The sequence below is a fragment of the Ornithorhynchus anatinus genome, chromosome 8 (assembly GCF_004115215.2).
Source record: "Ornithorhynchus anatinus isolate Pmale09 chromosome 8, mOrnAna1.pri.v4, whole genome shotgun sequence".
Taxonomy (NCBI): domain Eukaryota; kingdom Metazoa; phylum Chordata; class Mammalia; order Monotremata; family Ornithorhynchidae; genus Ornithorhynchus; species Ornithorhynchus anatinus.
Window position 1 is genome coordinate 46681245 of NC_041735.1, and position 144179 is coordinate 46825423.

The following is a 144179-nucleotide window of genomic DNA, read 5'->3' on the forward strand; positions in this document are numbered from 1 at the left end:
TGGCCCTCCCCATTCTCCTCCTTCTCTTTCCCTCCTTACTTTCACCTTTCTCTCTCTCTGTCTCATCCTTTTTCTCTGTGCATCCCTTTTCTTCCCTTTTCTCTCCTCTAATCTAAAACCACTGGCCCCACCTCAATTTAAGATCTGCTTGGCACTTTGAAAAGCAAGGTTAATCACCTTAGTTTTTCAACAAGTCTGAGATATGTATGGCAAAAGAATTTTGGTATTCTAAAAGAAAGGGCGGGAAGGATGCACACACAGCCATCTCCTACAAGGTTTTGGGAGTTTTTTGTGTTTGTTTTTTTGTGGGTTTTTTTTGTTTTGTTTTTTTAGTTATCTAAATTCATAACCCGCCTCTCTGCCCCTCTCCTGTGCTGCCCTCTCCTGGTCCTCCCCACTATGACCTGCAAACCAGGGATATGCTGTTCTGGAATTAATCCAGAAACAGTGATTAAAGTAGGATTTATGCTTTGCTTTTAAATATAACCGTTCCCGGGAGTTCAGATTCCGCCCCCACTCCTGACAACCAGCTACCTCTAATTACCTCTGGTTAAGATTCCCTCTTGCAGTTTGCGAGAAGATTCAAGGCAAATGGATTTCAGAATTTTTTCCTCAGGTAAAAATAGGTGGGCATTTCCCTTTCCTGTATCCCTCCGTGAAAAACTGTGAAGAGAACATTGCACTTTATATTGTTAAAGTATTAACTTCAGAGTGTTTATTTCTTAATGAGCAGTATCATCAGTCAGGCCACAACATCTTGCTTTTCCTGAATTCAAAGTGTAAGGAAAATCAGTCACATATGACGCATCCAAGTTTTCATTATTAAATCACATGCTCTGAAATCAACCTTCTAGATAGATTCACAAATGTACACATTAACACGGTCAGAGCGGCATTCATTTCAATGATTAGACATTCAAGAAAAAGTGCTTAGATGTCTGTTTTCACATGCACGGGCCAACATCTGTACATCACTAGTATTTGTGTAAGTGACACTTTTATTACATTCATTTCATTTGTAATATGATAGTCTATCATAAAGATGGCATTATATGTCACCATATGTGATTTGTAGTGTTTGGTGTCAGTGGTGGTACTTTGTACGTACATAGACTTTCATTTCAAGAAGTAAATCGTCATTGGGCAGCTAGAGTCTGGCCTTGGAATAAACTAGCTTCCAGGGGTAGGGTTTTAGGTTTTTTTGTTTTCTTTTTTATTGGTATTTGTTAAGCGCTTAGTCTGTGCCAGAAACTTTACTAGGCGATGAGATAGACATAAGCTAATCAAGTGGGACACAGTCCATGGCCCATGTGGGGCTCACAGTCTTAATCCCCATTTTGCAGATGAGGTAACTGAGGCACAGGGAAGTTAAGTGACTTGCCTAAGGTCACACAACAGACAAGTGGTGGAGTCAGGATTAGAACCCAGGTCCTTCTGACTCAAAAACCCGTGCTCTTTCCTCTAGGTCACGCTACTTCTCTGTTGGACACCTTAGAGGAGCAGGTGCTTTTTCAGGCCTTCTGGTTTGTTGAAGACGGATGATGTCAGATAGAAATGAGACCTGGGTGCCTAGTGGAATGGACAGTCATGGAGGAGGTGACCGGGAGACTGTCATGCCCCTACCCTCAACTCCCGGAGCCTCGGGGCATATGCCGAGCAGGCTGGCAGCAGGCTGAGGGTCACAGTACCCACCTGCTGGTATCCAGGCTAACAAGTTATGTTGGGGCTGATGGAGAGAGAGGTTGGAGGAAGCCGTCACAGCTCAGATTCCAATTCCCGTCCTGCGGCAGCTGGACTTGTAATGTTGTGTTCTGTCACTGCTGAACAGGAACCAAAACCAACTCCTTAATCCATTAGTATTCATTGGGTACTTAGTGTATGCAGGCCCCTCTACTAGACACTTGGGAGAGTACAATACAGTTGATAGACATGATCCTTGTTCTCAAGGAGCTTAAAGTCTAGTGGGGAGACAGACATATTAATATAAATCAGAGATAAGGGTAGCAACCCAGAAAGAAGATATATACATAAGTGCTGTGGAATTGTTGGTGGGATGAGTACTTAAGTGCTTAAGAGGTGGGACAAGTGCATAGGTGAGATAGTTGGGCTGGGAAATATGATGGAAGCAGCATGGAGTAGTGGGTAGACCACGAGCCTGGGAGTCAGAAGGTTATGAGTTCTCCTCCACTTGTCTGCTGTGTGACCTTGGGCAAGTCACTTCACTTCTTTGGGCCTCAATTCCTTCATCTATAAAATGGGGATTGAGACTGTGAGTCCCATGCGGGACAGGGACTATTCAACTCAATTTGCTTGTATCCACCCCTGTACTTAGTACAGTGCCTGGCACTAGTAAGTGCTTAACAAATGCCCTAATCATTACTATTATGATTATTATTGTTGTAGGGAGATGAGAGGTTAGTCTGGAAAGGTTTACTGGAGGAGACTGTATTGTAGTAAGGCTTTGAAGATGGGGAGAGTGATGGTGGGAGGAGGAGGGAGTTCCAGGCAGGAAGGACAGCATGAGCAATTAGAGCGAAGCCCAGCGGCCCAGCGAGTAGATCGACATTAGGCGAGCTGCGTATGTGGACTGGGATGTAGTGGTAAAGGATGGAGGATGAGGAGTGGGAAGGAAACTTATCGGGCGAGTGTCTTAAAGCCAGTGGTCATGAGCTTCTGTTTGAGGTAGAGAGGGCTGGGTGACCATTGGAGGCTTTTGAGGAGTGGGGAGACATGCCCAGAATAAAGCTTTTAGAAAAACAAACCCAAAGAATTACAAGTACTTTCCCAGGCTCCAAACGCTACCTGGCTAATGTGTGAGATGTTACCAGCGTTCGGGGGACACATGTCTACGCTGTGAAATTATTTGTTAGGTGTGGATTTCCCCGGGCGGGCAAGATCGGGGATTGTGGCAGGGCAGGGGAGACGATATCGGCTCATGCAGGGTCCTGCCAGCGAGGCCCACCTTGGCCCACTGAGGCTTCCTGCCAGCCGAGCAGCAGCCTGCACCACTGTAGCAAAGGAGCAGTAAATGGATTCCCAGATTCCCGTGTGAATCATCTCCTTGTATCTGGGAGTTCTTGGCAGCAGTTCAGAAGACTGGCCTAAATAATGTGTTTGTGTTCCACAAGCAGTTCAAAGCTATTGAGCTAAGTAGCTGCTGAGGCCTTATGTTTAGCAAATTTGTCAATCAGCTCATGGAACTATAAGTAAATGGGGCTTTATTACAAAGGGTTTATTGCACTTTGCAATTGTGTGGGAGTTTACATAATATTCTAAGGAGTCCTTTTATCTTTGAGTACAATAATGATTAGAATTTGCTTTGTGAGTGAAGCCATGGTTTGGAAGGGATCCTGGTGTTGAAGACGGCCATGGGGCTTCCAGCGGGTGAGGAGAAATGCTTTTAAACTCTGCCCCAAACTCCAGCAGCAGCTCCAGCAGGCCGCTTGTGCTTTGGGCTCTGAGCGCACTCACAAGTGGCAAGTCCTCATCTAGTCTCGTAGTCTAGTTAGTTCTTCAGTGTGTCCAGCTTCAGCTTGGAGGGATCCCAGTGGCCGGTTGACCGTGCTCTCCAGATTCCCCTTGCCTGGTCCTGAGAGGCACCGCGTGGGTGGAAGCAACCACACGAGGAGCAAAATGCTGGCTCGTGTCCATCCAGCCAAGGACCCCAGTCAAAGCCCCTTCCCCATCTGCAGGCAAGAGGCAGCAGTGTGGCTTAATGGAAACAGCCCGGGCTTGGGAGTCAGAGGATGTGGGTTTTATTCCTGACTCCGCCACTTGTCAGCTGGGTGACTTTGGGCTAGCCACTTAACTTCTCTGTGCCTCAGTTACCTCATATGTAAAATGGGGATTGAGACTGTGAGCCCCAAGTGGTCAACCTGATTACCTTGTATCTACTCCAGTGCTTAGAACAGTGTTTGGCACATAGTAAGTGCTTAAATACAATAAGTTTTTTAAATGCATACTATGTCAATTTATCTACTGAGCGCTTATTGTGTGCAGAGCACTGTACTAAGCGCGGGGAGAGTACAATATAGGGAGTACAGGCACATTCTCTGCCCACAACAATCTTACGTCCTAGAGAAGAAGACAGACATTAATATAATTACATAAATTACAGATATGTACATAAGTTCTGTGGGGCTGGGGTGGGGGATGAATGAAGGGAGACACAGAAGGGAGAGGGAGAAGAGTAAAGGAGGGCTTAGTCAGGGAAGGCCTCTTGGAGGATATGTGCCTTCAGTAAGCCTTTGAAGGGGGAGGGAGTGATTGTCTATTGGATATGAGGCGCTACCAGGCCAGCGGTAGGACATCGGCGAGAGGTTGGCAGTGAGATAGTTGAGATGGAAGTGCAGTGAGAATGTTGGCTTTAGAGGAACAAAATGTAGGGCTTGGGTTGTAGGAAAGTAGCGAGGCGAGGTAGGAGGGGGCAAGGTCATTAAGTGCTTTAAAGCTAATGGTAATGAGTTTCTGGTTGATGTGAGGTGGATGGGCAGCCACTGGAGGCTCTTGAAGAGAAGGGAAACATGGTCTGAACGTTTTTGTAGAAAAGTAATCTGGGCAGCAGAGTGAAATATGGACTTGAGTGGGTGGAGACAGGAGGCAAGAGGTCAGCAAGTAGGCTGAAACAGTAATCAAGGTGGGATAGGAGAAATGATTGGATTAACTTGGTAGCAATTCGGTAGAATAAGTATGTGCCAGGTACTAAACTAAGTGCTGAGGGTAGATACAAGCTAATCAGAATGGACAAAGTCTCTTGTCTTCACACAAGATCTCAGAGCAGGCCAACTCCTTAGTGCTTTGGAATGCCTCTCTCCATCAGGGTTTTCTTTGGTCATTTTTCAGTTCAGTAACTGTCTTTAAAATTGATGTGACACTTCTTAATCCTCAAATTTTAGATCATGATTTCATCTGTTTCGGCATCTAGCAATGATGCACTGGATTGTTTAAGTATGAGCTCTTTGAGGGCAAAGATCAGTTCTTCTGATTCTGTTGTACTCTCTCAAGCCTTTATTTAATACAGTGCATTAAGTAGCACACAGTAGATGTTCAGTAAATACTATTGATTAATTGATCTGTAGCTCAGCCTTCATCCATTTTAATGGCTCCCTTCCTCTTCTCCACATCCCCTCTTCCCCCTGGCTCCTGCCCCCATCCCAGCTTGTTCTCAGGCACACAACAAACACAACTGCATGGCCACACTCCACAGCAAGCCCAGTTTGTTATCCTTAGCAATTTCATTGACAAATACCTTTTCCAGGCCAAGTGTTTGTTCCATTTTAGTGAACCTTTCCTAGTATGAAATCAAGGTGCAAATGTATCCTGTTGTCATTGTCTTGTCAACGACATGTGACCCGCCTCGTTTCTTGTTTCAGCTGTCAGAAATGACAGGAACAAAAAGAAGAAGGAGCCTTCAAAGCAGGAGTGTACAGAAAGCTATGAAATGACAGCGGAATTGGACGATCTCACTGAAAAGATCCGCAAAGCTCACCAGGAAACCTTCCCATCTCTCTGCCAGCTGGGCAAGTACACTACGGTAAGAGAAACTTCCCAGAATCCTTGAGACAGATTTGGGGATGCAGGTCGTATGGTATCAGAGAAGCAGCGTGGCTCAGTGGAAAGAGCACGGGCTTGGGAGTCAGAGGTCATGGGTTTGAATCCCGGTTCTGCCACTTGGCAGCTGCGTGACTGTGGGCAAGTCACCTAACTTCTCTGTGCCTCAGTTACCTCAGTAAAATGGGGATTAAGACTGTGAGCCTCATGTGGGACAACCTGATTACCCTGTATACCCAGCGCTTAGAACAGTGCTCTGCATATAGTAAGTGCTTAACAAATACCAACATTATTATTATTATGTCAAAGAAACCCACCTGTGAGCCTCAGGGCTGCCATCCTCTGTTCCTAGGAGGACCCAGCGGCTTGCCATGATTTAACTACCAACCTCGCCTCAGGTCACTCCCAACTCTGGACCAGTCATTCATTCATTCAGTAGTATTTATTGAGCAATTACCGTGTGCAGAGCATTGTGCTAAGCACTTGGGAGAGTACAGTATAACAATAAACAGACACATTCCCTGCCAACAACAAGCTTATACCCTCTAGCCGTCTCTTTTTGTGTCCTGAATCTTCCCGTTCAGAGTTTTGGGGGTCAGGAGGCACTGCTCCTGGGCAGCGCCGTATCTGCATCTGGCCCTCCTACCCATGTGCCATTGCGCAAGTGGGTTTCCGTGAATTCAAGTTGCAGAACCCCCGGGGTGATCGCTGTACAAGGGTGGCAGGGCTAGCAGAAATGTGGCAGAACCTTCCTCCACCGCCATCATGTCCTTTCCCGAGACCTGGCCTGAGTAGAGACGGCAAATTTCCAGAATCTGGCTCAGGTATGAGGGCTGCAACTGGAGCAGATGGGTTTGGTTCATGCTGGAAAAATCCAGCATGCACAGAGGCCCCAGGAATCAGCCTGAGAAGGGAAGTGAAAGGTGGGGAGAGGCAGACTCAAAGAAGGAAAGTCCACAGTCTCTAAAGGATGCACAAGGAAAGGCTAACCGCAGTTACTTAATACCCCAAATTATTTATGTGTGGGACAGTTTAGTCAACATGTGACTCTTGGCTACTAAAATTTTGAATTTTTTTTTTACAGTATGTACTCTCCAGGTACTTTTAAATAACTCTTATTGCTTTTGAGCATCATCTCTTATTGCTTTTGAGCACCCTAGAAAAATATTGACTTTTGAGTACAGTTTGAATTAAATTAACGTTAATTTGTAATTAGAGCGTGCACCATGAAAACTCAGTTTAAAATAGAATGAAAGAATACTGTTTCCATTTTAATGTTTTAAATAATAAATATGAGTGAGTGTGGCTTTGAAGCAATTTACAGCACATTCACCAAGCCATAAATCCAGAAGTCATTTTCGAGATGCATCGGTAAATTGGCACGTGCACTAGGTGGGAATAATTGAGCATTTGCTTCCAACAGATGGATGAGGAAAGCAGATTTCTGAACTGGTTGTCCTGCAGCAGTGTGATCTCCGCAACCCCAAATTTGGGTGTCCAGGGCTGCCTCCCCGAAGAATCCAAAGCTTTAGCTTCCTGAGTACCTCTTACAAGGCACACTGCCATTCCTTGCCAAGTAGAACTAGCAAAGATGAAGATGCAAAAATTCCAGAGAGTCGTTCATCAGTGGCCGCCAGTCACACTTCAGTTTTCTAATGCCCTTCCAATCTTTTAATCCTTTGAAAACAGCTCGGTTGACATCCCTGTTCTTTTTCTCTGCCCACGTCAGATACGTACACTACTATCATCTCCCCATCTCCCACTGCTCCGCTGCATCTATCCCCCTCGTTGACTATCATGACCACCTGCCTTGTCCCCTTTTGCTTTTTTAAACTGGATTTGTTGTGAAGTTGAGTGGTTGGAGTAGCTTCAGGTTGGAACGCCACGGTAGTTGCTTTGGGCAATCTCTACTACCGATACCGTGTATGTGGTTGTTCAGAATGCAAGATAATAGAGAACAGAACTTGAGGGGGCAATCAGTCACGGTATTTATTGAGTGCTTACTGTGTGCAGACCACAGTACCCAGCACTTGGGAGAGTCCAGTAGTGTCGACATGATCCCCGCCCTCCAGGATCTTACTCTGTATCCAGTAAGTGCTTAATAAAGATGTTGGACTGTCCCAAGCTCCCAGTATCGTGTTGTGCATGGAGTGGGCCCTCAATTAATACTATTAGATGTAAGATCCTTCGATGCAAGGATAGTGTCTACTAACTTTTAGATTTTCCCTGTTGCTTGGTATAGTGCTCCACCACATATAGGCGCTTAGTACTGTTGATTGATTACTGACTGAGGGCCTGCTGGAGCCCGAGTGCCAGCGCTGCACTCAACTGAGGATGAATCAGGTTGGGGTGCTGGCCTTCGAGGGACTCCCAGGGGCGCAGATTGCAGTAGTAGAAACGCGAGGACACAGGACCTCCAGAACAGCAGTGTCTGCAACTAATAATAATTGTGGTGTGTGTTAAGCACTTACTGTGTGCCAGGCACTGTTCTAAGCACTGAGGTGGATACAAGGTAATTGAGTTGGACACAGTCCCTGTCCCAGATAGGACTCACAGTCTTACTCCCCAGATGAGGAAACTGAGGCAGAGAGAAGTGAAGTGACTTGCCCAAGTTCACACAGCAGACAAGATGGTGGTGGTGGCAGGATTAGAACCCAGGTCCCGCTGACTCCCAGGCCCCTGCTCTATCCACTATACCACTTTGCTTCTCTCAAATTCTAGATCAGGGCAGGCTGGTATAGGCTGCAAGTCAGTAGTGGCAGACTACTGTTACTATCACTAGTATTGCTACTGCAACTATTGACTGAATGTCCAGTGACTGTGTTGCACTGTGCTAGGCGCTTGGGAAGGCACGACCGAAACACAAGCCACATTCCCCATCCTCAAACGGCTTCCACTCTAACAAAGACAGACGAGAACAAGTCACCTAATTATTTTGTGCCTCAGTTTCCTCATCTATAGCATGGGGATTCAGTCCTGTTCTCCCTCCCACTTAAATTGTGAGTCCCTTGTGGGACAGAGATTGTGTGCAATCTGATTAACTTGTATCTACCCCAGTACTTACAATAGGGCTTGAAAGATAATAAGTGCTTAAGAGATACTGTAATTACTATACTGTTAAGAAGAGAGATTAGGTATTATTTTTCATTGATTTTTGAGGGTGACTGGAAAGTATTATGGACCTTAAAAATGAAATTAGATTATGGTATTTAAGTGCTTACTATGTTCCAGGTGTTATATTAAGCACTGGTGTGGATACAGGCAAATGGGGTTGGTCACGTAGGGCTCACAGTCTCAATCCCCATTTTAAAGATGAGGGAACTGAGGTACAGAGAAGTGAAGTGACTTGCCTAAGACCACTCCCGCAGGCAGACTGGTTGTTCTGCAAGGGAGTGAGAAGGGGACGAGAGTTCAGTAACTCCCTAAACTGGGGCTGGGGACAGCCTTTTATTATTACTAATAATAATTATAATAATGGTATTTGTTAAGTGCTTACTATGTGCCAAGCACTGCTTTAAGCTCTGAGGTAGACACAAGCTAATCAAGTTGGTTAAGGTCCCTGTCCCATTTGGGGCTCACAGTCTTAATCCCCATTTTTCAGATGAGGTAAGTGAGGCTTAGAGAGGTGAAGTGATTTACCCAAGGTCACAGAGCAGACAACTGGCAGAGTCAGAATTAGAACCCATGACCATCGTTTTTGATGGGAGACTCTATCCATCTATTCTTGGCATGTCATCCATATGATCCTCATGGCTCTCTTGACCTGAACTATGGGAACTGGAAGTTACTTTACATGACTGTCTGACTCTCAAGCCTGTGGTCTGCCCACTAAACCATGCTTTGCTGCTTTTAAGAGGTTCTGGTTGTCAGTTCAACTGGTGAGATTCAAAGCCTCAGCTTATGTCAGTCCAGTTTAGCTTTACAAATCAGACTCAGAACATCAGTTAGGAAACATGGAGGTAGAGGTACGATCCCGCACAATCACCAGCCCCGTGAGAAGCGTCCTAACTATTCACCCAGGATTCACAAGCTTTTCAGCTGTAGGCCTGGGTCCCATTGCCAGAGCCCACCAGCAAAGGAAGCAGCATGGCCTAACGGAAAGAGCATGGGCCTGGGAGTCAGAAGGCCTGGGTTCTAATTCTGGCTCCGCCACCTGTCTGCTGTGTAATCTTGGGCAAGCCCCTTAACTTTTCAGTGCCTCAGTTGCCTCTTCTGTACAATGGGGATTAAATCCTCCTCCCTCAGACTTAAACTGGGAGCCCTATATGAGACAGGTACTGTGTCTAACGGGTTAATCTTGCATCTACCCCAGCACTTTGAAGAGTACTTGACCCATAGTAAGAGCTTAACAGATATCATAAATAAAAAAGGTCAAATGCACATGAGACTCGTGTGTGTGTGAGTTCTGGCCCTCTGGGTCAGACTGCTCCTTCTACCCAGGGCTTACCTTTGTCCAGTTGGCAGCTTTGCTCCACGCTGGTCTTTAGGCAAATTGCAGGGTGTCACATGGCATGAGCCGCCATCCATGGGACTCGTGAATTCAAGATCCCAAGACTCAAGAAGCCCTTAACCTACTTAGTAAATGATTTCAGACTCTATCGCTGAATGGCAAAATAGATTTCCAAGAGAAATACCATGTAGAAAAAAGAGCAGTTCTTTCGTTCGCATTTTGATTCTTTGAAATGAAATGTCATTTTTCTTTTCCAAAAGATTAGGAATTTAGGCAATCAGAGCATAGATTTTTGGCAAACTTTTATATGGTTTATCCAAGTTGAAACATGCAGGCCAAATGCTTGTATGTATTCCAGTCATCGGGTAATTTCAGCTGATTGAGTCAGTGAAAGCTGAGCTCAAATGGAAATTTAGCGAGCGATTGTCTGGCCCACCCTTTTGCTTCCACAACTTAATACAATATAAATATGTGTATACAAATGCTGGCCCCTGAAACCCGAAGAGTTAGGTTTTCCAGGTGAGATTCATTTGCGCTGCTGGTAGCGTTGGTATCTTTGAGTAGGGCATGAAGATTATAGTGAGCTCGTCATACTGGTGACTGGATTTCATATTTTGGCCGTTGGAGCAGAAAACTCACTCGGGCCCGAGCTCAGCTCCTGTGATTTAAGCGCTAGTGGCATATGAGAAGCAGCGTGGCTCAGTGGAAAGAGCACGGGCTTTAGAGTCAGAGGTCATGAGTTCGAATCCCGGCTCGGCCACTTGTCAGCTGTGTGACTGTGGGCAAGTCACTTAACTTCTCTGGGCCTCAGTTACCTCATCTGTAAAATGGGGATTAAGACTGTGAGCCCCACCTGGGACAACCTGATTCCCCTGTGTCTACCCCAGTGCTTAGAACAGTGCTCGGCACATAGTAAGCGCTTAACAAATACCAGCATTATTATTATGTGGCAGTTGTGCTTCTCCCATAGATAGTAAGCTCCTCATGGGTAAGGGACATGTCTATTAAGTCTGTTGTATTAAATTCTCCCAAGCACTTAGTACAATGTTCTAACTCAATAAATACTATTGATTGATTAATGATAGTATTTGTTAAGTGCTTACTCTGTGGCAAGCACTGTACTTAGCCCGAGGGTAGATACAAGAACATCAGGTCAGGCACAGTCTCTGTCCCACATGGGGCTCACAGTCCATTGGGAAGGAGAATGGGTATTGAATCCTCATTTTACAGATGAGGTTACTGAGACCCAGAGAAGTTAAGTGACTCACCCAAAGTCACACAGCAGGCAAGTGATAGAGCCAAAATTAGACCTTAAGTTCTCTGACTTCCAGGCCACTTCAACAGCAGGCTTCTGCCTCATGAGAGTTTCAGCATCAGGTCCACTATTTCCTTCCAAAGGGGCCTCTGCTGCCTTTTAAGCAGTGTGTCGCCTGTTCTTTTTCTCCCCGACCTGCTCCCCCAAGGACTAGTTCTATTCACAGAATACCAGCCGGGAGATCCCCCTGGGAGGTGGCAACCCCACCCTCAGCACTAGAATCAATTCCATTGTGATTTTCTGCAGGGATTCTTGGTCCTGGAGTCTCAGACCCTTGAAGTCTGAGGACTGAGACCCATCTGTCATTTTTGATAGGAGACTGTATCCCATGTCATCCATATGACCCTCATGGCTCTCTTGAGTGGAACTATAGGAACTGGAAGCTACTTTACATGTCACCCCGGTGAGCAGGAAGAAACAGTGAAGAAAGAGGAAGTACACTGGCAATCTTGACATCACCAACCAGTGGTATTCATTGAGTGTTTTACTGAGTTGGAGCCCTCTACTAAGTGCTTCAGAGGGCACAGTGGAGTTAGAAGGCATATGATACCTGCCCTTAAGGAGTTTACAATGTAGTTTACAATCTACACTCAAATTGCAGGTGAGGGAGGCACTAGAATATAAAGATGTATACCTGAGTCTCTTCTGTGGGTGGCGGGTGTGGATTCCCAAGTGCTTAGATGACGAAGTGTTTGAAGGGGCAGGGAACGTATCCAGACTCGACTCAATAAGGTCATCGTGAGCAGGAAAAGTGCCTACCAAATCTGTTGTACACTCCCCAGCCTTTAGTACAATGTTCTGAGCACAGTAAGTGCTCAATAAATATGATAAATTGAAGGGGCAGTAGGGGTAGTTTAATAATAGTATTTATTAAGCACTTAATGCATGCAGAACACTGTACTAGACTAAGCTCATTGTGGGCAGGCAGTATGTCTACTCTATTATGTTGAGCGCTTAGTACAATGCCCTGCATGCAGTAAGCACTCAATAAATATGATGGATTGATTGGGAGAGAAGACACAGGTGGGAATTAGACATGGGCCGTGTCCCTCGGGGTGCTCAGTGGGCAGGGATAGAGGATACAGGTAAGAAGGCCGCCTGATGGAGACATGATTACAGAAGGGCTTTGAAGTTGGGATCAGCACTGATCTGCAGGCTACGAAGGAGGAGTATGTTCCAGGCCGAAGGGAGGACGTGAACAAGGAGACAGCAGCGAAGGGGACTTTGAGACCAAGGACTCCCTTCAGCCAGCCTCTGTCAATCAATCACTCAGTCGGTTGTATTTATTGAGCATTGCTTGTTTGCATAGCACTGTACTAAATGCTTAGGGAAGTACGATCCCACAGATTGGTAGATGCATTTCCTGCCCACAAGGAGCTTGTCGTCTGCAAGGGAAAGACAAAGGATCTGCTTTCACTTTGGAGCGGGCACAGATTGGTTAAATGAGCTGCCTTGGCCCTCTGTCGTTTTCCACCCTCTTTCTGGCCCGGAAGCAAACCTGGCTCTCCAGAACCGGAGGAAAGCATTCCTTCTCTGCTAAGGGGAAGAATAGCACATGTCCCGATTAAGCCACAGTGGGGCCTCGGAGCCTGTGTAAACTGGATTTTAAAGACACCAGTGATTCCGCTGCTGTTTATGGGCCTCTGTGACTACCTCATTCCAAAAGTAATGTTACTCAGAGATGCGGCAGATTGCAGGGGAGAACACAAATGATTGAAGAAAGGGATCAATTTGTGTGGCAAAAATGGCCCTTTAATTGGATTTCATAGTGTAGTTGGGTTTTGCTGCTGCTAAAGATGTCACCAGGGTGCAGTAGAGCATTGTTCTGCCATATGTGCGGCGGTCGGGCATTCAGGGAAGTGCGGTCCTTAAGCGTGTGCATGAGGACACTCAGAGAGGGTGTGCAGTAGCACAGCCCCAAACAGTGCTCCGAGAGCACAGTCAGCAGAATTCACCGCCTTCCATTGGCCCCTCTGTGGAGAGAACAAGCAGGCAGTGTGGGGGGAGGGAGTGGGGAAGACTCGGACGGTGCCTCGTCCTCGTTTCTCTTGCGGGTGTGCTTGCTTTTTCCAACTGCTGCCCGCCTCCTCTTTCATCTCTGCGCTCATGTAGAACCCACTCATTGTTTTCCATATTCAGAAATGCTGCTGAAAAACGTAGCTGTTTTCAGCTCAACTTCTAACTGCCTTCATTACCAAGCCAAATGGGAAAAAGCTTTCCATTTGCCGCCTTTGGAAGATAATATAGAAGTCATTTTAGGTCCCATGTCTATGAATCCAGCGACCGGTATAATAAAACACCAGGTTATTTTGTGTTTTATTAACTGCCTCTTCCCTTCAGTTTGCATAATAGTGAGTTAGATTTACATTTTGTTAAGACTGCTGTGCATTATTTTTAATAGAAGGCGCGTCAAACTTCTCTTTCCCAGCACTGTAGCATGATAAAGTAACCTCATATGATGCTGATGAAGATTTCGTTCACACTTGCTGGTTTCATGCAATGTCGTTTTTTCCAGATGGATACCCTATTGTAAAATGATTTCCTGCTTTAGGCTCTGCTTTGTGTAGCTCTATTCCATGCCATCTTTCTATGAACTGGATAAACTGCCTATTAAATTTAATTACAGCCTGAATGACTGCACATCTTGATCTTATTTTTACCCCAGTGTACTGTATTTCACCAAGGTCCTTGAGGAGGAAATAAAATAAATCTGAAGGATGCATACTCACTAAGGGAAAGAAATGTTTCGGGAGTGGAAACAATGGCTGTTAACTTTCGGCCGCTTGAAAGGCATTTTCTTGACTCCCGGATATGCAGGCTTCTCTCCGGCTTTCGCTGCTGTCATTAAGCGCAAGCTGGTTTTTTTGGCCCCTGGGACAGGTCAGAACTGGGAAATTAAAGCTGGGCAAGGCTTAGGGACATGAGGTCGAAGCCTTGGTTCTGGTGACCAAACATGGCCGGAGCTCAGGTGGGCCAAGGGTGCTTGTTTTGGGGGACCATTTTTCCTCTGCCCCCGGCCTTTTTCTGTCCTTCTTGGGCTAGTGGGGTGGATGAGAAGTGGCTGACATCTGATTGCCTCCGAGCAGTCTCAGGCTGCAGCGTCGGAAACAGAAAAATCAAGTTTTTTTTCTTATTTTATGGTATTTTTTGGGTGCTTACTATGTTCCAGGCACTGTACTAAGTGCTGGGGTAGATACAAACTAATCAGGTTGGACACACGTCCATGTCCCACGTGGGACTCACTGTCTTAATCCCCATTTTTCAGACGAGGTAACTGAGGCCCAGAAAAGTGAACTAACTTGCCCAAGGTCACACAGCAGACAAGTGGCAGAGCAGAGTTTAGAACCCGGATCCTCCAAATCCCAGGCCTGTGGTCTTTCCATTAGGCCACACTGCTTCTCTTGGCCCTTGGTGCAGTCGGAAGCCACATCTCCCCATGTGCTGGGCCCAAACCCAGGGCAGTGACCATTTCAGCCTCTCCTTTTAGTATGAACAACCTTTAAAGCAGAGCTGCGGGGGCCTTCTACAAGAGTTTAAATTACCTGGTGAGTTGTTGGTTTCTAAAATCAGTCTCTTCCCTCAGGGTCTTGAGATACCGTAGGAGTCGGCTTGCTAAGTTTCACATTCACTCTCCTCCCACCGCCACCACACGCACACACACACACACACACCCTCCACACACCGCCCCCTCCAAATACTTTGGGGGTGGGAGCCTCACTCTCCAGGGGTCCTGGCCTCTGGACCCCAACCTGGAAAACCTCTCCTGCGTTCTGTCCTAAATCCCTCAGGGTCACCTCTGTTAAAATGGCCAGGGGGCTGCTTCTCCTCAGTTCACTAACCTCCTCTTCTTTTCCCAAACTTTTCTCATGATTGACTGGGTTCTGAGAGCCGGGAGCTGGGGAAGCTGCCAGCTTCAGACCCGGTGCTTGAGGAGATGAGCTTTCTGTCTTAGGTGGGCCGTGGAGGCATGTATTTCTCAGGAGGGAATTTTGAACATATTCCCGCAACTTCTGAATTTCTTTCCCCCCACCACCTCAATGTGTGGGTCTGCCGTAAGTGACCACCATGAAGACATTAGGAGGAAAAATCAGGGTTGGAAAATGTGGGAGTTGGGTATTGCTGTCGGCCAGCCTAGATGTGATTTGGGCCCTAACAGTGGAATAATGTGCAGCGTTTGAAACCCGGAGAGTGAAAATGGCCCAACTGCTTTTGGATTCCTCCAGTGACAGAGAGAGGAGGGGGAGCGTCCACCGTAGGTCTTTCACCAACACGTCTGGGTGGCATGACATCTTGGGATTAGAGTCTGCTTAGCTATGACTCCTGGAAACAGTCTAGCGTTGGGTGAGATGATCCCCCTCAGAGCATGAAGGAATTGCAGTGGCTGGGAGAAGTGAGAAAATACTTACTAATAATAGCAGCTTTTCTAATAGGAAAAGCCAGGCATCCTTTGTTTTCCTGGGAGCGCAATGGTATCTGGCTCCTTCTCTCGGCAATTGTTGGAATGCCAGGGAGAACTGTCTGCCTCCCCCGGGCCCCTGCAATGGTCTAGGGGAAGAATAAGCAGCACGTGGAGGTGTGTAAGCTTATTTGGCTTCCGGGCCACATGCCCTCAACAACTATAAGCCACTGAGATCTATTCCGAGTCCAGGCTGGGAGCAACCTCCACAGCAACCTTTCCAGAAATGCCTGGAAGGGCAGCGCCTTATTAGAAAGCCCATGGAGCAGATAACCTTGCCCGTTCAGATGGGCCAGTCAGTCTCTTCCCTGAATGGAAGGAGGGGGATTGATGATGTGTTTTCTCCCCCTTTAGAATTCTAGTGCAGACCATCGGGTCCGGCTGGATCTGGGGCTCTGGGACAAATTCAGTGAACTGGCGACCAAGTGCATCATCAAAATTGTGGAATTTGCAAAGCGCCTGCCCGGCTTCACCGGCCTGACCATCGCAGACCAGATCACCCTCCTCAAAGCCGCCTGTCTGGACATCTTGGTACGTACCTTTCTGCGCTCTTCGGGAGTGTGCGGGGAACAGAGGAAGAGGCCCTGAGGGGCAGGTGCGGCCACCCAAGGCCAGGTCCTGGAAGGGTGCGGGATAGAGCGTTTCTGTTGGCTGCCTGTCCTTGGGTAAATCCAGGAACTGAGGCAGGAATGCAGTGTGGACACACAGGAGATGGACTGACCCCCCTCCAACCTGGGACTTGGGAGCCATCTCCCAAAGTCCCTTTCGATCCCCAGGAAGGTGAGCCAGAGCAGATGAAAGAGTAGAGTAGGTTGCGACTCTCTTACGTCACTCGGTTATTATCTGCTCCTCCCTTCCCTGAAAAGCCCGTGGTTCAGGGAGAAGTGGAAATAGTAATGATGATGACTGTAGTATTTGTTAAGTGTTTACTATGCACCAGGCACTGTATCAAGCGCTGCGCTAGATTCAAGGTAATTGGATTGGACACAGTCCCTGTCCTAGCTAGGGTTCCCAGTCTTAATAGCTAGGGTTCCCAATCTTAATCCCCATTTTACAGATGAGGTAACTGAGGCTCAGAGAAGTTGTTTCTTGCCCAAGGTCACACAGCAGTCAAGTGTCCCATACTATTTCCACCAGGCCACGCTGCTTCACTCATTACTGAAAAGGAGAGGAATGAAGTGGAAACTGCATGTTTTAGTGGCAGGGAGGCCACTGACCAAGCCAAGGCAAGGATTTAGACTGGGAGACGTCAGGGAAATTGTTTGAGAGAGGTGTCAGGTGGAGTATCCTAGAATGATGTCTCCATATTAGGCAGGGACTTAATTCACAAAGGTTCAGAGATATTTCCCTGGGCAGGCTTTCACGTCTCAGCAGGGTAAGTCGGCGTGGCTATTGTCCCTATTTCTCAGATAAAGAAGTCAAAGTCCAGGGATATTAAGGGCCTTCGTTGCTCACATGGCAACCGAGTGCCAGAGCCGGGGGAGATCCAGGTCCCCTTAAACCCAGGCAAGCTTCTACCCACTAGAATAGGCATCTAACCAGCATCAGGCAGGCCAGCAGCCAGAAGTTGTGGCTTCTGACCTTGAGTCTGGCCCCACCGCCTGCACTTTCTTCCTTGTAGCTTTGGGAGGCGAGTTGTCGTTGCTTCCTGCTCCCTAGAGGGACCTGTAGAAGAGACTCTTGGACACCCCTGTAGCCAGCACCTTAGGTAAATATAAAACCTTATGTTCACGATCAGACTGGAGCACAAGGAGAACCCAACCACTACGAGATCACCTCTCACTGCCTCCAAACCCCCAGCGGCCTGGCTCCCAAGCGATCCGGGCAGTCGGCCACTACAAGGAACGTCGTTTGGGCTGGAGAGGTACAGGTCAGCTCTGTCCCCAGGACTGGCCATCACCCGGCTCCTCTGCCCCAGGCAGAGGCCAAGGGCTGTAGCCTCATCAGTACCACTGGGTATGGGCCAAATTCCAGGAGGAGACAGCGTTCGGAACCAGACGACTCTGTGGCATTGGCCTCAGCCGGGACCTTATTTCTGAGCATCAGTGGCATTGGTCATTGATAATAATTATGGTACTTGTTAAGTACTTACTATGTGCCAAGCACTGTTCTAAGTGCTGGAGTAGATACAAGTCACTCAGGTTGGACAGTGTCCCCATTCCACATGGGGCTCACACCCTTACTGCCCATTTTTACAGATGAGGTAACTGAGGCTCAGAGAAGTGAAGTGACTTGCCCAAGGTCACACAACAGACATATGACGGAGCTGGGATTAGAACCCAAGACCTTCTGACTCCCGGGCCCATGCCTTAGAATCCCTAAAAATGCACAATTTCAAACCACATTCTTCAGAAGGGATTTTAACTGCCCAACCTTTCCTTCTTCCCTGGAGGAAGATGTTTTGCAGGATGCTCTTATCTGGGAAACTGAGGGAGGCAGAGATGATTCTCTAGCCCAGAAAAGGGGAAGCCAGGCTTGCCCTGCCGACCTCTAGATCAGCCTCTCATTGTCCCCGTCCAACCCCCGTCCGAGTGGTTTCCATTCCTCCCGAATTGCCTCATCGTGGTCCATATCACCGTTTATTTGATCTCTCAGCGAGACGGAGCCATCTAGGACTAATTGCAGGCCTGTTGTTGTTAGCACTGTTAGGATGAGAGAGTTAGGTTCTTCTTACACCAGAAGGCATACAGTAGTCTGTTAAGCTTGACATCGTCTATACCCTGTGCTGCGGCAGCACTGGGGAAAGAGAACTGATTTATAATCATGAGGTTGAAGGAGTGCCACTTGTCAGCTGTGTGACTGTGGGCAAGTCACTTAACTTTTCTGTGTCTCAGTTACCTCATCTGTAAAATGGGGATTAAGACTGTGAGCCTCACGTGGGACAACCTGATTATCCTGTATCTACCCCAGCGCTTAGAACAGTGCTCTGCACATAGTAAGCGCTTAACAAATGCCAACATTATTATTAATGTCTATTCCTCGCCTCTCCCCAATCCTCAAACCACTGAAACCACCTCTCCAAAGATATTGTGCTTCTCGATCACTTCCTAGGAATGCTTGTTGGCGGCCAGATGCCATCCCGACTGCCGGAGAGCCCAAAGCTCTCCTCTCTTCCAGAGGAAACAAACATGTGTTGGACTCGGAGGTTGGTTGTGGCCCACCTTAGGGGCAGTTCCTAACGTAGTCCCAGTGGTGCACAAAGCTGAGCCTTCCTGTAGGGCATCCCAACTGACCAAACCGTTATGGGTGGATATTCCGCTTGGGGCTTCACTAGGAGTTTTGAGGCCTCCAGGCCTTTGATCCAAGAGAGCGAGTGGAATAGAGCACAGATCTGGGAGTCAGAAGGACCTGGGTTCTAATCCTAGCTCTGCCACATGTTTGCCGTGTGATCTTGGGCAGGTCACTTAACTTCTCTGCGTCTCAGTTACCTCATCTGTGAAATGGGGAATAAGATTGTGAACCGCACATAGGAAGCACTTAACAATTACTATTATTATTATGCTTGACCTCAGCTCCGACACACACACAGGGCAGGTTTTAATCACTGTGAGGTCTAGGGCATGATTGTTATTTGTGAAAGCTGCGACGGATTTGGTTTCTCAAAAGGGAGGATTTGGGGCCACCGTGATTCAAGGCAAGGTACATCTCAGGAGATCCGTCCTCCGGAGGAGGGGTTGCCTCTCCAGACGTAAACCAACAAGGAGGTGAGGTCCAGTTCGGGCAGGCGTGCAGAATGGCCAAGGGCAGCAGTAGCAAACCAATCCTAGTTGTGTAATTCAGAGCATAATCAGCTGTGGCTGCTTTGAAGAGCCCCTAACACTTTCTCCAGACATTTATGCCGGGTTTATGTGACTGTTTTATGGGCTGTTTAAAAGGAAAAAGGAGTAATTACCATAACAACTGAAGCAACATGTGGTGCATATACTATCTGTGAAATACCCTGCATATCCATTTAACCTTGCTGTACCTGACAACAGTTGGGAAAATCATGCAATCCCATATCTTTATTTAATGTAGATTTTTTAGGAAGAACCAGAAAGAGGTGGGGTTTTGTTTTTTATTTGAAATTTCTGTTTTAAGTAATTTTTTGGTTTCTTTCTCTCTCTCTCTCTGTCTCTCTGACACACACACAAATATCTCATTTGATTCATTCATTCATTCAGTAGTATTTATTGAGCGCTTACCATGTGCAGAGCACTGTACTAAGCGCTTGGAATGAACAAGTCGGCAACCGATAGAGACAGTCCCTGCCGTTTGACGGGTTCACAGTCTAATCGGGGGAGACGGACAGACGAGAACAATGGCAATAAATAGAGTCAAGGGGAAGAACATCTCGTAAAAACAATGGCAACTAAATAGAATCGAGGCGATGTATATTTCATTAACAAAATAAATAGGGTAATGAAAATATATACAGTTGAGCAGATGAGTACAGTGCTGAGGGGATGGGAAGGGAAAGGGGGAGGAGCAGAGGGAGATGGGGGGAAAAGAGGGTTAAGCTGCGGAGAGGTGAAGGGGGGGCGGTAGAGGGAGTAGAGGGAGAAGGGGAGCTCAGTCTGGGAAGGCCTCTTGGAGGAGGTGAGTTTTAAGTAGGGTTTTGAAGAGGGGAAGAGAATTAGTTTGGCGGAGGTGAGGAGGGAGGGCGTTCCAGGACTGCGGGAGGACGTGGCCCGGGGGTCGACAGGATTGGCGAGACCGACGGACGGTGAGGAGGTGGGCGGCAGAGGAGTGGAGCGTGCGGGGTGGGCAGTGGAAAGAGAGAAGGGAGGAGAGGTAGGGAGGGGCAAGGGGATGGAGAGCCTTGAAGTCTAGAGTGAGGAGTTTTTGTTTGGAGCGGAGGTTGATAGGCAACCACTGGAGGTGTTTAAGAAGGGGAGTGACATGCCCAGATCGTTTCTGCAGGAAGATGAGCCGGGCAGCGGAGTGAAGAATAGACTGGAGCGGGGCGAGAGAGGAGGAAGGGAGGTCAGAGAGAAGGCTGACACAGTAGTCTAGCCGGGATATAACGACAGCCCTTAGCAGTAAAGTAGCCGTTTGGGTGGAGAGGAAAGGGCGGATCTTGGCGATATTGTAGAGGTGAAACCGGCACGTCTTGGTAACGGATAGGATGTGTGGGGTGAACGAGATTCAGTTCAGTGAGAAGTATGAGTGAAGAGGGAGAAAGGGCGCTCAGAAAGTCAACTTCCCGACTGACTTAATGAAAACTTGTGTTGATGTATGCATGCCTTGACCGACACCACATGTGTAACCACAGCCGTTTCTTCGTCACCACGTTCTGTCCATACAGACACCTAATGCCCAAAGATGGGTGGGCCCTAATCCTTCCATCACATCCTCTCCTAACTTGTGTTCTGGGAGGAGCGGCTGTGGTGGGGTGTTGTGGCTGGTGCTGGTGGGCCTGTGATAGCCAACCAGTGTCGGGGCCCCCCAGCATGACTTTTGAAACACCACCACCACCCGCCCCGGGTGCTATTTAGTTAGTCGTATTTATTGACCACTTACTGTGTGCAGAGCACTGTACTAAGCACTTGGGAAAATGCAGTATAACAATACCCCAGCGCTTAGAACAGTGCTCGGCACATAGTAAGCGCTTAACAAATACCAACATTATTATATAACAGAGTTGTCAGACATGTTCCTGCTCACAACGAGCTTACAGTCTTCTTGCTAATTGATTACCTGACACCTTGCTAATACAAGCAGCTCCCAGTTGTCCATACTATTGGGAGCCAGGGACAGCCCAAGTGATTGAACTATTCAGGTAGTCATAACTGCCTGCTCCAAATGTGCAAACTTGCTTGCTCTTGCCCTAGAAACACTGTTCCCTTCATCTCTTCCTCCTTATCGAACGCCTTCCTCCCCATCCTCCACCAAACGATGCGCCTTCTCTCCTTTAAAGCTGTCCATTTGGTCCACCTCCTCTCCAGAAGCTTTTCAGAACATCTCTGCCAGGCTCCAGCATCCAGATGCCCTTTCATTCTTCACCCCTTTCTCCTCCTTAGGAATTATCCTGTGGTACATTTCTCTATTCTTGGGGTTAGCGCTGGCTAGATATATATGGTTTCGGGATGGCTAGCGTTGAACTGTGTGTTCATTTGTATATGTGCTGTTTGGCCCCTGTAGATTGTGAGCTCCTTAGGGACCGGGACCCTTGTATTAAAATTCATTAGTCATTTTACACTGAGGTCAGCAGTGAGCACTAGAAGCAGTGAGCACTAAAAGCTCTCAATAAATACTGAGATATAAAAGACTCAAATGAACAATAAAAAGGAGTACACTTTGATTCATGGTCATTCGATAAATTACAGTCATTCGATAAATTACGGTCAATGACAGGATCCTCCAAATCCCTACTGTAACTGGGGGTTTCCTTTTTCCCCTATCCCGGATGGATGTGATGCCAATGGTTGTGGGACATTTGGGGGAGGGGGGGAACCACCTACATGTGTAAAGTGGAGCTATGTAAATCCTTTCTCTGAATTCATTGCCAAATCCTGCCAATTTAGATATGGCCCTTGATTCAGGGTACACAAAATCATGCCCCATTTTTTATATTGAGTTGTCATTTTTTGTGTTGAGGGGGAGGTCACCCTCAGGGGCTGCTTCCTTCGTTCCTGCGTTCACACAGCTGAGTGCAGCTGGCGGAAACAGTGTCAGGGCTGACTTTGGCCTCTTCTAGTTCATTCTCTCCTGCTCTAATTCAGCTTGCTCTGCTCCGCTCAGCCACTCCTCTCCTCCCATGCCAACTCTTCCAAACCCCTAATTCTCTCCTGAGGCCCCCAGTGTCCCTAGTCCCCAAACCGACCCTGATGATCTCACCAACTACTTTGTTGATAAAAAGAACCCATGCTCCCTCCCTGCCTCACCGTCTCATCAGTCTACTACCTCCTCCTTTCTTCCTCCTTCCAGGCTGTCTCTCAAGATAGGATATCTCCAGCCAGTTTTGAAAACTCTACCCCTCTACCTGTACCTACTACCTCTCATCTCTAAAATCACTTACTCCCAGTCTCTCCTCTTTTTCTGCTTTCTTCAAATTGCTCCCCTCCAGATGGTTTCTTAAACTCTCCCTTCAAGCATGCGCAGGTCTCCCCTAAATTAATAAATACCTCAGGGTCCCACAGCCCTGCAGGGTGGCCAGTGGATAGAGCACGGGCCTGGGAGACAGTAGGACCCAGGTTCTAATCCCACCTCCGCTACTTGTCACTTAAATTCTCTGGGCCTCAGTTTCCTCATCTGTAAAGTGAGGATTAAGACTGTGAGCCCATATGGGACAAGGACTGCATCGAACCTGAATAACTTGTATCTATCCCAGTGTTCAGAACAGTGCTTGACACGTAGTAAGCGCTAAACTAGTCCCACCTCCAACCCTTGCTCACGTTGTCCTCAGGCCGTGGAACTCCCTCCAACCCCTTGTGTCCTTCAGCTCTGAGCCTTCCCCACCTCCTTCAAACCTTCCCCAACTATCCACACCCCAGTTTTTAACAAGAGGAATCCTGTCCTAAAAGTGGCAGACTTGGAAGTGAGATCTTGGAAGGAAACCCTCCGGAGTCCGCATCATTAAATGAGGGAGTGGGGTCCGCATCATTAAATGAGGGAGTGGGGTTGCGTGAGCTACAGCGCAGACAGGCACACTGATTGAGTGAAGCTCTAACCGAGACTGTCGGGTCTGTGTAACAGAGGGACCTTTCCCTCTGGAAGTTTAAAATGTCTTCTGCTGAAAGGTTTTATATTAGAAGAGTGAGAATTATTCACAGATATTGAGCATTTTGAAGGGCCAACCTACAATCACAATCCACTCTCACCAGCAAGCCTACTTCCTGTCTCTCAAACAAACATGTATTGCCCCTCTCCAGGTGAACTCCATCTGTCACTCTAGGGAAACCCCTAACTCCCCCACCCTACGCCCCACGGCTAGTGTACTCCTTTTTATTGTTCATATGAGTCTTTTATATCTGTGCCACTGACACTAGTGTTGTATGGGTGTGATTGTGTTTGTCTTGGCTGGGTGTTAGATTGTAAACTCTTGGAGAGTAAGGATCATGTTTTTATGATGGATCCATGTTTCTGGGGCCAGGAAGACACTTCTAGAGGAGTCCAGTTTCCTTCAGACTTTGGCACCCAAGTCTTGAAAACAGAAACCCCTTTAGACAGGTGGGCTTACCTGGAATGTAAAGGCTGGGAGCTGAAAGTTTCCCAAAGAGAGCGAAGATGGTCATTTTATCTTTGGACAATATGGAGTTTGAATCAATAACTGCTTTGAAAAGACAACTAGTCCCAAGGCAACGCTTTCCTTGGGTGAGCCCACGTGGCTGCTTTTGCTGCTATTTTTATGGAACTCATGAGGCCTGTGTGTTGGTAGTGCCAGATAAAGTACCATTCTTTAAAACAAAGGACATTTCAGTCTGGAAAAAAAAATAACTTTATCACTGCCAGAAGCATTTGACTTAAGTGTGACAAAAATCAAAATACTTGGTTCCTTTCCAGAAGCCAAAGTCCTTAAAGATGTTCAGAGGATGTGTGCTAGACAGTGAATTGGTTTCTTTTTGCCCTTTTCCTTTTAATTTATAACAAGGCAGTCAGTATTCCTCCCTTCAGGACTCACATTCCTCATCTGTTTGCCTTCTGTCTCATAGCCTTGTTTGTACCTTGTTTCGTTACCCTCAGTACATTGTGGCACCGTTCTTCTTTTTCTAACTTGAGGCCTTTTTCTAAGTATTTTGTCGTAAAAATAAGTTGGAGACCCAACTACCAACGAGACATGGGTACAGATCTTCAGAAAATAGTTCTCCTTCAAAACAGAATACTTCTTGAACATCAGATATGATACAGCAAAACTTCACTGATCTGGACTGTAAGGGGGAGTGCAGGGCAAACTCCAGTCTGTACTAGTGTAAAAGCTGAATCAGAGTAGTCTTTTAATGCAGGTTGAGTATAGTTTTGTGTTTGTCGTGGTGTATTGACTTTAAGCCTTTCCTGTTTCGCCAAGCCTGTGTCTTTTTTTGACTGTCCCTATAATCTGACTTTAGAGCCGGTAGTGCTTGTTTAGTGTTTATAGAGCAGGAGTGCTCTTGGGTCTTCTTTCTCCTCAAGTCCCACATATCTATAAATTACAAATTATTTATATTAATATATGTTTTCCCCCCTCTCACTGTGGATAGGGAATGTGTTCTGTACTCTCCCAAATACTGAGTACAGTGCTTTTGGGAGAGTTGAGTAAAGCAGAGTTGGGAGATGTGTTCCCTTCCCACCACTCCATTTCACACAGTTGAGGAGGGCATTGGCTTTTATCATCCCCATGGGAAGCTAATTTTGGGGAAGAACTAGAAATTAGTAGTGAGATTCTCCAAACAAAGCTACTCTATGCTAAAGATCCATGAGGGGAAAATGAGTTTGAGAACAACTGATTTGCACAATGCTTTTAAAGCGACCCTATTCATATCGGGTCCTGTTTATGTAAAGATTCTGTTACATTCTTGAGACAAAGACTAGCTCTCCAGGAAGTAAATACAGTCCAGCCCAGATAAAGTTGTATTGTGAAAATGAAGAATGTGGGTGACTAGATGACCTTATCCAGCTCATGCAAGGTTGTTCCCCTTGTTGTGGGTTGTTTTCTCAGTGTTTGGGGGGAAAAAAGAGGGGGCCCAGAATTGCTGGGATCACTTTAGTTGCTAAATAGGTGTGTTTATAAGTGGAAAGATTGTCTCAACCAAGGCACATCATTAGTGAGCGGTGCGGTTAAGAGGAGACTGACCCTCCTAGCTTCAGCAGGTTTAGGGGCTGCATTCTTGTAGTCATTCAGTAGAAAACAAGCTGCCTCCCCCTCTTTCTCCCTCTTGTCGCTGTCTGCACAGAATGAAAACTAACTCCCATCTGGGACAAAATATTTAATTCTGTCCCTAATTCTTAATGGCCTAAAGAGTGACTTACAGCAAATTGACTTGGTCAAAGATTTTGCCTGAAACTTGCTTGGACTGGCACAGACCAGTTGTGGCCCTGTTCCTACTGGGCTGAGATTTGGCCAGGGGCCTGGGGCTCCGGACGGATGCTCTCTGCATCTTGGGCTGTGCCAAGGCCCTCTATGACAGTGGTGGCATTGGGCTGGAAGGGCCCTGTCAGTCAGACATCCTGGTGAAGGAAACCTCAAGGGGGGCTTTGAGGCAACACTAATGGCCACCCGGAGCTGCAGGAATGTAACCAGAAGCAGTGTGGCATAGTGGATAGAACACAGGTCTGGGAGTCAGAAGGTCATGGGTTCTAATCCTGGCTCCACCACTTCTCTGCTGTGTGATCCAGGGCAAGTCAGTTCCCTTCTCTGTGCCTCAGTTACTTCATCTGTAAAATGGGGATTGAAACAGCCCCACATGGGTCAGGGACTGTGTCCATCTCGATTTGCTGTGTGCCAAGCACTGTACTAAGCACTGTTTCCACCCCAGCAAGCACTTAACAAATGCCATCATTATTATTAACCCAGTTCTGCACTCCAGATGCTGATGGCCCCGAAGATTGAACTTGCCCCATTCCTATTTTGGCTGCGTGTAGAAAGAAAAGTTCACACTGGGTCAATAGTTTTATGTTTGGAATTAAGGTCCCCTCCAAAAGGTCTGTCCCTGAGCAGTGAATTGATAAAGCTGTCCTCTACATACCAATTTGTGGAAAAATTTCAGTGAAGTGCAGTGAGAATTCAGATTTTTCAAATTGAGGGTACATTTTGAAAATCATGTTCTTACTCAGCTCCTTAAGTTGGTAACTAATCTGCTAAAACAAGACTTGTGTGAGGCTGAGGCCCAACATAAATAGCAGACCTTGGCGATGTTTCATACAGATCAGAACATAGAGAGAGGATTCCAATCTTAAAACTCTTCTAGGCCAAAGCACAGAGAAGGGACTGGATCTCTGGCAGGTAACCCTAGTTTGTGGCAAGGAACATGGTAGAAAAATGGGATTTTAATGAGGTTCTTTTTTGGAGTTTGGGTTTTCTAGTCCCTAGGAAACAGCTTCCAAGCTCAAGGGGCGAGAAACCGGCTTCAGCGTTTTACAACAGTCATGTTATTTGGGTGGAGGTAAATAAAAGAGAAGCAGCGTGGCTCAGTGGAAAGAGCACGGGCTTTGGAGTCAGAGGTCATGGGTTCAAATCCCAGCTCGGCCATTTGTCAGCTGTGTGACTTTGGGCAAGTCACTTAACTTCTCGGTGCCTCAGTTACCTCATCTGTAAAATGGGGATTAAGACTGTGAGCCCCACGTGGGACAACCCGATTCCCCTGTGTCTACCCCAGCGCTTAGAACAGTGCTCGGCACATAGTAAGCGCTTAACAAATACCAACATTATTATTATTAACTCCATGCTGAAAATTGCCCAGTTTATTAAATTGAGAGAGACTTTAAAGATGGTAAATTTCCTTGTGTAAATTTGAAAATTATTGCAAAGATATTTATGAAATTCAGGCTCAGAGATTTGGGGTTCTTTTCTCTTTGTAGTTTCTGACTTTCCTAGCTAGGATTCTTGTACGGTTTTGTAACCAACCTTTTCAAGAGTAAATCCATCTAAATCTTATATTTTTCTCCCCACAGATTCTTAGAATTTGCACAAGATACACACCAGAGCAAGACACCATGACATTTTCAGATGGCCTTACCCTGAACCGAACTCAGATGCACAACGCTGGATTTGGTCCTTTAACTGACCTTGTGTTCACCTTTGCCAATCAGCTCCTGCCTTTGGAAATGGATGACACAGAGACTGGCCTTCTTAGTGCCATCTGCTTAATCTGTGGAGGTATGGCATGAAAGGGCTCTATAGGAAAAAACAACACCCCCACCCCCCCAGATAGGAAAAAAAATCCCAAATTGGGCAACTTTCCCCCTCTTGAGATAAAGCACCCGAATAGCAATCGAGGCTTTTCTTTTTACCGTAAATGCATCTTTACATTTAAACCCTTTCTTCCTCACCGGAAATGTAAGAACACTATTTCTCCAACTGCCCCTGGTATGAGTAGTAAGTCTCAAACCTTTGGAAGGTGAATTCCTTTTTGGAAAAACTGTTTTCGCATAGTGGACTTCCGTGTTGTAAAGTCCAACCAGAATCTAAGTGCTTTTATTCGAGGGGCCCACACACAGTACTTACTCTTCAAATTTGAAGTCTAAAGTTTGATCACGGCCAACCCTATAATACAAATGGTTAAAAATAATGGTTTTAATTAAGGAGCAACTTTAGTATTTCAAGCAACAGTCACCTGTGACTAGAATTTACTTTCAGTTCAATAATGCCACCCTCTGGTCAGCGAAGGCAATGTTCTGGATGAAATCTAAAGCAGAAAGTGGTTGATTCTTTCACCGATAAAGTGTACTCACTTTCAAGCAACTCTGCCAAGGCGCGCATATTCAATGGAATCACAAAATTAAGGCATCTGATGTCTTAAAAGGTTTGGTTCTGTCAGACTTTAATGTTGCTGATGGCAACTTGTAGCATTAGGGGGCGAGGAAATGAGGTAAATTCAGTGGATTACTGAGCAATCCAAGGGGACGTGGAATTGTTTGGATAAGAAAGTGCAGTGATCATTTTTATGTGGGTACTAATGAGGTAATACTTTCTCCTTTCTAGACCGCCAGGACCTTGAGGAACCCATTAAAGTGGATAAGTTACAAGAACCATTGCTTGAAGCTCTGAAAATATACATTAGGAAGAGACGACCCAGCAAGCCTCATATGTTTCCAAAGATCTTAATGAAAATCACAGATCTCCGCAGCATCAGTGCAAAAGGTATACTTGGGGTTCGTCCCATTTGTGCTTTAGTATTTATCTCAGGCTCAGTTTATGGAAGGTTTTCTTTAAAAGAATTTTATTCGAACAGGTTATTTTCTAAATTGAAGTTCAAAAAAAATGAAAACAACCTATAAAATCCTATTTAACACTTTCCCTAAATAGTGGCAGCTATTTAGCAAAAGACAAGTAGTGATAAATACTGAATGCCCCATTTCAATACCACAGAAATAGTAGAGGAATTTAAATACATTTACTTTGTATATTCCTTTCCCATTTTTCACACTTGGTCTTTTTTGAGAGAGGCCATCCCTGCCTTTATTTTGGACCAGGAAACTTCAAACATGAAAGTAAATATCTTGCCCTTATTTATAGTATGGTTATTGGTTGTCAAGGCAGAGCCATCCTGTAGCTCTTGCTTACCCTCAGTCTCTGCACTTAAACCAGCTCCTTTATGTTGAGGAGGTCAGCTGTACTCCTAGAAAATGCCCTACAGACTACTGCATGATGGGGAACCAGCAACAACTGGAAAGGTCCTCCTCACTGTACACCACTGAACAATGCACATCATCTCATGGAGAATATGTGTGGTGAACAGTAGGTGAAAGACATCATGCTCCTTGTTTGGTACAGGAGTAAAAATTTATTTTTTTTAGTTTTTTGGGTTTTTGTTTTTTTTTTTTAACCAGGAGGAAGCCTTGTACATTTTCAACTGGGAAAGTGAAAGTGATAATTAGAATCTGAATTAATCTAATTTTTTCTCAGATAATAAATCCCCTTGTCCCAACCCTGCTTGTAGATTAGACATGATTAGATGATTGTCAACTCTTTCAAGTTACTAGGGGACCATTTAATTCATACAACAATTAATTCAGCAATACTCACCAGTCTCCTGGTAGTCTGAAAGTGCTAAAATGCTCCTCCCAATAAGCAAGAGTAATTTTGGGCCCCGAGAAAATTGTCTTATATTTATAAAGAAAATGGACTTTTAGTCTCTTCTTAGCATTGCAGAATTTCAAACAGATACTTGACGTTGTTAGGTTTGTTTTTTTCATTTCTCAAACTTTTAGGTGTGATGATAAGTTCTTTGTCACCTGTTAGGGTGTGGGGCAGGACCAAGTTTCCCCTTGTTAGCAATGCATTGAGTTGTGCACTTTTTTGCGAGGGTGCTAGGCACTGCACCTCAGTCTAGGGTAAAACATTAGCAACACTTAAGGAAAGTAATCAAAAACTGTGTTTCAAAAGAGTTGAGACATTTCTTCGATGCAATAAATGGTTCTTTAAGCTGCTGAATAGACTATAATTGAGTATCAGGTCTGTCTCGTCTTGCTGTCCCCTGAAAATTTGGGGCGGTACATCTATAGACCATTTCAAACAACTACCCTTTTGAATCTGATGCCGATGTTTTATAACAGCCCTCTTATCACTCAGAATTGTTTGTGTGTCATAATGGCATTTTTATGAAGCCCAGCATCACCATAGTGTTGTAGTTTGATTTTTTACAAAGTGAAAGTAAAAATTGGAGGCTTTCACAGCCCATGCACGGTGACTCCTAAATGGAAATGCCTTCAAAATTTCAAAGTGCACTGGTAAAGTTCTGATTAAATTCAAGGCTAGATCTACTGTATGATATAAGTCAAATCTTAAGACCTTGTGCCCTAATCAATTTGTTTTTGTTTGTATAAAAAGGTGCAGAACGTGTGATTACATTGAAAATGGAAATTCCTGGATCAATGCCACCCCTCATTCAGGAAATGCTGGAGAATTCTGAAGGACATGAACCATTAACACCAAGTTCAAGTGGAAATACAGCAGAGCACAGTCCTAGCATCTCACCTAGCTCAGTGGATAACAGCAGTGTCAGTCAATCCCCGCTGGTGCAATAAGACATTTTCCATCTACTTCAGACATTCCCAAAACCTTCTGTCCAGGGATGAAAAAGCAAGAAAAAACATTTTTACTGCTGCTTAGTTTTTGGACTGAAAAAATATATTAAAATTCAAGAAGGACCAAGACTTTTCATATGTACCAATATATACTCCTCACTGTCTAACCAACTAGAAATACAAACTTAAAACTCTAAAATCAGCCATTTGAAGCAACCAGAAACTAGTTTAAAAGCTTCTATTTTCTCTTCTGAACATTCAAGATTGCATGACAAGACTGATTTCAAATTAATTTCAATTCTGGTTCCATTTCTGAGGACTTTGTACATACTGATGTATGGCTCTGCTTTCTTCTTTCTATACTGGATGTTTGGTGCTTTCTTTTTGTCTTGCATACCCAAAATAACCACGGCATCAAGATTTCGAAACAACTACTGTCCATGGCCAGATGTGTGATAGAGGCGTTTTGTCTTCAGCTCCCAGAATTTTCAGGACACAGAGGTTATGAAGTGGGAATCTTGTACATGTCCAGTTAAGAAAGGTTAAAGACATTCTGATTTAGTTAGTATGAAAACTTGTCCTTGCTCTTTTTGATGCTCTCAGACTGCATCTTTTCCATGTTGCCCAGTAAAAGCATACAAATTCACTGCACTAGCAGAAGAGACTTCTGTGTCAGTGTAACTGCCAGTTCAGTAATCAAAGTCATTTGTTCAATTGTTTATGTCACTTTAAATTGAAAGTGGTTTATTACTTCTTGGTTAATGGTCTAGATACGCAGTTTAAGGAGAAAAAAAATATATGACATTTTTACAGTATCGATAGCCTCCAAGGCAGAAACACTTTTCAGTGTTACTATGTTTTTGTTTACCTGTACACAACCCATTAGGGATATTTCATGGGACAACTAGGAGGCTGGTCCACCACCTATATATACTGTGTAAGTAAGTCTGGTGTCCGTCCTTACGAAAGAAATTCATGCCAGGTATTGGGGATTTTCTGGCCTCCTTGCTAATTAGGGGCCTCTCCATTAAAAACTCCCAGAGGCATGGGCAGAGAATCTGCCTCTTTTGACCTTGTTAAATCACTATGAAGCAGAGTGAAAAACTGTGGTAGAGTGGTTAACAGATTAAAAAGTGTCAGTTTCTTAGGTCTCATTTAAGCACTAGTGGATTTTTTTTTTTTGATATTTTAGCAAGTCTGTGATGTACTTTCACTGGCTCTGTTTGTACATTGAGATTGTTTAACAATGCTTTCTATGTTCATATACTGTTTACCTTTTTCCATGGAGTCTCCTGGCAAAGAATAAAATATATTTATTTTAAAAGGTGTGTGGAAGCTTTCGCTTCCATTTGATCTTCACTAAAGAGACAGAAAACACAGTTCCATTTTTAATGTTTAAATTTCATTTCAAAAAGCAGGTTTGTTGTCTGCAGTCATAACAGTTAAAATGTGTGCTTTCAGCACAGCAGTCTATAACATTTCTACAAGCCAATCAGACAATACATGACATTTCAATGAGTAAAAAAGAGCATAAAACTGTATGTGTAAGAACAAAATGTTAAAATGCCTACACACAAGAATAAAAACCATCAATTACATCATCACATTAAAATAAGCCAAATGTACAAAAGTCTGCGACAGAAAAGACCAAAAGGACAACACAAGGTATTTTGTTGGAAAATGTTTGTGTGCGCTCTGGGCACTCAATTAAACATGGCAAAATCTACATCGTCATCAGACTCTGCAAAATATTTTACTTCTTTTCTAGCCCGACCTGTCCGTGGCAGAGAGGGCGGTTCAGAGCTGAAATCTGACGGGAAGATGTCTACATCTGAATCCTGGTCAAAAGAGGCTTTCTTGGATTTCTAAAAATAAACAAGAGACCACTGGGGTTAAAGCCTGCTCTTAGCAAAAAGTGACAGACAGCAGATAAAGGAGGCACCTTGAGAATCAGGACAAAAGGGCTATGTTCTTCATGTACAGGTAAGACGTGAACGCTACCATTCTTTTCTCTTGAGATAAATTGCCACGATAATTCATGGTTTTGCTGGTCCCTGATTACAATTTTAAAAGTAAAGGTTTTGGATTTTTTGTTTGTTTTAAAAATATTTAGTAAGCAGCTACTATGAGCCAACTGCTGTACTACACTGGGATAGGCACAAGTTAATCAGGTTGGACGCAGTCCATGCCTCACATGGGGCTTATAGTCTTAATGTTCATTTTACAGATGAGATAACTGAGGCATAGAAAAGTTAAGCAACTTGCCCAAGGTCACGCAGCAAAGTGGCAGAGTCAGGATTAGAACCTAGGTCCTTCTGACTCCCAGGCCCAAGCTCTATCCACTAAGGCACACTGTTTTGGTCCATTCACTAACAGAAGGTACCAGATTAGGAAGGGAAGGGGGATGTTTATCAACAGCATTTCTCTAAGCCTTTCAAACCAAGTACTTAGGTAGGAAACATATGAATGATTAGAGACACCAAAGAGACTATGAGTAATGTTCTAACTTTTCAAGATTATTCAAAAAACTAGTCTAGTCTTTTAAAGCACCAGATTAACTCAGTGCTTACCAACTGTTCAGCATATGTTCTCAAGACCAATGAGTAACTGATTCCAAGTGCATTTTTCACTGCCTAACAACAATCCCAAAACTGACATAATTTCTCCATTTTTTTCATTCACTCCTTCAATCGTATTTATTGAGTGCTTACTGTGTGCAGGGCACTGTACTAAGTACTTGGAAAGTACAATTCACTATAAAGAGAGACAATCCCTGCCCACACGGGTTTACAGTCAAAACAAGGAAAACAAGCATCAGTATAAACAGAGTTATAGACATATACATTTATATGTAAGTGCTGTGGGATGGGAAGAGGAAGAGAGCAAAAGGGAGTGAGGGGAGATAAGGAAAAGGAGGGCTTAGTCTCCAGCAAAAGCCACTAACATTGCTTTTGCTGTGCAAATCCCAAAAGAAGTTATAGGAGGGTTGCTTATAGAATATAGAAAAGTATATTTTCTAAAGCACAGGTGGTGTTTCACACAGTCAATGGCTGCCAGGTGTTCTAGCTCAAACTGCAGTCCTAAATCAGGACTTAGAACTTACAATGCAAACTCGGACAAAATGACTGTTTATATAGTAAACAACAAGATGTTGCAGCTCACCTTGCTTGGTGTGGATTTGGATGTTTTCCTTCCAGGGTTGTATTCACCTTCATTTTCAGAGCCTGAAGCTTTCCTTTTCTTTGCTCCCCTGCCTTTACCTACCAGAAACAGATTTTGCACATCTGTGAGTGATTCATAAAAGGAAGGCCATCCCTCCCATTGTAGAAATAATGATCATGAAATATAAAGACTATAAGATAAGTTCCTGTGAATTTTACGATCAATTTGACTAATAATTCAGATTATTTAATAGGAATGTGTTATTAAAATCAACAAACGTATTAAAGTGTCTACTCTGGGTACAGTATCATCATAGGTGCTTTTGGAAAGCCCCAAAAAGGTAATGACCCATTCCCGCCACCTAAGATTTTACAATCCAGTTGACAAATAGCTCCATCGTTAAGAGTGAGGGGACAGTTCTAAATAACAGGCACAAGTGACTAAATGACAAACAGATTTATAAAAGTGTTGATGGAATGAAATAACTGAATTTAAGGCTGTTCCATTTGTCTCCTAGTTAACTACCCTATCTACACTCCCCATCTTCAAAACCCTCCTTTAGGAGGCAAAGCCCACTTAATCTCCACCTTGCTGGTCATTTTGTAATGTATCTTTATCAATTGTATCTGTGGTCTGTTTTTTTCCTTATCAAACACTTGCAATTTGGGTTGGCTTGCCTCCTCCCTAAATCATAGGCTCCATGGAAGCAGAGGCCTTATCTTTAACTCCCAGTGTAATTCTCAAGTGCCTCATACCATGCCTCTGCCCATGGTAAGCACTCAAATACTAATGACTCAGAAATGTGGGAGGACAAATCAAATAATTCCTCTCGGAGAAAGATGCTTGAATGGTAAGTGGTTTGGGCACATCATGAGTTACAATGACCCTGCCCTCGAAATCTAAAGAGAAACATTATATTTGGAATAAGCCTGCTCTGCTCTTGGAATACAACTGACAGGGGAAACCACTCTCACTCTATGGCAATCTGCCCTGTCACATTTCAAACTGTGCTTTTCCCTCATGCCTAGCATCACCTCATGCAGTGCACCTTTTCCAATTAAATGACTTTGGCTTTGTTTTCTTTTTGAGCAGGAAAAGAATATCTAAATGGAAACCAGATATCTCCTACTCCACTAAGAATCAGAATACAGGGTGAAAGAATTTAGGAAAGCTGTAAGGAAGGTTGCCGAAGGTTACCGAGGGAGATTGTAAACTCGCTAGAAACCTTTTGAAATAGGTTATCTACCTAAAAGGCTTAGAGGGTCCCGAGTTGGCAACCTCCAGGAAGTGCCAGAGTGTAGGCTCCTAAATCTACTGTGCCTGGCACCCCACTTCTAAGTTTGCCACCAGTCCTTAGGTATTGAGCCCCAAATCCATCAACAACTTTAGATAGGAATTGGTGGGCTGCAGATACCTGGCCAGGTAGTCAGTTGGAAGATGGAAAAGGATTAGGGGCTCCAGTGTAGCCTAATAAATTATTTTTTTTTATCAAGTTAAAAAGTACACAAGAGGCCAATAAAGATACAAATGTAAGTTTCAGTTAGAAAGAGGTCTCTGGGTAATTCATTTTTCTTCTCCTCAGGCCATATCCTTCCAACTACTAACAAATACCATCAACACTTTTGAACACTTTTTACACTTCTGAACACTTTTTACACCTGAATACCTAAGCTCTCAAAGTCTCCCATAGCACTTTTGTTCTCAGCAATTTACAAATATTGTCTATTTAACGACTTATCTAAACATCCATCTTTCCATTCTTTGCTTCTATCTACTTATAATTTAATTTGTGCCTGTCTCCCCTGCTAGATTGTAAGCTTCTATAAGGCAGGAGCTCTGCCATCATCCTCCTTTGGACTTTCCCATGCACTTAGTGCAGTATTCTGTGCATAAGAGATGGGCAGCAGGAATTGGGGAGGGGAAAAAAATGAGGACATTTTCTTATTTTGAAAAAGCTCTCGAAGTGGGGGAACACACCTCAATTTAACATGTCCAAAGCAGAATTCCTGATCTTCCCACACAAATTCTGTTCTCCTGTTGATTTTCTCATCATTGTAATAATAATAGTGATAGTATTTGTTAAGTGCTATGCGCCAAGCACTGTTCTAAGTGCTGGGGTAGATACAAGGTAATCAAGTTGTCCCATGTGGGGCTCACAGACAATCCTCACTTTACAAATGAGGGAACCGAGGCACAGAGAAGTGAAGTGACTTGCCCAAAGTCACAAAGGTGATAAGTGGTGGAGCCAGGATGAGAATCCTCAATCTCTGACTCCCAAGCTTGGGCTCTTTCCACTAAGCCACATTGCTTCTCCATTGTAGACAGCACCACGATCGTCCTGTCTCTCAAGCCCATAACCTTGGCAATCATCCCTAACTCTCCTATCTCATTCAAACCACATAATCAATCACTAAATCCAGTTGGTTCAGACTTCACAACATCATTAAAATGCACGCTTTCCTCTCCATGAAATAGCTACTGTGTTAATCCAAGCACTTATTCTATCCCACCTTGATTACCGAAGCAGCCTCCTTGCTGACCTCCCTGCCTCCTCTCTCTCCCCACTCCATCCATATTTCACACTGTTTCTCAGATCATTTTTCTATAAAAATGTTCAGTCTATGCATTCCCACTCCTCAGGAACCTTCCGAGATTGCCCATTCACCTCTACATCAAACAGAAACTCCTTGGTATTGGCTTTAAAGCACTCCATCACCTTGCCCCTTCCTACCTTACCTCGCTGCTCCATTACAACCCAGCCTGCACACTTCACTCTTCTAATGTCAACCTGCTCCCTATACCTCCATCTTGTCACTGACTTCTCACCTACATCCTGCCTCTGGCCTGGAACATCCTTTTTTTCTATCCGACAATTACTCTCTCCATTTTCAAAACCTTACTGAAGGCACGTCTTCTCCAAAAGGGCTTCCTTGACTAAGCCTTCATTTCCTCTTTTCCTACTCCCTTCTGCATTGCTCTAATTTGCTCTCTATATTTACCCCTCCCTCAGCCCCACATCACTTACATACATATCTGCAATTTATTTATATTAATGTCTGTCTCCCCCTCTAGACCCTCATGAGCTTAATGTTGGCAGGAAATGTGTCTACCAACTCTGTTACTGTACTCTCCCAAGCACTCAATACAGTGCTCTACACAGTAAGCACTCAAATACGATGCATTGATTGATTGGAAGAGGCGGAAAGTGCAAGGGGTTCCTGACACAATGATATATTTAAGACACTTTTGGTCTGGCTCTGTGCACCCTCTTTTCCCTGACACATCTGAAAGGTACACCCGTAGAGAGTAAATTGTTCTGGTTTTCTGTACTTCCAATTCTTCCCATGTTCTTTTCCTTGCTTTCTGCACACAAAAGCCAGCCTACTAGTATTGCTCTAATTTTGGCATGTGTCAAAATCACTCTATTTCTCTCTCTGATCCCCAATCTAGGGTCAGATAAGCATGGTTTTGGCAGGAGTTTTGAATATTGGTGCTTCTGCTCAGAAACCTTCCCTCAATCCTAAACCCTGTAACCCTAATCCAGTCACCTCACTAAAAATGATGTCACCAGAACCACACATTATTTCCTTCTGCCAAAATTGAAAACGCTCATCCCTGCCAAAACCATGCCTATCTAACCTTCAGGGTTGGAGTTCTGAGGGAGACGTCCTTAATACAGTGCTCTGCACACAGTAAGTGCTCAATAAACATCACTGATGATGACAGCCTGCCATGGAAGTTGAATATGATTAATCTTTAACATACGATTGTCTATCCAAAGTCAGAGTGACATCAGATGGTATGAAAGAACTCAGTGCATGACCAACAATTCTCACCTTTGGGAGCTGCAGTTTTCTTTGGAATGCCAAATTCTGAATCAGAATCAGAGTTTGTTGTGTCCATTTTCTTCTGTTTGGGAGGTCTCTTAGGTTTGGGAGTAGCATCTGAAGCTGGTTTTGCTGTTACCGAAATTAAGGTTACATTGGTTAGTACCTTTGCATATAGTTATGCTGTGCTGATTTTAATACACCATTACTACAGCTTACCTATTTACACCACTAGACTGTAAGCTGCTTGAGGCAAAGGCTCATTTCAAGAGATGTGTAAATCCACCCAAGACCAGCTGGGAAACCTTTCAGATCAGATTGTTCTTAAAGAGGATTGGGCACATTCAAATAACAAAAAACAGCACCAAGTCTACTAATTCTAGGTGCTAAAGCATTTTTACATAAACAGCTCTTGCATTCAGATGACTCGAATTAAAGAGATTTAGTGTATCCAGAGATGCTAGTTTGCCTGATCAGCAATCCCTTCCACACACTGAAGATTGCGACCCTTTGAAATTTGATTTTAAAAAAACTAAAAAAGTTAAACCATTTCTCAATGTTTGAGTAACTAAAGAAAAGAGAAACTGCCAGATTTTAGGTTCTTCCCAATCCTGAGGATTTCTGTGAATTTCAGGATAAAAACTGTTTTATTTTTAGTACTTCAAATAATCTTACTCCTAAAGAAAAATTATTAGGAATTAAGTAATAGTGCCCAAAGTGAATGAATCAAACTGGAGATCATACATGATGAAAGTATTATTCTCTAAGATGGGGACAAAAAGGCTTCTGACCAAAGTACCACCCTGTAGTATACAGGACTGCTGATCATGGCAGAATACTGCCCATGGTGCTGCTGCTGGTGATTTAGAACACACCACTAGCAGCTGCGGACGGTCACAATTGGGACCCTCACTCACTCAAGTCGCCTTTCACCTTTATCACTCACCCTAACTCTAATTTACACAACTAAGAGGGAGCTCAGTGAAGGACTGTGAAGGGAGAGGGCTGTTTGGTTGTCTGAGCAGCAGTAAAGAGCTGCATGGGTAAGTGCTAACAAACTAATCAGTCAGTGGTATTGACTGAACATTTACAGTGTGCAGGGCACTGTAAGTGTTCAACAGATAATTTATTTTAATGTCTGCCTCCCCCTGTAGACTGTAAGCTCCTTGTGGCAGGGATCATGTACCAACTCTATGAAATTGCATTTACCCAAGCACTTAATGCTGTATGTGCTGATCACCTCGGTCTACCTCCAAGAGCAACTGCATACCTTGGTAAACACCTGAGCCTCAGCACTTGGCAAACTGCTGAAACCCTGGCACACATTTAAAGAGATATGGCACAAAGACAGAATGCATTTTATATAGAATATCACATCTTTTCCACCTCCAACAACATATTAAAAGAATATATTATAGAACATTTATCCTTTTACACTTTGAATAGTTCAAATACTTAACCTTTTTTAGCAGCTACTGTTTTACTTGGAGGCTTCTCTGTTGATTTTAGGGCAAAGGATGATGAAAAAACTGGAGCAGAATCCTCTTCATAACTATCAAACTTAGTCGCATCTAAAATTAATTATAAATATAGGATAGAAATAATAGTACATTCTTGAGCTAGTCACATTTTGATGCCTCTGAAAAAAATCTCTATCTTGAAATTTCTGTCAAAAAACAATCAACCTCTTGGCAGATAAGGGTATACAGTATTTCCCATAACGGTTGAATCTGAGCCATAGGGTATTTATGAAATATGGGGTCCTATCTTTGACCTCAAATGTCACAATCCTAGTAATAATGGATATCAACTTAGGTGTTAATAGTAAATTCAGGCATAACTCTATGGTTTCGGGACAACTCTAAATCTCTTATTCTGCTCCTCCCACCTCCCCAACTGATTCTCAGACTTAAAATCCACGTCAATGATGCTTTGAACTCTGTGCCTCGTTTACTAATTCTTCTGGATCCACAAGCCTCTAATTCCCTCTCACATCTGCAGCCACACTGTTAAATCCACATTGTGCTGGAAATATAAAAAATCAAATGAAAGCATACCATCTTCAGACTTCTGAGAATAAGAAGGAAATGAGAACAGGTTTCCAAATTCTTGATTTTTTTTGTCATGTGAGGATTTTCTAAGAGAAAAACAAAAGCTTGTAAAGGTTTGGTTTTAAATACCTAACTTCTACTTTAATGAACAGAAATGAAACCCTAATTAAAACAGAAAAGCAGAGGCATGGAGTTAAGATTAGGGTGTAAATGACATTTAACAAATGACATCTTTATGAGCATTGAACTTTAGTAATAATCAGGGCTTGAAATTTATGGTCACCAGCCAGTCGACCAGAAATGTCATCCTGAAGACTTGGATCAACAAAGCCGTCAATTTGAGAGCTGGAGTTGGAGCTTGAGTTTATGAGAGATTTCACAAAAGCACACTCACTTTCAGAGCCCTTGGAAATTTCATTCATCACAATTTCCGTCGGCAAGGCCTGCAAGAAGCCCTAGGCTCTCTCCAGTATGGCCTGTGAACTTTTAATGGGTCAAATGACAAGATGCCCAGCCAGGGACTCCAACCTGAGAGAGGTGTGCTAAAACTCCTAAAACTCTGCAGTCTCGGGGACGCCAGGGCTTTAAGATGGGGAGGAACGCAACCTCCCCTACTCTAGTTGTGCCAGCTATCCAAGATTTTTTCCCCAAGCTTTATAGAAAGAATCAGGATGAGATTATTTTATGAAGGGCTCACAAACTTGACAGGAGTTTCCCAGTTTGTATCACTAAGTCAGTGTGCACTCTTACCTTGCCAGCAGGAAAATTTTATATATATATATATATATAAAATGAATACAATAGATAATAGAAAATATACATATATTTGTATATATATAGTTTGGAAAAAGACAATCAAGCTGGAGATATTAAAAATCACCCATGAAGGGCTCCTTTTTTACAAGACTGAATTGCTTCATTTAATCACATTTTTTAATTTTTTGCAAAGAGCCTAGCTTCTCTTAGCCGATTTCTAAAAATGACATATTTGTTTCTATATGGAGCTTAAAAAATAAAAGCAAAGTCCAATATATTTGGGAATAATCACTAAATTACTTACTCTGGGGTAGGTTTTGATTTGACTGGAGAAAATGCATATTCATCTTTATCTAAGCTATCCGAAGGAATAAAATCATCCTCTCTGTCATTTGTCACTGGAGATGACTTAACTTTCAATTCATCTAAATCATTGTTTTCATCATCATCAGCATCATCTTCCTCTTCAGAGAAATCGAAAGTGTACTTGGGCCTTTCCGCTAAGAAAATGCAATTTGATTATAATTAAGTGATGAGAATGACTGAATATGTATCTGTTTATAGTGAGATTTACAAATTCATTCATCTTCCCAGCACCATTTGTTTCATGAAACTGCTCAGCTGTTTTATCTTATACTACTGTTTAAAATGACGCAGTTTGGCACTAATCAGAAAGAAGAATGATCATTTGGTGGTTTTCATCACATTCCCCAGCCTATCAAATTACCAGTGTCACTAAGTAGAAAAATAAAAAGGATGGTTTCTCTTAATGAAGGATGTTCTATTGAAAAATTCTATTTCACAACTACCAACATTTTGAAAATACTTTTGAAATAGTTTTATTTCTCTAGTAGCTTTAAAACTATTTGACCCTTCTGTCTCTCTTTTGAGCTATGAAAATGAGGGAAGCTCTGAGTGTCCCAAATATTCTCTTCTGGGTCTTAGTCTCTTTTCACTTGACATTCATTCCCCTCAATAGCACCTCTATGTGGGCGACTTCCAAATCTACCTTAACAGCAGTCATCTCCCACTTATCCTGCAATCTTACATTTCTTGTTGTCCCAAGACACCTCCAACACAGATGTCCTGCCAGCACTTTAAGATTAATATGTCTAAAACAGAATTTCCCATCTTCCCTCCCAAATCCTCTCCTCCACTTAACTAACCCATCACAACTGACACCACCATCACCATTCTCCTTGTCTCTCGAGTCCACGTTACTGGTAACATCCTTGACTCCTTCCCCTTTTTCAGCTGCCATATTCAGTCTGTCATCGATTATTCCTCCATGGCACCTTCAGAATTTCTTTCTCTCCCATCCTAACTGCCACCAGGCCAGCCTAAGCACTTGAGATATTCCAACTCTACTGCATCGGCCTCCGGCAGACCTTTCTGCTTTAATGCCTCCTTTCCAATCCATACTTCACTCTGGATCATTTTTCTAAAATATCCTTTTGCATACATATTCCCCCTCCTCAAAACCCTCCAATAGCTACCCACTGCTCTCAGCAGGCAGCACCTCTTGATCACTGGTTTTAAGGCACTCAAACCGGCTTTCGCCCTCTTACTTATTCACCACCTTAGCTTGCACCCTTTGTTCCTCTCAAGCTTATCCTCCTGCTTGGAACTCTTTCCCCCTTCTACCTGCTGGATCACAGCTCTCCCCATTTTCAAAATCCTTCTGAAATCCCACTTCCCCCAAAAGACATTTCTCGATTAATTTTTGTGTTTGGCTCCCCAACTAGAATGTAAACTCTAAGGGCAGAGATCATATCTTCTAATTCCATTGTACAATACTTGGTACAATGTTCTGCACAGTCAGCACTCAATAAATACAGTGTACAATGTACTGTACACATTGATTGGTAATATAGACAGCAATGGTATATATTGAGAACTGACTGTGTATAGAGCATTTGGGAGAGTACAATTACAACAGTTGGCAGACACATTCCCTGCCACAATGAGTTTACCGTCTAGAGGGTGAGACAGGCATAATTAATAGATATGATAAATAATTTACAGATATGCACAGGACAAACTGCTTGATTATTAATCATTTACAAAATATTATGTAAAAGCAATCTAGAGTAATGTTGATTAAAAAGCTTGCCATACCAGCAGCTCTTCTAAGCAGAGAGTCTCTTGGAATTATCACAGGTTCACTTTCTTCCAAGTCACTTTCAGATTTAGACTCATCATCTGACCACGGGTTTCGTTTTTTCACTTTCTTCGCACTGGATTTAGTGGAAGACAAAGGTGTTTTTCTTACTCTGGTGCCTAGAAGAAATGCATGCTGGTTAAAACCCCAGGATTTACAATCCCTGATCTTCTTTATTGATATCCAAAAACATATCAAGACCTAAAGTATTTTAATTAAAAAATTCACCTGTAAAAATGAACTGCTCAAAAAAAAAAATCAAGAGGCTGTACAAATGCTAGAACATAAAGTAATGAAGGATGCAAAGGAAGATTTCCATAGCCCTTCACTGTTCCTCATCTCCTTATTCAACCCCATGAGTGTGTATGTTCATCAAGTTCCTGCTAGCCCTAAATAATAATAATTGTGGTATTTGTTAACACTTACTATAAGCCAAGCACTGTACTAGAACAGTGTACAAGAAGCAGTGTGGCCCAGTGGAAAGAGCCCGGGCATGGAAGTCAGAGGTCATGGGTTCTAATCCTGACTCCGCCACTTGTCAGCTGTGTGACTTTCGGCAAGTCACTTAACTTCTCTGAGCCTCAGTTCCCTCATCTGTAAAATGGGGATTAAGACTGTGAGCCCCACGTGGGACAGCCTGATTACCTTGTATCCCCCCCGCCCTTCCCCCAGAGCTTAGAACAGTGCTTAGCAATAGTATGCGCTTAACAAATTGCATCATCATCATTATTATTATTATTACTAAGTGCTGGAGTAGCTATACGATCATCAGGCAGGTCACAGACCCTGTCCCACTTACAACTCACAGTTTTAAGGTGAAGGATAAGAGGAAACTGAGGCATAGAAAAGTTAATCACTTGCCCAAGAGCAAGGTGTTACTGCATACAGATTCATGAGATTTTTGATAATGGTTAATAGATTGCTGATATTTGAAGGGAGGTGATAGCCAAATGGTAGTTTATCTCCCATTTCTCTACTTCGTTCATGAAGAGCAAAAATATTATATAAATATAAATATTCCATTGTGCTCAACAGCACTCCTCTGGCTTCAGCTTCAGCAGTCTTAGGAGGAATCACCTACTACTAATAATAATAATGTTGGTATTTGTTAAGCGCTTACTGTGTGCCGAGCACTGTTCTAAGAGCTGGGATATATACAGGGGAATCAGGTTGTCTCACGTCATGCTCACAGTTAATCCCCATTTTACAGATGAGGTAACTGAGGCACAGAGAAGTTAACTGACTTGCCCACAGTCACACAGCTGACAAGCGGCAGACCCGGGATTCGAACTCATGACCTCTGACTCCCAAGCCCGTGCTCTTTTCACTGAGCCATATCATGGCTTTCCTTGGGGAATAAACCTGGGAATAGTCATAAATATATCATCTATTAGTGCTATTATTAGTTGCAGTATTTCTTAGGATACTACTATTGGTATTATTTGCAGTATTTCTTAGGATACACTTATCTGCTCTTTTCTCCTGCTACCCACCCAAGTCATGCTCTTTTGCTCCTTCCAACTAAGCCCCTGACTCACAACTCACCTACTTACAACCCACTGCTCATATTTTCTCCTCTTCCTGGGATGTCCTCCTCCACAAGCTTTGCCCAAACCATGCCCTACTTCTCCAGGAGGCATCTCCTTTTTTTTTTTAAAAATGGTATTTGTTAAGCACTTACTATGTGCCAGACACTGTACTAAAAGCTGGGGTGGATACATGTTAATCAGGTTGACCGTGGCCCAAGTCACCGCCTTGATCCCCATTTATAGTTAAGTGACTTGCCCAAGGTTACATTCTAGACAAGGGCAGAGTCAGAGTTAGAACCTGGGTCTTTCCGACCCCTAGGCTTATGCTCTGTTCACTAGGCCATGCTGTTTCTCATTAATTTCCTGGTTAATCCCCTCCACCTTTCCAGTTATGCTATCCCCTCACCTACCTCGGCATTCACCTAGCTATCTGTTTATTCACATACACTCTAAAATATATCATCTGTTGATTCATGTACACTCTCTTATTTAAAATATACTTGTCAATTTCTACCTACTGTCTCAATAAATTATAAACTCCTGAAGGACATTTTTTAGACTTGACTTTTCTAGGAAATTTATATTGTGTATATTTTATATATAGGACCTTAAAAAATATGAGCTAGCAGAATGCCAAATACAAATAAAAATCAATTTGGGAGATCAAATTAAATATGGCCATTCTGCACAGTGGCACACTAATATTTGCCACAAGAGCTCAGTTGATTTTTCCTCTGAAATTCCACCTAAATTCTTTCAAGTCTTAAAATGTTTGCTACAATTTGCATTTAACAACTACTGATTTATAACTTATTTTATGTGGCCATCTTAACCAAAAAATAACTTAATGTTGGTATTTGTTAAGCGCTTACTATGTGCCGAGCACTGTTCTAAGCGCTGGGGTAGACATAGGGGAATCAGGTTGTCCCACATGGGGCTCACAGTCTTCATCCCCATTTTACAGATGAGGGAACTGAGGCACAGAGAAGTTAAGTGACTCGCCCACAGTCACACAGCCGACAAGTGGCAGAGCTGGGATTCGAACTCATGAGCCCTGACTCCAAAGCCCGTGCTCTTTCCACTGAGCCACGCTGCTTCTAAACTGGAAACTTACCAGGTTCCTTTTTCTCTCTCTTGGGCTTGGGTGTTTTAGGAACCGGAGCTGATGTATTCAGCGGGTCTTCGGCTCCTTCTGCTGGTGCACCACTGAATTCTTCATCAAATTCCATTTTTATTGCCATAGGATCAATATCACCCTAAATATTTGAGAAATAATGGAAATGGGACACGGATAAGAAATGTAAAAAAAAATAAAATTATTTCACTTTGAACTTTAAAGATGAACTTCTTCAGTCATACTATTTATTCCAAGTCAGACATGAGGTGATTCACAGGACTCTTGTATAAAGTAAACAGACTCAGAGCTTTACTACAAAATGCAGCTGATACTTCCTTAACCTCTTTCCGACCATCACCTTGTTGAGGTGGAGACCCCCTTTAAATAAACCACGGTTTCTATTTGCCTCTATCCTTCTATCTGTTGATAGTATAGGAAAACAGATTTTTGAATTCAAGGAAGAAGCTTTGCCCTGAGAAGGGAAAGCCACACACTTCTATTAGTCTCTTAAATTCTGAGGGAAAACTGGAAGTAATGCCTGAGTTCAATACCCAGTAAAAGCACTGAACAGCATTAACAGCAGGAGATGGACATGTAAACTAATTCTCTGGAAAACTCACACAGAGCAGACATAAAGGAAAAGCAGAGAAATGGGCAGCTAAAGAAGCATGTAAAGACCCAAGGAACATGTTAAATATCATCTATTTTAAATACATATATTGGGTCAATGTTAATTTCTGAAAGATCCTAGATCTCATAATCCCAATCCCCTAATTCAGATCAAGTCAATGGCTCATCACTAGCCAATTACTTTGCATTTTTTAAGAGCTGAACTTCAGTTTTACAATACTGACTTTCTGCACTAGAAGCTGAGGGAAGTATTTTGGTGTTCCACATGGATGGTCTCAAAAAATCCTAAACCTAGACAAACTAAAATATTACATATATAGTATTTATATATATATATATGCATATGTGTGTATATAAAATATATAACTATATGGCATTTATATAGTATGTTATGTGTGTGTATAAAAGGTAATATATAACTAAAATACTATATATGTACATATATACAATGTATACGTATATTATATATACTATATATTACACGTGTGCATAAAAAGTTGTATATTCATTAGATTCAATACATATTATATAGTATAAAATAATATTTTTTAAATGCCACTCTTGGGGTGATTTGAATACTCTACCTGCTTCAACCTCAAGCAGTAGCAGTCCAGTAGAACTCTGAAACAAGAGCTCTACATATCTACTTACCTTCTTTTTCTTAAGTAGTTTTTTGCTTGCATCAGCTTTCATGGCAGATGTGATTTGTGGAATTATTCTTCGACCATAAGGGGAAGGCATAGTCTCTTCCAACTGCAGCTTCTTCATCTTAGGCTTGCCAACTTTACCTTTTATTGCTTTGCCAGACATTCCGGCCAAAATATCTTCTCTTTCTTGTGCCTCCACTTTCTAAGGAGTAATAAAAATGGGAAAAAATCAAATATCTGTTTTAAAAGTCATTAAGAAATGATATATATAGAAATTATATTTCCTGAAGAAAAAATATGACAAGTTCAGGTTCATGTGAGCTATTTTCAAGGAATTACTAAACTACTCTCATTCAATTTCTAGAATCAAAGATATTTAAATGTATTTGGCCAAAGGGTAACCTAACCAGCAATATGACAACTTCTTCACACAGAACAACCACCTTTATAGAAGTAGTATTATTTATTTTTTATACTAATCCACACTGACCTATTGCTACTATAACTTTTCTTCTACACCTACCATGCAATGCCAAGTCAAAGAATAAAACCAACTCCAGATATAAAATGCAACAAAATTATTCCAGATTAAATTATACAATCAAATCGCACTGTCTACTGGCTGGAAATAAATGCTTTTTCTATCTTTGAAGTGTCAAATTACCTGAACATTTGGGTCACATTAGTGCAATTATTTTTATTTTTATTATAAAATTAACTGTTTTTAGTGGTTTCAGCCTAAAGTGAATATTTGCGAGTAGAGGTTATTTGGAATTATTAGAGGCATTAAAATTACTTTTCTACACTCCAGACTTTAATTCATCCTTGAGGAAAAACCTGTTCTCTTTTCAATGACAGCTTAATACACATATGACTATTTCTTCATAAAAATTTTAGCCCACTGAAAAAGTTGCACAATATTTTTTTCATCTTTCCCTTTAAATATGCCTTTCCAGAGTAAATGTTGATGTACGTACATCTAGCTCTTCAACAAAAGCAGCCAAATCTTCTTTCCAGAGATCCGAAGGAGATTTTCTCTTGAGATCATTGAGTTCTCTTCCCTATGAAAAATATAATGAGTCACTTTTAAAATTATTCAACACGAAAAAACAGAGTATGAAAAAAGTACAATCTTTACTATAAATCACAGGAATACTTCTAAGAAGAAAATGGTTGCAAAATATTTATTCCACAAAGTTCATACTTTTGCATCTCTCTGTTTAATGAGTTCTTCAACTTTTTCTTTAGTAAGACACCAAAGGGACATATTTAAGATGTAGTTAAAATCAGGGCCTGTGGTTGTTCCTGAATCAGAAGAACTGTCATCGTGCTGGTTTTGTGTTTCGTCTTCTTCTGCCGCCTGTAAGGAAACCCATCAAACTTTATATTAAAAGTTCAATGCAATGTATGCAAATTACAGAACTACACAAAACACTGAATCTGTTTTGATGCATTCTAAACTCAGTACTGTTTTTGAAGGAGCAATTAGGTAAAAAAATTTCCATACAAAGAAGAATGTGTCCCTACAAGAGTGTGCCTCTTGTAAAAAGTTATTCATGTGAGGAAGACCTATGACAAGACTCTTAAAAAATTGATAGAATATTGAGACTAGCAGCTACCTAGAATGCAGTTAACCAATTTAGGGTTAAATGAATTCCAATGACTAAAGTAAAATCTATGTATATTATTTAGAGAGAGTCCCTGATGATTTTTAAGTCTTGCCAATTTGTAGAGGGGGCAGTCCTATTGCAAACAACCAAGTTTTCCATTTAAAAAAATGAACAATTCCAAATCAAAAAACATTACCAGATACATTTTATAAACACCTACACTATTACCTGCCTGATGAAGTTTTAATGACAATCCCACTAAAGTTATACACTAAAAACTGAGGGACAGAGGAAGTTTACTTATCTGAAACTAAGAATGAATATATAATTATCTTTATAAATATATAAATATATACCTAAATATTTATTAGAAATCCCTGCATTATTATGAAAATCCCCCTACCAAAAAATGATCACTTGGGCACACAGAAAAAAACAGTTAAACCCCATGAAAATGGTCTCTTCTTCCAGTGCCAAATTTCAAAATTCCAATATAATATTAAATAAAGAAATTATATAAGAGGAAACAGCTTTACTATGTCTATAACAGCTAATAAAGTAGAATTCACTTCTAAAATGGAGAGTACTCACACTGCTGGACAAAAATTGATAAAACTGCAAAGTATTAATCAAGCATCAACTTGGAATGTGCCCTTTGGGCATTGGGTAGTCACCCCACTCTCAGCCCCATAGCACTTATGTACATATTGATAAATTATTTATTTTTATCATCTGCCTTGTCATCTAGACTAAACCCACTGTGGGCAGGGGATATATCTACCAACTCTGGTGCACTGCATTCTCCCAAGCGCTTAGTTCAAGTATTCTGCACATATTAAGCACTCAAATACCACTGAATGATCAAAACCAGTTCACTAAAACCAAATCAAAGCTAGAGTTAGGTTCATTGATTGGTTTGATTTGACTCTTGGCCTGTCAGTAGTTTCAACTTGATGATCGAATGGGTCGATGCTAAGCCATTAGCTGTTTGATTGTTGATGCTGTATTAAGACATAATAAAACATAGGGGATCACTCTGCAACTTCATAAAGCAAAGTATTCCCTCCTAACTTACACTGTAAAAATTTCTTTTTTACATATAATGTAGTGATTCATTAAAGTTTATCAATCTCCATTTTAAGATAGAAAAAAATAAAATTTTGTACAAATGGATCATGCCAATAATCAGATATCTAAAAAGTAACACTATCCAGATTTAACCAGCTTTGTTGAAATAGTGAGTAAGAATCATTCAATTAGCCTTACACCACTACAAAATAAGTTACTTAAATCTTTAGTTTTTAAATAATATATGAAATGTGGCATGAGGTTGTTCAGCTATTTTGTTAGCATCTATTTCTTCCCCCCTTTGGAAATTTGGAGGAAGCTAACTGGATGCCAAAAATTAAGAGTTTGGGCCCAAACTACTCTAGTTTATTGGACTGAATCTAGTTTATGTCCAAACATGTTCTACTTGACTACCAGTCAAGACAGCAGCCAAATTCAGAGGTCCAGTATCTTAAAAAAGGGGAGAGAGAAACAAACCAAAAAAAAAAAAAAAAAAACCACACAAAAAAGCTATTCCACTCTTTTTTAAAAAATTACTTTCCCTTAGAGTACAAATTCTCTTCTACATTTAAGTGTGCCTTTCAATTATTTAAGGAAAGCTAAAATATGGAGTAACAATTCCTAAATTATTTTTGTTAGTAAAACTTGCAAAAATCACAAGTGGACAAACAGCTGAAATTTTATAAGCGGTAATTCAGCTGAGACTACGCAACATGCTATGTCCATAAGTTTTCTAGCCTCCACTCTGTAGCCTCATTTCCTGGGTCAGTTCTCCAATTTGCCTTTTTGAAGAATTCACTAAATTCAACTTTCGCCCCATAAACTCATCAGTCTCAGACAGTTTTAAAATAATATGGTGATAAAGCTAAACAGATGCCAAAATAACACTACTTGGGGTAATAGAAAAGGAAGAAATAACTCTTCCAAGAGAATGACACTGATTTATTTTGATCCAAGAGCTTCCCCAATTTCTCTATTTGATGCAACTACCCTTCCCTCATTCTAAGTCCTCCAAATACCTTTACTGTAAATGTTCACTTATTAAATTAGCTGGACCTTTATAATTTTGCTTCTCCTGGGGTACTAATGCTTGTACCAAGGGGGACAGAGCCCAGAGGAAGCTGTAAGTTTCTAGAAAAACTACTGAAATTCCATAAGATGGGAACCAACTGTGGTGGAAAATTTAAAGATGTTGGAAATTTTAAAGTTCGAGTTCAAGTAGGGTTGCATTATTACTACAATGTTAAATGCACATTTCAAGCATCTTATAAAGAGACCAAAAAATCGCTTTCTCCTATAAAAGTAGTAGGCTGACATCATCGGTAATGTTCAGTCTTTGAATCTATCAAGCATTTCTCCCCCTTCACTACGTGAATATTATACTGAATTAGAGAAAAGATGAAACATTTCACCTCCCAGTGTGAATCATTATCCCAGACCGGGTCAGTGGTTACCAACCGCCATCATATGACTACAAAGTGAACATTGGTGTAAACGTTTCGGTGCTACCGGTCTCCATTCCGGACGACAGACGCGCACCTTACAAAAAGCACCACCACCACAACTAAACACCCTTATTGGCAGGCTCAGGAAAAAGGCAAGGAGGCTGAGCTACCTTCTCACAACTGGAGTGATTTCTCCAGGTCGTGGTTGAGTCACACTGGCAATATGCTTTTTGGTGGGTTTGCACTGCAAATTCCTGTGCTGTATCTGTTCTGTGGATAAACAGAAGACTTCAGTCTCCAAAGCTGTCGGTTCAGCACTTCGGCCAGCACTGAATTACCCAAGGGACTTCTAGGGACTTTTTTGTTGGGTTTGTTGCCTTTTTGCTTTAAACGCTTCTCTTTTTCTGCAAATTATTACCTTTTCTTGTGCTTCTTTCCACGCTTTCACTGGGTCAGATTCATAACCTCTCTGGACTAACATTTGAATCAAATCTCTCTTTGACCTATTCTCTATGTGAGGGAAAAATAAAGTTAGGATCAAGAAAAGAGATTCATTATGTATTTGTAAACATTCTACTGAGCAAAATGTCTTCTATAACCAATGATTTTTCCACTTTAATGATCAAATATTCTAAGCTTTACTCTTACCTATAGTGATTTTCCCCTGTATTTTCTCTAGAATGAAGCGAGCTTGATTGTTAAGTTTGGTAGATTCTGCTCCCAACATTCCCATAAGCCATTCCTTACGCAAACTATAATAATTTAATCTTAAATCAAAGAACTCCTTCAGGATGTCCTGCACAGTTTCATACTTCTTCAGACATCCCATATGATCAAACAGTACCTATATAAAACAAAAGATTTGCATGAATTGATTTCATAAATCTAAAAGAATGCTTATCTTAATTTCTATCTCCCTCTCTACACTTTAAGCTCATTGTGGACAGGGAACCTGTCTACCAACTCTGCTGTACTCTACTCTCCCAAGCACTCAGTACAGTGCTCTGCACTCAACTGTTACGAATGATGATATTTCACACTGACTACATTTGGTATATCTATAATAGACTTATATGGAAAAAACCACCACCCCTAAAATCTGTTAAAATAAACCAAAAAGTGCATCTATTTTGACCCTGCCTATAAGAACTGCAAATTAGAAAGAGAACTCATTTTAAAAAAAGTAGTACGGCTTCTATTACAATGGGAATATTTATTACAAACTGCTAAGAAAACTTTGGTTAAATGGAAATTTTCCACGTCTATACCCTTAAGATTTTTGTTTCAGAGTTTAAGCAAATTTGATGGAGAGAACAGGAAAAGTAATGGGGAAAGGAGGGGTTTTGAGTGTTTTGTTTTCTGGTATGGCTTTTTCATGATTGAATCATTATGTCATCAATCTTTTGCCACATTTCTCAATTTTCTTCCTCCCTTCTTGCCCATTCCTTCAGCAGCCCCTACAGGAGACTTATGGAAATATTTGTATTGGAAGGAATTGCAGTAGTCTGCCACACAAACCTTCCTCCTCATAAATTAAAGAATATTTCAGGAAGCAGCATGACCATTAGGTAAAGAGCGCAGGTCCAGGAGTCAGAGGATTTGGGTTCTAATCCTGGTTCCGCCACTTCCTTGCTGTGTTTGCTTCAGCTTCCTCATCTGTAAAATGGTGATTCAATACCTATTCTCCCTCCTACTTAGACTGGGAGGTCCATGTGAGACAGGGACCGTATCTCATCTGATTATCTTCTGATCTACTCCAAGGTTCAGTACAGAGCTTGGCACATAGTAAGCACTTAATACCACAATTATTATTATTTCTTAACTGTATGACTCCCTGGGGCTGAAGGGAGCATTAATGTGTCCCTAACATATCAAAATACTAAAGATTAAGTTGGGACAAATTACAATACTTGAATTTAAAATTCAAAAAATACTTTCATTAAAACTATACTACTTTCCAAAATGCTTGAAAGCAACAAAAGGGTTTGATAGCTACCGCTCCACTTTTTGCATAACAAAATTCTAACAGTCCCTTTCCAAATTCAACAAAATTTTAATGCTAAAATTCCAAAGTATTTCAAATTTACAGTATTGTTAGTTCACAAATCTCAAATATGTAATAATAACAATAATAACTGTATTTCTTAAGCACTTACTATGTACCAAGCACTGTACTAAGAGCTTGGGGAGGTACAAAATAATCAGGTCTCACATGAGGCTCAAATTCTAAATAGGAAGGAGATCAGGTATTTAATCCCCATTTTGTAGATAAGGAAACTGAGGCATAGGGAAGTTAAATTACTTGCCTAAAGTGACATGGCAGATAAGTGGCAAAGTTACGATTAGACCCCGGTTTCCCTGACTCCCAGGCCTGTGCTTTTTCCACTAGGCCACTCCATTTTCCTAAAATCAAAGCCTGCTATTAAAAGATCCCAAGTGTCTTCAATAAGAAAATAGTATATTATGTTAATGACAAGGAAGCATTTAATTCTGAATACTTTTTTTTTAACTCTCCAATTCTCAGCATTGTAAATTATAATTTTTGTTACAATTTTTTTTGTCATTTTCTTCAGAATATCTGTAGCAAACTCACAGACTTAATTCAAAAGGTATTTTTTACAGCAAGAAATATAAGTGGATATCTTTCCTAATTAAATATTAAACAAACTGATTTTTTTTGGTTTTGATTTTTTTAAATCTCCAAAAATTGGAAGCACTACAGTTAAAAATAAGTTTCATCCAAATGAGATGTAGACATAACTCAGGGCAGCTCTACAGTTCCTGATCTAACAGAGTTTCACTCTGAAAGACATATGTAACCACAGAAATAACTGGTTTCTTACACAACCTGGTAGAGTGATGATAAGGAAATACAGGTATCTCCAACAGCACAGAAGCACAGAAAGCTATTTCTTTGTGTAATTTCAGAAAGAACACCAAAAACTCTTAATATATATATATATAGATTTGCACACCAAGGCATTTCAAATAGGGCTTTAGTGCATGCAATAAATAAAAGTTCAATAGTTAATATATAGAGGTTACCATAGAATTGCAAGTAAGAGTAGTTTGAAGTTTAAAAACTTTATGCAATCCAGCAGCTTCAGCTTGTGCAAGTTTTTCTTCTGTCATTTTCACAACAAATTTCACAGTTGTATCCGTGTGATACTCTTTGTAATCAGAAATTAATGCTGGTGTTTTGTCTGTTCCATTGAGCATAGGTTCTAACACCTGTTCCTTGTACACCTGCAACATGCAGAGATAAAGTCTTAAAGAATGATTTCTTAGTGTGATACCTTAATGATAACATGAAAGTTTCCAAACTGCTTTCCTTTACAGCAGTGATGTAAATCTCTAAAACCAGAACTCTTGCTTTCTAATTTTAGCATTTCCTACAGAGCCATTAGAGACAGGAATATTAAGAATTTTAGAAGCAATAAAGGAAGAGTTATCCAAAGTATATGCTCCAATACAATGGCTCAGTCCCTACCCACAGAGGCAGGAATAAAGAGGTTAAAGGTACAAATTAGACAAAGGAGTTTCATATTACCCTCACCATGTAACTGGCCATTCTCTATTTGTGTGGCTGGTTTTATACATTTGTATAGCTAAATGTCATAAAAACAAATAACCACTCTAAGTTTATTGAAGTAATGAAAGACAACAGAAACCAGCTCTCCTGCTACCTCACCCCCCTAAAAAAACCCCAACATTATTGCACTGATTTTTAAAAGATACCAGTTCTACTCAACAATATCCTGAGAAGTAATTTTACCTGTTTTATCACATGACAAAAAATATTTTCTAAGCTATTCAGAGAAAAGAAATGAATATTCAAGGAAAAAGCAGTAATAATAGGCTTTCATATGAGTCATAAGGAAGAACAGTAAAACAGGTTGCCAAATGAGTCCAGTGGAGATTTCTATTTGACTCTTCTAGGAATTTTAAATGTTTAAGAAATAGTTTAACACCCCTTTTATACTTACCTGGGTCCATGTTCTTACTGGAAGCTCAGTGATCTCTACAGTATTCCTGTCTACCACAAATATTTCACCACTAACTGCATATTGGTTCTGACCAAGCTCTTGGATTGTTCCTCTGAAATTTTTGTAGTTTGGAAGCTGCAGAAACAAATAAAAATAAAAACTAGCAAATTACCTTTAAAACCATGCACCCAAACATTGAAAATAATTTGCCATTGTGATGGTAACCTGGCATTATGAAAAAGAAAACAGACTGAGTGCTGAATTTTTAACTTGTGATTTTTGTGCGAATGACTGTTTGCAATTAAAAAAATGTTAATGTTGCAATGTCATTCAAGTATGATTGATTGGATACACAGTTCTGGATAATTCTGGGGGAAATAAATGGGTTACCCAGCCTTGGTTTGGGAGCCAATCCTCAATTTTAGCATTGCTTCTAAGAGAAAATTGGTTCTGACTTTCATTTCTATTTCTAAGACACGGTTTTCAGGAACCAATTGTATCATAAGTCCATGGACTACCTATGCAGGTGCTTAGGATCCAAAAGTACTGACTATGTTAGAGAAACTTTGTAGCACATGGACCCAAGCTCTCTCCACCATTCCACCACAATGGGATGCACAGGAAAAACCAAAATAATAATAATAATAATAATAATGTTGGCATTTGTTATATGCCGAGCACTGTTCTAAGCGCTGAGGTAGATTACAGGGAAATCAGGTTGTCCCACGTGAGGCTCACAGTCTTAATCCCCATTTTACAGATGAGGTAACTGAGGCACCGAGAAGTTAAGTGCCTTGTCCAAAGTCACACAGCTGACAGGTGGCGGAGCCGGGATTAGAACCCATGACCTGACTCCTAAGCCAATGCTCTTTCCACTGAGCCACGCTGCTTCTCAAAATAATCCAATGGGCCACAGGAGCAGCTTTCCTGACTAACTTACTTTTCTATTGTCCAAAAACCACAGGAAGGGGCTCCCTACCGTTTTCCCACCAATAATATATATACTTGCCTGACTCCTGAAGCCTTCTCTAATGCATTCTAATGTTAAGCAGCTCTGCTTGGTTCTTTCTGCTTGCTCAAACTACAGTTAGTTCTCCAAACACATTGGAATTAAGAGTCTTGTTGAACCCTGCGTTAAGTAATTTTCACAAAGTTGCACATGGGCATAAAACTATTCCAGCTCTCTATATGTCCCATCAGATAGATGACAATTTATGGAAGAATGCTTCCAAATTCCCCAACAGCATTCTAATCCAAAACATGTCATGGGAGAATTTATTGTACACCTAAAGTACACTAGAGACCTGTAATTAAGTACGCTAATAGTCTTATAAGTCCATAGCACTACAATAAAAACCAAATGGAAGAAATTACAAATCTAAATTACATTGTGTTAAACAGTGCAATACTGCATTATAGTCAATCACAGGTGAGAGCTAAAGTTCCTTGTTTGAGGTTGGCAAGAGAGCTGTGGAGAGTAAAGGAAAAACTACAGGAAAAAGAGTTGATTCACTACATTTCACAGCAATAAGACTGGTCCTGTGTGGAACCAAGGATTCTCTGGAAGTGCAGAGACAAGAACTTGTTCTCTTGGTCTGAGTCCCTTGACTGTGAGAGGCATATTCTGTTGCTTCTTCTGAAACAAGGCCTTCCATGAGGTGAACTGCTTGTTTCTTTGTTTAATTAGTGCTTGAGGGAAAACAGGCCACAGAAATAAGATCGAGTTTTATGGTTTAAGTCTGAGCTTTTTCTTGCATTCCTTTCCAAGTAAATCCTTCTGAGCAAAATAGTATTTGCATGTTGTGTTGTTGGGTTTTTTTTTGTGTGTGTGTGTGTGTGTGTCTGTAAAAGAGAGAGAGAGAGGGAAAATACTCTCATACTTGGGCAGAGCTTTGGAAAGCTTTGAAAGATTTAAGTGGAATTTTCCTCTGAGTTTTGGAATCAGATCTTTTAACTCCTTTACTTCTAATGTCCTTTAGATGGGATTCCTATGGGAGCCAAGAGAAAAATCGACAAAATCTCCCCCTGAATCTCTTCACAAATTTCATGGGACTACTCAGGGAAGTCCCACTCACATCTGTAATGTTAAAAATGTTTTGTATAAATAAAAAAGTAACTGGTATCCAACATAATCTTAGCTAAGGGATAAGTTTACAAATATGGTCCTGCTGCCAAGCCAAAATTGTTTAGCTAGAGAAGATCACAACGTACAATAAGGCATTATTATTTGGGAAATTTTAGGTCTATCAAAATTTATTTTCATGTAAATCCCTATAAAATTAAAGGGGTAAAGTAATGGTTGCCCATTCCTTCCCATATAAAGTACAAATTTCTGACCATTGGCTTTACAGCTCTCAATCGGTTCTCTCATCACTACTTAATCTTTGCTCCTCCCCCAATCCCTCCCAGTTTGCCGACTTCTTTCCTCCCAAGCCCACCTACTCACTGTTCCACAGTCCCATCTCTCTCACTACCAACCTCTTGCTCACACCCAAACCCTTCTCATTCGACCAACACTGCCTTCCCCATCTTCAAAGCCCTTCTGAAATCGTACCTCCTCCAAGATGACTTCCCTCATTTATCTCTCATTTGGCCACCTCAAACTCTCTCCCTACTGCCTCTTTAATATTTATGCATCATCAAAATACTTGAGTACTCATAGCTTCTTCAGCATTTACATCTTTAACTAGTGTTGTTTCCTTGTTTCCCCGACCGGTTATTTAGTCTTCTGGCTGTACTGCAAACTCCTTAAAGTCAGGGAATGTGTCCATTAACTCTAACATGCTCTTACATGCGCTTAATACAGTACTCTGCACCCACTAAGCACTCAATAAGCATTATTAGTTGAGTGAAAGATCTTAATTAACTGGCACCAACCGAAGTTGGATAACTGCACAAAACAAATATAGATTCTTTTGAGCCAGGCACATTTCCAACTTCACTGTTAAATCTAAGTTTCTGTTAGATGCCCAAAGCCTCAACTGTGAACTGTGAGCCCGTTATTGGGCAGGGATGGTCTATCTGCTGAACTGTACATTCCAAGCACTTAGTACAGTGCTCTGCACATAGTAAGCGCTCAATAAATACTATTGAATGAACAAACAGCCACATAGGTAAGACCCTGGGAAAAAACTTAATCTTGGGCTTCTATCCAAATATAGTATCTTTCCATTCATCTGCTTGTCCTATTAGCATTAAGTACACCCACCTTACTTTCCTGCCACAATAAACCATCGAGTGGGAAGATGGATAACTGGACTAATGGAAGCAGCCACATGGAAACAGAGGAAGAAGCCAGAATCATTTATGAAGCCTTTTTCCTTAGAAGTTTTCTACCAAATTCTAGAAAGCTTCTAACTAAAGTGCTTCTTCATTATACATAAACAACAAATGGAACCTCGCTTTTGCCCAGAGACATAGTATGAAAGTAGATTTTGGAACTTTAATTATTTTAAAATAACCATTAATGTCTAAACTGCTTTGCGTTGTTTTTCAAAGCTTTGATGTTAAAAAAACATATTTAAGATATAAAGCTATGCTAAAACATATTTAACAACCTGAAATAGTGGGGTTTTTTTTTTAGGAGTGCCCATTGGGGAAAATGAGTTCAAATTTCTACACCAAAGTCTCTCACATAACAGTGCTCCGACTTGGTTGACTTGCTCTAGACGGGTATGATTTTGTGCTGTTTTGAAGCAGCTAGAAAGAGTACAAAGCAGTAGTGCAATATTCAGCACTTAATGCTGGGCCAGTTTTCCCAACTGTAACTGAAATGATACCAGCCTCCACATCCATATTTAACAGGGTTGTTGTGCTGCCAACCAGACATTATGTAAAAAAACCCCACACACTGTATTTTGAGAAAGGGAGTAATACTATAAACATAAAGTAGAGGCAACTGTGGTGTAATTATTACCATAGGATGAGGATCCAAGCCATCCAACATTCGCCTGACATTGTTCACAATCTCCCTAGCATCATAGTTGGGAAGTTTACACGCCCATCCTGTACCAATGCCCTCAGCGCCGTTTATTAAAACCATGGGAATGATGGGAATATACCACTCAGGTTCTACCCGCTGGTTATCATCATAAAGGAACTTAAGCAGGTTGTCATCCACTGCAGGGAAAAGCAATCTTGCTAAAGTGCTGAAGGAAAAAATAAAACAACAAATTAAAAAACAACAGAAATACACATGATTTATCCATTAACTAGCAACTAACTGGAAATGAAAAGAATTAGCTTTAATAAAATGCAGCGATCCTCTTTCTTCCCCCAATCGATGGGATTTTTGGAGCGCTTATTGTATGCAGAGCACTGTGCTAAGCGCTTGGGAGAGCATGATACAACAGAGTTGGTAGACACATTCCCTGCCCAGCATCTTACAGTCTAGATGTGGAGAGAGATATGATAAATTATGGAAATAATAATAATGGTGTTTATTAAGTGCTTATTATGCATCAAGGACTTTTCCAAATCTGGGGGTAGATACAGTTAAACAGGTAGGACACAGTCCCTTTCCCATATGGGGCTCACCATCTAAACAGGACGGAGAACAGGTATTGAATCCCCACTTTACAGAAGAAAAAACTGAGGCATAGAGAAGATAAGTGAAGCAGCGAAGCAGCGAAGATAAGTGAAGCAGCGTGGCTCAGTGGAAAGAGCACGGGCTTGGGAGTCAGAGGTCATGGGTTTGAATCCCGGCTCTGCCACTTGTCAGCTGTGTGACTGTGGGCAAGTCACTTAACTTCTCTTTGCCTCAATTACCTCATCTGTAAAATGGAGATTAAGACTGTGAGCCTCACGTGGGGCAATCTGATTACCCTGTATCTACCCCAGCGCTTAGAAGAGTGCTCTGCACGTAGTAAGCGCTTAACAAATACCAACATTATAATGACTTGCCCAACGTCACAAAGCAGACTAGTAGAGAAGCCGGGACTAGAACCCAGGTCCTGACTCCCAGGAAACCCAGGTCCTAACTCGCAAGCCCGGGCTCTTTCCACTAGGCCATGCTGTTTTTCATTAAATGCTTACAATACCTCTAATTCATAGGCCAAGTGATCAGTGCATATTGTGAAAATAGGGCAAATCTATTACCTCAGAGTATTTAAAATTGATGTATGTTATTATGTTGGGCAACAGTATTTTTAAATCTGGCAGTTAAGAAGATGGACTTGATAGAATGGCCACATAATATTTTTCACCAGCCTAAAATGAGGCTTATATTCAAACAGACGAGAAAGCCCTTGATTTGAATGGTTCCACCAAAATCTCCCCAATTTTGATGACTGAGAAACCCTCGTGAAACATTTTTTATATCAAATTCACAGATAGAACAGATTATAATGATCAAACGATATATGTAGAAAATTTCCACATCTTTTTTTTGCCAATAGGCAAGCAGGAAAAGCCACCCCAGGATCACCACGGAAACTGCTCCAAGGCCAAAGAATAACTCTTCTCCAGCCCCCTTACCTGAAGGCTAACTATGGTTGAAGTAAAAATAATCCTGGGGCCCATTAGTCTCCCACTGCTTTAATATGGCGCTACTGAAAAGACAAAAGAATCTCATCTATAACTCTACGACACCTAAATAATCTTATTCTATTAATAAATGGTACCTTAACATTGTGAAAATATATCGAGGACTCGCAGCATCTTTGCCACCATGAAGCCTGGTTCCAAACTGACCAATAGGCTGCAGCAGATTAATATTGTTACTTCCAACAAAGTTCTGAGCCAAATTAACTATTGTCATCATTAATGCTTGCTGGAAAGCAGAAGAAAAAGAGTATCAAAAAAAATGTGTGCTGCTTTCTGGACAACAGAAAATAACCACATCATTTTTTTCTAAATTAAACTGTAACATTTCCTGTCTTGCAATTTCCATTTTATGAATTTCACAAGTGTGATAACTTCTATCCCCTGGTTTTCTATGAAAAGAAAAGAACTTTCCAGAAGGCTGACATACTGCTCTTACTTGGATCTATGTTAGCCTTCACATATCTCAAATACTTCCAAATTTAATACTCACTTCTCCATGATGATAAGCAGACATCTCAGCAACTGATCCAGCCAACTGGGCAACCTTAACTTCTCGTCTGTCATTCCTCTTGCAACAGGTAAACAAAACTTTGCGTTGACCTGGCTTAAAGCCTATTTTGAAAAAAAAATGCAATAATGCATTTAAACGTACTCATTAGTTTAAATTATGAATTTATCAGTCCTGACAGTGTTTCAGCACTTTTGTGGTTGCTAAAGGAATGACTATTTTTCATTAATTTAATATGATTCAAATATCCAAAATCTTTTCCCTAGATAACACATGAGAGCAAACTGGACACTGACTTGGAATTGTCCCTTTGAAGACTTCAACTGCTCCCAGTTCTTTGCATTTGAAATGTGTTAATTTAAGTGATATACAACAACAGCTAACCAGTCTCTGATGTGCCCCAAAACAATTTTCAATATGAAATCTACTTACCATCAACAAGGGATGGTATCGATCTTTCGTTGTCTGAGTTTGAAAACAGAATCAACTCCTTGTTGATGAAATCATTGTATGTTAAATGCTTTGTTGCTGTACCATATAAAAATTGCTAAGAGAAAATACACATACCAACATTACCATCGTTACTACCTTGATCTTAGTTTCTAGCTCTTTTCCCTCCTTCCCAGATTATCGGTCACGCTTCATGACTAACCTCTGGTAGGCCATGTAACCTGCGCTGCCTGCGATCCTCCATGAAATTTGTTAGCCATTCTTTGCGATCATCAATCTTCTTTTTACTGAAAGCCTGAAATATTTGACATCACTCAAGATGTAATATGTGATATGACAGCTATGAACACTACATAGCGGTAATGAAGAAAAACATAGAGATATTTATTCTACTTACTCCAAATATTCTAAGACTAGCAGATCGACCCATTCTTCAACCAGATTAAGACAGATGACCCTCATATTTAAAGAATGTGTGCAAGCGCACACACAAAATCACACGTTTTTACACACTTATGAAGGAAATCTAGGTATCTCTACTCTCACCAGCAGTTGTATACATGGACCATGTCAGCATGCCATGTCTCTCCATCCCCCAACAAATTCAGAGCCGTTTGAGAGAGAAAAGATGCCTAGTTTAGTCTCTGACCTACACAATAATAATTACAATGGTATTAAAGCAGGCCACCTTTGTTTTAGAAAAGAAACCTACATTTCTTGATAGAGTAGTTATGGACTCAGAAGTAGGGGACCTGGAGGAGAGAGATGCAAAGGGGGCAAATTACTTTTAGGTCTGAGATAGTGGTATACAGAGCAACTTCCCTGGGCCCAAGCTTCTCAGTTCCTCCTTTCCCAAAACACACGGGGCTCATTCAGGTCATGGGTTTGCTTCAATTTTGGATGACACATGTTGGCTGCATTCCCACCATGCCAGCCAATCCCCAGCTACAATAACAGCTATTATAACTAATTTTCAACCAAATGCACCTAGAGCAAACTAAAGAAGGTACCAATTAGCACTGATTTAGCTTCAGCCAGGGAACTAATCTTGGCCCAGCCTCCTTCCATTCTAAAATTGTCTTTTCCTAATCTTGGCAAGTGGGTTGGCAGAGCTATATAAAACCAGAATTTCATTGATGCTTACTTTCCACAATCAGTCTACAAATGTACATTGATTTGAACTGCACAAAAATCTAAAAGCTCTTGAATTTACAAGAGTGAAGACATCAGGATGGAGATATATATCTAATTGGTGAATTCTGCTCTTTCAAATGCTTATAATTCCCTGTTCCCTCCCCAGTGAAATATCTTAGCTCTCATGGTCCTTGTCCCTCCCTGCCGAAACTTGCCACCAACTCTGAACCTCCAGGTTCCTTTATTACCTGTTGCTGGCTGCACTACCGTAACCACCACTCCACTGCTTCAATTCAATGGCATTTACTGAGCGCTTTACTGTGTGCAGAGCATAGTAACTAAGCACCTGGGAAAAAGTATTATATAAGAGAGTTGGTAGACACATTCCCTTCTCAGGAGCGTACAGTCTAGAGGGAGAGAGACAGACATTAAATAAATTTCGGGCTTATACACCACTTGGAGTAGGAAGTGGCATAGCCTAGTGGATACAACACAGGCCTGGAAGTAAGACGGAATGTGGCTTTGTGGCGAGAGCATGGGCTTGGGAGTCAGAGGTCAGGGGTTCTAATCCCAGATCTGCCACTTTCCAGCTGTGTGATTTTGGGCAAGTCACTTTGCTTCTTTGTGCCTCAGTTACCTCACCTGTAAAATGGGGATTAAGACTGTGAGCCCCACATGGGACAACCTGATTACCTTGTATCTACCCCAGCGTTTAGAACAGTGCTTGGCACATAGTATTCACTTAACAAATACTATAATCATCATCGAGAAGGACTTGGGTTCTAATCCCTGCTCCTTCACTTGTCTTCTGTGTGACCTTGGGCAAGTCATTTAACTTCTCTGTGCCCCAGTTACCTCATCAGTAAAATGGAGATTAAGTCTGTCAGTCCCATGTGGGACATGGATTGTGTTCAACTTGATTAACTTGTACCTAAACCAGCACTTAAAAGAGTGCCTGGCACACAGTAAGCGCATAACAAATACCATAAAAAAAAAATGGGAAGGAGGGGGCTGGGGTGAGAAATTCTCTTTCCCCCCTCTGCTACCCTCTCCTTACCTCTCACTCTCCCTCAGAAAGGGAAAGCATGGAATTTCCCACTGAATGAGGTGCTAAACTCTCGAATCTGATGGAAGTTTTCCCGGCTCTCAGACATGAATCCACATGCTGCTTCCTCCTAGAGACTCCTTGTTATTGTCAAAGGTAAACTTGCATCACACCCTATATAAGCTCTTTGAAACTGAGTTGTGAAACAGCCAAGCACTTGCCATCAGAGAGCTCATTATAACCGGTTCCAAATATACCGTCGTAGCGGAAAACATGCCAGGAACCAAACTGTGTGAATGATGCCCTAAGGGAGGATGTTACAATCGAGTTATACAACAAATCCTAAACCCAAATAGATGAAACTTCTTCAGGAAAACAGAATCAGCAATTTTAGATGGGATAGCAACACACAATAAACTTGAAATACAATAAAAATCAGTTAACTGGATTAGGAGATGTTATCTGACAGATGTCCCTATCCAGGGACTGGGACAAGTGGCGTAAAGTAGCTGATTTTCTTACCAGGGTGATGGCAGCATCATCTTCAGGCCCAGCATATCTGAACAAGATGCGATGCCTTTCCATATCAGCGAAGTATTCCTTTGCTTCTTTAGCTGTGCTGGTACCTAACCCTACATAGAGAGAAGAGGTTGACGAGTGAAAAAGTAGAGATTCTTGATTTTCCCTGTCTAGTAAACTGTACTTTGTTTACACTGTGTTCTATGGAGTAAACACAGACATGAGAAGCAGTCTTTCGTAGTGGAAGAGCACAGGCCTGGGAGAGGGAGTACCTGGTTCCTAATCCTGGCTCTGCCACTTGTCAGCTGTGTGACCTTGAGCAAGTCACTTTAACTTCTTTGTGTCTCAGCTCCCTGACACAGAGTAAGTGCTTAATACCACAAATACTATTATATTACAAATATTACATTCCTTGAAACTATGTCTGTATCATGGGGCAATTTTTCCATAGACTGACACTATCAAATTGGGTCATTTTCAAGACCTCTGGACAAATCATATGAATCATACGAAATTCCTTTGTGTGTTACATCACTCTGTTATATTAAACATCACTAAGATGGATTTTCACACCTATGCTAACATATTTCAAGGCATCTTATCACATAAACATATCACAAGTCCTCATTTTGTTAATGTATCTCTGCTGGAAGCTGTAGGAATTGTAGGCTTGTTCTACTGACTGAGGTAGTGGTTTTCAACTTTACTGAATTGGGCTCAACAACAGATCTTTTCCTTATTTTTGTAAAGTAGAACACTAATTCCCACTGAATGGCTCTGAACATCCCTCTGTATCAGGTATTATTAAAAATGATTCCTTGAAAATTGATGCAAGATTTCTTAATCCCGAAATTTTAGCTGATGGAGTAAGTAAGCACAACTTCTTCATGTTTTGGCATTGTGTAATGATAGATATGGTTGCCAACATTAAATGTCTTCCTTTTTGGACAACTGTTAAAATGAGTTCCGATAAATTCACTGACACCTGCATTATCCATCTCAAAATGAAGTTGCTTCTCAAGTTCTATAATTTCTTTTTGATATCCACTTCTACGCCTTGAAATTTTGATAAAACTGTGGGCAAAGTTTCCTCCAATACCTTTGGGTTGTTGCCTGCCTAACTGAGCCAGATGACAAGGAAACGAGGAGGGATTTCCTTACCTATAGCACTCAGTCAAACATCAGTGGGATATGGCATTTGTATAGGGCAAGACATCAAAGAATACAGGTTGTCTTAGTGGGAGGTTGAATCAGGGGTGATAACTTGGGGTAAAATATCAAACACTACCAGATGTATCCCAGGATATTATAGGGTGGCTGCAACCTGGGGCAAGTATCCGATAGTAACAGCTGTATCAGTGAGGCTTATGTTACACATATATGAGCTCCATGTGGGACATGGGCTGTATCCAACCTGTTTAGCTTGTTAGCTACCCTGGCGCTTAGTACAGTGCCTGGCACATAGTAAGCACTTAAAAAATACCGTAAAAAATTAAAAATTGAAAAGTAGATGGCTTTAACCTGGCAAAAGAACTGGGGTGATCCTGGGAGAGCAGGATGAGGCCAGCCTTGGAGGTGAGATCCCTAAGGGCTTTGGGGATTCCTTTTTAGATTTATGGAACACTGGAAGCTCAGAGAAATGAGTTGGCATGAAAAAAACCCCTAAGGACTCTCCCTTGCCTGTGTGATCTCCAATAGCAGCAGGCCTAGGTGCTGCCTCCTGGATTCAGATATGCTAACCCAAAAATGAAATGAATGTGGCACTGCAAGTTCCCTCTAAACTGCAAGCTCACTGTGAGCAGGGAATGTGTCCCAAGAGTTTAGTACAGTGCTCTGCGTAGAGTAAGTGCTTAGTAAGTATGTTTGTTTGATTCTTCAAGTTTCTATACTGCATATCTCATTTCCCCTTACCTTCTATGGAAATGACAAAGGAGATGTAAGGGATGTCTAAATAAAGCAACTTAGGTCATATAATAATAATAATAATGGTATTTGCTAAGCGCTTGCTATGTGCTAAGCACTGTTCTAAGCGCTGGGGTAGATATAGGATAATCAAGTTGCCCCACATGGGGCTCACACTTTTAATCCCCATTTTACAGATGAAGTAACTGAGGCACAGAGAAGTTAAGTGACTTGCCCATGGTCAAATAGCAGACAACTGGCGGTGGCGGGATTAGAACCCATGTCCTCTGACTCCCAAGCCCTTGCATATTTCCCTGGTAACACTTCCAGTTAACTTTCTAGTAAGCAGTGTGGCAGAGCTCCCAACATAAACTCTCAGAAATGAATAGGTTTCTTCTAGTTACTTGCGCTATTTTTTGTTAGCTTTGTATGAACACCACAGAAGTTAACCTGGGAGTAGCAAGGGAGCCAGAACCTCCATAACCCTAATACTATTAACTTGACTCTATTTTAAAATTAAGTTACTCGAGAATAAGTTTAAAAGCTTCCTCATCAAAATGCTCCCACAACTGAAACTACTTTAGAAAGGATTAAATACCTGTTCTCCCTCTATTTAATATTGTCAGCTCCATGTGGGACAGGGACTGTGTCCAACCCAATTACTTCATATTTACCCCAGCACTTAGTACACTGCCTGGCACACAGTAGGCGCTTAACAAATAACATTTAAAAAAACTGATTAACTGGTATCTACCCCAGTGCTCAGATCAATGCTTGCTTTGTACATGATAAAGCCTAATAATAATAGCCAGATTTCTAAAATACAAACCTTTATAGTATTTTATTTTCCATGCCTTATGATTTTCCATATGTTTCTTCCATTCATCAAATTCAGGAATACTGTAGAAGGAAAGCTCCTGCTTGTTTTTACTTGCCTTAAGGAAAAAAGAAACCCATTTAGTTTTCTTGATGTGTCTTAAGACATATTTTTTTTATATCGATATAACTTAGTACCTTTACAATGGGAGTGATGAACTCTTCAAGAAAACCATGTTTCAAAAGGGATGGCCAATTGTGATGGATGAAATTAATTAGCAAGCCTTTTATGTGAGAGCCATCCTGATCCTAAATTTTTTGAGGGGAAAAAAGCAAGCATGTTTATATATACACACATGGTACATTTAAAATAGACATCCCCTACACATTTAAAAGAGTGAAAGAAGATAAAAACCAGCCAATCCTTATATTAGAAATGAAATTCTGCTACAATACATTGTATTATGAAAAGGATGCCCTCTGAGTTTCATCAAATGGAATTTTACATTAGTAAAAATAATGAGGAATGTATCAGAAGGCTGAGCAGTAAGTTCTAAGCTTATACTAATATTAGTAACTTTTGATTCAAGAATTTTTTTCATCAAGAACTTTTTCTTCAAAAAAACTGGCTACGTTTTCCACAGAGGAAGAAGAGAGAAACTGTTGGCCAGGGCAGCCAGTTGACCTTGCTTCTTTCAGAGTTGTGAGGCAAAGAAATTTCCCTTTCTCTTTTGGCAGTTCTCTAGCAGATTATTCCTCTCAAAAGTTGGATATTTTGATGTTATTTTGAGAGTGTCAGAATCACTCACGACTTAACTATGACTGACTGTGGGTTCATTGTAAAAGGGAAGTGAGCTGTGACACCCGCTAAGACCCTGACCACAAATGCCGCATAAATCATTCGGGGTTATGGAGGGAAGGTAGGAGCCTCTACGCTGACCTCCCTGTCTCCAGTCTCGCCCCACTCCACTCCATAATTCACTCTCATGCCAAATTATTTTTCTAAAAATCCTCTCAGTCCACATGTCCCCACTCCTCAAAAACTTCCATCTCCACATCAAATAGAAACTCCTTGCTATTGGCTTTAAGGTAGTCAATCGGCTCTCTCTGTCCGACCGTAACTTGCTGATCTACAACCCAGCCCACACTTCGCTCCTCGAATGCTTAGCTACTCACGTACCTTGATCTCATCTGTCTCCCCACCAACCCCTCCCGCTGGGCTGGAATCCTCTCCCCCTTCATATCCACCAAACCACCACTGTCCCCATCTTCAAAGTCCTACTAAAATCATATCTCCTTTAAGAGGCCTTCCCTGACTATCCCCTCATTTCCCCACCCTTGTGCATCACCTATACAAATGGGTCTGTACTCCTTAAGCACATTTATACTCACCCCATCCCCAGTCTCACAGCACTTATGTACATGTCCTTATACTCGACCATTTCCCCTATCTGAAATTGATTTTAATATCTGTTTCCCCCAATAGACTGTAAGTTCCTTTTGTTTTTAAAATGGTTATTTGCTAAACCTTTTACTATGTGCTAAGCATTATTTTAAGAGCTGGAGCAGACAGAAGATATACAGGTTGGACACAGTCCCAGTCCTTGTCCCATATGTCAATCAATGGTATTTACTGAATGTTTACTGTGTTCAGAGCCCTGTACTAAGCACTTGGAAGTATACAATATAGCAGGGTTGGTAGAAAAGTTCCCTGCCTACAAGAGGCTTATAGTCTAGAAGGGGAAGAGACAATAAAATTATGGCTATTTATAGGCCTCCATAATGTCCACTGCACACACCCTCATCTAGGGCTTAGTTTTAATATCCGTTTTACAGAAGTAACTAGGATACAGAGAAGTTAAGTGATTTGTCCAAGGTTACACAGCAGACATGTGAAGGAATCAGGATTAGAATTCAGGTCCTCTGATTCCCAGGTCCATGGTATTTGCCTCAGGCTACTCTGCTTCTCGTGGGCAGATATCATGTCTACCAATTCTATTGTACTGTACTCCCCTAATGCTTGGTCAGTAAATCCTATTTATTGAGCACTTCCTGTGTGCAGAGCACTGTACTAAGTGCTTGGGAGAGTAAAATAGAACAATATAACAGACACATTCCCTGCTCTCAATGAACTTAGTAGAGTGCTCTGCACACAGTACATACTATTGATCTATTCTCTTAAGACCTCACCCACTGAGTAATGAGACACTCACCCACTTTCCACCCCCACAGCACTTCTTTCTGTAAATGCCTTAAACTAGGCTGCTTCCCCTACCTATAGTGCCTGTCTCCCCATCTAGCCTATAAGTTCCTTGGGGACACGGACCATGTCTACCAACACTATTGTACTGTTCTCCCTTTAGTGCTCAGTTCAGTTTTCTGCAAACAGTAAACTTGTACTAAATACCATTCATTGAGTCACCTAGTCCCTTGAGTTATCTACTAAGCACTGAGCACTCATCCAGTAACCTCACCCCACAGCTCTTTCCAACTCAGTTGCTTCCCCCTACCTGTAATATACTTTAATGTCTGTCTTTCCCGCTAGATTATAAAATCCTTGAAGGATCTAAACTCTATTGTATCCTCTCAAACTCTTCAGTACAGTGCTCTGATTAAACACTATTCACTGAACATAACATGTTATGATCACAGGATACGGTTTACATTATAAAAGCTATATTTTAAGCAAATTGCTCAACTGTAAAGTAGTTAATTTTAAGAAGATATGGATAACTTGCATTATAATATAGGTGACCTACCAAAGCTTATGTATGAAGACCAAAGTAGCTGTCTAGAATATTTCCTACACTATATAATTGAGTATAACTACAGTACGTAATGCATTCAAATAACTAACAACTCTCAAACCAACCTGATCAGTCATAATCATTATCTTTCCATAGCGCAATGTTTTCAGAGATTCTGCATCTTCGTAACTTTTTTTGTACTGAAGTCCAACTATTTTAATAATATTGTTGATTTCTGCATTTTCCATAATCTGTGTAAAAATAAGTTTTCACCAAGTTAAAGTCTGTGAAATAAATTATAATCTACGTGTAACGGGTTATGATTTGCATCAGTAAGGACCAAAATGTATTGTCTTTTTTAATAGTACCTGTTTATGGGAGGCTTCTCGAACATTCAGAATTTTACCCCTCAACGGAAATACTCCATATCTATCTCGTCCAATCACACCTAACCCAGAAACTGCTAGTGATTTGGCAGAATCTCCTTCTGTTAAAATCAACGTGCATTCCAGGGAATGTTTACCACCTAACAGGGAAGAAAAGGAAAACAAAAGAAGCACCAATGAATAAACTCTCGGGAAAACAGCAGCTCTTTTACCATCATCATCATCATCATCATCATCATCAGTCAATTAATGGTATTTATGAAGCACTACTATGTGCAGAGCACTTACTATGTGCAGAGCACTGTATTTTGGGAGAGCAAAATACAGGGTTGGCAGTTAGGTTCCCTGGCCACAATGAGCTTACAGTCTAGATAAACAGTATTCTCTTATGGTTTTATAATAGACTCAGTTACATAAGAGAATAGAATATCTTACTCTTCTTTAGGCAGTTAAAATTGTGAGGCCCCCATCCCCCGTTGGTTTTATTTAAACAACTACTTTTTCTTACAAAAGAAGGAAAAGATAGAGAGACTCCTGGGAAACATGTTTTAGAGCACATATTAAAACTGATAAAGAAATTTCAAATATATTTTCAGATCTTACCGGCATCATTAGCATCATCCAATTTGGGAATGCCTTTGATTTTACTGTACTTCACCGATGAACATTTCTTGTTCAGTTGAGTCTGTGCCTTAAATTTGACCCAATTCAAAATACTTTCTACAATCCCACAGTTGGAGGCCTAAAAGTTGAAGGTAAATTAGATGAAAAAAACAGTCATTTTCACATAATTAAACTTTCTTAAATCATTCTATTATATCTCTGGAATCCCTTGGTTCTATTAAGTCTTTGCAGCAAAACTAATAATTGCCCATACCACAGCTAGTCTGTTAGAAAACAGTCAATTCTAGTTCTCAGGCATTTATAATCTAGTCATAGATTTTTCATGTCCTTTACTTCACCTCCTTCTCTCCCTTGCTGCCCATTTTTGGGTCATTTCACCATTTCCCCAGGACCTCTACCACAAAGTAGGTGAGAGAAATTTGTCAAATATTAGTCAGTGTTTGACTCTCCACACTGAGGGGAGAACTGGTACCATATAAAGCATCATATAAAACAAAACAATGGATAAAACAGAAAAGGGTAGTCCAGATCAATGGATAAAGAAAAGCGCTTCCAATATGGACTCTTGTGCCAGATCAGAGGAAGTCAGATACATGATAAAGTTTTCAATTTGCTTCAGATAAATTACATAATTGATCATTCACTCAAGAAGATCAAAAAGTGACTTAGCACTTCTGAAAAAGCATGCAAAGACCTTGAAATTAATATGTAAAATAAGGCTTCTGGATTGATTATTTGTAGATTTCATTTAACCATGCTCTTGGCTTTCCCCAGTAGCAGGATATGTAAATGAACTTTGGCTGTAAAATGAATTTAAATTTTTGGAGAAACTAATATGAAAACAGAAAAAATGAACAAGGTCATGGAAGAGCAATTATACCCTTACAGAGTTCAATTCTAGACCAGTTAGGCTGTTTCACTGTATCCTGCAATACACACCATCAGGAATCCCTTAGAAGGGACACATTCAACCTTTTGGTACCAGATGATACCATTTCTGTCACCATACAAATTACAAATTGCTAAGCTGGAAATTCATCAAAAAAAATTCATTAGTTTGTGAAGAAAACTAAGGCATTACCTAGTCTTTCAGCAAAAAATCTACAGTAAAATTATGTAAATTTGTACTCACTGCTTTGAAAAATTTTTCTGACAGCTGACATTTGGACCCAAAGCTCTTGGGCTGTAAAGTCATGTTCTCCTTTGTCTGAGAATCGAAAGTTGGATTTTCAATAAGGCAATTAACAAAAACCCAGATGTGATTTTTTACCTGTTGAAAACATGAGAAAATAAAATACAAACTTTGAATAGTTTTGTTCCTGTTCAGTGATTGAGTAGCATAAAAACTCTAGGTACATTATGGGTTTCACAGGGGGTTTTAATGGACCCAGGGATACTCATCATTATTGGGGTCGGAGAACCTAACTGTTGCCAGGTGGGAGCTAGTCCAGTAACCAGGTACTTCAATGACCCGTGCCATCATGTCGACCACCTCTTAGCATGCTCACGTGCCAACATCATTTCCCTGGGTGGCAGGAGCAGCAACTGGGATGGCAATAAATAACAGCAGGCAGATCTTCTGAGCTCCTATGGAGTAACTAAGACTTATTCTTGGGTAAGGAGTGCTGTATGGAGGCCTAATATCAGGACCAGGAAGGCAACAATTAGGCATGCTGCTCTCCACTGGCTCTGCCTGGGCCCTTGATGCTCAGAGGTGACGAACAAAGGAGAAGTGCTGACAGGAACCAGACACTATAATGGAGTCTGCACCGCAAGAACTCCAAATTCTACTCTACCGACCCAAGTATCCTACATATGCGTCTTTAGAAGACAAAGCAGAATCTCCCAATACAATTAAATCCATGGTGGAGCCTGGCACTACATAAATTAAATTAAACTATTCTTGGCACTACTTACTTGAAATGGCTTCACTGATACTCCAGCTTTGTTCTTCTTCTTCACTACTTCAATCAGTTTACCAACAATTTGATCAACAACATAATCCACATGCCGTCCCCCCTGCAGAACAGGACAAAATCCAAAACACCCTATAATTATGCACGGTACCCAAAAGGTTTGTAAATATATTCTAAAGGAAAGTCACAGACTATAGCCATGTTAGCATTGCCCAAATGTGTGACTGTCCTTATATATATTGGCTACATCAATGCTGTAAATCTTAGATATGGTCTTGTCGGGGAGGGGGCTATTTATCTATACATGTGCTTTGTTCACCATTGAAAATAGTGACCTGTTACTGCTAAAGCCGTGCACAGGAACAAAAATACCCGTAACTAGTTGGTCCCACAGGGTTAGAACCCACAGGATTAGCCTACCCTGCCTTACGGTTCTATCGCTTTAGATCCACCCTAAAGTAGACCCAAACTTCCAGGACAAAGACAACCTAAAAACAACTCAATCTCCTCAGGACTCACTGGAGCAGAGATAATTCAAGGTAATGCAGTCTACATTTTGATAAATACGTCAAGCTCTTCATCTTAAAACTCTTATATATATCAAGTTTCCCCTAGAATTTGTGTTTTTTTCCCCAAATGCCTGCTCAATAATGTATATACTTCTAATATTTGTGTTTCTATTTCTTAAAGGAATTTAGGAGATTTTCCTGGAACTAGATTTAGCTTTCAAGCAAAAAAAATACTAATTTCAGAGATTCTGCCATAAAAGTAATTTGCAATTCTGAGGACTCTAGATTTTGCTGGTTCTGAATAAAGAGCATACAAGTAATCTCTTAGCCACTTACAGGGACTGCTTCGTTTAGATGACACGAGATTGTTCCAACATCAATTTAGGAATTGTGACTCGGACAAGAATCAGAGGAAAGGACTACAGTGCTCTGCACAGAGTAGGTGATCATATACTACTGACTGATGAAATACAAGGCCGACAGAAAGTTTAAAGTTTTTTGCTGCTTGGGCATTTCATATTAAGGCAACAAGGAACCCTGGCAGTGAAAGCCTAGATACCAGTAAATATGAAAGATGTGAAGAGCTGGAAAACTTCTAGAATCCAATTTTTTTTTGCCTAATACCAACATTTTAGAATCAACCTCTTTGCTGACCTCCCTGCCTCCTGTCTCTCCCCAGTTCAGTCCATATTTCGCTCTACTGCCCGGAACATTTTTCTACAAAAACATTCTGTCCATGTTTCCCCTCTTCTCAAGAACCTCCAGGGGTTGCCCATCCACCTCCATATCAAACAGAAACTCCTTACCACAGGTTTTAAAGCATTCACTTTGCCCCCTTCCTAGTGTACCTCCCTAATTTCCTACAGTCCAGCCCTCACACTTTGCTCCTCTAATATCAAACTACTCACTGTACCTTGAGTCCATCTATCTTACCGCCTAACCCCTCATGCACATCTTGCCTCTTGCCTGAAATGCCCTCCCTCTTTATATCCATCAAATGATCACTTTCCCCACCTTCAAAGTCTTATTAAAAGCACACCTCCTCCAATAGGCCTTCCTCAACTAAGCCTGCATTTCCTCTACTCCCATTCCCTATATGCCACCCTTGCCCTTTACAATAAATATGACTGATTGCTGATTAGTGAACCCATTAAAAAAAAAAACCAGAAGAAAATGTTCTGCTTTTACCTTCAGGTGCTACTTGGGCTTTAAGCGGATTCTGAACGATAGCAAAAGAACAATTTTTTTTTTAATGAAAAAATGGCCATTGAAATAACCTATTTACTCACCTTTGTGGTTGCAATGCTATTTACAAAGCTGATTTGCTGGAATCCTTTCTCACTTAATGTGAGACAAACGTCCCATCTTTCATTTGCAAGTTCGTGAATTACTTTCAAGGCAACTCCGGTTTCATCCAGCTTGTCCTTTACGTACAGATCTACATAACTGCGAAATCCATTTACCTAAAAACTCACCAGAGACAGATGCATTTAATCTAACCTTATTACAAAGAAAACTCAGATCATCAGAGTCAGCCTCCTTCTCTCTAGGCATATTTCTAGCCCTAAACAACTGATAGTTATTGCTCCCGATCAGTCTGTTGGCCCAACCCCTCATAACTCCTCTCCTGGCCCAATTTAATTGCTGCTGCCCTGACTTTCACCTCGAACCACCCACATCTTGAGAACTGGCAGGTATGAGAGAACATGTTTTTCAGCCGGAACCCAATGTAATGGTGTAGGCTTCTCTCAACACCTTTATTATGGAAAATAAATTAAGTCTTTGGAAATTCTAGAGGTCTGGAGATGTCTGTCCTGTACACATAATCCTGGCCTATTGGACCGAAAGCTACAATCCTGGGTTGGACCCAAGCTGAATTTGGACAGCTTTCCTACAAACCCTCTAATTCAGCCAAAGTGATAGCAGCACCCTTTGAAACTGGAATGAGCTCCAGACAAACAAGAAGCAAATCTGCTCACTTGTAAAATACCAGTGGACGAACATCCAGAAACCTTTGGGAGCAATAAATACTAGCAGTAGGTCCTGGAAGCAAACTCAGGACTATTTCTAGTTTCATTTAGACTTCCTATTGGTCTGACTCAAAATATATATCACAGAGTAGGGCTAGATTACGGCTTGGTTCCAGATTTCCAGTCTATATAGGATGTTACTGGGAGGGACTAGAAGAGAGAAAATTGCCTTCTCCCTTCTAATCACTGGAGATTCCCTTTTAAGCTCAAGAACTCACTACCTCATCCACCAGTGGTGGGAGAAAGGAGTTCAAGAAGCTGAGACAGGATTGGGAGTGGGAGAGCCTGCATTGGAAGGCAGGGGAAATGGAAAAAGCTGAACCAGGTTGACAAGACCCCATTAGCTGGAATCTGTGACCATCACCAATCCTAACCTCTGTTCTTGTTTATATAATTGTTAATGAAAAAAAATCTAGCTCAAAATATGGTACAAAATGCATGGAGTGACACATATGGTAGTCTGATGTAGAACTACTGAGCCAAAACCACCCACCTTTGCCTACACCATCCTCACTGCTCTCCACAAAATAAATGAAAAGGATATCTCTCTCTCTCCCTCTCACACACACACACACACAGCTAGGGGACTTGGTATACTGAGGGTCTGATCATATCAATGTGCTTTTTAAATTCCGGCACTATGTTATAAAAGGGTTCTATTGTACTTTCATATCTCATTTAATATATTTTTAATTACGAATTTAAGAACTACTTTAAAAGACTCTTACAGGTAATTTTTTCCCATTGAACATGACTTTGACGCCTTTGCACGAACCAGCCAAATCATAAGCTCTTCGAGTCATGAGGGCCACAATATCCTTGTCGAGCTTGTCCATCTTAAACTTGGCCAAATCTGGCTGGAAAGTTATGCACGTGTAGTCTTCTCCTTCAAAATGCTTAATTTTGGGCTCTGAAGTCTTCATCATGTTATTCACCCAGGTCTTTAAAAAATGTTTCAGACATTAATAAAGCTAGATTGAAAATATACACAAAAACTCTCCATGTCAAATTTTATGCAATAGAGAATGAGTAAGATTTGTACCTTTGACAAATATTCAATATCCATCAAAAATCATATTACAAACAGAATTAACTTGCTTCACTGAGTCTAACGGTCAGATAATACATGGATACTTTCCGGAATTCAGTTAAATTGAAAATGCAAAGCTATGTCCAATAATGTGTGAACAAAAACCAAACAATGAACAATCTGGAACACTCTTGCTAAGGAAAAATGTCTAAGATATTGCTTGTTTTTGTTCAAATTGTGCTAAATTTTATGCAATTTGAAACATACTTCGATGTAATGGACTCAGATAATAAGTAAATGTATTTCTGACAGTATATTAAACATAATGTGCTTTTCCAAACAACAATTTTTGGTTGTTCCATTACCAATACATCAAGAGTGATTTGTGGATAAACTGTTCTTTTTTCTGACCATTAGAAACCCATAGGAAAAAGATCCTTAAAAGCAGTCCCTTGGGGTGTGAATCCCTTGTCGGACAGGGACTGTATTTATCTTGTATCTACCCTCATGCTTTTTCTTTAAAAAAAAAAAAAGGTATTTGTTAAGTGCTTATTATGTGCCAAGCACTATACTAAAAGTGCTGGGGTAGGTACAAGCTAAGCAAGCTGGACACAGTCCATGTCCCACATAGGGGTCACAGTCTTAATCCCCATTTTTACAGATGAGGTGATTGTAGCACAGAGAAGTGATTTGCCCAAGGTCACAAAGCAGACAAATGGAGCTGGATTGGAACCCATGTCTTCTGACTCCTGGGCCCATGATCTATCGACTAGGCCATGGTGCTTAGTATAGTGCTTGGCATATTTTTATTTTGGTGAGGTGAGAATCACATTTCAGTCAATATGTTTGCAAGTATGCACACTGAAATTAAAGATAATGACACTTCAATATTCTCAGGGAGACTCCCATGACACGTTAGTTGGAAACCAATAACTAAGGGATAGGTTCCTCACTCACAGGTTCAAGCACATTCTCCCCCTCGAGGCTGTACGCTAGTTATGAACAGGGAATGTGCCTATTATATTGTAATACTTTACTCTCCCAAGTGCTTAGTACAGTTCTCTACCACCCATTATTTTTCTGTAATCACCCATTTGTTCCCCAAATTTTACAGTTCACAAAGCAACTGAATGAATACATTATCTAATACAAGTTACTGATATTTTAAAATATAAATTAAACTTGTGACAGTGGAGTGATGGATTCACATGGATTCACTCTCTACTCCTAAAATACCATACTGCAAATTCAATTAAAGACTTCATCAACAGATATATTTTTTTAAAAGGTGGAGGAAGGTACAGAGAACATTTAATATTTTCCCAGAGCTCTAAAAGCATATCTTACTAATTTGTTTTAACAGAAACAACAGGTCCAAGTAGTGCACGAAAATAAATTTTGCGAAATGGCCAGGAGTGATGTCACTGCGTTCTCAGCCATCCGATTTTGGCTAAGTGAGAGTTAACCTAAAATTTCCCAAGAAGAAAGGAGCAAAGGATCTAGAAGTACCTGTTTAAAGCTATGTTTGTATTCTTTGCAAGCTGTTTCAACTGTAAATTTCGTACTGAATATGTTACAAAGCTTTGCTCCATAACCATTGCGGCCACCTGTAAAAGCAATTATCTGCGTTAACAAAAATAATTTAATTTAAAGTAATTCAACTGAAGCATCGTACGGTTGTCTACTATAAAATATATCCATTTTAATTCTATCATGTTTTAAACAGAAATGATTTCAAAAGGGAAATCCTCAACTGGGGAACTTATTACCTATATTTCAAAAGGCTAGTTTCATTTCAATGTCAAAATACCATGGAATTCAGCATTAAAGATGCAAAAATCAAAACATTAGTGTTGTTCTATTTTCACATATTCCATCTCATTATATTTTAATGTTTAGACCTGGTAAGTACATATTTTCCTTGAATGCCCATTAACAGTTGATTCATTCAATTTCACCATGGGCCTACATGGGGCGAGCAGCATACTCAGTACTCATTCATTCATTCAATAGTATTTATTGAGCGCTTACTATGTGCAGAGCACTGTACTAAGCGCTTGGAATGAACAAGTCGGCAACAGATAGAGACAGTCCCTGCTGTTTGATGGGCTTACAGTCTAATCGGGGGAATTAGGCAATCCCATTGGTGAGGTGGTCTTAATGCCTTGAGTAATAATGGAGGTTGGCAGTGCCAATCCTGCCTTCAAGCCAGTCACAGGAGTCCTTATTTTCATCGGCAAATTGAATAGGCTAGAGCTTTTCTACCCATAAGGGGAATGGAAGAGAGGCGACCAGAACTACCAACTTCCCCGGGGCTATTCCACCCTACTGAAAGGGGAGAGCTGGTCAGTTGTGTTCTCCCACACAAATGAGGATGCATATGCAAAAATAAATGATGAAAGATTAGAGGCCCCATCTCCACAAACCTAAATGAATGGTCCAAAAGCACACCAGAATTAACTGCAATGAACTTCATTCAATTCTCAGACCATGGATTTGGGACTAAAAAATCTGAGCACAAGTACTTGGGTCTGAGCAGGTGGAATCTGCTCAGATCCCTTTGGTCTTTCTGCTCCGCCAAAAAATTTGCCTCTTTTGACACACAATGAATTGCCAGTGAGGATGTTCAGGTGTTAATCTGAATTAAATGGAAGCATCACATTCACTTCCACTTGATGGTTGTACAGCAAACCTGGTCAAATAACTTTTATTTGCATCCCTACACTGAAAGTCCATGGCAAATCTTCAGGTTAAGCTTTCAACATTCCCCATGCAATGCACTATAATGAATTCTGTATCAGTGTATACATTTGACAAGGCAGCAAACCAGTATACATCAGCTCTTGGACTCTCACCTTGACCTGAGTCTTATCAGTCATTGTCCCTGACCCTCCATGACCTATCCCTTATCTATTGGAGAATGTGTCCGTTTACTGTTGTACTGTACTGTCCTAAGCGCTTAGCACAGTGCTCTGCACACAGTAAGCACTCAATAAATATGACTGAATGACTGACTGAATACTCCTCCCATATATTCCACACATACCAACTTTTCTAAATGGTATCAGCCATACTTTCAACAGCAGCAGGTAACCTGATCTCCAAAGCCTTCTTTGAGTTTATAGCTTGGTTCCAAATCACTTCCTTTAACCCTCCACTGGCCTCTTGCTACCAACACTATCTTTCCCTTGCTTATGCCATTCCCCATTTTAAAAATACTTTCCCACAAGCAAACGGGACTTCCCTTCTTCCCAAGCACTTCCAAGAAAGCCTAGGAGACTGTAAGCTCCTTGTGGGTAGAGAATGTGTCTGTTTATTGTGCACTGTAATCTCCCAGGCACTTAGTGCAGTGCTCTGCACACAGTAAGCATTCAATAAATACGATTTAATGAATGAATGAATGAATGAATGAATGAATGAATGAATGAATGAATAGTGGCCAGAGCTTCCTCCTCATTCTATTAGGGTCGGGTCAGAATTCTCTGGCTCATGTTAGCATCTTGAAATAAAAGGTTATTTGTGAGTAAAGGCGCCAACCCACATTTCTGGCACTGAGAGAGATGTCATTAGCTCTGCCTCCACAGCAATAGTTTTGGAAGGAGCTGGGCTATCCCATTTCCCAGAAAACACCTGAAGAGGAACCAAGATGGTGGCTCCATGCTTCACCAGACAGCAGGTTGGCGCAATCTGTTTTCATCCATCAGCACTTCCCGTGCCTACCACCAGCCTGCAGCAAGCAGTGGGTTTGCCAATGTGGGCCAGTCAAGCAGGGCAAGAAAGGAGTCTGCAAGCCCACACGCACTCAGGAGCCCAGAGCAGTCCTTGTGCTGGGCCCTGCACGCACTGTTTGCGGTTATGGGTAGGCTAAGCCCTGGGGAGGAAGTCGCTGGGACAGGGATGAGTTCAGCTGCTACACTGGGTGGACAGTGAACACTTATTGTGGGCCTCTGTGCAGCCAAGTTAAATGGCAATGGAGGAGGAAGGAAAGTTGTACGTTGTTTTCTCTCCCCACCGCCACCTCTTTCTCTTTCCCCTTTTCCTCTCACCCATTCTCCCCTTGTTAGTAGCTAACACTGACTGACACCAGCCTTACTAAATTCTCCATCCCCTCTTCACCCATCTCCTGTTGGCACTAATGCCCCACTGGCTGGACAGGAGTGGGAGGATGGTGGGGGCAGTGATAAGGGCTAGAACAGCATACCAGACTTAACTGCAAAGAACTTCATTCAATTCCCAGACCAATTCCCAGACCACGGATTTTGGATTCAAAAGTTGAGCAGGAGTACTTGGGTCCGAGATGGCTGAATCTACTCAGATCCCTTTGGTCTTTCTGCTCCACCTAATGGTTTGCCTCTATTGATACAGAATGAATTGCCAGTGATGATGTTCCCTCCCTGCTTGGTCGTTTTGGGAACTTAGGGGAATTGGGGAATCGGAGGATAAGTAAGAGCCAGATGGGCAGGGGCAAGAGCCAACTGAAAAGCAGTCAAGTGCGTGGTTGCATCCAGAGTGAGTGGGGAGTCTCCTCCCTCCAGCTGATGTGAAGAACAAAAACTCCCTTCCTGGAGCAAGGATTCCCCGGTAGGAGAGGCGTGAATCAGGGCCCAAGACAGAGAACCGATCAGTGGTTTTCAGAGCCTCCCGCACTCTCTTCTTCCCCTATCCTTCCCTTCCTTTATTCTTCTCATCGTTCCCCTTCTCCTCCTCTGTCTTTTCCCATCCTCCTGGCAACAATAGCTGTTGCTATAAAGCAGCTGCATGGCTCAATGAAATCACACTGCACACCTGATGTAATATTTATTAAGTGTTTACTACATCCTAATCACTGAATGAAGTTGCATGTCATGTGGGAGGCAATAAATTGAATGGCTCTGAGCACACCAATTGTTCAAAGGCTTTATTTTAGCTTGGCTCTTCTCCAGAAAGAATGCTGACCCCTTGTGCTAGAGCAACAACCGCCTTCCTTAGCCTGTTCTCTTCTCTTTTAGTCTGAGTTAGTGGCAGCCATTTTGAACTTCCTACTCCCCTCGACTCCAGACAGGAATACCGACCTGCTGCTCCACCCTTTGAGACCACTGTGGTGAGTGACATCCACCTAAATCCTAGCAACAGACATTCTGGGTGCCCTCCTACTTTTCCCCACAAACTCAAAAGCTATGGTTTCATGCCACCAAGGACTAGAAATTGATGGGCTGAGTGTGTCAGTTTGAAAGTACTTGCGGTGATGAGCAAGAGATTAGTTAAGATAATAAATCACTTAGTAAGAAGGAAAGTGAGCAGAGAGAAAGAGATTACAATTTATAAGAAACTGAAAGAAAAAAGGTGAACTGGAGATAGGGTAGTGAGCAAATGGCAGATGTGGTATGTGTGTGGGTGGGTGTGTGTATTATATATATCCTTTTAGACTGTGAGCCGGTCATTGGGCAGGGATTGTCTCTATCTGTTGCCAAACTGTACATTCCAAGTGCTTAGTACAGTGCTCTGCACATAGTAAGCGCTCAATAAATACTACTGAATATATATATGAATGAATATATATATATATGCATACATATACACATATACATATGTAAAATGGGAAAACAAGGTAGACATAAATGGCCAACCAACTGATTAGAAGTGGTTGGCATTACAAATATTCTCCCATTTTTTGAAAGGTGGACAAATCCACCTCTGAGACTACATGAAGCTGAAATTTTATAACGTAGGTAAATCAAATGACCGTAAACCTATAAATGTAGCAAACCAAAGAGGTTATAGACCTATACTGTAACATATGTGGTGATTTTAACAGCTTTGTCCTGTTCAATCTACTATTATTGATCTTAAGTGCCTTCTGAGGGTCAGATATGTTTAAGCATAAACAGAACTTAAATGTGTGAAAAATATTTTATCTCATCATGCAGAGCAAACAAATGATGATGCTTCAAAATTTAAGCTTTGAAATTTCACTAGCAAGACTTTCATGGAAATATTTATAAAAGTATGTTTATTTATAGACTATAACAACAATAAAGAGACTTCTTGGCATAAACTGCCTAACACTTTGCTTTCATAAAATGCTATCTAAAATAATCTACCAAGTGTCTATTTAATTCAAAAATAACAGTCAGCAATCACGATAGTTTCTGTTAAAAGAATAGAAATATCACAATACATCCCAAATTTAGTAACTTACCTGTAACTTTTTTCTCATCATCATCATAGTTACTGGATGTTAACAACTGTCCAAATATTAAAGCAGGTACATATACTTTCTCTACTTTATGTTCCACTACTGGAATGCCTTTCCCATTATTCCAGATGCTGATGATGTTCGATTCCCTGAAAATAAGCATCCCAAATATTTTTCATTTCATTGAATGGATTTGCTGAAATGTATGCCAAGTGAGTCTGTACTTGTCAAACACACAACTACTAGTCTCTTTATCACCTTGAAAGTGACACAGTTTTGCTCTGAATGATATCCTTTGAGGAAATATTTGCTTTAGATAGTATATTCAGCTTCCATTTTATAAACACTGCTGCAGATACTAACATAAGCAATTCATACAATAGTCTGTTGAATTGCAGAACATTACATTAAAACTTGCTTTCCACATGAAAATGTCTATTTTTTTTAATCATGTGCCATGAATACCCTAAGCAATAATTGATTAAATTATACTTCTCAAATTTCCTTTCATGCTAAGATCAATTATAGCAGTTTTGAACAATCCTATTATTAACTAACAATTAGGTGAGGAAAATCATCCCAATACAAGGCTTCCTAAAATCTCTGCATTCAGCAACGCCTGATGGGAATACTGCAGTATTAAAAAGAAATTAGTCTTTCAGATGCCAAAATCCTCAGTTTCATGTTCAGGCTTGCACTAATAGTAAGCTTAAATTACTAGACTTTTGGTTTGCCTATTTGATTTGCAATATCCCAAAATAGCAAGAGTACATGTTTGATGTTATTCATTACTCTCCTTAAAACAGATGCCCAGCTCTTAGATATTGTCCTAGATATTATTTCACTCAGGAGGAATGTGATTTACAAAAAGCAAACAGGAAAACAAAGACAACAGCAGTTACTCCAGGCAAAAACAATAGAGCCAGAGTGTGAGTTCCTCTAGGGCAGGGATCTAGTGTCTATACATTCTATTGTACAGTGGTCTCCCAAGTGCTTACTGCAGTGCTCTGCACACAGGAAGCACATAATAAATATCACTGACTGATTGATGGAGTGAAAAAACAAGTTTCAAAGGCACATAACCTGATATGGGTATCAGAGCTCAGGTTAAATATGCTTTAAAAAAACAGTTTGCAATATAGTGGTATTTATAGTTTGCAATATAATGGTACTTATAGATAACATATATGGCATAGTTACCCTTTGGATTTGAAGATGATGCTACTTATGGTAAGATTTTAATTAGTGTTTGCAGATATGGCTACTAAAACCAATGCCTCTTTGATACTCTCTTCCTCACTGTTTGCATCACCCTCTGCTTCACATTTATTATCTAGAGCACCACTATTGTTTCTGTTTCTCCTGCTTGATTATTACTAATAATGTGGCATGCCCCACAAAATCTGACTCCTTTCTGAAATTCTCAAAATCAATGAGACCCTGCAAGGATGCCCACACTCCACGATCTTTCAAGGGTTCCCCAAGCCAGGAAATACCGAGCCCCAAATGATCTCCCTCTTGGTTTCTTCAAGTCTCCAGGGCATGATCAAAATCACTAAGGCAACTTCAAAACTCCTAGAGCTAGTACAAACAGAGTAAATAAGAACCTTCAGAGTCATGAGTGCTATCTTTCAAATGTCAAGGGAAGCACTAATCTTCTTCCCTTCTTTTCTCCCATCTAGACTTTTGATCCAAAAGGCTAGAACTCTGATGGTAACTCCATTTTTCATCAGGAGACACCTAAAATTATAACAAGTAATTTTAAAAATCTAATGGATAATAATTGTGGAATTTGTTAAGCACTTACTATGTGCCAGGCACTATACTAAGGTTTGGGGTGGATACAAGCAAATGGGGTTGGACGCAGTCCCTGGCCCACGTGGGGCTCACATTCTCAATCCCCATTTTACAGATGAGGGAATTGAGGCACAGAGAAGAGAAGTGACTTGTTCAAGGTCACACATCAGACAAATGAAGAAGCCAGGATTAGAATCCATAACCTTCTAAGTCCCAGGCCCGTCCTGTATCCACTATGCCATGATGCTTCCCCTAACATTTGGAAAAACTGTTAACCATTCAAATGAAAACCATTTGTATTTACAATTTAGATCAATCACTATTATAAAGGAAGGTACAGAGGCTCAGAAAGGCAATCAATCATATTTATTGAATGCTTTTTGTGTGTAGAGCACTGAACTAAGCACTTGGGAGCGTATAGTCTATCAGAGTTGGTAGACATGTTTCCTGCCCAGAATGAGCTTCTTCCCTTCTTTTCTCCCATCTAGACTTTTGGCCCATGAGGTAAGCACTCTAATGATAACTGCATTTTTCAACAGCGGGAGACACCATCTAAAATTATAACAAGTAATTTTAAAAAATCTAATGGATATTTGGAAAAACTGTTAACTGTTCAAATGAAGACCATTTATTTAGAATGACCAATCGCTCTTTCATTATAAAGGAAGGTACAGAGGCTCAATTAAACATTGTTTATAGAGTTAACTATAGGAAGTGTAAAACAATTGCTTAACAGAGAAATTCAACTTAGTAATTAAGGGATGTACTTACGGATCAATAGAAATTTTGATACAGGTCATGTTTTTATCCCTCTGCTTATTGTCAGCGGCATTAACTAAAAAAGTCAAATGTTTTATTTGTAAAAAAAATACTACTTAATGCGCAAACCTTTACATAATTGAAAATGCATTTAAACAACCACATGTGCAGTACTCCTAATGGCTAAAGTGCCCACATTTTCATGCTTAATAACTACTTGTACCTGGGACTAGTGCTGCCAATACAAAATTGAGTCAATTTTTATGTCATTTTAAGTAAATTTTATGACTAGTTTGAAACCAAAAAGCCACTGAATATTCTTCACCAACCAAAATTAGGTGGGGAATCATTTCAATCCAGAATGAAAATAAGTTATGAAACACAATATAAGTGCATATGAGCCCATGTATTTAAAGTTAAAACATATACTATCAATATGCTTAGTACTGTGTAGATAATCGAAATCAATAATAAAAATGTGACTTTTAGTACTTCAGAGGTTCTTTCCTCAGCTCAAAACCTAACAGGTGCAAAATTTCATTTTTAATTTAGTGACATTTATGAACAAAAGTTATTGTGTAGTAGCAACAGTATTTATTAAGCACTTACTGTGTGCAGAGCACTGTACTAAGCGCTCAAAACAAATAAACAGGTGGTAAATGGACATGATCCCTGTCCCTTGTGAGGGCTCACAAACTAAAATTACCCTATTTCTTAGTGCTAAATTCTACATGCTAGAAATCTAGCGCTCCCGTAAGGTAAATCAAAGATCCAAAACGCCAGTAAAATGAAGGATGGATAATAAAATGTAGCCTCCATAATAGTTTCTAGTTAGAACATTATTGCAGTACTTCAAGTTTTGTTCTCTTCTACTGAATAGTTGAATCGATCTAATACAATAAAAACTACAAATGAAGAAAACTGGAGTTGAAAATCTGACACTCTTCTTCATCAGAAAACCATCTTAAAATGTTCTTTTCCAAAGAACTTTTGAGGTGCCAACTATCAAGATACAGCAAAATGATGGAAATTGATCTCTCCATCACCCCCGTTACTCTTAATAAACTTAAGAATCATACATTATGAGCTCAATTAAGATAGCTTGAAAAGGATTGCTACCATCTATAGTGGAAACACAGTAGGTGAGCTGAGTGATGGGATACTTGTTTTAAGTACTTGGGCCAGAAGGAAGTAGCCTGTAAACTCTGCCATGCTATACTTCTTGGACCTAGTTGCCCTGTTCAGACATTTTTTTCACTCAACAAGACAGGTGATAACTGCAGGCAACTTTTATGAATGTTTATAGCAATATCTAGGCCATTCCTCCTGTTCTGGACATGTTTTGTAATAGGACACATACTCAGGATGAAGGGTAAAATAGTAGCATAAGCTATTAGCACTGACTGAGCAGGTCAAAATTTTTCATCTTTCAGCATACTTACCAAGAATTTCATCAAAGATCTTGTACAAGCCTGGCACAAATGTAACTTCTCTGCAATTCATTCCTACATCTTCATCATAAACCCACATTAACTGCAAACAAAATGTAAAGACATCTTTAAGTAAAAAATGCCATTACTACAATTCAAGTCATTCATTCATTAAATAGTATTTATTGAGCACTTACTATGTGCACAGCAATGTACTGAGCGCTTGGAATGTACAATTCAGCAACAGATAAGGAGACAATCCCTGCCCAATGACGGGCTCACAGTCTAAATGACTGTAGGATCAAAGTCTACATCCTCCTTTAGAAAGTGTCTTAGAACTTCACTCTATATGTTTAAGTATGAAAGTACTTAGACCTTCAAAAACAATTGCTTTCAAAGCCAGAAATACAGTGCAGTAGCTACTGTCATATTTTATTAGCATTTAAGCATACTTACCTAAAAATTGAGGAACTCTTCATTTTATATGAAGACATTTTACTTCACCAGATTATTTGTCACATACAAAACAATAATTCTATTTTAATTAAAGGCACTGGAAACTTTAAAAGGCTCAATCATAAAAATGTTTATTCTTATAATGAGAAAAGTCATGCTAATAGTTTTAATACTTCCTCTGAACACAACAGCATTTTGTGTTTTGTTGGCTAAGTACTCCTTTTGTCACCCCACCAATCCATAATCAGTAGTGAAGAAGAATATTTGTGTTAATTATTGGCACCTTACACCCTATCCCTACTATTGTACTGGGATAAGGGAATTCAGGGTTCAATCAGTCAACTACTAGTATTTATTGAGCACTTAGTATATGCAGAGCAACTCTACTAAGTGCTTGATAGAGTATAATAGTGAGTAGACATGACCTCTGTCCTCATGGAGCTTACAACCTACCTAGGGAAACAGACATTAAAGTAAATTACAGGTGGGAGAAGCAATTGAATATAAATATATGAACCTAAGTGCTTTGGGAATTTGACTGAGTACCCAGGTGCTTAGTGGGAATGGGTTACAAAGAAGGGAAGATGAGAAATTAGTCAGGGAAGGCTTCCTGGAGGAGATGTGATTTTAGTAGGGCTTTGAAGATGGGAAGAATAGTGGTGTTTTGAACGTGAAGTATGCAGGAGGGAAAAATTGAGCAAGGGGTTGAGGGTGAGAGACAAGAGTGAGACATTGAGCAGGTTGGTTTTAAGAGTGAAGTGTGCCAACTCAGTTGTATTGGGAGAGGAACAAGGATAAGGGGGAGATTGCGGATTGCAAAATCCTGGTGGGCAAGGAATGTGTTTAGCAACTCTGTTGTCCTGTATTCTCCCAAGAGTTTAGTACAGTGCTCTACACGCAAAAAGGGCTTAATAAATACCATGAATAATTGAGTCAGCCTGAATAACTTTCAAGCGTCATATGCCACAAGGTAGCTGGAATATGTCAAAAGCTTATTTGCATGCACATTCAACTAAGCACGATGCATGTTAACCGTAGTAGTAGATATCGGCAGCATCAGGCACTGGATAAACCATATTCACCTAAGGGCACTCCTGCTTGGGGCAGTAAGAGTTCTATTCAGTAATTATTTTGCACTCGTGTTGTGTCTCAGATTTCAATTTAGGGAGAAGTGTACAAAATGCAAGTATACTCAGAATTGGTCTTGGTCATGATGCAGATAAAACCTGCTTGGGAGGTTATGTAAAATGAACCCAAAACAAGCCTGCTTGCATACAGGGTGCCACAATGTCAGGAAAAACGGTTAGAGCATTTGTGTGCCATGGACACAATGTCAGAATGAATACTACAAGTTCTTCTTACCATGGATTAGCAAGCACTCACACTCAAGTGCTAAAGAACTGGATGAACTTCAATCAACTATTTCCATGAACTCAAAAGCAAATATATACATCGACTTTAATTCTTTTTACAGGTCTTCTAGAAAATGAAATCACAGCTTCTTATTCTAATTTGACAAAAATCAACCATTTCTTCATCAAAGCTATCCAAAAAATGCGCAAGGAATTCAGATTATTTTTGAAGCAACTCACCTGAGTTAATGGCTCCACTGACCCAATGTACGTATCAGGACGAAGGAGAATATGCTCAAGCTGTGTCTTCTTTTGATAAACTCTCTCGACTGACAACTTCTTTGAAGAGTCATTTTTATTAGTGCTTTCCATCTCTTCTTTTTTGGAGGCATTGTTTTGATCAAACAGAGTCTGAAAGAAAAAGCATTATTTTAACCAAAAATACTTTCAACTATGAAACACCTAAAAAGAGCTCAAACAAATCTTTTCTTAAAATTCCAGAACTGATCACTTGAGTAGTAACAGTAGTCGTGGCAATGACATAACTTGAGTGGCTGAGTGCAATACACTGTACTAAGCACTTCGGACAATATAACAAACCCAAGATAAGTTCCCTGTATACCAAGAGTTAAATTCTAACATGAGTTTGAAGTACTTCTTGGATTTAAAACATTTCCATGCTGGTGTAACCAACTTTCAGGTCAGTGCAAGTAAAAGAGTCATATCATGCCCTCCTATTGTCTTCAGTTGGCAAATCAGTAAACTCCCCAACCCCCATACCACGACCGCCCTGTACTACCTTTTTCTATAAAATTTCCTTCCCTAGTCTCACAGCAGTTTTTAAAGTGTTTCTCTCCACCCTCTTATACTTGCAGTCACCTTACCCTTCCCTTCATTTGACTTTTTTTTTTAATTTAAACTCGTTTCTCAGATATGGTTCCCTTTTCCTTCCTTGCAGCCCTGGGAAGAGAGTGCCACCACCCTTCCTTTCTGCCATCCTAACCCATTCCGGTCCCAAATCTGTGCCGTTCTGAGGTGCTGCAGTAAGAGAATTTTAAAAAGCAGCACCAGGCAGTAGGGGGACTAACTACATCAATGTAAAGGGGTGCACAAGAGTCCTGGAGATGGATTTTTAAAAATGATTAAAGCTGCTGTGGAAGGAGGGGAAAAAAGGAGAAAACTTTAAAGAAGGGCTGAGGGTATGGAGCAGGAGTGATGAGGGGCAGATTTTACCTGATTGCCAGTTGGGAAGCCAGACAGAACTACCTGCTTCCAGTGAAATAAAAGTGGGCCACATAATGACACCCCTCCAAGAGTTTTTCTCTTTCATCTCTTCTTTCTACTCTTGATTCTATGCCTTCTTGAATGCTATTGCCTGTCCCTCCAGTCTCTGTCCAGGTAATGTTCTTTACAGAGCACCTGGGCACAATGTCCTATACTAGATGGCTGAGAAGATAAACAGAAGCATGAATCATTTTCCTTGCCCATAAGAAGCTCACACTTTAATGGGGGAGGCAGGAATTAAAATATTCAGTGTTTTCATCATCACTGGTAACACTATTTACTGAGCACCTATTTGGTGAAGAGCACTTTAACTACAGATCTACAAACATACAACAGAAAGAAGACACAATCTTGGCTTCTGAAGAGTTATGGGAGAGGAAAAGGACACAAATGGCCCAAAACACAGGACAAGGTTAGCTATAAATGATTAAAAAGAAAGAGAAGTAAGCAGTGAAATATGTATCAGATAAAATCAAGATATATATCATATGAGTAGAGAAATAGCAAATGGAGTGGCATGGCCCAAAAGTTTGGGAGACAAATTTTTTTTGGGGGGGGAGGGAAACCCAACTTTTAAAGGGGACCTTGGAGATGGCAAGGGACTACTTTGGCAGAATTGAGTAGCAAGGGTGACTTATACAGCAGAAAAAGTTACTTCATAATACCGTCTTACTTAAAATAGCATTCTTTATTTCTCTTCTTCCCTTTTCACAAGAGCACTGAATAGGCCCAGCCCACCTGCAGGTTTCAAATCCCTGGCCTGGATCATGTTGTTTCAAAGCAGATACATGCAGGCTAAACTAGGGGACTCCCATTCCAGATAAGAGCTGTAGTCCTGAGGTAGAAGTGAGCATGGATTGCATGGGAAATGGTCCAGGACTCACTTCCAGGGAATAATAATGATGAGTTGCCCATTTGTCTACAAGTATGCTGGAAGTGTCCTGCAGCCTACAGGACAAATGCTCATCTAAGGCAGCAGCCATAGGAATTGATGGTTAAATGTTAAGTCACGGGCCACTTCTGATCTATCTCAGTACTTCAACACAACAGTCTGGCACTGGCAGAAACAGGAACAGACTGGGCCAGGCCATGGATTTCCATTCTCTACAAGGCTCTGTTCTATCCCTTTTCAATTCCCTACTCGTGACTCTTTTGTGGAAAAAGGAGGAAGGAATCTTCTGCAGAAAAAGGAGGAAGGAAAGGATTCACAGACAAAACAGCAAAAGCAAGAACTCTAATAAGCAGGCACTTTAGGCAAAGGGTCAAATCAGATTCTCAGCTGGATGACCCTTCCAAAACCAACATTCCAATTCCAGAACGTGTTCTTATACAGTTGGGAATGCAACCATTTTGTTCTTAAAGAAGCAGTGATACTGATTTGCATGTAACACAAACAAAGGATTGTGAGACGCTGAGAGAGGGAGAGAGGAAGAGCTATAAATAAGGACCAAAGTCAAAATGAAAAAGCATCAGACCACTTGTAGAAAACCCCATGTGCATTCACTTTAGTGAACCAGCTTCAGAGGTATTCCATAAGTACAAACCCTAAGGAAGCTCTGGGAAAAAAGTCTTTTATTTGGAACGCCTCTGGAAGGTCTTCTGTGGGATCTTCTGTTCCAGAGTCCTCTTAAACTGAATGAATCAGACCCATACCAAGTGTTCATCCACAAAAAGAGAAATCCTCTCAAGTTGCACAAATAGTTACAATTCAGCTCAGAGTCCTATACTAACTACATCACTTTTCCATTTAGCACTGTAGCTTCTTTGCAAGAAAGAGCCAGAATCTGGAGGCACTGAGTATAAAGGTAAGTGACTTGAAATGATAAATGTGCATTTTCAATAGAGACTGAATTCAATGCAAATGACATTCTGGTATCATGCGATAGCTAGACTTGGGCATGGAGAACATTTATACCACTGAAGTCTAGCCACAGGCTCGAAATCTATGAGTTTCACCCAATCCTCTGTGGTGGCCTGCAAGTCCCTTTACGCATATGAGAGAAGCAGAAGTAAAAAGATGGGGAGACAAAGGGAAAGTACTTACCCCTAAGCCCTCCCCCCACATCCCATTGCTTCATCAGGACAGAAATCCCAACAAGAGAGCGGCTCTCTCTTTTCCACCCAGTCATCTTCTCCCAAGTAGCTATTTATGCTGCAAATATTGCTAGGCTGGAGTGGCTCAAGAGCTGAGCTTAGTCACCTAGGACTAGAATGATTACTCTAACGACCGAGTAATTGTGTCTAAAAACCATATCTGGTATACTAAAGTGAAGCTTTCTATTAGAGAAGACAACATTCTACTTCAATAGCTCATAGGCTTGAACACAGTGGTATTCATTTTTCATTTTCTGGGCTTATGTGTAAAATAATGAAAAGCATATGGTTAATGCTTCATGAACAGGATGACAAAACAAAAACAGATGCTTTGAGGTCATTTATAGATATGTATAGTTCTAAATCAACTCCGAATTGGTAAATTTAAAACAGAACCACTGAAATTTATATGCACCATGGACACAAAATAGATAAATATCACTGGCAGCTAGAAACTGCATACGTGAAAGTATTTATTCAACATACAAAAGTATTTAGTTCTTTCTGAAAAATCATTTGGCTAGTGTTTTCTTGTGAAATAAAGATTTTAAAATAAAGTCAATTTCTACCTTTCAACAAAAGAATTTTAGCAATCTTACTAACACTGGTCTTGTTCTTTCAGGACTTAAAAGTGTGCGTTAAGAGAACTAATCTTTTGACTACATAGAATAGCGCAATAAAATTTGTGAGTATTTTATACTACTATGAAATTCAAAATGCCATGGGGAAAATACTCAATGGAAAGAGAGTCTACAAAAAGAATATCTAATTCAAATTCAATCCAGTGAACGAGTAAATTTAGCCAAAGTTTCTGACAGGCATTTATGCGAGGAAGGTTCCAACAGCTAAAGCGCTGATTTTCTTCACATACCTCTCTCTGGTTCCAATTTTATTAAGTTCACAGGTTAACCACAGGTCTACTATGGCTTCTAATTCAGTCTTACAGATAGACACATACACAGGTTCGATAGTATTTTATGAATTGCCAGTTGTAAAAAGGCTGCTTTCATTTATTTTCACCATCTTTTGGGAAGCCTTAAGGTTTCAAACCAGCTTCAAAACCAGTAAGACACTGGGCATATTAAATACATTTCCCAGGAACCAAATGAAACTTATTAACTCTGGATAATAGTTGATTCATCCAGAGTTTTTCTCTAAAAGAGAAAGAGCAGACTGGACTAGTTTTCTGGGCCAATACTTTATTTCACAATTCTGAAAACTGGATTTGTCCCAACCTTAATTTTATGTTTTTGATAGACCCCACTACATTGTTAGTGCTGAAAAATATTAAACGGCAAATATTATGCCCCAATCTTATTTTTATAATTTATACAAAATTAACAAGGTGATCAATCTGGGTTTACACCTCCCTTCATAGAACCCCTACAGAAAAAGTTTTCTCCAGATTTAAAGCATTACAACTTGCTATTTTAATTCATTTCTTGATTTGTACTCAAAGAAATGTGAGTCAGAGAATCTATTAAAACCGATTTCAAAAGAGGTGAATCCAGGGACTTGTCCTTCCATGACACTCTGTAGACCTGGAGAACGGTCACGAAAAGGTCTGTGAGCACCTTTTTAACCACTCAGAGCCTCCACAGGGTTAGAGGGTGGAAGGTTACCTCCACCCCTCTCATGCCTTTGGCTTGGAATAAAAATTTAAAAAGAAGCTGGGAAGTTCTCATCAAATCTGTCACGCTGCCATAAATAGGACTATCCAGACTAACCATCTATCTTGGATAATTTAGCTCAATGTCAAAAGGTACATCCACTTTAAGAAGCACCTACACAATGTGGATGTGCGCATCAACTTTTCTAGCTACTTAATGTGTACTTCCCTCCCCAGTGCTCCTGTCTTCCCCACTCCTGAAGCCTCTCTCAACATCCTGGCCCCATCTATAAGCCACTCCAAGAATGATCCTCACAAACTTCACATTCATTACCATAGATATTAAATATGCCATGATTTCTGTATACAGATGGCTCTGTTTTCTGGCAATTATGAGGAGCATGCTACACAAATAACCCCAGAGAAGGACTGAGGGCTTTTAAGAGAGTGCCCACCCAGATTTTATGGTCATCAGCAACAAGCTAGCAACCTACATTTCAAGTTCTGGCCTATCCTGTTCTTAAAGATCTTCAGGGAAAAAGATTCCACAATTTTCTTTTATGGCCTATTCAGTGCTTAATGATCCACCCAGTCAGGCTTTAGTGTCAGCAGATTCTATTTGAGGGAAGCATAGAGGAAACAAATAGAGCACTAGATCAACCCAGGATGACTGACAATATATTCCACTGCAAATAAATGCCTCCTAATGCAACCCCAAATGGCTTGTCAGTGCTTCAACCTTTTCCTCTTCCTTACATCCCTGCTTGAAACTCCAAAACAGCTTCCCTTCTCCCTCCCCTAACCTTCAGTGCAACTAACTGGACAAATAGTATCCTCATTCTGAAATGAGAGTTTTTTCCTCAACAGAGCACTCAATGGACACAGCATGGCTTGGATACAATTAGAAAGTTCACGGCTACGTAATTTGCAGCTCTTGAAATCCATAGGCACAAAAAGGTTTTGGTATCATGGTATACCCAGAGAAGATGTAAATTAGATCCAAATGATATGGCAAGGAACTAGCTCTAGAGCAATTAAAATGTAGGTTATGGATTTTTAGACTTTTACTTGATTTAACCCAATTTCTACCCCACATAAATTTTAATTGGGGATACTCTCAAAAAAGTGTTAAATTTTTAACATTTTCACTGACAAATTGAAATCATGTCAATTTTAGAAACCACCTTGTTTATGTCCTCAACTTTGTGACTGTCATCATTTCCTCTATCAATCAATCGTACTTATTGAGTGCTTACTGTGTGCAGAGCACTGTACTAAGCACTTGGGAGAGTAGAATACAACAGAGTTGGTAGTCACGTTCCCTGCCCATGTCGAGCTTACAGTCTAGAGAAAAAAACCGACTTGCATTTATTTCAATTAAGACAACTGGAAGGCTTCATGTTTTTGAATATATATCACATATGTTTTTTTTCTGGAAAATTTCCCTTCTCCCCAGTTGTAAAACAGTCTACCATTTACTTGGAAACCAGTATCGATGATAAGTTTTTGCTCATCTCTTGTGTGTTTTTCTTCTTAGTCCTCAAATCTTCTCAAGAGCAAAAGCAGTACTTTCTTTTGTTGAACCTCCCCAACCAGCTAAACCAAGAAGTTTTATACTTTGCCCAGGATTTCTCTTGGCAGCCAAGAAGTTAAAGTGTTGCTGAGGCCTGCTATCTAGGCAGTATCTATTTAATAATGCACAAATGAATAAAGCAATAAAACAAATGAAAAAAGAATCGTTCTTGGGAAAATGTCAGTTTGTTGACTACAGGTAATCAAGTATAATGTCAAATTTAAGTCTATAAATTTCTAGAGATCACTTTTATACCTACTAGACCTAGACTTACTACTACAGAAGACACATCCAGTTTCTTGAGTATGGAGAACATTATTAAGGGATGAATAAAACTCTCAGTTCAAAACCAAGATTTAGATATTGCTTAATTCCACATTGATGATAGTATCTGATACCCTAAATTAGGAATGACTCTTGAACCATGGCTCTGAAAGGCAACAAACAGCTCAGAGGTTATATGGCCATTTAATCATTTGCATTATTTACAAACAAAAGAAAGGATACTGCTTGAGAAACATTTGCAAAGTAAACATTGAAATGTGAATCACAGAAGGCAGTACCTAAAGCTTAATCCCAAAACTATCCAAATTTTAAAGAGTAATAGAACCCAATATATATTTTCTCCTGTGCTCCAAGATGACACTACCGATGGAGAAGTTCACCTATGCCACATGTGTGGCAGGACCCACAATCCAGGCCACATTGTTCACAAAGGCTATCCCTCTGTAGTGTTGTCATGCAGCCTTCCCAACTTCAAAACCCTCTTAAGATTCTCATCCTCCAGGAAGCCCTTCCTGACTAATCACTCATCTTCCCACCCTATTTTCCCCTCCCTACTGCATCACCTATGCACTTCAGTCCATAACCCCTAAGCATTTGGGCACTCACCCTCAACACACAGCACTTATGTACATATAATTACACTCAGGAGCTTCCCCTACTTGTACTTTAATATCTGTCTCCCCCACTAGATTGTAATCTTCTTGAGGGCAGAAATCACATTTACTAACTCATACTTTCCCAAGAGCTTAGTCCAGTACACTGCAAATAGTATGCACTCAATACACACCACTGATTTGTTGGTGGATGGCTGATGCAGTACCTAGCAGTATTTTAACTTGTGTCTCCTTGTCTTTCGATCTTTAGGAAGATTTTACTTAAAAAGAGCCACTCCTTTTTTGATTCCAGTATACCAGTCTGGTTTAACCTGGGCCAAATGACCCCCAGTTTTCAGCTGGGGTGCAGCATTATAATAATAATGGTATTTGTTAAGCATTTGCTATGGGCCGATCACTGTTCTAAGCGCTGATGATGGCATTTGGTAATGCGCTATGTGCCGAGCACATTTTTAGGCTTTGTGGTAGATGCAAGGTATAGGGCTCACAGTCTTAATCCCATTTCCAGATGAGGTCACTGAGGCCCAGAAAAGGTAAGTGGCTTGCCCAAGGACACACAGCAGATAAGTAGCGGAGCTGGGATTAGAACCCACGACCTCTGACTCGCCAGCTCGTGCTCTTTCCACTAAGCCACGGTGCTTCATTCCACTGCATTGTTAAAATAGCTTCTCTGTCCTCTTTACTCTCAGTTTCCCCATTTCAGCTCACTGTGATCAAAAATCAATCAATGGTATTTATTGAGTTTAAAGCACTGAACTGTCTAACTAAATATATTTAAGTATTATATATAAATATATATACAGTTTATATATAAACTAAACATGTTCTTTCATTACACGAGTTGGATACAACACGATGGAAGAATTAGGGAATATTCTTCCTACAATACGAGTGTGTTCTGGGGTTAACCCAACAGGTAGCTTTGCGTAGGAAGAAACAGTGGCGAGTATGCACATGGTGTTAGTCTATGCAAAATGTCACAATAATTCAAAGCTCCACTGTAGTCTACCTTTGCAAAGTACTTCATTTTTTTTGTATTTTGTCAACTTTTAAGTATTTAATACAGTGAAATAGCAATTAATTGCATGGGTTTAAGGCATTCCATTAGGACTGGACATAACAATGATGGAATTTCACTCTTTAGGAAAAATGTAAATCATAGTAGTCTCTTCAAACCATCTATCCTCAACAAACGCATAATCTCAATGAATCAATGGTCACCATAATGCAATTTTCCCATAACACAAAGTTGTTCAGGAACATAACCCTGGTGTTATAGGAAAGCTGGAGGTACAGTAAAACTTTACGGTAAGCGATCTAACAGTTCAACACATATTAATTTTCAATCTGTTCAGACTACCCTCCTTACTTTGTGTTATCTTGGGCTGTTAAATTGTATTCACCGATGGCAAATGACTGGCCAAGAACTGAACAACTAAGAATGTACATACAATTTTTAATTTCTAAATGGCGCTGAAACAACTTGAATTTAATGTCATCTACAGATTAAAATAACATTTGCATTATATCACTGAATTGTTATAATTATTGAAGGTTCAAAGACAATTGGTTTCCACATATCTGAATGGTTTGCTTCAAATAAAAAATGTGAGTTCACTGATTTTGAAAACTCTAAGTGGAAATATGTAGAAAGGTTGCTATAATTTGCATAGAGAACTATGAAAAACACAAAATTCATATCATAGAGCTTTCAATCTTTCAATGATTGAATATAAAATAAATGTATTTATTGAGCATTTACTATGTGCAGAGCACTGTACTAAGTGCTTGAGAGAGTATAAGAGTTAGCAAATACGCTCCTCGCCCACAACGAGCTTACAACTTTCCTAACATGTTCAATAGATACACTACTTTCCAAGAATACTACTTTCTAATACTGCCTGATTAAGGATCTCTAATAGCAAATCGCAATATAAAGTATTTAAAAACATAATAGTATGCTAAATCTAAGCATTACAGTAGGCCCTTTAATTACGGGTCCAAAGACCACAACGTCCTTTACATACACACCACTGTTCATATGGCCTAGGCCAGGGAAGGGATGTCCATTTGAGTTGCTGCATGAACCTCCTGGGTCAATACTTCTAATATCTAGCAAGGTAAGTGCCAATAAGGCAGTCAAGGCTCTGTTTCATCTGCTCCTGCTATCTTTCAAGAAAAGTTAAATAGTCTCTTACTATAGGAGAGGAAAAAACAAAATAAAACCCAAGGACCAGTTCAGAGTTTTAAACTCTTTAGCCATCTTGTCTCTGTTCAGCAATCTTCACAATGTGAAGCCCTATGTCAGATCACAGAACACAGACGCATATGACTTTTAGAGAAAATAAAGGCAGTTCTCTGAAAGCTACACTTAGTCCTCTTGCCCCGTGGTTAGACTGGCACAAAACAAGTCTCCATAGAGAGTTCAAAAACCCTGGGCTTTGGCAGCAGGTGTTGGAACATTGTATCGGAGTCCAGGATATATTTGTTACACAAGTACCACGAATATTGCAACCCTGGGAGGCCAGTTTTTCATTTTGAGAATCAGAGTGAATTTAGGGCAATGTATAGGGAGGAGAGGAGAAGAGGAGCACAAAAGAAGATGAGAAAGAGGAAAGAAGGAGAAGGAAATTAGAGGAGAAAAGGAGAGAAAGAACAGGAATGGGGAGGGACAGAATGGTATATTCTCCTAGACGCCTAGACAGTGAGTGCTCTGTACATAACAGGAGCGCAATGAATTAACTTGCACGCCCTTCTCCACCGCACCCCGGTCCCGCTGCACTGTTTCCATGGCCAAGCCACCTGAGCTGAAATGGCTAACTTGGGCAGGTGCCGGGGCTGGGGGAGCTCAAAGGCTGGTCAAACAGTCCAGAGAGATCCTCCACTGCCAGAAACAAGGAGCTCTCCACCAGGCATGGCGGGGACTGACCCCGGGATAGATCCTGACTCAGTCTCCAGCTTTTCGGTCTCCTGGGGACTCTAGGACCTGCACACGGTGGTCCTGAATGCAGCGGAATTCAAAGAAGGGTCTTTTTATAGAAAAAAAAAGAGAGAGGCTTGAGCAGGTTTACAGACAAGGTAAAGGAGCCAATGGGGAATAAGAGGTCGAAGACAAGAGTAAGAGAGTTAGATTTGGGAAATCATAAGACAGCTCACACAGACATGAAATCACCCCACATCACCTGAGACTGGACCTCCAGAAGAAGTAGACTGTTAGGAGATGAGAGCCAGAATTCCACTTGAAACTTGCTTTTGCCTTTTCATTCATCCATTCAATTGTATTTATTGAGCACTTACTGTGTGCAGAGCACTGTACTAAGCAGTTAGATAAGTGTGATACAACAATAAACAGTGACATTCCCTGCCCACAATGAGCTCACAGTCTAGAGTTGGGGAGACAGACATCAATACAAACAAATAAAATTACAGATATGTACATAAGTGCTTTGGGGCTGAGAGAGGGGAAGAGCAAAGGGAGCAGGTCAGGGAGATGACACAGAAGGGAGTGGGAGATGAGGAAATTGAGGTTTATTTTGGGAAGACCTCTTGGAGGAGATATGCCTTCAATAAGGCTTTGAAGCATAAGAGGCCATAGAGTTTTTGACGACCATGTTGAGGGGAAATTTGCAGATGTAACAACTACAAGCAATAATTCACTAAGAGGACGACTGAAATTTAAAGGGAAAGCTAAAACCTCAGTTCACACACCAGAAATCTAGATCCTTATTTCTCTGGCTTAACATCTCCAAAAAGTATTACCGACGTGAGAAATGGGTAAACTTACCACATCAGCAATCAATGGCATTACTGAGCACTTACAACATGCAGAGCATTTTACTAAGAACTTTGGGGGAGTAAAATGCAAGTTGTAAACACAAAGCCAGGCCAAGGAGCCTACAATCTGTTTCTTGAGCAGGACCCTCAATCGATTGTACTTATTGAATGATTACTCTGTGCAGAGCACTGTAATGTGTTTGGGAGAGTACAATATAACAGAGTTGGTAGATACATTCTCTGCCCACAAGGAACTTGAAGTTTACAGGAGATAGACAATATAAATAAATAAAAGATATTTTCCTAGGTGCTGCGGAGCTGAGGATGTGGTGAATAAAGAGTGCAAACCCAAGTGCATGGGTGACACAGAAGGGAGTGGAAGAAGAGTTAATAGGGCTTAGTTGGGGAAAGCTCTTGGAGGAGAGGTGATCTTAATAAGAATTTGAAGGTGGGGAGAGTGATCATCTGTAGGATATGAAAGAGGAGGGTTTTACAGGCCAGAGGCAGGCTAGAGGTGAGGGGTTGGTGGGTGAGATAGACAAGACTGCTTGTCTTGAGATAGACAAGACTGCATGCTTAAGAGAAGCAGCGTGGCTCTGTGGAAAGAGCATGGGCTTTGGAGTCAGGGCTCATGAGTTCGAATCCCAGCTCTGCCACTTGTCGGCTGTGTGACTGTGGGCAAGTCACTTAACTTCTCTGTGCCTCAGTTCCCTCATCTGTAAAATGGGGACTGTGAGCCCCACGTGGGCCAACCTGATTCCCCTGTGTCTACCCCAGCGCTTAGAACAGTGCTCGGCACATAGTAAGCGCTTAACAAATACCAACATTATTATTATTATTATTACAAGACTGAGGTAGAAAGCAGGTTGGCATTAAAGTTATGAAGTCTCTGGGCTGGACTGCAGTAGGAAATCGGAGAAGTGAGGTAGGAAGGGGCAGGGTAACTGAGGTCTCTGAAGCCAATGGTAAGGAGTTTCTGCTTGATGTGAAGGTGGCTAGGGAACCACTGAAGGTTCTTAAGGAGTGGAAAAAACATGGACAGAACGGGTTTGTAGAAAAATGATCAGGGCAGCAAAGGAAAATATGGATTGGAGTGAGGGAGGACAGAAGGCAGGGAAGTCAGCAAGGAGGCTGATGCAGTAATCAAAGTAGGATTGTAAATTCATTATGAGCAGGGAACATTTCCATTAATTCTGTTGCATTGTACTCTCCCAAGCACTAAGTACAGTGGTCTGCACATAGTAAACACTCAGTAAGTACCATTGTCTGATTGGATTGGATAAGTGCTTGGATTGATACAGTAGCAGTTTGGATGGAGAGGAAAGGGCAGGCTTTATTATGTGAAAGTTGAACCAACGGGATTTGGTGACAAGTTTAATATGTAGGGTGAATGAGAGAGTTGAGTTGAAGATAACGCCAAGGTTACGGGCTTGTGAGGCAGGGAGGAGGATGGTGCTGTCTACAGTGATGAAAAAGTCAGGGGAAGATGAGGAGTTCTGTTTTGGAGATGTTAAGTTTGAGGTGTTGGAGGGATATCCAAGAAGACGGGTCCTGAAGGCAGGAGGAAATACGAGAAAAGGAGAAAGATCTGGCAAAGGAGGAGAATGACTGAAGGCATATTTCCTCCAAGAGCCCTTTCCTGACTAAGCCCTCATTTCCTCTTCTCTGACTTCCTTCTGTGTCACCCTTGCACTTAGATTTGCTCCCTTTACTCACCACGCTCTCAGCCCCCAGCACTTATATACATATCTGCAATTTATTTATACTAATGTCTGTCTCTCCCTCTAGACTGTAAGCTCATTGTGGATACGGAACATGTCTACCGACTTTTATATTGTACTCTACCAGTGCTTAGTACAGTGCTCTGCACACAGCAAGCATTCGATAAATACGATTGATTGATCGAGCCTGCAAAAGACACTAAGAAAAAGCAGTCTGAGTAATAGAAGAACCAACAGAGGACAGTGTCAGTGAAGCCAAGGTTGGAAGTTTCTAGGAGAAGGGGGTAGTCCACAATGTTGAAGGCAGCTGAGAGGTCAAGGAGGATTAGGATGGAATAGAAGTTATGACTTGGCAAGAAGGTTATTGGTGACTTGAGAGGGGGGGTTTTGGTGTAGTGCATGAGGCAGAAGGTAGAATGGAGGCAAGAAGAGAATTGGAGGAAAGTGAAGACAGCGGGAGGAGGCAAATTGCTCAAGGAGTCTGGGGAGGTTGGATAAGGGGGATGGGGCAGTAACTAGGGGCAGTCAGGGGTAAAGGGAGTTTTTTTAGGGCAGGTGATACACAAAGATTTTTGAAGGCAATGGAGAAGAAGCCATTTGAGAGTGAACAGTTGAAGATGGCCATCAGGGAGGGCCAACATAACAGAGAAGGAGAACGCAGCAGGGAAGAGACGAGCAAAGATGAAGCCAGGCTTTTCTTTTTGAATCTTAAAGGCTTCTGGTAGACTATCTCCACCGAGTTATCTCCACCGAGGAATGAGAGGCAAACTCCTCTCAGGAAACAGAAACAAACTTTGCCCGGCAAACAGCTCCTTCAGTTGTTGGAAAATTTAGTTCAATCAAGGGTATTTATTGCGTGCTTACTAGAGGTGAGAACACTGTACTGAAGTACTGAAGTCACCACCTTTGAGTCTCAAGGAGCCACAGCAAGGGGCTTAAGAAAGGAGACAAGGGAAGGAGACAAGAGGGGGCTAGTAGGGATTGGGGTGCAGAGATTGTCAAAGAGGAGGCTCAAGTAAGCTTGCCCTACTAACGTGCCCACTATGGGACTGGACTGCCCTGAGAAGAGTGATTGTGGTCTCCATCTCCAGCCACTACTTTCCCTCTGGGCTTTACCTTTCTCTCCGGCATGTGGAGAAAACAGGCTTCTGTGGTCACAAGAAGGGCAAACAGGCAAATCATCAAATGTCTACGGTGAACTTTCCCAACGGCCTTTACTCCACCCTAATCCTCCCCTACCTCTCAGTTGCCTTCAACACTGTGGATCACCCCTTTCTCTTGGAAACATTATCTAACCTTGACTTCACTAACACTGTCCTCTCCTAGTTCTTCCACCTCTTTGACAGCTCGTACTCGGTCTCTTTGGCAGGCACCTCCTCTTCTTCCCTTCATCTAATTGTGGGAGTGCCTCAAGGCTCAATTCTGGGTCCCCTTCTATTCTCCATCTGCACTACTCCCTTGGAGAACTCATTCACTACCATCTGTACACGGATGATTTCCAAATCCTTCTCTCCGGCCCTGACCTCTCTCCCTCTCTGCAGTCTCCTATTTCCTCTTGTCTTCAGAATATCTCTAGTTGGCTGTCCCTCCAACATTTCCAACTTAACAGGTCCAAAACAGAACTCATCTTCCCACCCAAACCCCGTCTTCCCCATCACTATACACAACATCACTATCTTCCATCTCACAACCCCATAACCTTGGCATTACCCTCGACTCACTTCTCTCTCATTCAACCTATACGTTCCGTTACCAAATTCTGTCCGTTCTACCTTCACATTACTAAAATCCATCCTTCCCGCTCCAACCAAACTGCTACCACTTTAATCCAAGCACTTATCCAAGCCCACCCAGGTTACTACATCAGCTTCCTCACTGACCTTCCTGCCTTTCATCTCTCTCCGCCTCAGTCCTCCCTTCACTCTGCTGCCTGGTGCGCTTTTCTAAAAAAACATTCAGTCCACACTCCTCAAGAACCTCCAGTGGTTGCCCAGCCACCTTCTCAACAAAAACACTGTCTTTAAAGCACTCAATCAGCTCAACCCCTCCTACGTTACTTCACTGGTTTTCTTCTTCCACCTAGTCTGCGCACTTCACTCCTCTAAGATCAACCTACTCACTGTACCTTGATCTCACCTACCTCTCACCACTGACCCCATGCCTGGGACTCCCCCTTCATAATAATCATTGAAAAGAGTGGTATTCATTAAGCACTTACTATGTGTCAAGCACTGTTCTAAGCGCTGGACTAAATATGTGAGAAGCAGCATATTATTCTCATAATTAGTCATAATTAGTCTCTTAATAATTAAAAGAAGCAGCGTGGCTAAGAGAAGCAGCGTGGCTCAGTGGAAAGAGCTCAGGCTTGGGGGTCATGGGTTCAAATCCAGGATCCACCGCTTGCCAGCTGTGTGACTTTGGGCAAGTCACTTAACTTCTCTGTGCCTCAGTTACCACATCTGTAAAATGGGGATTAAAAATGTGAGCCCCACGTGAGACAATCTGTTCACCTTGTATCCCCCCAGCGCTTAGAATAGTGCTTTGCACATAATAAGCGCTTAATAAATACCACCATTATTATTTTAAATACAAGTTAATCAGGTCCGACACAAGGCTCACAGTCTAAGTAGGAGGGAGAACAGGTATTGAATCCCCATTTTATAAATGAGCAAATGAGGCACAGAGAAGTTAAGTGACTTACCGTAGGTCACACAGTAGACAGGAGCAGAGCTGGGAGTTTATTGTGTGAAAACAAAGTAGCTGACATTCTGAGGTGAACTTCCCTAAATTCTATTTTAGCTTTCCCAATGCCTTCACACTCCCAGCTGCCTCTCAAGGTGTCTCCTGCCTCCTCTCAAACTCTGCCCCACCCACCTGTGCCCTGGACAACACTTCTTCTGAGAATACAACAGAATTGGTTGAAACGTTCCCTGCCCACAATGAGTTTACAGTCTTGAAGGAAAGACAAGTATTAAAATAAATTACGGATGCGTAAATGAGCACTGTGGGTCCGGTGATATATCGAGTACTTAAAGGGTACAGATCTGAGTGCATATGTGATGGAGAAGGGAGAGGAGTAGGGGAAATAAGGGCTTAATTAGGGAAGGTTTTTGGAGTAGACGTGATTTTTATGAGGCCTTGAAGGTGGGGAGGGTGGCGATGTGTCATATACAGAGCAGATTGGCCTAGTGGAAATAACACGGGCCTGAGAGTCATAAGGACCTGGATTCTATTCCCAGCTCTGCTGCATGTCTGCTGTGTGACCCTGGGCAAGTCACTTCATCTCACTGTGCCTCAGTTACCTCATCTGTAAAATGGGGAGTAAAACTGAGAGCCCCATGTGGAACATGGACTGTGTCCAATCTGATTAGCCTTTATCTACTCCAGTGCTTTGAACAGTGCCTGACACAAAGAAGCGCTAAAAAACACCACAGGAAAAAAAAAAATCCAGGCTGCTGCCATGCTGATCCTATCACTTGTCATAACCTGGCCTGAGTACTTCAGCAGCCTCCTCACTGGCCTCCCTGTCTCCAGCCTCTCTCCCCTCCAGTCCACGCTTCGCTTCCCAGAACATTCTTCTAATACATTGTTTTCTGCAGGTCCCCCTACTTCTCAAAAAACCTCCGATGGCTGCCCATTCCTCTCCATGTCAAGTAGAAACTCCTGCTTTAAGGCACTCAATCAACTTAATCCCACATTTATCCTCTTTCTCTAATAAAAACTGTACTTAGCATTTACTGCTTGCCAAGCATTGTACTAAGTGCTGGGGTAGATACAAGATAAGTAGGTCTGACAGTCCCTGTCCCACATGTACCTCTAAGTTGGAGAACAAGTATTCATTCATTCATTCATTCAATAGTATTTATTGAGCGCTTACTATTCATTCATTCAATAGTATTTATTGAGCGCTTACTATGTGCAGAGCACTGTACTAAGCGCTTGGGATGAACAAGTCGGCAACAGATAGAGACAGTCCCTGCCGTTTGACGGGCTTACAGTCTAATCGGGGGAGACGGACAGACAAGAACGATGGCACTAAACAGCGTCAAGGGGAAGAACATCTCGTAAAAACAATGGCAACTAAATAGAATCAAGGCGATGTACAATTCATTAACAAAATAAATAGGGTAACGAAAATATATACAGTTGAGCGGACGAGTACGGTGCTGTGGGGATGGGAAGGGAGAGGTGGAGGAGCAGAGGGAAAAGGGGAAAATGAGGCTTTAGCTGCGGAGAGGTGAAGGGGGGATGGCAGAGGGAGTAGAGGGGGAAGAGGAGCTCAGTCTGGGAAGGCCTCTTGGAGGAGGTGATTTTTAAGTAAGGTTTTGAAGAGGGAAAGAGAATCAGTTTGGCGGAGGTGAGGAGGGAGGGCGTTCCAGGACCGCGGGAGGATGTGACCCGGGGGTCGACGGCGGGATAGGCGAGACCGAGGGACGGCGAGGAGGTGGGCGGCAGAGGAGCGGAGCGTGCGGGGTGGGCGGTAGAAGGAGAGAAGGGAGGAGAGGTAGGAAGGGGCAAGGTGATGGAGAGCCTTGAAGCCTAGAGTGAGGAGTTTTTGTTTGGAGCGGAGGTCGATAGGCAACCACTGGAGTTGTTTAAGAAGGGGAGTGACATGCCCAGATCGTTTATTGAATCCTCATTTAACAGGTACTGTACTTAGCGCTGAGGTGGATACAAGCAAATTGGGTTAGACACAGTCCCTGTCCCAGGTGGAGCTCACAGTCTCAATCCCCAATTTACAGATGAGGTAACTGTGGCACAGAGAAGTGACTTGCCTAAGGTCACACAGCGGACAAGTGGCCAAGCTGGGATTAGAACCCATGACCATCTGACTCCCAGGTCCGTGCTCTATCCACTGAGCCGTGGCACTTCTCTATCATAATTATGGTATTATTAAGCGCTTACTATGTGCCAAGCACTGTTCTAAGCACTGGGGATGAGGACACTGAGGCACAGAAGTAATTTCAGCAAGGTTACTCAGCAGACAAGTTGCAGAGCTGGAATTAGAACCCAAGTCCTATGACTCCTAGGCCTATGCTCATTCCAGTAAGCAACCCTGCTTCTCACTGTTGTACCCTCCCAAGTGCTTAGTACAGTGCTCAGCACAAAATAAGGACTCAGTAAATAGTTTTGAGTGTGGGGATGTAGAGCCATGGGCACAAAATCATCTAACGGGAGCTGCAAAAAAACAGTTTGTAGGAGGAAGGGTGAACAGGATCAGAAACCAGTCTGGAACGAAGAGAAGCCAACAGCAAGGAGTTTCTGCTTGATACAGAGGGAACCAGGTGGCCATTGGAGGTTATGGAAGACTGGAGAAATGCAGAAGATGCTGATACAACAGTCTAATCATAACTAGAGCATGAAATAGTGTGGTTATTATTTGTGTGGAGAGGCAGTGTTACAGCAGAAGAATCGACGGATTTTGGCAGTTGACAGCGCTAAAGGACAGTTAGAAGCACGGCCCGAAGCTGTGCGGCCACATGGAAAAATCATGGGCTTGTTATATCAGAGGATCTGGGTTCTAATTCTGACTCTGCCATTTGGTTGCTGTCTGACCTTGGGCACATCACAACTCCTCTGTGCATCAGTTTTCCTCACGTGCAAAATGGGGATTCAATAGCCGTTCTCCCTCCTAGACTGTGAGCCCCATGTGGGATGGGGACTGGGTCCAATCTGATTAATTTCTACCTGTTCCACACCTTAGAACAGTGCTTGACCCAGAGTAAGAACTTAAACAACAAAAAAAAGTCTAGGGTGACACCAAGGTTGCGGACTTAATTGTATGCTCATATTTCCATAAATGCATTCACAGTCATCCATATTCAAGACTAATCAAGCCATTATATCCACAGTCCATTCTCAGGAAGATTCCTTCAAAAATTTTAATTATGTTAAAAGAAGAGATGAATTCAATATCAAATAACCCAATTAAAAGGGTCCCTAAATCGTTAATGTAAACTTTTATTGAATGCCACAAATGAAAGTCATACCCACTGAAATAAGAGCTAGAGGGCCCAGGAACAAGAACAATTTTTCTGGGAATTTCTATGGTGAGTGGTCCCAGAAAAAAACCCCATTGCTTCCACCACTGAATTTCTCAACTTCTATCCCACACCATATCTCCACACTTTCCCATCACGTTTAACAATACTACAATCCACCGTGTCCCAGAAGCTCACAATCTCATTAACTGTCATCTCCGAAAATTAGTCTGGTTTTTCTTCCACTTCCATTTCCCAGTCTGGCCCTTCCTCTCCACTCTCATGGTTATAATAATAATAATAATAATAATAATAATATTTGTTGACTGCTTACTAGAGAAGCAGCATGGCAAGTGAAGAAAGCACAGGCCTCGGAGTCAGAGGGTCATAGGTTCTAAACCCAGCTCTGCCATTTGTCTGCTGTGTGATCTTGGGTAAGTCACTTCACTAGGCCTCAGCTACCTCATCTGTAAAATGGGAATAAAGACTGTGAGCCCCAGGTGGGACAGGGATTGTGTCCAACCTGATTACCTTGTATATACCCGGCCCTCAGAACAGTGCCATGCACATACTAAGTGCCTAACAAACACCATCGTTATTATTATTACTATGTGTCAATCACTCTTTCAAGTGCTGGGGCAGATAGAAATTAATGTCCCTGTCCCACATGGGGCTCACAGTCTAAGAGAACAGACACTGAACCCCAGTGTACAGTTGAGGAAACAGACCCAGAGAAGTTAATTTACTTGCCGAGGATCACACAACAGCGAGTGGCAGAGCCAGGAGTAGAACCCAGGTCCTCTATCTCCCAGGCCCATGCTCTTTGCACTAGGCCATGCTGCTCCTGACTGGGTTACTGCATCAGTCTCCTTACTGATTGCCCTACAGATAGCTTCTGACCTCTTTGGACTATTCTATGCAGTCTATTCTACAAAGGCCTGGGTCATCTTCCTAAAATGCCATTCAGAAGGCCCGAATTCAGGCCTCAAAAACCTGCAATGGCTACCCACTTCTCTCTGCATGAAAAAGAAATTCCTCCTCATTGGATTCAAAGCTTTCCACCAGCTGTTTCCTTCTTACCTTTCCTTTCTCTTCTCCTATTACACTCCGGCTCACATTCTTCACTCCTCTCGAGTTAACCTCCTCTAACTGTACGCCACTCAGTTCCAACCCAATGGGCATGACATTCCCTCTGCACGATCTCCACTGCCCCTTAAATTCGACACACCCTTAGCTGAAGAGGCCAGTTTTTACAAGAGACACTCCCTGCCTACTTGTGTCATAGATCAAATTAGCACTTGTGTTCCATTCACCTTTCACTTTATGCCTTTTATTATTCTTAGTTTTACTCTCCCGTTAGTGTATTTGCGCTTTGTTTTCCCACATATCTCTTTCATTAGACTGAAAGTTCTTTTAGGGCAGGGGCTGTGTGTTTCTCATCCTATTGTAATGTTCCCCAGCAGTTCAAAGGGCAACACTTTGAACACCTACTGGTGATGATCACCCCATTCCTGTAGTGGCAGCAATGAAATCAACAAACCTGTTCTGATCTTAACAGAAAAGATCTACGAGTAGGCTTTGTTCAATTAGGTTTAGATTCCATACATGAATTTAAATCTGTGCCTTGTCACATTTTGGAAGCAGCACAATGAGTATTGCTTTAGGGAGCCAAGCAGCATGATTCCAAGTTCAAAGTATAATTTGAAGTTTAAGTTTTCTCCACATTTATCTGAGCAGACCTTCACTCCCCATATTTTGTTTTTCCCAATACTCCACCCCCCTCACACAAAAACATGGTAATTTGGTAGGGTAGGCCCACAATGCACTCCATTTCCCTCCAATCCCTATTCCTTCCCCACTGAGCATGGGGAAAGTGGGGCTACCTGAGCACCAAGGAGTAATGAAGAAAAAGAAAAAGATATTTCACTCTGATCAAGTCTCCCAAGAACTTATACAAAGGAAGGAGGGAGAAAACTCTCTTGCCCCAAATCTGTAACCTTAGGAACCTTTAATATTTAAAACCTGGTTGAAGGCACTAAACTCAGAACAATGGTTCTTGTACAAAATAAAAGGCCAAGACAAGTAATTCCAAAATTTGACAATCCAAAGTAAGAACCGCCAACAGTTAATTCACCCAAGAGGGGCTCTGAAGATGGGTAAAGCTGAAATCGATTCAAGGAACTTTCTTCAAAATCAAAATGTGAAAGAAAGACGTAGGCCAGAAAAGTAATGGGGGGTTGCTTTTCATTAGGGCAAAAATTACATTTTTCTGCCATGGTCTGATTTTTTTGACATTTATAAGAAGGCCAACTGTAATAAATCAGAATCACACTCATGAATTTTAAAAGGCTAGCCTGAAAAATTTGCTTTACTGTCATCATAATCAACCAAAAAAAAAAAGTCTTGATCCCTATTCCTGATTTTCTTTTGGCGGAGCTTTGATTAAAGGGAAAAAAATGTTGCTCATCCACCAGGGAAGTACAACCGTGGGTTTCTAAATGGTACATTTAGGAAAATACACTAGAAAATGAAATTACCAGTCTTCTTCAACATACACACTTTTCCCACCATTCAGAAGGAAGCTGCATTTCAAATTCAGGTGTTTACCATTAAAAACTAAAGAGACCGAATAATGCGAAACTGCTGATTCGAGAGTCTGAACTACTTATTATACATAGTCTGCTAATGGGTTTTGGCACAACGTGCTACAAAAGTACTGTGATCCCACCAATGTATATATCTAGGGCAGGACACATGCTACAACTCTGTGAAAGAAGGTTCATCTGACAATACTTCTTTTCCACAAGTTTTCACAGTTCCAGAAGCAAAGCATTCCAGCCTGCCATTTACTACAATATCTACTGTACATTCTACTTGAAACATTAAAGCCACAAAAAGTTGCAACAATCCCCACCTCCTCTAAAGAGTTCTAGGGCCTAGCAACAATGAATCCCCATCTCCTGCAATAATACCATGTCACAAGTTAGGAGGAGAGGCTTGTTCATCTCGGTTGCACCGAAGTTTAACTTAGAAGTTTAATAGGTTCCCCTTCAGTACTGAAAAGGTCCCCCCCCCCCCCCCGCCCCCGTTATTGTTACGAAAGGAGGAGTTCAAGAAGGCATAATGCAGTAGAGAAAACTTTTTCGTTTATCTAGTGGGGCCAACAGACTGGTTGTTCTCGTTGGTTACACGAAGGAAATGACCCTAGTGTGAACTCAATATTGAGCAGCAAGTGAAATGCCGGTGTGAATTATTGATCGCCCGTGGGAACCGGGTCCCCTTAGGGTTTTTCTTATTCCGCTCCAATTTCGGGACCCAGGAGGGGTCTCCCCCCACCCCCCTTTCACCTCTATCCCTTTCTACAGCGTTTTCCTGTAGACCTGTGAAAGCCCAGCCTGGCCCTCTAATAATAATAATGATGATGGTATTTGTTAAGCGCTCACTATGTGCCAAGCACTGTTCACCCCGATTGTTTTCCACAATGCCTCGAGAAGCACTGTGGCTTAGTGGCAAGGGCCCGGGTTTGGGAGTCGGAGGCCGTGGGTTCTAATCCAGACCCCGCCCCTTACCGGCGGTGTGACTTTGGGCAAATCCCTTCTCTGGGCCTCCGTGACCTCATCTGTAAGGGGGGGGGGGGATTCAAGCCGGTGAGCCCCACGTGGGTCGACCCCATTCCCTCGTACCGACCCCCACCGGCGTTGAGACCGCAGCCTGGCCCATGCATAGTCAGCCCTTAATTAATACCGTCGTTGATTAATCCGTTTTCCTAGGACTGTCTTTTCATTTCACCCTGCCGCCGAGGGACAACCCCGGGCCAAGTCGGTTGCTACAAAGTGGCCTTCAGTACGTTTGGAAAACCTGGAAGACAGCGTAGCTGAGTCTTAAGAGCCTGGCCTTGGGAGTCAGAGGTCGTGGGTTCTAATCCCGACTCCACCACTTGTCTACTGTGTGACCTTGGGCAAACAACTTAACTTCTCTGGGCCTCCGTGACCTCATCTGTAAAAATGGGGATTAAAAAATGGGAGCCCCACGTGGGACAATCTAATTACCCTGTATCTACCCCAGCGCTTAGAACAGTTTTCTGCGCATAGTAAGCACTTAACAAATACCATAATTATTTACTATACAGTCTTTTGGTAGAAGGGATAAATGGTGGGTGAGAGGGATTTTCAGCCCCCTTCTTTCCCTCTGTGTCTGTTTGGAGGGGGGGGGGATTGGCAGGGGGGAGGGGAGAGGTTTGGACTGTGAGCCCGACATTGGGCAGGGATGGTCTCTGCTGCCGAAATGTCCATTCCAAGCGCTTAGGCCAGTGGTCTGCCCATAGTAAGCGCTCAAGAAATACTACTGAATGAATGAATTGCTGCCCAAGTGTCCATTCCAAGCGTTTAGTCCAGTGTTCTGCCCATAGTCAGCGCTCAATAAATATTATGGAATGAATGCCTGCTGCCGAAGTGTCCAATCCAAGCGCTTAGGCCAGTGTTCTGCCCATAGTCAGCGCTCAAATACTATTGAATGAATGCCTGCTGCCCAAGTGTCCATTCCAAGCGTTTAGGCCAGTGTTCTGCCCATGGTCAGCGCTCAATAAACACGACCGAATGAGGAGTGAGAGGGAAGAAAGGAAGGATTGTGATGGGTGGATGGAGCGGAGAGCCCTGGAAGAGAAGTTCCCCGGGCCGGGGGACCCCAGCCCGTCCTCGGCCCGGACCGCAGATGACCCGAGGGGTCACCGGGGGGTGGGGGGCAGAAGGCTCGAGCCCCCCACCCCGGGTGGGGTCCGGCCAGCCCCTCCAAAGTTTCCTCCACCCCTTGTGTCCTCGACCCCGGGGACGAACAAAAGGCGGCGGGAAGATCCCCCCAACCCCCACCCCCGGTGGGATGCTTCTTCATTTCCTGAGCCCCGACCAGGGGCAGAGCACTGTCCTAAGCGCTGGGAATGTCCAATTCGAGACAGAGACCGGCCCAAAGGCGGGCTGCCGGTCTCAACGGGGTGGGGGCAGGGAAGGACAGACGGAAGAAAACAAAAAACCCATCTCCCTGGCCTTCGAGGGGGAGGCTGCGGGGCCGGGAACAATGCGGAGGCCCAGCCCGAGGCCTCCCCCACGACCCCCCAGGCGGGCCCGGATGGAGGCGACTCACCACCCAGGTCAGTCCTCCTCCTCCTCCTCCTCCTCCTCCTCCTCCTCCGCCGGACTTGGCCATTGTGGCCGCCTGCAAAGGGAGGCCTCCGAGCCGGGAGCAGCGCCGCCGACGACGAGCTTCTCCTCCTGGGCAGCGAGTCCGGGGAAAAAGAGGCTCCTTCTGCCGCCTGGGCCGCCCCGGCCGCCCGCCCGTCCGCCCTCCTACCCGCACCGCCCCCGGCTCCCCATGGCGCTCGGCCCCGCTCCGCTCCCGCCCGCGCTCCCGCACAGGGGCGCGCTCCCGCACAGGGGCGCGCACGCGCGCGCGCGCCCGGACCTTCCTCCCACCGCCGCTCCTAAACTCGAGGCGCGCAGGCGGCGGGGCCTAGCCCAGAACGCCCGCCCCTACTCTCTCTCTTCCCCTCTTCTACAGCCCTGCTGAGAGCTCGCCTCCTCCAGGAGGCCTTCCCAGACTGACCTACCCCGCCCCCCCTTTGTCAGTCATTCAATAGTATTGATTGAGCGCGCGCTGAGCTAAGACGAAGGGGGTAGCGCCCCTAAAGAAAAAGATAATGGCATGGCTCCAAATGACAGCCTCCCTCCTCACCTCCGCCCCACTCACTCTCTTCCCCTCTTCTAAAGCCCTGCTGAGAGCTCGCCTCCTCCAGGAGGCCTTCCCAGACTGACCCCCCCCCACCTTTGTCAGTCATTCAATCGTATTGATTGAGCGCGCACTGAGCTAAGAAGAAGGGGGTAGCGCCCCTAAAGAAAAAGATAATGGCATGGCTCCCAATGACTGAAGTAGCCTCCCTCCTCACCTCCACCCCACTCACTTCAAAGCCCTGCTGAGAGCTCACCTCCTCCAGGAGGCCTTCCCAGACTGACCCGCCCCCCCCCCCCATCAGTTATTCAGTCATATTGATTGAGCGCGCAGTGAGTTAAGAAGAGGGGGGTAGGTCCCCTAAAGAAAAAGATAATGGCATGGCTCCAAATGAATTGAATAGCCTCCTTCCTCACCTCCGCCCCACTTTTCCCAGTCAGGCTGAGAGCTCGCCTCCTCCAGGAGGCCTTCCCAGACTGATACGCCCCCCCCTTCCTTCAGTCATATTGATTGAGTGCTCACTGAGCTAAGACGAAGGGGGTAGCGCCCCTAAAGAAAAAGATAATGGCATGGCTCCCAGTGACTGAAATAGCCTCCCTCCTCACCTCCTCTCCACTCACTCTCTTCCCCTCTTCAAAGCCCTGTTGAGAGCTCACCTCCTCCAGGAGGCCTTCACAGCCTGACACCCCCCGCCCCCCATCCTTCATTCTTTCAATCGTATTGATTGAGCGCTCACTGAGCTAAGAAGAAGGGGGTAGGTCCCCTAAAGAGAAAGATAATGGCATGGCTCAAAATGACTGAAATAGCCTCCCTCCTCACCTCTGCCAAACTCTCTTCCCCTCTTCAAAGCCCTACTGAGAGCTCACCTCCTCCAGGAGGCCTTCCCAGTCTGAGCCCCCCTTTCCCTCTGCTCCTCCCCCTTCCCTCATCCCTGTGCTCATTTGTATACATTATTAATTACGTATTTATTTTGTTAATGGGGTGTACATCCCCTTGATTCTATTTATCTTGATGATGTCTCTTTTTGTTTTGTTCTTTTGGCTCTGCTGTCGGTCTCCCCCCTTTAGACTGCGAGCCCGTCATTGGGCAGGGAGGGGCTCTATCTGTTGCCCAATTGGACATTCCAGGCGCTTAGTACAGTGCTCTGCACATAGTCAGAGCTCAATAAATACTATTGAATGAATGAATGAATGCTCCCTCCCACCCTCTGCTCCTCCCCTTCACCTCCCCTCAGCCCTGTGCCCATTTGTATAATTCATTACCCGATTTATTTTGTTAATGAGGTGTACATCCCCTTGATTCTATTTATCTTGATGATATTGTCTTGTTTTTGTTTTGTTCTCTTTTGGCTCTGCTGTCGGTCTCCCCCCCGTTTAGACTGCGAGCCCGTCATTGGGCAGGGAGGGTCTCCATCTGTTGCCCAATTGGATATTCCAAGCGCTTAGTACAGTGCTCAGTACATAGTCAGCGCTCAATAAATACTATTGCTTTGTTTTGTTCTGTTTGGCTCTGCTGTCGGCCTCCCCCCTTTAGACTGCGAGCCCATCACTGGACAAGGATGGTCTCTCCATCTGTTGCCCAGTTGGACATTCCAGGCGCTTAGTACAGTGCTCTGCACACAATAGGCGCTCAATAAATACAATGGCTTTGTTTTGTTCTGTTTGGCTCTGCTGTCGGTCTCCCCCCTTTAGACTTGGAGCCCGTCATTGGGCAGAGAGGGTCTCTATCTGTGTGACTGTGGGCAAGTCACTTCACTTCTCTGTGCCTCAGTTACCTCATCTGTAAAATGGGGATTAACCGTGAGCCTCATGTGGGATGATCTGATTACCCTGTATCTCCCCCAGCGCTTAGAACAGTGCTCTGCACCTAGTAAGCGCTTAACAAATACCAATATTATTATCTGTGGCTGAACTGGAGCTTCCAGGCGCTTAGTACAGTGCTCAGTACATAGTCAGCGCTCAATAAATACTATTGCTTTGTTCTGTTCTGTTTGGTTCTGCTGTGGGTCTCCCCCCCCCCTTTAGACTGCGAGCCTGAAACTGGGCAGGGAGAGTGTCTATCTGTGGCTGAACTGGAGCTTCCAAGCGCTTAGGACAGTGCTCTGCACGTAGTCAGCGCTCAATCAATACTAGTGAAGGAAGGAAGGACGACGCCGAAGGGGAGGAGGCGGCCGCGTCGATACCGCAGCGAGGGGAGGGGGAGGAAGAACGAGGACCACCATTCAGTAGTCTTTATCGAGCGCTGCCTGGGCAGAGCACTGTCCTAAGCGCTTGGACCCAGCGGGGTGATCCAGACGGGGCGGCGCCTCGGGGAGGGCTCCCTCGCTCCCTCTGTCTCCCCCAACCGCCTCGTCCTCCTCCCCGCCACCCTCGGAGGGAGACAATAAACAGCGCGCCGGACGCCTCCCTCCCGGCCGGCATGACACCGCGCGCGCGCCCGCCTCCCCTCACACACGCAGGCGCGGGTCCCCCTCACACACACACACACACACACACACACACAGAGCCGCGCGCTCCCCCTCACACACACACACACAGAGCCGCGCGCTCCCCCTCACACACACACACAGCCGCGCGCTCCCCCCACACACACACAGGCGCGCGCTCCCCCCTCACACACACACACAGGCGCGCGCTCCCCCCTCACACACACACACGCAGGCGCGCGCTCCCCCCTCACACACACACACACAGGCGCGCGCTCCCCCTCACACACACACACGCACGCGCTCCCCCTCACACACACACACAGGCGCGCGAGCCCCTCCCCCCCAACACAGTCCCACGCCCCCTCACCCACACAGGCGCGCGTCCCCCTCACACACACACACAGGCGCGCGCCCCCTCCCCCCCTCTCTCTCACACACACACACACACACAGGCGCGCGCCCCCCTTCCCCTTCACACACAGGCGCGCGCGCCCCCCTCCCTCTCTCTCACACACAGGCGCCCATCGCCGCCCCGCCGGCCAATCAGCGCCCTGCCATCTCGGCCCCTCGGCCAATCAGAAAAATCCAAGCCGGCTGCGAGGGGCGGGGTCGCCAGGGCAACGTCATTGCGGGTAGCAACGGAGGGGAAGGCTCCCTCCCCACCCCCCCACCGGAGAGCTGGAGTTTAATGGTGGGTGGGAGAGGAGAAGAAGAAGAAAGAAGGAAGAAGAAGAAGAAAGAAGGAAGAAGAAGTAGGGAGAAGAAGAAGGGAGGAGAAAGGAGGAGGAGAGGGGAGGAGAAAGGAGGAGAAAGGAGGAGGAGGAGAAGAAGGAAGAAGAAAAGAAGGGAGAAGAAAGGAGGAGGAGGACGAAGAAGAAGGAGGAAGAAGAAAGAAGAAGAAAAAGAAGAAGAAGAAGGGAGGAGAAAGGAGGAGAAGGAAGAGGAGGAGGAGGAGGAGGAGGAGGAGGAGAAGAAAGGAGAAGGAGGAAAAGGAGAAGGAGAAGAAGAAGAAGAAGGAGGAGGAGTCTGCCCAGGGTCGTTTGGGAGGGAAGGGGATGGAGGAGGAGGGAGTTACTGGAAGTCGCTCGACTGCGAGGTCCCTTCTTCAAGCCGAACGAGGAGCTGAGCAGGGATGGTTGTGCGGGAAATTCCCTTTAAAAAGGCAGCGGGAAGAGGGAGGCCACCCTACACTCTTCTCCATCGACACTTGCCCCTCTAACAATAAAGATGGTATTTGTTCACAATGGTGATGGTATCTGTTAAAAAAACAAAATAATGGTGGTATTTGCTAAGCTCTTACTGGGTGCCAAGCACTGCTGCAAGCGCTGGGCTAGATTGTCCCAAGAGGGGCTCACAGTCTTGATCCCTGTTTTACAGATGAGGTCACTGAGGCACAGAGAGGATGGTATTTGTTAAGAATGATGATGGCATTTGTGAAGTTCTTACTGTGCCAAGCACTGCTGCAAGCGCTGGGATAGATTGTCCCACGTGGGGCTCACAGTCTTGATCCCCGTTTTACAGATGAGGTCACTGAGGCACAGAGAGGATGGTATTTGTTAAGAATGATGATGGTATTTGTGAAGCTCTTACTGTGCCAAGCACTGCTCCAAGCGCTGGGCTAGATTGTCCCATGTGGGGCTCACGGTCTTAATCCCCATTTTACAGATAATAATAATAATGTTGGTATTTTTTAAGCGCTTACTATGTGCAGAGTACCGTTCTAAGCGCTGGGGTAGATACAGGGTCATCAGGTTGTCCCATGTGAGGCTCACAGTTAATCCCCATTTTACAGATGAGGGAACTGAGGCACAGAGAAGAGACTTGCCCACGGTCACACAGCTGACAAGTGACAGTGCCTGGAGTCGAACCCATGACCTCTGACTCCCAAGCCCAGGCTCCTTCCACTGAGCCACGCTGTGAGGTCACTGAAGCACAAAGAAGATGGTATTTGCTAAACTCTGACTGTGTGCCAAGCACTGCTCCAAGCGCTAGGATAGATACAGGGTTATCCCACGTGGGGCTCACAGTCTTAATCCCCGTTTTACAGATGAGGTCACTGAGGCACAGAGAGGATGGTATTTATTAATAATAATGTTGGTATTTGTTAAGCGCTTACTATGTGCAGAGCGCTGTTCTAAGCGCTGGGGCAGACACGGGAATCAGGTTGTCCCATGTGGGGTTCACAGTCTTAATCCCCATTTTACAGATGAGGTAACTGAGGCACAGAGAAGTGAAGTGACTTGCCCAAGGTCACACAGCAGACAAGTGGCAGAGCTGGGATTCGAACTTATGACCTCTGACTCCAAAGCCCGGGCTCTTTTCACTGAGCCACGCTGCTAAGAATGATGATGGTATTTGTGAAACTCTTACTGTGCCAAGCACTGCTCCAAGCGCTGGGATAGATTGTCCCTCGTGGGGCTCACAGTCTTAATCCCCGTTTTACAGATGAGGTCCCAGAGGCACTGAGAAGATGGTATTTGTTAAGAATAATGATGGTGTTTGTTAAACTCTTATTGTGTGCCAAGCACTGCTCTAAGGGCTGGGATAGATACCAGGTTATCCCACGTGGGACTCACAGTCTTAATCCCCGTTTTACGGATGAGGTCACTGAGGCACAGAGTGAATGGTATTTGTTAAGAATAATGATGCTGTTGGTTAAGAATGATGATGGTATTTGTTAAGAATAGTGATGGTATTTGTTAAGCTCTTACTGTGTGCCAAGCACTGCTCTAAACAAGCGCTGGGATAGATACCAGGTTGTCCCACGTGGGCTCACAGTCTTAATCCCCATTTTACAGATGAGGTCACTGAGGCACAGAGAGGATGGTATTTGTTAAGAATAATGATGGTGTTGGTTAAGAATGATGATGGTATTTGTTAAAGACTAGTGATGGTATTTCTTAAGCTCTTACTGTGTGCCAAGCACTGCTCTCAGCAAGCGCTTGGGATAGATACCAGGTTGTCCCACGTGGGACTCACAGTCTTAATCCCCGTTTTACAGATGAGATCACTGTGGCACAGAGAGGTGAAGTGACTGGCCCAAAGTCACTCAGCTGACAAGCAGCCGAGCCGGGATTAGAACCCACGACCTGTGACTCCCAAGCCCGGGCTCTTTCCACTAAGCCGCGCTGCTTCTCTAAGCACATAGTTAATAAAAATAATGACGGCATTTGCTAAGTGCTTACTATGGGCAAAGCACTATTCTAAGCGCTGGGGGGATACAAGGTGATCAGGTTGTCCCATGTGGGACTATAGTCTTAATCCCCATTTGACAGATGAGGGAACTGAGGCCCAGAGAAGTGAAGTGACTGGCCCAAAGTCACACAGCTGATAAGTGGCCGAGCCGGAATTAGAACCCACGACCTCTGACTCCCAAGCCCATGCTCTTTCCACGGGGTCACTATGCTTCTCAGTTAAGAGTTTACTATGTGCCAAGCACTAAGTTTCAGGGCCCCTAGGAACTCCAGGACATAGCAGCAGCAACATCAGCAGTAGTAGAAGTTATGAAAGTAGTAATATTAGAACAGTGCTCTGCACAAAGTAAGCACCTAACAAATACCATCATTATTTTTAGTAGTAGTAGTAAACTGTAAGCTTATAGTGGGCAGGGAATGTGTCTGTTTATTGTTCTACTTTACTCTCCCAAGCGCTTAGTACAGTGCTCATTCCCGGTCCATCGCCCTCCTTATCCCCTAGGCCCCCCCGGGGGCTCTCCTCCAAAATAAAAATAAAGTCCACGGAACAAAAAACCTGAAAATGATATTTAAACCTACTCTTACGTCAGCATTGGTTACAGCGGATTTTTTTTCAAACTGATAATAACAATAATAATAATGGTATTTGTTAAGCGCTTACTAATGGCAAACACTGTTCTAAGCGCTGGATAAAAAAAGACATTCAAATTCGGCATCCCCCCCCCCCACCGTTTCCGTCTGTTTACTTTCTGCACTTCACTGAAGTTGAACAATGAAAGGGAGAGAAGTCAGTTTCACTTTTGTTTTATGGGAACTGTGACTACTAACTCGATAAAAGGACATGGGATAGAAATCTCCCTTCTAGTAGATTTAAAAAAAAATTCAAGTCTGATTTCATTCAGATAAAATTATCCCCACGTCCTCAACAATGTCAGTGGCAGGTGGAAGATAGCTTTGTTCTATTCTAACTCAAAAGATCATGAAAATGCTACAGGACCAGGCTATTGTCAAGGGTGAGAAGGTATTTTCAGCTCTGCAGCTATTTGTAGCTATGCATCGCCTCTCGGGGGAGATAAAAAAAAAAAACTGTTTGGTCCAACACTTTCCAAGTTTATTCTGAGTTCAGTAGTGGGACTGGAGAACTGTCTTTAATTTTTTTTTAATTGACTTTCCATAGCTACCTTTCAAATGATCATGTGCAATTTAAATGATTTTTAGTCTTTAGTTTGACAAAGATAATAATAATTGCATTTATTAAGCACTTACTAAGTGCTGGGAGGTAGGCAAGCTTATGAGATCGGAACTATATATATTTTAATATGCCCTTACAGTGATACTGTAAATGACTACTGTTAGATCAAAATGTTCCTTTTTCTCCATTTTCCACCGTTCAGGTGTGTATCGCTTAAATTCCTAGAGAAATCACAATTTCCAAAGGGAGATATATATTGAGGGAATGAATATGGCATTCATATTTTAAATTACATTAGAGGAAAAAGTTCAGAGATATTGACTTTGGAACAGCTCTTTAGAATGTTCCCTGGGTCCTGAAAAAAGAAAACATCCCGTGAAGATGGGTATTTCAGTTACTTTCTTAAGTCTTAAGTAGAATAATTACATAAAAAAAAACCAAACAAGAGAAAGACAAATACAGACAGATGGACACTCTGTAGAAGAATGTCTCTGTCTGGGACTGCCAGAGGCACCAGGTGGCAACTGGCTGAAAGGGCTGAGAACAGGCCAGAGGCTCATGCCCAGCCCCAGTCCTGCCCTCCCACTGCTCTGGTTGTGTCTCGACTGAGGGGATGGTTCTCATTTCTGCTCAGCTGCCCGCCGGGATACCGCTGCCACAGTCCGTCTCCCTGAAGTGGAATCAGAGCTGAAGCCACAACAGGTTAAGACTCCCCAGGAAATGGAAGACTCTCCTTCCACTTCTGACCGGTCCAGTAGGAAGCAGAGCAGAGAAGGCCTGGAGCCAGGCTGGAGATAGAGGCAGCAAAGGAGCTGTCTTCTCTCATTCATTCATTCGCATTTATTGAGCACTTAATGTGTGCAGAGCACTGTACTAAGCCCTTGGAAAGCACAATTCAACAACATATAGAGACAGTCTCTTTCCAACAAGGGGCTCACAATCTAGAAGGGGGGACACAGACATCAGGCTGTCGAATCGTCTCCGACCCATCGCGACATCATGAACACATCTCTCCCAGAACTCTCCACCTCCATCTGCAATCATTCTGGTAGTGTATCCACGGAGTTTTCTCAGTAAAAATACACAAGTGGTTTACCACGGCCTCCTTCTGCACAGTTAACTTGAGCCTCCACCCTCTACTCTCTCCCATGCCGCTGCTGCTGAAATGTACATTCCAAGCGCTTAGTACAGTGCTCTGCACATAGTAAGCGCTTAATGATTACGACTGAATGAATGAATGCTGCCCAGCACAGGGGAATTTTGACTTGTAGCAGATTGCCTTCCACTAGCCTGCCACTGCCCAAGCTAGGAATGGAATGGGTAGGCCTCCGCTTGACTCTCCCTCCCATAATCGGGACTGGTAGAGTACTGGAAACTCTCTAGGTGTGACCCTGAGACGGTAAAAGGGAGCTGTTTTCCTTTCTAATTTTCTCAACGTTCCCTCCTTACTTCCTCCACTCCATGTTCAACCAATCTCCCTCTCCTTCATACCCCAATCCCTTCTGCTTTTTCGTGTTCCCACTTTCTACACCACTTTCTTCTTCTCCCAGCCACTCCCTCCCTCCAGACTTCTACAAGAGGCCTTCCACAACTCATTTTCTCCCCAGGTTATATCCCCCACACTAGCACCTCAGCACTTTGCAGCACCTTTGTGCTTTATTCACAACTACCCATTGCACATATCATTCAGTCCTATCTATTGAGTGCTTGCCCTGTGCAGAGCACTGCACCAAGCGCTTGGGAGAGAACAATATAACAGAGTTGGTGGACACATTTCCTGCCCACAAAGATCTTAAAGACTACAGAGCAAGACAGACATTAATATAAATAAATTACAGGTATGTATATAAATGCTGTGGTGTTGAGGGTGGGGCGCCAATCCAAGTGTAAAGGTGATGCAGAAGGGAGTGGGAGAAGAGGAAATGAGGGTTTAGTTAGGGAAGTCCTCTTGGAAGAGATGTGCTTTGATTAAGGCTTTGAAGGTGGGAAGAGTGGTCATCTGTCAAATATGAAGAGGGGCAGGCATTTCAGGCCAGAAGCAGGAGTAGGTGAGGGGACAGCAGTGAGACAGATGAGACTGAGGTACAGTGAGTAGGTTGGGATTAGGGGAGCTAAGTGTGTGGAATGGGTTGTAGCAGGAAATCAGAGAAGTAAGGTGATCAAGTGCTTTAAAGTCAATTTTTTATGGTACTTGTTAAGCACTTATTATGTGCCCTACACAGTTCTAATCACTGGGGTAGCTACAAGCTAATCAGGTTGGACACAGTCCATGTTCCACATGTGGTTTACAGTCTTAGCCCCCATTTTACAGGTGATGTAACTGTGGCACAGATAAGTTAAGTGACTTGCCCAAGATCACACAGCAGACAAATGCAGAGCCAGGATCAGAACCAAGCTTCTGACTCCCAGGCCCATCCTTTATCCACTAAGCCATGCTGCTGCTGCTTCTCCAGTGGAAAGGACATTCTGTTGGATAAAGAGGTGGATGGACAATCACTGGCGGCTCTTGAGGAGTGGGGAAACATGAATTTATGGACATATCGTGTAAATTATTTTTGTGTTTGTCTCCCCCACTAGATTGTAAAATTCTTGAGGGCAAGGATTGTGTCTACTCACTCTTAGTACAGTGCTCTAAATACAGTATGTATTCAATAAGTAGGATTGATTGTTTTAAGGGTAGAGTTAAAGCTAAAGTTAATAGAGAAACACTACAGAAAGAACATGGACCATTACCTGGAAAGCAGCATGGCCTAGTGGAAGGACCATGAGCTTGGGAGTCAGGGGACCTGGGTTCTAATCCTGAATCTGCCAGATGCCTGCTGTGTGACCTTGGATAAGTCACTTAACATTTCTGTAAAATCAGGATGAATTACCTGTTCTCCCTCTCTCTTCCTCAGACTGTGAGCCCCATGTAGCACAGGGACTGTGTCCGACTTGATAATCTTTGTATCCACCCCAGAGTTTAGTACAGTTCTTATACATAGTAAGTGCTAAAGAAATACCACAGATGTGATTATCACAGCAATACATCTCAACTGAAAACTGGGAATCAATTACCCTGCAGATAGACCTGCTTAGTGCACAGCAATCAAGAAAGGTGTGCCTATTTTTAATCAGTTGACTCAGATAAACCACCTTAGTACACTGCAATTAAGAAAGGTGCTGCTCTTTTTGAGCAAAAGCTTTGTAAGGATAGTGAAACAAAAAAAGAGAGTAAAGAAAGGGAGCTTAGGTAGATTTTGCCATCAGTGGCATCTTCAAGAATGAAGGACAACTATATTCACATAGAAAAATATCGACTGTAAGGTCAATGCTGGCAGGGATTGTGTCTCTTTATTGTTATATGGTACTTTCCCAAGCACTTAGTACAGTTCTCTGCACACAGTAAGTGATCAATAAATATGACTGAATAAATGAATAATGAAAATGCAGGTTAAATTCTAAATTAATAATTGCGGTATTTGTTAAGCACTGGTATATATACAAAACAATTAATAATGTTTGTATTTGTTAAGCGCTTACTTTGTGCAGAGCACTGTTCTAAGCATTGAGGTAGATACAGGATAATCAGGTTGTCCCACATGAGACTCACAGTCTTAATCCCCATTTTACAGATGAGGGAACTGAGGCCCAGAGAAGTTAAGTGACTCGTCGCACAGCTGACGAGTGGCAGAGCCGGGATTCAAACCCATGACCTCTGACTCCCAAACCCGTGCTCTTTCCACTGAGCCACACTGCTTCTCTATTAGGAAATAGAGAATAAAATAATTAGGTCAGACACAGTCTGCATCCTTCAAAGGACTCACAGTCCAAGTACAAGGGAGAACAGGTATTAAATCACCATTTTACAGATGAGGAAATTGAGGTATGGAGAAGTTAAGGACTTAAAGGGAAGGAGGATCCTAGTTCAGAGTATCTCACCTTTCCTGCAGCTTTTCCACCACGACTGGCAGGCTATGAGGGGAAATCCATTTGTATATCCACTCTCAGTCACTTTCATAAGGGCCAGCTCACCCGATGATGACCTAGGAGGGAAATCAGTCAATTTCAGCAATGATTGGGGCAAAAGGGAGATCAGAAGAAAAGGTTAAATGCAGAGACACCAAGGGCAGACCTTCTTGTTTGCTTTCCTGCTCCAAACTGAAGAAATTAATTGCTCTGGCTCTCACAGCAAAGAAGCCATGTTAAGGGCCTTCCAGAGTAAGAAAAGATAAGTGCATGTTGCTAACTCTGGGGTAATGCAAGTTAAGTTGACAATCGGTACCACACTGTGGTTAGCCTGCAATCATGCCAGGATTTTGTTTAGACTCTCTATTGTGTATCTTTACTTTTCACATGAGTTTACAAACTCTCAGAAAAGGAAGACTTGAGAGTCTGATACTTTTATGTAAATGCATTTTATATTCCAAAATAAGTCCTGCTTCCTACCCAGTGGAAAGAGGGAATCAGGAGATTCAGGGAGACCTGGCTTCTAATGCCCTTTCCTTCCAGTGGTAGGGGTAAAGCCAACAATTCTGATCGAAAAACAAGTGAGGGCATCTTGCCAGGTACGCAGACCCAACAGGAGCCCTGAAAAGTATTCGGATAAGGTGGTCAAAGACTGGTTTATGCTGCTGGTTTATCGCCCTATGCTGCATCCTCTATCAATCAATCAATCATGTCTATCGAACACGTACTGTGTGCGGGGTCCTGTACTGAGTTTGGGAAAGTTTAACAAAACAATATGACACCTTCCCTGCTAACACTGATCTTACAGTCTACGTGAAAAACTTTCACGTGCACTTCTCAGTTTGCTGTACCTCTGTTTACCTCTTACTCAAGGCACTCCATGCCCCAGTGGGAACATGTCTGGCAGGGACAAGAGAATGTGAGTGGCTCTGCAAAAGACAGCTACACTATAATCAATTCTTTTGCACCAGATCTCAGTTCTGAAGTGTTAAGGAGAGAATCTCATCCTTTGTTCCCAATGGGAGACTTCATCATTTAGAAGATTTTATTTGTGGATTTGTTTTAGTACAAAATAAATACTTGGCTATCTTCATCGACCAAATTTTAGATATACAAGCCTTCTACTTAATTTAGCAGCATATACTAGTGTTTATACCAGATTAGTCTTGGTGATAGGCTTAGAAAGTATTTATGCTTATTTATGTGAATTTGGCTTCAGTCCAACAGATGTTCATGACATTTTGATATTCATGGAAAGAGCACGGGCTTTGGAGTCAGAGGTCATGGGTTTGAATCCCGGCTCGGTCACTTGTCAGCTGTGTGACTTTGGGCAAGTCACTTAACTTCTCGGTGCCTCAGTTACCTCATCTGTAAAATGGGGATGCAGACTGTGAGCCCCACGTGGGACAACCTGATTCCCCTGTGTCTACCCCAGCGCTTAGAACAGTGCTTGGCACATAGTAAGCGCTTAACAAATACCAACATTATTATTATTATGTAAATATGAAAAAATAGGCCATTGGAATTCAAAATTACAGATGAATTGGTCAGTATTACCCTGAAAGGGTTTTTTTTGTCATCATCATCATCATTATTACTTAAGAGTAAGAAAGGTGCTGTCAGACCTAAAGCGTCTCCTGAACAAAAATAATATAAAACTCAAAGACAGAAGGGTAAGACAAGCTGAGCAAAAGAATAGGTCAAGCAACGGAAACTACTGACCGAAGAGATGCAGGACTTGAAGAGCAATGACTTAGGCAAATGCCAGAACCACAGAAGCTTCTCAAACTGAAAAATAAAGAAAAATACACGCAGTTACTGAGCAGCAAAAACTTTGGTATTTTGACAGAAATGACTTTGCCAATCAATGACAGGCCTTATCTATTTCATAAGGTTCTACATGTATTTTAAGCAAATCTTTCCCAGACTGCTAGTCATATATATTTATTTATATCTCGTTTCTACAAAGAGGGGGGGTAGCGGGGGGGGGGGGGGAGGGGGTGTCTGTGTGTGTGTGTGTGTGGTGTACTTATGTGAGAGTTCACTGCAGTCCAGGGAGACCTCAGCTTTGGGGAGGGAATTGAAGCAAACTGACTTCCTGGGCGCTGAACCTTCAGTCAACAGCACTCCACACCCCCCTCCCCCGCAAAAAAATATCCTGGGGGCTTGCTTGAATCTGTTCAGTACGAGATGGTGGCAACAAAACAGTTGTTTTCTGGCAAAATAGGAGAGTGAAGCAATCTAAGCATCTTCCTTTTCTTCAGAGGCTCCAACCGAGAAAGGCCTTTGCAGACAGTTCCAGTCTGGCACTGCGCAGAAACACAACCTTGGAGTCTGGTGATGGAAACCCCTTCCTGGCCCCAGAGGTACCTTGATAGGCCCTGTATGGATTGGAGCTGGGAAACCTCACCTTACACTGTCCCCTGCAGCCATTATAAGACGCTTCCTGCCTAAGTCCCTGTTCCAAATTAGGCCACAATTTCCACCACCGTGATAGGGAATGTCACAGTATGACATTGCGTCAAGCACTGGGATAAATAAAAGATAATTCAGACTCGGCTGTACTCCACACAGGTCTCACCCGTTAAATACAACAACAGTAGTGAATTATGAATGAGAATCGATTTCAAATTCATCAGTCCAGAATAACACGTGAAAATAAGTACCTAAAGCAGTAGTCGGAGGAGGCAGACCTCAGATTTCTCACAGCTCTAACCCTTGGTTACAAACCGTGGCAGCTTCCTCAACGTTAGAAAAGTTTCAGAGGCAGGAGATGGGACTTCCATTCTCCAAAGGTCACAGGAGGCTCTGCTGGAAATCCACCTCCCGATCCTATAGGGGGTGGGTCTTCTGACCCATATCGGAGGGGCCTATGGCCTGAAAAATAATTTTAGAATGAAAACCTAAACATCTGATTACTACTTCTGCCTTCATCCAGCCTAATATAAAATCGCCTTTAACTTTTTGCTCTTGTGCTGCTCAGTCATCCAGGAAAAATACCATCTGCTAACTTGTGTTCTATTTTGAAGCATTTTCTGGAATTTTCGGCCCCCTTTAAACACTCTAATTTAGGTGTGGATGAATCAGAGAACCCCCTTACACTGCTAATTTCTTAAAAAGAGAAAATGCATGCCTCCCACATTTGAAGATACTTGAAAAATATTTTCATCAGTTAAAGGAGTTGGGGTTTTTTATGCCACTTAATTCAGCCAATATTTTTGTTTTGTATATTGTGTATTGATTGCATATAGATCGCTTTTGGGTTCAAAGAAGACAACTAGACAGAAACAATCTGTTAAATAATAACTAAGTCATTGGTTAATAGGCAATAACATTGTCTATGCATGTTTACTTTTTTTAATGGTGTTTAAGCGCTTACTATGTGCCAGGCACTGTACTAAGCATTTACTCATTTTTATATTCGGTTCATCCTACTAGCATGTGTCGTATGTCTTTTAGTTCTTGTACCCTAAACAGCTCATTATGAAATTCATGTTTGATTACAATATATATGTTGTCTCCAATGACTAATCATCTCACTACTCTTTAATAGAATTTACAATTCAAATTAGTTGACTTTAATAGAATCCCTAATGGAAAAACACAATATAAGTTTTTGTTTATTTAATTTAGAAATTACCTTTTCTAAATCTTTCCGCTATCCTCTTCCTCTTGTCTTCTGAAAAGTTTCTTTCCTTTAATCATTCAATTTTCTGACTCAGTGAGAGACCATACCTCCTCTATTGTTAATCTTTTTGTTAGAGTTTTCTATTTCCTTGAGTCCTTTTTGTGCCCTTTCAAATTCCAGAAAATTAGGATTAGATTGTCAACCAGGCAGTTCTCAACATTTCCTTAAGGATAATTATCCACCTTATAGAACGGCTAGCATTTAGCTCAGAGAAGCAGCATGGCTTAATGGAAAAGCACAGGCCCAGGAGTCAGAAGACCTGGGTTCTAATCCCAGCTCTGCCATTTATTTGTTGTGTCCTTAGGCAAGTCACTTGATTTCTCTGTGCTTCAGTTTCCTCATGGGAATAAGAATTAAATATCTGTTCTCCCTCCCCCTTAGGCTGTGGAATAGGACCTGTGAGATCTGGGTATATCTACCCCAGTGCTTAGAACATAGTAGACCCTTAACAAATAGGGAATGTGCCTGTTAGGTGCTATATTGTACTCTCCCAAGTGCTTAATACAGTGCTGTGCACACAGTATGGGCTCAATAAATGATTGAATGAATGAAATATCACGATTATTATTGCTCATCTAATACAGGCACACTTTAGTACAGCTTACCCCCAATCTAACACAAAACTTTCCCAGTCTTTTTTTAGCAGTCATAATGCTGGCATGAGATAGGGCAGAGAAGTTGAGAGAGAGAGAGAGAGAGTGTACAAATTTCTACCTGAGATCTGTTTTCACACTTCAATTAATGAGCTTTCCTAAAATTTATGCTGGGGTTGGGAAAATTAGTTGTCATGCAGGTGCTGACTACTAAATAATCGAGTCTGGGTATTAGAGCAGAAAGCTGATAGAGGCTCTGTGAATAGAATGGTACGGTGACAAATTGTCACCAAACTGGGGCCATCATTCAGTCACCAATACTGCTTTTCTCTCCCTCACGGATGCCCTCTTGGGAGATAAAAGCCCCAGTTTGCACTTCTGTCTAAGGACCCCACTGTGGACGTGTTTGCTGCTTTCAGCTCCCGTTTAATCTCTTCCCCTTTGTTAGTTCAAGCTGGGCTCATGCGGCTGCTCCTTCCCGGTAGTGCCAAAGGCAGGGCAGAACGAGAGCTCCGCGAGACAAGCTGCCTCGGCCTCTAATATGAGCAATGGCTAAGCCTTTCCCTCACCCCTTCCCCAGGACAGACTAGCCAGCTGAGCACCTCTGACTGTGAGTGAATGATTTTATCCCATTCATTCAGGCCCTTTAAGAGCCACACAGTCAGCGGGAGTTTAGGTTATGATTTTATGGCGTAATTTTTTTATTGTTTTTCATTGATATTCAAATCATGTCTCCGCTCTTCTCTCATTCAGACGGTTTTCATGTAAATGAGAATCTGAGCTCAAAACATTTCACAAAATGTTGCCCATTATAAAATACAACACGTTACAATTGGGGAAGGCTCCCAGGGGAAACAAAGGGGCTCAAAGTAGGGTGGAGGGAGATGGAGATACAACTGTCCAGGGAAGGGGGAAAACAGACACATAGGGTCTTGGGGCAAAACAGAGGGAATGAGAAGGCCCTGGGAGACAGCCTGTCCCCGGGTGGGGTGGGGTGGGGCAGGACCTCTCTCCTCAATCCTGACAGTTACTCTCTCCCACTTCAAAGCCTTACTGAAGGCACAGCTCCTCCAAAAGGCCTTCCCAGACTAAGCCCCCCTTTCCTCTTCTCCCAGTCCCTTCTGCATTGCCCCAACTTGCTCCCTTTGTTCTTTCCCCACTTTCCAGCACCACAGCACTTATATACATATCTGTAATTTATTTGTTTGATGTCTGCCTCCCCCACTCTGCTCTAATAATAATAATGATAATGATGGCATTTGTTAAGTTCTCTCTTACAATGTGCCAAGCACTGTTCTAAGCACTGGGGTAGATACAAGGTAATCAGGTTGTCCCATGTGAGCTCATAGCCTTAATCCCCATTTTACAGATGAGGTGACTGAGGCACAGAGAAGTGAAGTGATGTGCCCAAAGTCCCAGAGCTAATGAATGGCAGAACCAGGATGAGAACCCACGACCTCTGACTCCCAAGCCAGTGCTCTTTCCACTAAACCACACTGTGGGCGGGGAATGTATCTGTTTATTGTTATTTTGTACTCTCCCAAGGGCTTGGTACAGTGCTTTAATAAGTCTTCAATGAATGATGTGCCCATTCCCAGACTGGATAGTCAACTGTGTCTACCTTTCTCACCCACAGACCACCCACCAAACTGCCTGACCAGGCCAAGGGAGAAATGGCCACCTTGATCAACCTAAGGGCCCCTGCATGGCTCCGGGGCCAGGCCGAGAGGAAGAGAACCAGCCGGGCAAGGCAAGCCCCTCTCTGACCATGAAGCCCAACCTCAATGCCTGGTAGAGGCACGTGGAGTCCCCTATTGCCCCCAGAGGCAAACTGGAAGTGAAGCCTCCATCTTGGACTTTCACTTCCAGTTATTACTATAATAATAATAATCTTAATTAGTATTAGTTAAGCTCTTACTTTGTGCCAAATGCTGTACTAATAATCAGATGAGATACAACCCCTTGCCCTCAAGGGGATCACAATCTAAGTAGGAGAGAGAAGACATACTGAATCCCCATTTCACAGAGGAGAAAACTGAGGCACGGAACAGTTATATGATTTGCCCAAGATCACACATCAGACCCGTAGCACAGCCAGGAATAGAATGCAGTTCCTCTGACTCCCAGGCCCGTCCTCTTTCCAGGAGGCCATACTGCTTTCCAAATCCACTTTACCCCAATTAGCTTCAGCTGTCCCCCTTGTCCCAAAAGCTTCATTTTCAATGTCAGTGTCAATCCTCGCTTTTCTGGATCTAGTGCCTTGACTTAGAGGAAAATCTAGAGTGATATAACCATAGGAGCTCAATTCCCTTCCATTTTTATGCCTATAAATATGCTGTGAATGTTGGCTTCCTTTATTTTAAAGCTTGCAGCAGTGTCAAGCAATTTCCTTTTCTCTCTGTTTTCAGTTGGGACCTTAACTTTTTATCTTGGAGCATACTAGACTAGGGGGATATGGGACGACCACTGTGATCAGAAGCAGTCCCAAAGGGTCTGGTATGTTCCCCAAGTACCCTCTTCCGTTCCTTGGTAGGCCTGAGGCTACCTGACACAGTCCTGAAAAAACATCCCAAAACAGACCCAAATCTTTAAGTCATCCCTGTAATCTCATCATGACCCTGAGTAGAAGGGAAATTTAGCTGGGTGTCCTGTTCGGGTCAAGATAGCCACAAACTCCAATGTTCTATGTATGTAATAAGCTTAGAGACTGAATAGATCCCTGGGGTCATCTTTTCCTACCTCTAGATTTCACACTCCATCATCCTTGCAGCCTTTTAGAAAGGTACATTGAGGAAAACAAAATCCAAAGGCAAGAGAAAGATATGTGAAGCCATATTCCACTATTTACCCTCTTTGATAAATCAATTGTTGCCAACAGATCTATTTTTATTACCGTGTTATTTATATTTCACTTAAATGATTTACACACAAAAGATAGGTCACTATATCAGTCCTGTAGGGAATCAGTACAAATCATTATTGCCTGGAGTCATTCCAGATCTCACTGTTTTTGGAAGTTCCCCAAGTACAAGAAATAAAGTTACATCAGTGAGCTGGGAAATGTGAATATTTTACTATTTTGCTGTTAGCATTACCTGATACTCTTTGTTCAGAAATCATCAGAAAAATGAGTCATGGGGATGGGTGTTGAATAAGATGGCACTAGATTAGAGCTGAATGGGTTCAGCTGAATTACTTTTTTGACTTGCTGCATCTCTGAGTTTGGCCCTATTCTTGTTCACCATACCTGAGGATTTGGGCCCACTCCACCAGATGGAAGAGGCTCAAAGGAATCCACTCTTTTTGGCACAGCTCTAATGAGTCTGGACCGGTCCTGAATCTTCTCAGTCAGAGTATCCCGGGGAGGGTGGGTGAGTCCTCGGCTTCTCAAATAATTCAGGTCAATTGCAGTGAGTCTAGAAATACAAGCAGACCTTCTTTACTTACATTAGTATCTGTCTCCCCGTCTAGACTGTAAGCTCCTTGTGGGCAAGAAATGTGACTACCAATTCTGTTGTATTGCACTCTCCCAAGCACTTAGCATACTGCTCTGCATACTTATTAGTGCTCAATAAATACTGCTATTGATGATGATGACCTCAATAGGTTATTCCAAACCCCTGGAAAGTCCTCATACGGAACCCTAGCTTCTAAGGACAAAAGTGACATGAAGCTAGACTTCTTCCCCAAGGCCTCAGATGACAGAGCAAACCTTGGGTTCTTTCTTTTGCAGGCTAGAATCCCCAGCGTTGAGGCAGAACTGGACCAGATAGGGTGAGTCAACTATCTGCCCTATCCACCAGCATAATAGCTCTGTGCCAATTATTGGAATAAACTTATAAGTGGAAAAGTTCACATAGGATTTCAAGAATTAAAGGGGAAATAAGACCCTAATATCTAGAGGGAGATGAAGCTAATGCCTCTTTTTTTTGCCATTAAAACCTTGGCGTTACAGTTCCTATACTAGATTTGCTTTCTAATTAAAACTCAGGTAGTGATCTCTTTTCAGACAGTGCTATTATACACTGTGACAGTGAGGATTTATATCTGTTGGGTACTTCCACTCAAGTCTCTCAAAAAGATCAATTCTTCCTAATTTTTTTCCATATATTTTTGCTTTATTTACTCTACTTGGGTTCAAACCTTCTAAAAGTCTCCAAAGCTGTCAGCCCTCTTCAAGGAAGGGAAGTAAGAAACAGATGCAATCTCCCTTTGTAAAATTAGTGGAGAAAGAGGTTGTATTCTCTCCTCTATTTCTGCAGAGAGTACTTGATTTCTTATGCACTAACCTTCCCCTTTCTAAAACAGCCTGTCTGCTTCTAAGACTCTGCTTCCATCCAAGCTAGGAAATGGAGGACAGAGAGGAAGCAGAAAGATAGAGAATAACATCTTTGTTATTCTGTGTGTTTATAAGTATGAAGGACAACAAAAAAAATGGGGAGAGAAGGAGGAAGAAACAATAAAAAAAAATAAAGTAGGCTGGGGAGGAAAAAAAAATGAAGGGTAACAGTGAGGCCAGGAAGGGGAAAAGGGAAAACATGTAGGAATAGGGATGAGAGGGAAAGGAATGGGTCCCGTTTTTGTTTGGGTCATCTAACACAACCACTTCTTCCCTAGAAATTAAGATGGTGCCCTTACAAGGCTACTTAGTGTTAATTAAACAAGTCTGAGAAGGAGAGTCTCAGTTCCATTATTAAGACAGTCTAATATCCTGTATAATGAATAATAACAATCAATTGAGGGCGTAATGTTGCAGAAAATTGTACCAAGCACTTTGGAGAGTATAGTTACAATAGGGTGGAAAGAAATGCTCCTTGTCCATGAGGAGCTGATAGTCATTAAAAGAAATTACAATCACTAGCATTTATTGAGGACCTACTCTGCACAGAACACTGTACTGAGCACTTGTGAATTAGCATGCATAATCCCTGCTCTCACAGCTAGTCAGGGAGAGATAGACACTTTTATATTATATTATATATTATCATCCTAATTCCTAACTAGGACATCTAATTCCTAATATCAGAATGCTAATTAAACTGACCCTGAATATATTTTATTCTGGTAGATGGGTATACCTGACTTCTAACCTTTGCTTCTTTTCCTCTCAATCTTCAGAAATTCCATTCAAAGCAACTGTGTTGACTTTCAAGATTCTTTAACCCATCACTAAATCCTACTTTGAAGCTTCATTTCTACATGCTGCTATTCCAATTAGTAGAAAATGGTTGTGACAGACCTCTTATTGGGCTAGAGCAAGGCAAAGTGAGATGGCTTAGTTGGAACAAAAGCAAATAAGGTGTCCTTGATGCTCAAGTGACAGCTAGATGGTCTTTATTTACTGAGGGCTTACTATATGCAGAACACTGTGCTGAGTGCTTGGGAGAATATGGTAACAACAGAGTTGGTACAAACACGCCTTGTCCAGCAGGAGCTTACAGTCTAGAGGGCTTGAAAATGTCAATCTTGAGAATGTAACTGGCTAAAGAATTTTGAGGTAGATGGGATCCTGTACTGCGAACATAGGTTTCCTATCCTTGTCCTCTCTACAACTATTTCATGTTCTACTGAACCAAAGAACTTTTAGGTCGGTCTAATTATCGAACATAGTAGAGCGGCAGAAAAGCTACACTTTGCCAGGTATACCTTTACTTTCTGATTGCCTCTGTTCAAAAGAGGAAAAAAAAATGAAAACATGCTGTTAGTTTAAGAGGGAACAGCAAGGGCATGGACTTGTTAATTACAGAGGATAGGGTGAGACATGCTTACAAATCCTTGGCAAAACTGCACAGGGAGCTGACATAATCCTGGACACACATTAAGAGGCAAGTCAACTTCACCAAACCGGCCACACGGCTTTTAGACAAATTGCTCAACCTTTCTGCTCCAAGTTAACTCATTCTCCTTTCTCAGTGTGGGATCTGCATTGACTTCTTTAAAGGACCTTTCCTGCCCCATTATTAGACAAGAGGGATCAATTGTATAGTCAATTTTTCTGTCTCCCTTTGCCCCCAAGAATTCAATACAGATTTTGTTTTCCAAGTAACTGCCCACAGAGCAGGGTAAGCTGGTTTTCTCAGGAGGGTCACGTGACTGTTCCAGGGGAAAAGATTGTTTGGCAGGTTTTAAAGGCATAAAGAGCGGAGTTCACAGTGCAATGCGACTTTAAATATTCCCTAACCCAAGTTCACATCTGACATCCCTGGTGTATTTTAACAAATGGAAGCCTCTGTCCCCTAATGAGACTTTAATTTTTGTATACAGAACTCTAAGTTACTGATCAAAACACAAGGTAATATGTGTGAATTCCTTCTTTCAGCACCATTAATCCATAAAGCCCACCCACTGTCTTCCTTTCCAAAAAAAGAAGCATTCATATAAATATTTATGCCAAGGAACACCGCCTCTTTGAAATTTAAGCTTGAGATTTATTTTATAACTAGATGGTATCTTTAACTTGGATTGCAAGCACTAAAACAGAGCCTATGTTGTTTACATATTATCTACCACTTTACATGATATCAATCTTCAAACTTAAAATTATAGCTATTTACCACTAATCGTAAAAACATTAGATCTCACTGTATTTATTGTCATTTTGTAAAATACCACTCATTGTTGGTATATGGTAAAAGGAAAATTTTATAATGTGCACTTCAGTTCCCCAATTTTATGTAAGGCGTTAAACACAAATACAACTAGGGTCTACATATCAATCGATGGTATTTACTGAGCACATACTATGTGCACAGCACTGTACTAAGCGCTGGAAAGAGTGCTATACAACAAAATACATATTTCCAAGCACTTTTTTTTATTCCCTTCTGAGTCTCACACATATGGCTGTGGCCAAGGTCCATCTCAAACATGGGCTATTGTATTCCCTCACCTTCACTTTGTCATTAAATGCTGTTGGCTTTTCCTCTAAAATATTTCCCAGATTTGCTCTTTCCTCTCCATCCAAATGATCACCACCCTGGTCCAGGAACTGGTTAAATACCAACTAGAGACAGGAAGAGCAATAGTAATATTAAGAATTGTTATTGTAGTACTTGTTGTGTTTACTATGTGTTAAGCACTCGGGTAGATACCAGATAATCAGGTTGAACAAAACCCCTTTGGACCTTTGGGTTTAAGTATGAGGGTGAAGAAGTTTTGAATCCCCTATTTTATAGATGAGGAAACTGAGTCCCAGAGAAGTTAAGTGACTTGCCCAAGGTCACCCATCTGAGCAAGTGACAGAACCAGGATTAGAACTCAGGTCCTCTGACTCCCCAGCCTGCACTCTTTCCACTAGGCCAAGCAGCCTCCCCTAAATAGCTTAGTGGGGATATGAAGAGCATCTGGACCAGGGTCCTAGCCATTTGGATGGAAAGGAAGGGGTTGAGCTGGGGAATATTCTAGTGGGAAAACTGGCAAGATTTTGTGACAGACTGAAGGTTAGAGTTTGAAGAAGGCAAGGAAGCAAGGATGATGCCAAGTTGGCAGACTTCTGTGACAGGGTGGGTAGCGGTGTTGTCAGCTGTGATGGGAAATCTTTCAGGGGGAATGGAGGCAAGCCTTTCAACCTATCAGCCTCCTTCAGTATAGAGATACAGATTAAAAACAGAATCCAACGATTGATCAAAAGTAATAAAACTCATTTATGACTCAAACCTTTCAAATATCAATTTATTTGCACTTAGGATTGCACTTTGGCAATTTTCAAGACCCATCTAGAAAACCTTCCCACTTGATTTCCTAGTGGTTACCACAAGTTTTTATGGCCACTGTCTCCAGCTCTTGTTATAATCCCATGCTGTAGTTCCCAGGATGGTGAAGAAGCCCAACATATTACTTGCAGGCCTCATCTCCATAATGTCATACTCCTCGTCCCCAGCCCCCTTTAAAAACATATTTCTCCAGGGCCTCCATGCAGGACTAATCCCCGTTCTACATATGGTGTGATTTGTATTAATTACATGTGCCCAGATCAATCAATTCTTTAGATAGTTATCTACCTGTTGCGAGGAGCCGGGTGACAGAGGAATAACAAAGAAGGAGAAAATAATTTCAGCAACCAATGCGGACTTGCCCACCTTCCCCGAAATCTCTCACCAGGTAGGAACTATACATTTGAGGGTGCCGAGAGTGGAATCTAAAAGAGCAGGCAGTTGGGGGTGGAGTGGGCAGCCTCAGTTGTCTCCATACCCAGGTCCCCAGTCATGTGATGAATAAAATTCCTGAGGGGAGGCAGAAGAGGAAGCTGCAGGTGGACTGGAGATATCGGCTGTTGGTGTCTGAGTCTGTTGCTCTTCTTGATCTTTCCGAAAACCTCTGCTATGGTGAAACATTCCAGCCTAAAGTCACTTAAAGTCTTTTAAATAGAATATTAGGCTGAAAGTAGCCTTGAGAAGTCATTTCATTCATCCCCCTCCCCCACCACCGCCTCCAGCGGTGGCCATCACTAAATCACCGGGGACACATAAAAGTCCCAATCTTTTTAAAAACCTTTAAGGAAGGAGGTGCCAGAACAACTCTCAGAAACTCAGTCACAAGCAATTAGCAATAAACACCCATAAATGACAAGAAACAACCCATAAACAATAGATTTATCCCCTTTTACCTACCAACTGGAAACCTAATCAGTATCAGGCTCTGGGTGACACCAGTGAATCTCAGCAAATCCCTGGAGTCTCCTTAGGACTATTCTTGAGGTTCAGCTGACGGAATCTGAGAATCCCATCTGGGCCAGTCCTTTCCCTGCAAATCTAGAGAACCACTACAGGGCTGGGGAAGTTCTGAAGTCCTACCTCTCCATCTCCTCTTTCCGAGGATTCAGATGGCTCAGAGAGGTTTGAGACAGAACCTTGTCCTCCCTGCCCTGGAGATCACAATCGCCAGGGACTGTTTCCAACGGCCCCATTACCTTTGTGATTCGCCAGATCAGAGACTGACCCGGCCCAGAGGATCCTTCCTAGGGCCAAATATATCCTGGGGGCTCTCAGATCTGACCCTGGCTCAGTCCTGTTCTTTGAGCTGAAGGGACTCCCTTAACCTCCCCTCTCCCATCATAGTTAACTGGGCAGCTGGTAGAGCTCTGCACTGGGCAAAACTTTGGCTCAAGCCAAATTGACCTGGCCCTGTCCCAACGTGAGCCCGGGGACTCTGGCTCCTAAATCCAGTTGGTTTAGCTCGGGTTACGTGCTGCCATACTTAACTGCTGCCTTCACGCGTTCATGGTTTTTCTTTTGGACTGCTGAGGCAGCAATCAATCAAAAATGGTATTTGAACGCTTACTATGTGCAGAGCACTGTATGACTCGCTTGGGGGAGAACGGTACAACAGAGTGGGTAGACCGGTTCCTTGCCTGCTTGTGTGATGTGGGCAAGTCACAACTTCTCTGTGCCTCATCTGTAAAATGGGGATTAAAACTGTGAGCCCATGTGGGACAGGGACTAGGTCCAAGTTGATTTGCTTGTACCCACCCCAGCACTTAGCACAGTTCCTGCCACATAGTAAGCACTTAACAAATACCACTATAATAATAATACTAAGGATTTTAGAGTCTAGACAGGGTGACAGTGGTTCCAACCTGACATGTGCAAATGCCCCACACAGCTGTCATCCTGGGCCCCCTCTCAACACGGCCCTCAAAAGTCCTAATAGCGTGAGGGATCCATAAACTGAACATATTTTTCTTTGACTCGACATGACCTAGCACATGTGGATTTAAGACTTGAAAGATCCTTTGGCTAATTGGAACCCTAGATGTAGTCTAAGCTGGGCTTCTCCTGCCAGCTCCACGTTTCCTATTCCTCACCCTGAATCACTTATATGGAAGGGTGGGCCTCACAAAGCGAAAAATCACGACAAGAGTTTCAAGGAATTTATATCGTTTGATATACAAGTTCAATAAATTCCCAGTTATTACATCAACAACCGGGGGTTGATTTATGACTAACATATTTATTTCAGGTCTGATGCCAGGTCCTTACAAACTCTCCTACAGGTATCGCCTTCTACTTGAGAATGAGTAATATTCTACTGCACCAGCATGTTGGCTGGAGGCAAAACTGTCAAACACTCTACTATGAAATGGAACTTGGCATAAATCTCTTGAACACATAATGATTTCCAGAGTTCTAAAATGCACGCTAGTCATTTAGAGTGCAACATGTTTAATGCAAACTAGACGGGGATAAGAAAGCTAAATCAGTGCAGGACATTATTAAGAAGGATATGTCACTCCAGTCTGCAGTAGTTAAATGTTTTAACTAACTTCGAAACACCCAAGATCACTTCAAACAGTTATTCCCCAAATCCCATGCAACAGAGAGCTTACCTTCAATTAGGGAATATATGGTGTAATGAGCTGGAATGCATGTTATCGGGTGCCGAAGGAATTTACACGTTAAATTCAATCCGAAGTCTGATCATCCAGCGTGCTGGCTTCTCTTTCTTACTGCCCATTTTTTAGTTATTTACCTCCTCACTGACACCTTCATCAGAAACTTTACAGGGCGTGAGTAAATTTTTCTACTCAGTAGTTCTATTAATGACTTGAGGGGAGAGAAACAGTGCTAAAAGTACAAAGAAAATTATAACCAAAATTCTGGTAGCTCCCGTTTCCTGGAAGTTGGGTGGCTTTTTCCACGGTTAGGAGATAGGAAGAGGGGTGAGGTAATAGTTGACATGGTGAATGAGTGGAGTGGTGGCAGGGGGAGGGTGTCCAGAAACAGACTCAGGGGCTTGGGCTGAAGTAAAATGGGAAAGATCTCGCTAATCTCCTCTGAGAGATATTCCCTGACTAAGCCCTCATTTCCCCACCCTCTTCACCCTCGCCTCTGCATCGCCTATGCCCTTATATCTGCATCTCCTAAGCACTTTGACTGCTCCCTCTGCCCCCAATCCCATATTTATGTACATATCCTTACACTCTGCTAGCGTGGTTCAGTGGAAAGAGTCAGAGGATGTGGGTTCCAATCCCGGCTTCGCCACTTGTCTGATGTGTGGCCTTGGGCAAGTCACTTCCTTCTCTGTGCCTCACTTACCTCATCTGTAAAATGGGGATGAAAACCGTGAGCCCCACGTGGGACAACCTGATTTCCCTATATCTACCCCAGCGCTTAGAGCAGTGCTTGGCACATAGGAAGCACTTAACCAAAACCACCATCACTATTATTATCTGAAATTCATTTTAATGTCTGTCTCACCCACTAGATTGTAAATCCTCAGGGTAGGGAGCTATGCTCCCAATTCCACTGTATCATAGGTATTCTCCCAACTGTTTATTGTGGTGCTCTGCATAGAGTAAGTGCTCAAATACCACCGATAGATTGAAAGACAGGACTGTGGCAGTTGGCAACCAAAATGGTGGCAGAAGCTGGGTCAGGGGCCGAGCAGTACAACCCCTCCCCAACCTAGCCTCTTCTAGATAGGACTGCCACCACCCCATCCCCACTGCCCATGAAAGTCTGGTATAATGATAATAATAATGTTGGTATTTGTTAAGTGCTTACTATGTGCCAAGCACTCTTCTAAGCACTGGGGTAGATACAGGATAATCAGAGGCTCACAGTCTTAAGCCCTATTTTACAAATGAGGTAACTGAGGCACCGAAAAGTTAAGTGACTTGCCCAAAGTCACACAGCTGAGAGGTGGCGGAGCTGGGATTAGAACCCATGACCTCTGACTCCAAAGCCCATGCTCTTTCCACTGAGCCACACTGCTTCTCTAATGATGGTATTTGTTAAGCCCTTACTATGTGCCAAGCACTGTTCTAAGTGCTGGATGATGCCCATCCACCTCTGCATCAAATAGAAACCCCTTACCATCGACTTTAATGCACTCAATCAGCTTCTCCCCTCATAAATTACTGATCATCTACTACAGCCCAACCCGCAACTTCACTCCTGTATCACCAGGTCGCTTACTGTGACCCAACCTTGGCTATCTATCTCACCACCGACCCCTTTCCCATGTCCTCTCTCTGACCTGGAACTCCCTCCCCTTCCATATACGCTGGACCACACTCTCCCCACCTTCAAAGTCTCATTAAGGTCATATCTCCTCCAAGAGGCCTTCCCCAATTAAGTTCTCTTTCCCCCCTATTTCCTCTCCCTTCTAAGCTGTAAATGCACTTGGATCTCTTATCCTTGGAGCAACTTGATATTCACCCCAGCCTCAGCCCCACAGCATTTATGTACATATCTGTAATTTCTTTCTATTGTGTGTCTCCGCCTCTCAGACTCCAAGTTCCTTGTGGACAGGGAATATGTCTACCAACTCTGTTTTGTATGCTCCTAAGTGCTTAGAACAATGCTCTGCACACAGTAAGTGTTCAATAAATACTACTGATTGACTGATTGATTGATTCTAGCTTACAGTAAGCGTTCAATAAATATGACTGACTTCAGTAAATTGAAACTCACTAATTGAGTTCTTGGATCCTTTGTAGATCGACACAGTCTATCCCCATCCTCATTATCACTTATAGGCAAGAGTTGATTGTGTATCCCTATTTAAATAATTTATAATTAAAATACGAAAATAACATAAATTTTTAACAAGGGGAAAATGCACATCCAAATTGGGAATAATCAAAACATGTCATCAGATACTTCCCCTTCTCATAAAATGATTACTAAAACCCTTTATATCTAATACTAACATATTTAACTGATAAACAATTCTGTTCTAACTAGAACTCATTCCAACTTTATACCGAGTAGGTCATTAGTGATGAGTCCTATTCTCATGACCTAATACAACAAGAGAACTTGTTATGTCTGTGAATAGAGGAGAAGAAATTTGTTCCCTAGCATTAAGCTGCAGAGAGAGACAAATTATATTGTGATTGACAAACCAAGAAAACTTGTTAGGTCTATGAGTGAACAGAAGAAATAGGTGACTACCTTATAATTGTTCCCTAGTATTAAGCTACAAGGAGAGACAAATTACACTGTGATTGACAAAGGCCTCCCCATTTTATTTCCCTTTGATTGTTTCAACCTAGCAAGTAGATCCAAATAAACTGACCCAACCATACCGTTTCATGGTCAACTGCATTTATCTGGGGGCAAGGCATACGAGTAACCTGAAGTTATTTTAGTATTGTGCCATCAGGGCAAGACCCCTCACTTGATGGTGGGTCAGTTTCAATTCAATTAAAATTCTTGCCCAATTCCTGATTTCTATAAGGTCTTATGGAGAAGTCAAAGGAGGAAAGTTGAGGGTTTGGAGGGAAGAACCAACAAGACACAGCTCATTCGAACGACTGATTTACCACCTCGAATATGACCATCCGTAAATACTATTCTGAGTCCTTGATGTGTGTGACCTCACCACAGAATAAGGTGGTTGCAATTTCTTCTCTTATTATTATTAATAATAATGTGACAATCGAGGATCCTTGGAGTCTTCAGTGAAATTGGTAACTGGCAGTTCTCACTGTAAATATTTTGAAGTTTCCTTTTCCTATTAAGTCAGAAGCATTCTGTCATTCTGGAAGCCCAGAAAGCACCGAGCTTGGCCCATCTCAAACAGTCTTGCTACCCCTTTGAGCCTTGGCCAGAGTTGCTGGTTTCAGAGCTGTCTCCAGACTTCCTATAGAAGCCTTGCACATGTGATATCAGTTTGCAGAGGTTATCTCACATAACCCTCTCACCAGCAATCCTGCTTTATATTATTTGGGAAAAGCAACAAACAACAACAAAAACAACAAACAGGAAAAACAACTTGGTGTTTTGAAGACAGAATACACTGTGTTAACAGGTTCTTTTCCTGTTCACTCTGAATTTAACATGCCATTTGCGTAGGCCATCAGGAAATCTCAAGTGGAAAAGCAAGAAGAGCACATCTGCTCAGATGCACGCACACACAAACACACAGAGATGTGTAGTGATGGGCACAGTAGTTTAATACGTTGAATGCAGAAGCAAGTCCAGACCTCAACCCTGAGTGATAGCAAAGGATCCCTGACTTACCTGACTGTACTGTGGTCTCGTATAGCTCCCTAAGGAGGAACCGAGCCTCATTTCAGGGTTTGAGGCAGCAGCATCTAGACTCCTTTGACCCAAGACGATCTTGGGGGCTCTCCCACAATCTGTTAGGTGGTAGTAAAACAGGAAACCAAGGTTTGAAACTGAGCCTGATGCCTGCCCAAGATGGCAGTCAGTCTTTAAGAATCCACTGGGGTCAAGGGAAAGGTGTCTGGGACTTCCTTCCTGCCTTAGAGAAGCAGCATGGCCTAATGGATAGAGCACAGGATGGGAGTCAGAAGGACCTGGTTTCTAATCCTGGCACTGCCACTTGTCTGTTGTGTGACCTTGGGCAAGTTACTTCATTTCTCTGTGCCTCAGTTACCTCATCTGTAAAATGGGGATGAAAACTGTGAGCCCCAAGTGGGACAGGGGCTGTGTATCCAATTTGCTTGTGTCCACCTCAGCTCTTAGTACAGTGCCTAGCACAAAGTATGCACATAACAAATACCATTATTGTTATTATTATTATTATCTATCATAATAAGGGCTTAATTAATGCCAATGAAAAAAAAATCCTGTAGAATAGGGGAAGGTGAGGAGGCAGAGCAAGGTACTCGGAGCACAGAAGGGCAAGAGCTGAGGCAGTTGGGCCTGGGAGTCCGAAGGACCTGGGTTCTTGTCCCAGCTCCCCCACTTGTCTGCTGTGTGAATTTAGGTAAGTCACAACTTCTCTGGGCCTCAGTTTCCTCATCTGTAAAATGGGGATTAAGAACGTGAGTCCCATGTGGCACGTGAACAGTGTCCAACCTGATTACCTTGTAACTGCCTCAGTGCTTAGAACAGTGCCTGTTCTAACATCAATCAATAGTATCTATTGAGCGTTAACTATGTGCAGGGCACTGTACTCAGCACTTGGGAGAGTACAACACAACAATATAACAGACACATCCCCTGCACAAAGTAAACATTTAACAAATGCCATTTAAGAAAAGCAAAACAAAACCAGACAAGGCTTAGTATTCAGGACTGAGAACCTATAGGGTGGAATTAATTATGGTGCTTGTACTTTACCCAGGGCCAGTCGTACGCTCTCATTCTTGACCGTTACATTCTCACTGGGACAAGGCCTGCAAAGTGCACATGTGGTCTTTGTCTACCTAAGACGGCTGCTGGCAGAACCAGGACCATAATCCAGGTCTCCTGGGTCCCAGAGCCGTGCTCTATCTACTGGACCAACAGGCTGGGTAAAATAGGGCCAACAGGCTAAAACCCACCAAGGAATTTAATCTGAAACAAAGGAGAAGCAGCATGGCCTAATAGATAGAGCACAGGCCTGGGAGTCCGAAAGATCTGGGTTCTAATCTTGACTTTGCCACAGATCTGGGTTCTAATCTCGGATTTGCCACTTGTCTGCTCTGTGACCATGGGCAAGTCACTTAACTTCTCTGTGCCCCGGTTACCTAATCTGTAAAATGGGGATTAAGACTGTGAACCCCATGTGGATTATCTTGGATCTACTCCAATGCTTAGTACAGTGCCTAGTACATAGTAAGTGCTCAAATACCATTAAAAAAGCAAAAGAAAAAACTGATTCCCCTCAGCTGTTAGTGGCCACCTCCACTTGCCTTTCACTCCGAGACCAGCAGGCAGATGGAGTTGAGAAGCAGCATGACCTAGCGGAAAGAGGCCAGACCTCGGAGTCAGAGGACATGGGTTCTAATCCTGCCTCTGCCACTTGCCTATGTGACTTTGGGCAAGTCACTTATCTTCTATGTGCCTCTGTTTCTTCATCTGTAGAATGGGAATCAATACCAGTTCTCCTTCCCTCAGACTGAGAGCATCCAAATGAAACAGAGTCTGAGTTCAACCTGATTATCCTGTATCTATCCCTGTGCTTACTATAGGGCTTGGCACATAATAAACCTTTAACAGATACCACAGTTATTGTTATTACTATTTCTGTGGCAGAAAGAAGCCACTGCTGAAAAATGGTCACACTTCTGGAGTTAATCCCCCTAAACTGCTCCCTAGCCCCAGCCTTCCTCCTAATTTTCAAATGATGAATTAGGGTATCTAGGCAAAGAAGCAAAATTGCTGCATAATAATAGTATTTATTAAGTGCTTACTGTGTGCCAAATATTGTGCTAAGCACTGGCGAAGATACAAGCCCTGTACCATACAGGGCTCACGATCTAAGAAGAAGCAAGAACAAGTATTTAATTGCCATTGTACAGATAAGGAAACTGAGGCACAGAGTAGTTAAGTGACTTGACTAAGGTTACCCAGAAGGCAAGTGGCAGAGCTGGGATGAGAACCCGGGTCCTCTGACTCCCATTCTGTGCTTTTTCTACTAGGCTATGATGCTTCTTGCTTAGTTTGAGTTTCACCTCCTGTCCCTAACTCCGTTGCTTTCTGGTTGAGATTTTCTCCAATTTAGTTCCTTTACCAAATTGCTTTCATGAAAAAGACTTCATGCATACAAAATCAAGTCAGTAATGAATACAAGATGGAAACGTTTTTAAAAAAGTATGTTTACAAAGTAATTTATGTTACCATTAAGAATTGAATTATGCAACCTTTGAAATGGTATTTTTATATCTGTCGCTTCAGAAAAAGTTACAAGAGTTCTATATATTTAAGGGACATATGTTGGAATAAACTGAAATTACTTATCTGGAATCTGGAACTCTGGTTCTCCAATGGTGTCTGTGTGGGGTCTCTCCTCAGATGCAGTCATGCAAAACTACATCACTCGACATGGGCTTAGGGCAACCGTGATCCTCATGGCAACTCCTCACCGGCCACTGGTTCAACAGTTGGCATCCTGGTGCCTGTGGTAGGAGGAAATGTCTGAAGCAGTTAGGATTTACTCTGTAGTCCTTATGTTTGGCTGGGCATGCCATTTTGGGGTGAGAAAAGGTACTCGGGGAAAAAAATTGGGTTCCTTCTTATTACTCCTCTTCCCAGTCAACCTTAGGGCTTTCTGC

General features: G+C 42.4%; 2 protein-coding genes and 1 long non-coding RNA gene across 3 annotated transcripts; 2 read left to right on the top strand and 1 right to left on the bottom strand.

Moving 5' to 3' along the window:
- Window positions 1-2607: 2607 nt before the first annotated feature.
- On the top strand, window positions 2608-31738 carry LOC114813900 (retinoic acid receptor beta-like). The gene is made up of 7 exons (XM_039912814.1): window positions 2608-2682; window positions 4896-4947; window positions 5373-5533; window positions 16126-16302; window positions 27340-27544; window positions 28370-28528; window positions 30218-31738. The coding sequence occupies exons 1-7, from the start codon at window positions 2608-2610 to the stop codon at window positions 30412-30414; spliced, it is 1026 nt and encodes a 341-aa protein (XP_039768748.1). The 3' UTR covers window positions 30415-31738.
- A 51-nt stretch (window positions 31739-31789) lies between these two features.
- Window positions 31790-111836, bottom strand: TOP2B (DNA topoisomerase II beta). Its single transcript, XM_029071228.2, has 36 exons — window positions 111604-111836; window positions 87773-87943; window positions 85737-85827; window positions 84307-84370; window positions 81742-81887; window positions 77073-77170; window positions 75262-75474; window positions 73793-73966; window positions 71996-72097; window positions 71211-71348; window positions 70058-70196; window positions 69437-69594; window positions 69194-69319; window positions 66520-66630; window positions 66335-66440; window positions 63607-63716; window positions 61108-61200; window positions 60888-61002; window positions 60438-60559; window positions 60025-60173; window positions 58320-58551; window positions 54404-54538; window positions 53463-53663; window positions 51066-51261; window positions 50836-50927; window positions 47499-47654; window positions 47272-47355; window positions 46299-46496; window positions 45015-45156; window positions 42329-42490; window positions 40515-40710; window positions 39461-39540; window positions 38864-38974; window positions 37413-37535; window positions 33577-33674; window positions 31790-32279 (listed from the first exon to the last, which is right to left on the bottom strand). The coding sequence occupies exons 1-36, from the start codon at window positions 111664-111666 to the stop codon at window positions 32118-32120; spliced, it is 4857 nt and encodes a 1618-aa protein (XP_028927061.1). The 5' UTR covers window positions 111667-111836; the 3' UTR covers window positions 31790-32117.
- LOC114813855 lies at window positions 90204-94252 on the top strand. The gene is made up of 4 exons (XR_003761616.2): window positions 90204-90341; window positions 90568-90621; window positions 91533-91595; window positions 94057-94252. It is a non-coding gene; the product is annotated as an uncharacterized LOC114813855 (long non-coding RNA).
- Window positions 111837-144179: the final 32343 nt, after the last annotated feature.

What these genes read in the sequence shown, in the direction of transcription:
- LOC114813900 (XM_039912814.1), top strand. Translation starts at nt 2,608, where the DNA reads ATGGAGGATGAGGAGTGGGAAGGAAACTTATCGGGCGAGTGTCTTAAA. An exon ending in GTCATGAGCTTCTGTTTGAG is followed by an intron (nt 2,683 to 4,895) that starts GTAGAGAGGGCT and finishes CTCAAATTTTAG; the next exon opens with ATCATGATTTCATCTGTTTC. An exon ending in AGCTGGGCAAGTACACTACG is followed by an intron (nt 5,534 to 16,125) that starts GTAAGAGAAACT and finishes CTCCCCCTTTAG; the next exon opens with AATTCTAGTGCAGACCATCG.
- TOP2B (XM_029071228.2), bottom strand. Translation starts at nt 111,666, where the DNA reads ATGGCCAAGTCCGGCGGAGGAGGAGGAGGAGGAGGAGGAGGAGGAGGA. An exon ending in GAGGAGGACTGACCTGGGTG is followed by an intron (nt 87,944 to 111,603) that starts GTGAGTCGCCTC and finishes TTTTTCTTTCAG; the next exon opens with ACTCTGTTTGATCAAAACAA. An exon ending in CCAAATCCACACCAAGCAAG is followed by an intron (nt 32,280 to 33,576) that starts GTGAGCTGCAAC and finishes GTTTATTTTTAG; the next exon opens with AAATCCAAGAAAGCCTCTTT.